Raw genomic sequence first — 110,853 nt, 5'->3', positions numbered from 1 at the left:
TCTGGTATCCAGGATATTTATCCAGTAAAAGAACTCTTACAGCTCATCAATAAAAATACAAATAACCTAATTTTTAAATTGCCAAAAGAACATGAATAGACATTTCTACAAAGAAGATACACAAATGGCCAATAAACACATGAAAATATGCTCAACATCATTGGCCATCAGGGAAATGAAAATCCAATGACATACCACTTCATACACAGTAATGTGGCTCTGATAAAAAAAATATGGACAATAACAGGTATTGGCAAGGATATGGAGAAATTGGAACCCTTACACACTGCTGGTGGGACTGTAAAATGGTACAGCCTCTTTAGAAAACAGTTTGGCATTTCCTCAAAAAGTTAAAGTTACCATATGACCAACAATTCTGCTCCTAGGGATATATCCAAAAGAACTGAAAACATATGTTTACACAAAAACTTGTATACAAATGTTCATATCAGCATTATTCATAATAACCAAAAGGTTAAAACAACCCAAGTGTCCATCAACTGATGAATGGATAAACACAATGTGGTATATCCATACAGTGGAATATTTTTTCATCCATAAAAAGGAATGAAGTACTAATACATGCTACAATATGGATGAGCTTTGAAAACATTATGCTAAGTGAATGAAGCCATACACAAAAGGCTACATATTGTATGATTCCGTGTATATGCAATATTTATAATAAGTAAATTCATAGAGACAGAAAGTAGATTATTGTTTGCCAGAGGTGAAGAAAGGGGGATATATGGAGAGATTACTAATGGGTATGGGGCTTCTTTTGGGGGTAATGAAAATGTTTTGGAACTATATAGTGATGATAGTGGCACAAGCTTGTGACTATAGTAATATCTTCTGAATTGTATACTCTAAAAGGATGAATTTTACGGTATACGAATTATATCTCAATAAAAAAGAGATATGCTACTGCTAATACCCACATTAGTATCTTTTCGAATCTTTCTCTATGCTTACATGTAATATGTATTGTTTTAACCAAAATGACATATTAGTAGATATACTCTTTGAAACCTTCTTTTTCAGTCACCTTGCACTTTCTGTAAGTTTCATTTCATCTACTACCCAATCCGTATTCCAATTTCCCATTTGTTTAAAAAATGTTCTTTACCATTGGTTTGCCCAAATCATTAACCAATCCAGGACCATATATTACATCTTGTTTGATGTCCCTTAAGTCTCTTTGAACATAGCACAGCTCCTTTTCCATGACACTGACTGTTTAAGAGGCCAGGGCAGTTGTCTTGCAGAATATCCTACTGTCAGGCTTTGTCTGGTTGCTTCCTCATGGTATTTTTCAACTTGTTCCTCCATCTCCTGTTTTTCACATAAAATAAAACTTGTATCTAAACTATTTATTCAAGTTAAATATATTTGGATAGAACGTGTCATAGGTTATATTGTATACTCTGTATACAATATACACATCATAGGACACATAACATCTGGTTGACTGTCTATTAGGAACACTGAGACTGATCTCAGGATATAAGAGTGATGACAGTCTGACCCCTTTGCCGTACAGTTTTTCCACCTTGCTGTCTGTGGTGTGTTGCTTTGGTGCTATACAAGTATCAGCTCCCCAAACCCATTCACCAAACAGTCTTTTAAAACTAACTGAAGTACCTTGCCTGAATCAATATTTTCATTAGAGTTTCCCAACTATTGCTTTCCTTATTGTATAATTCCTTCTACATTTATTTGCTGGCATTCTTCTGGTAGCACTTTCCCTCATCGGCTAGGGCTACTTGCTTACCTTGAAATACAGTTCCAACTGGAAAGGGAGGATAAATGCTTAATTCCTCCTATTTAATTACAAAATTTTAGGGTTTTTTTTTTTCCTTAAAGTAGTGTACACCAACCCCACCTTCCTTTCCTCTACTTTCTATAGAGCTTTCCTTCTGCCTGAATATGTATTCAAGGCCTCTCTGCAGCCCAGCATTGACCCATTTGGCATTTCCTCTCAGCAGCCCCATTAACTTAGCCCATAACTTTTCCTAGAACTCAAAAAACCCCACAGAATACCCATAGGACTACCAAATTCATTAGTTGAGGCCCTAGACCTACAGAAATTGTCCAAGCATCCATTTCAACAAGACTAACTCAACCAGGTTGTCTCCTTTTCCATCTTCAATGCTAATTGTGCCTGAGTCCTTGACAGGGTAAGCCCTGGCCAGACTCATATCAACTCTAACTATGTTCTCTGAAAGTATTTTGCCTAATCTCTGGCCGTTGGAAACGATTACTAAGATAAATAAACACATTGGCAAGGAATCATGGTATGGGAAGATGAGAACTGTATCATCAGCAGAGGCCAGATTTTTGAAGAGGAGAGAAAGTCCTGACAATAGACCCTGAGCATCAATATGGACTGTTAAGTCCAAAAGCACTTTTCTTCTATGAGGAAGGTGTAAGTCTGAAGCAAGATGGGCTCAAGCCTGGAGGAGCTATGGCTGACTTGTGATACTTTGTCCTCAGCTCATGCTGAGTGAGGGTGCAAACAAAGGGGAACAGGACCTTGCTGGCAGTCTCAGCAAGAGCTGGGAGAATGAGCACCTCTGCAGCCCCCGGGGGCTATGAATTGACTGATCTATAAACCAGAACACCAATGCATTCATATACAAAGAGGATGCTCCTTGCCAAAGAGACCAGATGTTCATGCTGAGTGGTCATTGCATTCTCTCCTGTTGGAAAATCTATATGGAAAGCCAAATTATAATCAAGAGGTTGTTTGTGAGCATGAAATCAGAACAAAAGCAGGGAATTGGATGAGCTCTGTGGCATCAATAGGGATATAGGGTGGACTGCATATTTCTGTCAAATGGTCAAAAAACAACTCTTTCCCTTGACAGAGCTGGAGACATAATGACAAATGTTTGTTCCTTGGCTCTACTTTTCAGCACTCCCTACAGACCACCCCCCTTCTGCTCACATATTCTTTCTTCAGCTGTTAAGGCCATTGATTAGGTTACAGCTTTGCTCCACATTCCATCATGCCTTGATTAAATTTCCAGGCACTGCTACATCCTGTTTCTTAAGATGACATTTGCAGACATTAATTCACATTCATTGTGTGTGGATTTCACTAGTTTAACAATCAAAGGCTGATATTATTTACCAGTTTGGAGGACATTTTACAACTGTGCCCTATGTACTGATATACTAGACAGCAGAAAAAAAGGTTGAAAATGTTCAGTGTGATAAAGGGGGAGCCTTCCTATGGTTTGGTCTCCCATGTGTCTTCATGAGAACTGTCACAGAATTTCATTCATTTGACAAATATTTATTGTGTGCCTACCATCTGCCAGTACCATCCCAGGCACTAGGACTATAAAGAATGAGATATGCTATCCCTGCACTCAAGGAGCTGATAAGGTAGTGAAGGAGGCAGGCAAAGAAATCACCCATCACAGCACAGCATGGTAGACACAGGGTTCCATGGAACCATTTTGAAAAAGCACCTCCTGAAGTTTGGGATGAGGGTAGGAGTTAGTCAGGGAAGGCTGCCAGAAAGAGGTGATTTCCATCTTTATCCCAAAGGGATAATGAAGAGTGAAAAAAGGATTTTCCAAACAGAAAGAATAGCAAGTACAAAGACTCATGGCATACTTGAAGCCATTCTGTATGGTAAGAGATTGGGCTGAAATGGTAAACAAAGAAAGAATTTCAAAGGTCTTGTGTGTCACTCTAAAAGAGTGGATATATGTATATGTATAACTGGTTCACTTTGCTGTACAGCAGAAACTAACACAGCTTTGTAAATCAACTACAGTCCAATAAAAATTAATTTAAAAATTTTTAAAAAATAAAATAAAGAATATAGACTTGAACATAAGACTATGGGAAATCACTGAAGGGTTCTAAAGTCTACTTTGTCTAAAATTAACATAGCCAGTCCAGGTGTTGTTTTGTTTTTATTGTGGCAAAATATATACAAAAGAAAGCTTACCATTTTAGACATTTTAAAGTATGTGTATACCATATTTTGTTTTTCCATTCATCAGTTGATGGGCACTTGGGTTGTTTCTACCTTTTGACTAGAGTGAATAATGCCATTATGAACATTGGTATACAAGTATCTGTTTGGGTTCCTGTTTTCAGTCCTTTTGGGTAAATACCCAGGAGTGGAATTGCTGAGTCTTATGGTAATTCTATGTCTACGTTTTTGAAGAACCATCGACTATTTTTGCATAGCAGCTGAACCATTTTACCTTCCCACTTGCAATGCACAAGCATTCCAATCCACATCCTCACCAACACCTGTTTTCCATTTAAAAAAAAATAATAGCCATCCTGCTGGTTACGAAGTGGTACCTCATTGTAGTTTTGATTTGCTTTTCTCTAATAACTAATGACGTTGAACACCTTTTTATGTGCTTATTGGCTATTTGTATATCTTCTTTGCAGAAATGTCTATTCAAGTCTTTGCCCTTTTTTAATTGGGTTGTTTCTTTTGTTGTTGCTGTTGTTGAATTTTAGGAGTTCTTTATATACTCTGGATATTAATCCCTTATCAGAAGTATGATTTGCAAATATTTTCTTCCTTTCTCTTTATAGTAGTATCCTTCAAAGCACAAATGTTTTAATTTTGATGAAGATCAATTATTTTTTCTTTTGTTGCCTGAGCCCTTGGTGTCATATTTAAGAAAGCACGGCCAAGTCCAATGTTATAAAGATTTCCCCCTATGTTTTCCTCTAAGAGTTTTACAGTTTTAGTTCTTACATTTAGGCTTTTGATCCATTTTGAGATAATTTTTGTATATGGTGTAAGGTTCAACTTCATTATTTTGTATGTGAATATCCAGTTTTCCCAGCATCATTTAAAATTTTTTTAATTTTATATTGGAATATAGTTGATTTAAAAAGTTGTGTTAGTTTTAGGTGTACAGCAAAGTGATTCAGTTATACATATACATATATCTATTCTTGTTCAGAGTCTTTTCCCATATAGCTTATTACAGAGTATTGAGTAGAGTTCCCTGTGCTATACAGTAGGTCCTTGTTGATTATCTATTTTATATATAGTCATGTGTATAAATTAATCCCAACCTCCTAATTTATCCCTCCCCCCGCAGCACAATTTGTTGAACAGACTTTCCTTTCCCTAGTCCAGCTTTCCTTTGATTAGTGTTTACTTGGTATAGTTTCTTCTATCCATTTACTTTTAGCCAACAAGTATTTTGAATTTAAAGTATATTTCCTGTAGGTAACACATAGTTGATTTTCTTTATTTAATATGAAAATCTTTGTCTTTTAATTGGGATGTTTATAGAAGGGGTTGGCTATAAATGTTCTCTGTAAAGGGCCAGATAGTAAGTATTTCAGGTTTGCAAGTCATCCAGTCTCTGTTGTAAATGCTTGACTCTGCCATTGTAATGAGAAAGGAGCCATAGGTAATGCATAAATTAATGGGTATGACTGTGGTCCAGTGAAACGTATTTTACAAAAACAGGCAGCAGGCTAAATTTGAGCTGAGGGCCATAGTTTACTGACTCCTGGTATAGACTGTTTATATTTGTTTTGACTATTGGTATGGTTGGATTTAAACCTAACATCTTACTATTCATATCCTATTTGTCCCATTTATTCTTTATTCTTTTTTCTGGCTTCTTTGGAGTAGCAGTATTTTTATTCATCCATTTTATCTCCATTATTGTCTTGTTATTCATGACTTTTTAAGTGGTTGCTCTAAGGTTTATAATATACATCCTAAGCTCATTATACTCTACCTTGAAATAACATACCAATTCATGTTTAGTTTAAGATCCTTGCAACAGTACACCTCAATTTCCTCTCCTAACCTTTGTGCTGTTACTGTCATATTTTTTTAAATAAATTTATTTATTTTAGGTTGCATTGGGTCTTTGTTGCTGTGTGCGGGCTTTCTCTAGTTGCGGAGAGCGGGGGCTACTCTTCATTGCATTGTGCGGGGTTCTCATTGCCGAGCAGGGGCTCTAGGCACGCAGGCTTCAGTAGTTGTGGGACTCGGGCTCAGTAGTTGTGGCTTGCGGGCTCTAGAGTGCAGGCTCAGTAGTTGTGGTGCACGGGCTTAGTTGTTCCATGGCATGTGGGATATTCCTGGACCAGGGCTCGAACCTGTGTCCTCTGCATTGGCAGGCAGGTTCTTAACCACTGCGCCACCAGGGAAGCCCTGTTGTTATATATTTTAATTCTACATGTTATAATTCCCATAATCCATTGTTACCATTTTTACTTAGTAAATTTTCTTTTAAATAGATATTACACAAAATAATAAGTTATTATAAATATAAAAAGGAAAATGTCTTTTATATTTACCCTCATTTTATCCATTACTCTTCATTTGTGTATGTCCAAATTTCCACTAGTACACTCTCTGCCAAAGAACTTCCTTTAACATTTTGTGTAATATAGGTTTATTAGCAATGAATTCGTTCAATTTTTGTCTGAAAAAGTCCATATCATTTTCATTTTTAGCAGATATTTACATTGAGTATAGAATTCTAGGTTGACTTTTTCCTTTCTGCACTTAAAAAATGTCCTCTCACTGTCTTCTATTTGAATAGTTGTTGACAAGAAGTTTGCTGTATTCTTATCTTTCTTCTGTATGTTATTTCTCTTTTTTCTCTGGCTGCCTTTGAGATTTTCTTTCAAAAAAGGGAAATCTTTAGTTTTCAGCAAATTGACTATTAGCATATAGGCATACTTCAGAGAAATTGTGGGTTCGATCCAGACCACCACAATAAAGTGAATATTGCAATACTGCTAGTCACACGAATTTTTTGGTTTCCCAGTGCATATAAAAGTTATGCTTTGGAAGATGACGGAAGAGTAAGACACGGAGATCACCTTCCTCCCCACAGATACATCAGAAATACATCTACATGTGGAACAACTCCTACAGAACACCCACTGAATGCTGGCAGAAGACCTCAGACCTCCCAAAAGGCAAGAAACTCCCCACGTACCTGGGTAGGGCAAAAGAAAAAAGAAAAACAGAGACAAAAGAATAGGGACGGGACCTGCACCTCTGGGAGGGAGCTGTGAAGGAGGAAAGGTTGCCACACACTAGAAGCCCCTTCGCGGGCGGATATGGGGGGTGGCGGAGGGGGGAAGCTTCGGAGCCGCGGAGGAGAGCACAGCAACAGGGGTGCAGGGGGCAAAGCGGAGAGATTCCCGCACAGAGGATCAGGGCCGACCGGCACTCACCAGCCTGAGAGGCTTGTCTGCTCACCCGCCGGGTCAGGCGGTGGCTGGGAGCTGAGGCTCGGGCTTCGGTCTGATCACAGGGAGAGGACTGGGGTTGGCGATGTGAACACAGCCTGAAGGGGCTAGTGCGCCACAGCTAGCCGGGAGGGAATCCGGGAAGAGTCTGGACCTGCCGAAGAGACAAGAGACCTTTTCTTCCCTCTTTGTTTCCTGGTGCGCGAGAAGAGGGGATTAAGAGCGCCGCCTAAAGGAGCTCCAGAGACGGGCGCGAGCCGCAGCTAAAAGCGCAGACCCCAGAGACGGGCATGAGATGCTAAGGCTGCTGCTGCCGCCACCACGAAGCCTGTGTGTGAGCACAGGTCACTATCCCCACCTCCCCTCCCGGGAGCCTGTGCAGCCTGCCACTGCCAGGGTCCCGCGATCCACAACTTCCCCGGGAGAACGCACGGCGTGCCTCAGGCTGGTGCAACGTCATACCGGCCTCTGCCGCTGCAGGCTCGACCTGCACTCCGTGCCCCACCCTCCCCGCCCTGGCCTGAGTGAGCCAGAGTCCCTGAATCAGCTGCTCCTTTAACCCCGTCCTGTCTGAGCGAAGAACAGACGCCCTCAGGCGACCTACACGCAGAGGCGGGGCCAAATCCAAAGCTGAACCCCGGGAGCCGTGGGAACAAAGAAGAGAAAGAGAAATCTCTCCCAGCAGCCTCAGGAGCAGCGGATTAAATCTCCACAATCAACTTGATGTACCCTGCATCAGTGAAATACGTGAATAGACAACGAATCATCCCAAACTGAGGAGGTGGACTTTGAGAGCAAGATATATTATTTTTTCCCCTTTTCCTCTTTTTGTGAGTGTGTATGTGTATGCTTTTGTGTGAGATTTTGTCTGTACAGCTTTGCTTCCACCATCTGTCATAGGGTTCTGTCCGTCCGTTTTTTGTTTGTTTTTTAATTAAAAATTTTTTTCTTAATAATTATTTTTATTTTAATAACTTTACTTTATCTTACTTTATTTTATTATATTTTATCCTCTTTCTTTCTTTCTTTCTACTTTTTCTCCCTTTTATTCTGAGCTGTGTGGATGAAAGGCTCTTGGTGCTGCAGCCAGGAGTCAGTGCTGTGCCTCTGAGATGGGAGAGACAACTTCAGGACACTGGTCCACAAGAGACCTCCCAGCTCCACGTAATATCAAACGGCGAAAATCTCCCAGAGATCTCCATCTCAACACCAACACCCAGCTTCACTCAACGACCAGCAAGCTACAGTGCTGGACATCCTATGCCAAACAACTAGCAAGACAGGAACACAACCCCACCCATTAGCAGAGAGGCTGCCTAAAATCATAATAAGGCCACAGACACCCCAAAACACACCACCAGATGTGGACCTGCCCACCAGAAAGACAAGATCTAGCCTCATCCACCAGAACACAGGCACTAGTCACCTCCACCAGGAAGCCTACACAACCCACTGAACCAACTTTAGCCACTGGGGACAGACACCAAAAACAACGGTAACTACGAACCTGCAGCCTGCAAAAAGGAGACCCCAAACACAGTAAGATAAGCAAAATGAGAAGACAGAAAGACACACAGCAGATGAAGGAGCAAGATAAAAACCCACCAGACCTAACAAATGAAGAGGAAATAGGCAGTCTACCTGAAAAAGAATTCAGAATAATGATAGTAAAGATGATCCAAAATCTTGGAAATAGAATAGAGAAAATGCAAGAAACATTTAACAAGGACCTAGAAGAACTAAAGAGGAAACAAGCAATGATGAACAACACAATAAATGAAATTAAAAATACTCTAGAAGGGATCAATAGCAGAATAACTGAGGCAGAAGAACGGATAAGTGACCTGGAAGATAAAATAGTGGAAATAACTACTGCAGAGCAGAATAAAGAAAAAAGAATGAAAAGAACTGAGGACAGTCTCAGAGACCTCTGGGACAACATTAAATGCACCAACATTCAAATTATAGGGGTCCCAGAAGAAGAAGAGAAAAATAAAGGGACTGAGAAAATACTTGAAGAAATTGTAGTTGAAAATGTCCCTAATATGGGAAAGGAAATAGTTAATCAAGTCCAGGAAGCACAGAGAGTCCCATACAGGATAAATCCAAGGAGAAACACGCCAAGACACATATTAATCAAACTATCAAAAATTAAATACAAAGAAAACATATTAAAAGCAGCAAGGGAAAAACAACAAATAACACACAATGGAATCCCCATAAGCTTAACAGCTGATCTTTCAGCAGAAACTCTGCAAGCCAGAAAGGACTGGCAGGACATATTTAAAGTGATGAAGGAGAAAAACCTACAACCAAGATTACTCTACCCAGCAAGGATCTCATTCAGATTTGATGGAGAAATTAAAATCTTTACAGACAAGGAAAAGCTGAGAGAGTTCAGCACCACAAAACCAGCTTTACAACAAATGCTAAAGGAACTTCTTTAGGCAAGAAACACAAGAGAAGGAAAAGACCTACAATAACAAACCCAAAACAATTAAGGAAATGGGAATAGGAACATACATATCGATAATTACCTTAAATGTAAATGGATTAAATGCTCCCACCAAAAGACACAGATTGGCTGAATGGATACAAAAACAAGACCCATATATATGCTGTCTACAAGAGACCCACTTCAGACCTAGGGGCACATACAGACTGAAAGTGAGGGGATGGAAAAAGATATTCCATGCAAATGGAAATCAAAAGAAAGCTGGAGTAGCAATTCTCATATCAGACAAAATAGACTTTAAAATAGAGACTATTACAAGAGACAAAGAAGGACACTACATAATGATCAAGGGATCAATCCAAGAAGAAGATATAGCAATTGTAAATATTTATGCACCCAACATAGGAGCACCTCAATACATAAGGCAAATACTAACAGCCATAAAAGGGGAAATCGACAGTAACACATTCATATTAGGGGACTTTAACACCTCACTTTCACCAATGGACAGATCAACCAAAATGAAAATAAATAAGGAAACACAAGCTTTAAATGATACATTAAACAAGAAGGACTTAATTGATATTTATAGGACATTCCATCCAAAAACAACAGAATACACATTTTTCTCAGGTGCTCATGGAACATCCTCCAGGATAGATCATATCTTGGGTCACAAATCAAGCTTTGGTAAATTTAAGAAAATTGAAATTGTATCAAGTATCTTTTCCGACCACAACGCTATGAGACTAGATATGAATTACAGGAAAAGATCTGTAAAAAATACAAACACATGGAGGCTAAACAATATACTAATTAATAACGAAGTGATCACTGAAGAAATCAAAGAGGAAATCAAAAAATACCTAGAAACAAACGAAAATGGAGACACGACGACCCAAAACTTATGGGATGCAGCAAAAGCAGTTCTAAGAGGGAAGTTTATAGCAATACAATCCTACCTTAAGAAACAGGAAACATCACGAATAAACAAACTAACCTTGCACCTAAAGCAATTAGAGAAAGAACAAAAAAACCCCAAAGTTAGAAAAAGGAAACAAATCATAAAAATCAGATCAGAAATAAATGAAAAAGAAATGAAGGAGACGATAGCAAAGATCAATAAAACTAAAAGCTGGTTCTTTGAGAAGATAAACAAAATTGATAAACCATTAGCCAGACTCATCAAGAAAAAAAGGGAGAAGACTCAAATCAATAGAATTAGAAATGAAAAAGCAGAAGTAACAACTGACACTGCAGAAATACAAAAGATCATGAGAGATTACTACAAGCAACTCTATGCCAATAAAATGGACAACCTGGAAGAAATGGACAAATTCTTAGAAAGGCACAACCTACCAAGACTGAATCAGGAAGAAATAGAAAATATGAACAGACCAATCACAAGCACTGAAATTGAAACTGTGATTAAAAATCTTCCAACAAGCAAAAGCCCAGGACCAAATGGCTTCACATGCAAATTCTATCAAACATTTAGAGAACAGCTAACACCTATCCTTCTCAAACTCTTCCAAAATATAGCAGAGAGAGGAACACTCCCAAACTCATTCTACGAGGCCACCATCATCTTGATACCAAAACCAGACAAGGATGTCACAAAGAAAGAAAACTACAGGCCAATATCACTGATGAACATAGATGCAAAAATCCTCAACAAAATACTAGCAAACAGAATCCAACAGCACATTAAACGGATCATACACCATGATCAAGTGGGGTTTATTCTAGGAATGCAAGGATTCTTCAATATATGCAAATCAATCAACATGATACACCATATTAACAAATTGAAGGAGAAAAACTATATGATCATCTCAGTAGATGCAGAGAAAGCTTTTGACAAAATTCAACACCCATTTATGATAAAAACCCTGCAGAAAGTAGGCATAGAGGGAACTTTCCTCAACATAATAAAGGCCATATATGACAAACCCACAGCCAACATCGCTCTCAATGGTGAAAAACTGAAAGCATTTCCACTAAGATCAGAAAGAAGACAAGGTTGCCCACTCTCACCACTCTTATTCAACATAGTTTTGGAAGTGTTAGCCACAGCAGTCAGAGAAGAAAAGGAAATAAAAGGAATCCAAATCAGAAAAGAAGTAAAGCTGTCACTGTTTGCAGATGACATGATACTATACATAGAAAATCCTAAAGATGCTACCAGAAAACTACTAGAGCTAATCAATGAATTTGGTAAAGTAGCAGGATACAAAATTAATGCACAGAAATTTCTGGCATTCCTATACACTAATGATGAAAAATCTGAAAGTGAAATCAAGAAAACACTCCCATTTACCACTGCAACAAAAAGAATAAAATATCTAGGAATAAACCTACCTAAGGAGACAAAAGACCTGTATGCAGAAAATTATAAGACACTGATGAAAGAAATTAAAGATGATACAAACAGATGGAGAGATATACCATGTTCTTGGATTGGAAGAATCAACATTGTGAATATGACTCTACTACCCAAAGCAATCTACAGATTCAATGCAATCCCTATCAAACTACCACTGGCAGTTTTCACAGAACTAGAGCAAAAAATTTCACAATTTGTATGGAAACACAAAAGACCCCTAATAGCCAAAGCAATCTTGAGAACGAAAAACGGAGCTGGAGGAATTAGGCTCCCTGACTTCAGACTATACTACAAAGCTACAGTAATCAAGACAGTATGGTACTGGCACAAAAACAGAAAGATAGATCAATGGAACAGGATAGAAAGCCCAGAGATAAACCCACACACATATGGCGACCTTATCTTTGATAAAGGAGGCAGGAATGTACAGTGGAGAAAGGACAGCCTCTTCAATAAGTGGTGCTGGGAAAACTGGACAGGTACATGTAAAAGTATGAGATTAGATCACTCCCTAACACCATACACAAAAATAAGCTCAAAATGGATTAAAGACCTAAATGTAAGACCAGAAACTATCAAACTCTTAGAGGAAAACACAGGGAGGACACTCTATGACATAAATCACAGCAAGATCCTTTTTGACCCAGCTCCTAGAGAAATGGAAATAAAAACAAAAATAAACAAATGGGACCTAATGAAACTTCAAAGCTTTTGCACAGCAAAGGAAACCATAAACAAGACCAAAAGACAACCCTCAGAATGGGAGAAAATATTTGCAAATGAAGCAACTGACAAAGGATTAATCTCCAAAATTTATAAGCAGCTCATGCAGCTTAATAACAAAAAAACATAAACCCAATCCAAAACTGGGCAGAAGACCTAAATAGACATTTCTCCAAAGAAGATATACAGACTGCCTACAAATACATTAAAGAATGCTCAACGTCACTAATCATTAGAGAAATGCAAATCAAAACTACAGTGAGATATCATCTCACACCAGTCAGAATGGCCATCATCAAAAAATCTAGAAATAATAAATGCTGTAGAGGGTGTGGAGAAAAGGGAACCCTCTTGCACTCTTGGTGGGAATGTAAATTGATACAGCCACTGTGGAGAACTGTATGGAGGTTCCTTAAAAAACTACAAATAGAACTACCATATGACCAAGCAATCCCACTACTGGGCATATACCCTGAGAAAACCATAATTCAAAAAGAATCATGTACCAAAATGTTCATTGCAGCTCTATTTACAATAGCCCAGAGATGGAAACAACCTAAGTGTCCATCATCGGATGAATGGATAAAGAAGATGTGGCACATATATACAATGGAATATTACTCAGCCATAAAAAGAAACGAAATTGAGCTATTTGTAATGAGGTGGGTAGACCTAGAGTCTGTCATACAGAGTGAATTATGTCAGAAAGAGAGAGACAAATACCATATGCTAACATATATGTATGGAATTTAAGGGAAAAAAATGTCATGAAGAACCTAGGCGTAAAACAGGAATAAAGACACAGACCTACTAGAGAATGGACTTGAGGATATGGGGAGGGGGAAGGGTGAGCTGTGACAAAGCGAGAGAGAGGCATGGACATATATACACTACCAAACGTACGGTAGATAGCTAGTGGGAATCAGCCACATAGCACAGGGATATCAGCTCGGTGCTTTGTGACCGCCTGGAGGGGTGGGATAGGGAGGATGGGAGGGAGGGAGACGCAAGAGGGAAGAGATATGGGAACATACGTATATATATAACTGATTCATCTTGTTGTAAAGCAGAAACTAACACACCATTGTAAAGCAATTATACTCCAATAAAGATGTTAAAAATAAAAAAAGAACACTTTGAGAAGATGAGTACCCTCCTAGCCAGATTTCAACAAAATGGTTGATGGGTGGGACTGAAACAGATGATGTGCCTCTGCTTGGATCTATTGCTCTTTGTTATTATTTTCCAGATATGATCACAATTAAAACCATGAACCAAAAAACTGATTTTGGAAAGTTTTCAAATTGTCATTTCATAAACTGCTAAACAAACATATCAGAAGATGAAGAGTCATATTGTATGATTCTATTTATATGAGATGTTTGGAATAGACAAATTAGAGAGACAAAAAGTAGACTAATGTTTGCCAGGGGATGGGGAAGGGAGGAATTGGGAGTGACTGCTAACAGGTGTGGGGTTACTTTCTGGGGTGATGGAAATATTCTGGAATTAGAGGTGATGGTTGCACAACATTGTGAATATACTAAAACCCACTGAATTGTACACTTTAAGATGGTGAATTTTATGTCATGTGAAGTTTATCTCAATAGAAAAATTACACAAAATAAAATATTTTAAATGGCCAAAAAAAAAAACAACAACAGAAATATAGATCAATGGAACAGGATAGAAAGCCCAGAGATAAACCCACGCACATACAGTCCCCTTATCTTTGATAAAGGAGGCAGGAATGTACAGTGGAGAAAGGACAGCCTCTTCAATAAGTGGTGCTGGGAAAACTGGACAGGTACATGTAAAAGTAAGATTAGAACACTCCTTAACACCATACACAAAAAATAAGTTTAAAATGGATTAAAGACCTAAATATAAGGCCAGAAACTTCAAACTCTTAGAGGAAAACATAGGCAGAACACTCTATGACATAAGTCACAGCAAGATCCTTTTTGACCCACCTCCTAGAGAAATGGAAAGAAAAACAAAAATAAACAAATGAGACCTAATGAAACTTCAAAGCTTTTGCACAGCAAAGGAAACCGTAAACAAGACCAGAAGACAACCCTCAGAATGGGAGAGAATATTCGCAAATGAAGCAACTGACAAAGGATTAATCTCCAAAATTTACAAGCAGCTCATGCAGCTCAATAACAAAAAAACAAACAACCCAATCCAAAAATGGGCAGAAGACGTAAATAGACATTTCTCCAAAGAAGATATACAGATTGCCAACAAACACATGAAAGAATCCTCAATATCATTAATCATTAGAGAAATGCAAATCAAAACTACAATGAGATATCATCTCACACCGGTCAGAATGGCCATCATCAAAAAATCTACAAACAGTAAATGCTGGAGAGGGTGTGGAGAAAAGGGAACCCTCTTGCACTGCTGGTGGGAATGTGAATTGGTACAGCCACTATGGAGAACAGTATGGAGGTTCCTTAAAAAACTAAAAATAGAACTACCATAGGGCTTCCCTGGTGGCACAGTGGTTGAGAGTCCGCCTGCCGATGCAGGGGACGTGGGTTCGTGCCCTGGTCGGGGAAGATCCAACATGCTGCGGAGCGACTGGGCCCGTGAGCCATGGTTGCTGAGCCTACACGTCCGGAGCCTGTGCTCCGCAACTGGAGAGGCCACAACAGTGAGAGGCCTGCGTACCGCAAAAAAAAAAAAAAAAAAAAAAAAAAAATACAACTACCATATGACCCAGCAATCCCACTACTGGGCATATACCCTGAGAAAACCATAATTCAAAAAGAGTCATGTACCAAAATGCTCATTGCAGCTCTATTTACAATAGCCAGGAGATGGAAGCAACCTAAGTGTCCATCGACAGATGAATGGATAAAGAAGATGTGGCACATATATACAATGGAATATTACTCAGCCATAAAAAGAAACGAAATTGAGTTATTTGTAGTGAGTTGGATGGACCTAGAGTCTGTCATACAGAGTGAAGTAATTCAGAAAGAGAAAGACAAATACCGTATGCTGACACATATATATGGAATCTAAGAAGAAAAAAAAAAGGTCATGAAGATCCTAGTGGTGAGACAGGAATAAAGACACAGACCTACTAGAGAATGGACTTGAGGATACGGGGAGGGGAAAGGGTAAGTTGTGATAAAGTGAGAGAGTGGCATGGACATATATACACTACCAAATGTAAAATAGATAGCTAGTGGGAAGCAGCCGCATAGCACAGGGAGATCAGCTCGGTGCTTTGTGACCACCTAGAGGGGAGGGATAGGGAGGGTGGGAGGGAGGGAGATGCAAGAGGGAAGTGATATGGGAACATACGTATATGTATAACTGGTTCACTTTGTTATAAAGCAGAAACTAACACACCATTGTAAAGCAATTATACTCCAATAAAGACGTTAAAAAAAAGTTATGCTTATACTATACTGTAGTCTATTAAGTGTGCAATAGCATCATGTCTTAAAAACAATATATGTACCTTAATTTAACAATACTGTATTGCTAAAAAATGTTAACCATCATCTGAGCCTTTCACAAGTTGTAGTAGTAACATCACTGTGATCACTGATCACAGATCACTATAACAAATATAATTTGTTTGAAACAAGTTTGAAACATTGTGAGAATTACCAAAATGTGACAGAGAAACATGAAGTGAGCAAATGGTATTGGAAAAATTGCACTGATAGACTTGCTTAATGTAGGGCTGCCACAAAATTTTAATTTATAAAACCTGCAGTATCTGCAAAGCACATACAAAATGACATATGACTGTATAGGTAGATTTGATTTTGATTTTGTTTTGGTTTGGCTATTTTTATGCTGCTTGAGATTCTCTGTGCCTCTTATATCTGCAGTTTGTTGTATTTCATTACTTTTGGAAAATTCTTGGCCATTATATCTTTAAGTATTTCTACTGCCCTATTCTCTATCTTCTCCTTGATATTGTCCTACCATTTCAGTTTTTTGTTTTGTTTTTGTTTTTTGGGCTTTTTTTTTTTTTTTTTTGGCTGTGCCACGCAGCTTGCAGGATCTTAGTTCCCTGACCAGAGATTGAACCCAGGCCCAGCAGTGAAAGCACTGAGTCCTAACCACTGGACCGCCAGGGAATTCCCTGTCCCACAGTTTAAAAATTTTCCTTTTTGTAACCTTCCTCCCCACTTTTTCCTCCTTGTGTTTCATTTTGGATAATTTCTAATGTACTATCTTCAAGTTATCTAGTCTGTTTATGATTCTATTACAAGAATTCTTTATCTTTGATATTGTATATTTTTATCTCTCACATTTACTTTTTATAGTTTCCATCTATCTGCAAAACTTTCCATATGTGCATACATGTTTTCTGCCTTTTTCCACTAGATCTTTTAATACATTTTTGACCAGAGACATATTACGGCCACAGGCGTTAGTTTCTGCAAAATCCTCCAGTCAATATGTGTTAATATATTAGTCATAGTTATTTAGAAGTTTCTGTCTGATAGACACTTACTGCTGAGATCTGGTTCTGTTGATTGCTTTATCTCTTGATGATAAGCCTTCCCCTCTTTCTCTCTCTCACCATTTCCTTTTTGTATTGTCATAATTTGTTATTGAATGCTGGACATTATGTGTAGAAGCCAATAGAGACTTAGGTAAACAGTATTTATGCCTGGAAAGAATCATGCTTCTTCTGTTAAGCAACTATTGAGCGGGTTGAGTTGATCTAGTCAGTAGTTGGGCTGGTTTGAGTTTAGTTGTTGCCGTCATTACCCTGGGTGCACCAGCAAGCGCCATTACCTTGTGCTTAGTGTGGGATATGGGTTGCTGCAGGATTTCCTCTCACAGTCTTGTCTCGCCCTCAGCAATAGGCTGCTGTTGCTTGCTGCTTGTTGCTAGACTGTGGTGGAGGCAGGTGGTGGTTATTGATTCTCCTGGTACAATCTCAGTCTCAGATAAGGCCTGTGCATCTGGGCCTGGGGAGTGGGACCTTGTTAATGTTCCTACCCTCCTTCCCTTACTTCCCCCATGGTAGCCAAACTCTGCCTTGTATCTTTGGTGGGGCTTGGCAGAAGAGAGGTACCTGTTTCTCTCCCTCTGCTTTATATTGGTGTAGGTTCTTGGACCCAAGAGGGTCCCATGATTTCTCCCCGCCTTCCCCCACTCTGCCCCAGGAGCAAACATCTTTTGCTTCTACACTTCTTCCTGAAGCAACAGATGTCCGCTGGGCTCCAGGGAGTGAGAAATGGTTTCCTGCCCTCCCCATATGTAGACAGATTTTGCTTCCACCCCTCCCCTGGTGACTCGGGGGGCAGGAGGGTCTACAGCCCCTCCCCTGGTGGCTTAAAGCTTTTTTGCTTTAATAAAGTAGGGCCAGATGATACGGTGGTGGTTTGTGCCTAACCCCAGCAGCAGCCAGTCACCTCTACAAACCTATACCACCAAGGGAGGCTCTCTCTGGTCTCCTGTCCTGCCCCCAATCTTTCTCTGGAGCACCCATTAGACACCCACAGAAAAGACCTTGCAAGTGAGCATAAACTCCCCTTGTGTCTGGGACTCTGTGCTAGTCAGGGTTCTCCAGAGAAACAGAACCAGTATAAATACATATAGATACAAATGTATATCTATATCTATCTGTCTATACATCTAAGAGAGAGAAAGATTTATTTTAAGGAATTGGCTGTCACAATTATGGAGGCTGGCAAGTCCAAAATCTGCAGGGTAAGCTGGCAGGCTAGAGCCCCAGAGAAGAGCTGATGTTATAACTCTGGTCTAAAGGCTGTCTGCTGGCAGAATTCCCCCTTCCTCGGGGGACCTCAGTCTTTTTCTCTTAAGATCTTCAACTGATTGGATAAGGCCCACCCACATGATGGAGAGCAATCTGGTTTATTCAAAACCTACTGATTTAAATGTTACTCTCATTAAAAAACAAAACAAAACAGAGACTTCCCTGGCAGTCCAGTGGTTAAGACTCCATACTTCCACTGCAGGGGGTGCAGGTTCGATCCCTGGTCTGGGAACTAAGATCCCATAAGCCGCACAATGCGGCCAAAAAAACAAAACAAAACAAAACCTTTTCAGAAACATCCAGAATAGTGTTTGACCAAATATCTGGATACCGTGCCTAGTGAAGTTGACACATAAAATTAACCAACACAGGCTCCCAGTTATTCTAAACTGATCTGCTAGCCGAAACTCAGCATTTAGGAATTAGTGAAAATTGTAGCTGATTTCTTCTTACCCACTTCTATGGCAGTCACCTTTTCTTCAGTGATCTGCTAAACATGAAACAGTTTGCACATCTCTTCTCTCTGCAGCAGAGCTTGTCATTTCTTGGAATTTGGTTATTTGGTTGCCTTGTGATCTCAGCTCTCTGAAGGATTCAAGAAAACATGATTCTGTAGATTATTCATTTTTTCTTATTGTTAGGATGTGAGTGATGTCCTTTGCTGCTTTCTACATACTAAATGGAAGCAGAACTTCCACTAATGTTTGTTTTTACCGTGGGTATGATCTTGATTATTTAAAAACTGTGAAGGACAGGAATTATATTTGCAGAGTGTAGTACAGGGGTTGCAAATTAGTGGCCTGTAGATTTCACATGAAAACCCAGGTTTCTAGATTATTTTGATAAATGTGACCATATGACACACTTGAACCACTTTTACTGGCCTTTTTATGGGGCACAAGCTCTCCAACTGACCATTGTGCGCAGAGTGACACAGGTACCTCCCAACACTGATTCCTCCTCTGTCCCCTTGGGGTGGACCATCTCGGGACCTACGCTGGCTCCTCAGAGTTCCTTGGAGCTACTTCTGTGGCAAAGCATTGTTCTATGCAAATCCCAAGCCAGAAGCAGAACACAGCATATGACAACCAAATGCCCTAGGCTCACAAGTGGTAAAGAAGCTTTTAGATCTCCCTGGGAGGAGACATTATACATCCTTTCTACCACAGGTAAGACTCTTACGTGGCTCTCAGAAGTGGCTGCAGAACTGTACAGGTGGGAATGCCAATCCCATCAGGTATGCAACCAGCATGCCAATTTCTTTGTTTCACCAGCAAGCAGTGTAGCCTGTAATGGTCCCAAAGGTATCCTGGGAGGTAGGTATTACTCCCCTGGGAGGGGCTGCAAGTATGGTTGAGGTCTTTGGGCCCAGGCCAAGTACTTCAACCCTGTCCTAAGCTGGAGGAGGGCAAGGGTCAGCCCTCCATTCAGAGGCTAACGTGCTCCTTCCCTGGCACATTCCACCGCCAGGTAGAACAACATCAAATTGCTATCAGAGCTGCAGAGAATTATCACTGCATGGGGCCTGTGGATCTGTGGGTTCACTGCCTCAGGAGCAGTTCCATTTCTGGGGTCTCAGGGAAGAGACCCAGGAATGGATTGGCTTGGGCAGAATTATTTCCTTAAACATCTAGAAGTGCATGTCATTTAGGGAATCAAGGTAAATGAAGCCGAGGAAGAGAGCCAAGGCCCAAATCCCAGAAGCAATGTCATGAGACAGGTCTGAGGGGAGGGTGCTGGGCTCTGAGCAGGAAACCAGGCTGAGAGCTGAGGGTGAGGGGATGAAGAGCTAATTGGTGTGAGACTGAAGGAGAGGATGGATTCAGCATGAAGGGGGGAAGGCAGGGTCCAGAGGGTTTTAGCTCAGAGAGGGCCAGTCTGCTTAATACCCAAATACCCATCTAATTGCTGGGGAAGGGAGGCTGGGGGGAGGGGACTGACCAAGCACAGGGGCACCTAAGACACTAACTAGCCCTAAGCCAGCCACACTTACCTATCTGGGACTCCCACTGACTCTGTAGGGACTAAAAGATTTTTAGAACCCACACAGGGTTAAAAAGAAGACAGCCAACAAATGGAAGTTCACAAGAGCACTCCTAACTTCATGAAAAATAAGATTAATCAGTGAAAGTAGGAACTTTTAAAGAAAAGAATTAGAACTTCTTCTCTTACAAACAAAGCTTGAACCTCTTAGCAATCAGAACTCTGATTGCAAGGACCTTACTCAAGTGCCTGGAGAGCCTTTTACTGTCAAGAATGGGAGAGCTATAGCACTTCAGAGGGCAGAATTACACAGAATTCAGCTTGGCTCGAAATCGGCCCAGACAAAGACCAGAGACAATTTTCAGGCTGAAGTCAGAATCAGGTTTTTTGTTTCTTAGGGGGAGAATTTTTTTTTTAAGATATAAAATTAATTCATAGTCCCTGAAGCAAATTTGCAAAATGTACAAAGTGTAAAAAATAAAACAAATGTCTCCATTCCATAATCCAGAGACGGTTTACATTTTAAATATTTTTTTTGTCGATTTTTTTTTGTGCGTGTGGATACCTATGTTTTTCTCCACACATATCAGGATTCTATTAAATAAACAATTCTTTCCAGCTCTTCCCTTTACTCCATCAGGAACAGTTAGTTCTCCATTACCTTAATTATTCCTTGAAACATATTTTTTAATGGTTCCATAAAATTACTCATTATGGATATGCCATCATTTATTTTAATCATTTTTAAACTAATGATCAATCAGTTTCAGTTTTTCATCATTTTAAATAAGATTCCAATAAATACCTGTGTGTGTAATCTTTGTGCATCTCCCTGATTATTTCCTCAGGAAGAATCCTCAGCATATTAAAATTTGAGGGTCCACTCTTGCATTACTTTTCACTTCTTTTCACACTAACAACGTATGCTTGTTTCATGAATCATTAGCCAACACTTAGCATTATCATTAAAAAAGAGAGAAAACAAAAAACCTTTTTCTGTTCATTAGTTGAAAAATGGGATCTAGTTGTTTCATTTTGTGTTTCTTTCCTTATTAGTCAGACATTTCTTTATACGTTTATCACATGCTTTTCTTCTATGAATTATCATTTTGCACCATTTACGTACTTTTCATATTGGCGATAAGAACCTTGCTTTAATTTTGATGCAGCTTTGCTATAGCAGGACCCAAAAGGAATCCTGAAGAGAAACTCATGATGTTGAAAGCCTTTTGACTTATAGATTTAAGCTTTCCAAGGATTCCACTGAGGCAAAATATGAAGGAAATGGGAGGCTCTTCTAGTCTCTCAAGGTGTGGCCCTTGGATCCTATGCATCAGAATCAAGGGTGGCAGCTGGGGAAGATGCATTTAAATTACAGATTCCTAAATTCCCACCCCAGATACAAAGAGTCAGCATCTTTGACAACTGGACCCAAGAAGCCACATTTCTATAATATCTCTGATTACTTTATATGCAGCCCAAATTTGACAATCACAATGACTACTGAGGCAAAGAAACCTGATATTCCCATAGGCTCTGGAACAAAAGGGAGCCAACCATAGAGAGAAGTGAGTCCAAACGTTGATAAATGGAAGTTGAGCTTCCAGCTCGTTGGGCTGTTAGGTCTTGTACTTTCTGTTCTTTTGATTTCTTGACCTCCATTGTACTTTAACTTGATTAATGCATTATCACTCATCTATTCAGTCCCCGAGTCAGAAAAATTATAACCATCCTTGGCGTCTTCCTATTCCTTGCACTCCTATCCCTTCCCATATATATAACAAATGTTCATTTTACCTCCAAATGTCTTTAAATCTCTTTACCTGTTTCTCACCACCCCTTAGTTTCGTCCCTATTATCTCCCTCTCTGCTTTCCTTTCTCCTGTTTATTCTACCCATAATCTGTATCATCACCCCACCCCGACTCTGCACCAGGTGAGCATACATTCTAAGTTGTAATGTGTCTAGAAGCCCTGGTTGCTATGCAAAACCTTCTAAATATCCCCCCCACACCCCACCCCTTCTAATTTTCTGCAGTCTCTAAACTCTTCCTTATCCTAGTGGAGGGGAGAGGAACTGGGAATTTCAGAGAGTTGAAGGATTGGAGAACACAGGGAAGTTAAAACAAAAATCAGGAGGCGTGAACTTGCCAAGAGACAGCTGTGATCCTTGAGGTCAAGCGGCTCTGAGTGACAACACGATTCAAGATTTGACCTGAAGGGTGGGTTTCTGAGGAGTCTGAGAGGACAAGGGCATGTCAGGCCATGTTGTTGAATGGGTCATCTGCACAGACCCTGAAGCAGCCCAGATGTATGCTATTATTCACAAGCAGAGAGCCAGCCACTATGAACAGCTCAGGGTAACCTTTCTCCATTCCTGGAAAAACAACTTAGAGCAAAGGGCAAAGGGTTACTGTATTGTTCCCCCCATGTAAAAGGAAATAATAATTTTGATGGATTTGGCGGGACATTTTGGAGCCAAGTCAAACTGTGTGTGTGATTGTTTTGTAAAGGTGCTAGGACTTAATTTTCAAATCTGGAATAAGAACAGGTGGTGGGTGATGGCAGGAGTCACAATGGTTTCCATGACAACGGGACTGGGTCTTAGTCATCCTCTCATCCTCCACAAAACCTACTGCAGCTTTTCTCATAAGGTGCTTATTAAATATTTGTTAAATGAATGATGAATCAGAGAATGATGTGTGTGCTTTGCAATTAAGGCTGCCGTTCTGTTGCTAGCTAAAAGCTTTTAAAACAACAATAATTACTGTATTTCCACATGATATTTTGCATAATTTGCATATTAACTTAACCCGAAAATAATAAACTACAGATTCTCATCCCTGCTGAACAACCATGTCCCATATCTATCCCCTGTTGTGTAAGAGTATCCAGATGTTTGGCTAAAACGGCCTTAAAGGGGGATGGCCCTGCGCGGTATTTGTCCTTCCACATTAGCTAGAAACACTTGTTTTTTTCCACACTTTCGAGCCCCTCCCCCCTCGAGCTCTCCGCAGCCGCCCACGCTTAGTCGGCAACCTGCCCCTCCCCCCTCGCGCCCCTCTACCCGCGCTGAAGCTGGCGTCAGCGGGCCCAGCGGAGAGCCCAAAGGGCCTCGGCAGCCGGTGTCCCGCGTTGCCCTTGGCAACCAGAGTGGCGTCTCACTCTCCCTTGACCCCGCAATAAGAGAGTAAACAGGGCATCCATTGGCTGGCAGGAGAAGGCAGGCCAATCGGAGAAGAGGTTGTAGAGAGGCTGCTGAGCTGGATTGTGGGAGTAGGAAGCTAGGGTTAGAGGTTACCGGTGAGGCTAGAACCCCGAGCGTGGTCGGTTGGAGCAAATATGTCTGTCCGGAGGCACATTGGGAATCCTGAGGTGAGGGCCAGGTCCAGATCGGAGAATCGGAGGGGGCGGGCGTACCGGAAAAGGCTCCACGTGGGCAGGGAATACGTGGACTTCCGCCCTCCAGAAGGCGGGAAGCCGCGGCGTGAGGAGGGGTCTGGAGCGGGGAGGGAGGGGGAGGAGCGGGCCTGGGGGACTCCGAGCCCGGGCAGCCTGGCCACCATCCCGCACAGGCTTACTGTATTTGTCGCTCAAAGGAGCGAAGTGCATGAAGACACAAGTCCCTTCCCTCAAAGGGCTTACAGTCTAGGAGTGGCAGTTACAAAATATAAGTAACATCTGGATGAAGCCCAAAACGCTAAAGGAACAGAATCAAAGGAGCCATCATTTCTGATTATTGGGGTACAGAAAGAGGAGGAATAAGCAGACCAAGCCATTTGGAAAGGACGCAAAATATGACATTAGTTTTACCCTCTGCTCGATTAAGACGTTTTACTTTTTTGTCTGTTTCACCTCCAGTGCTCTGCTGCATATGTGGTCATTTCATCTCAACAAATGTTTACTGGATTCCTAAGGTGCAGGGAGTGCTAGAAATACAAAAAGATAAGACAAGGCCTTTTAGTCCTTTAACAAGTTCAGTCTAGTGAGGAAGACTTATAAACGAAATTTGAGTTCAATGTGGTTGGGAAACAGGATGTTAGGGGAGCACAGAAGAAAGCTAGGACTCAACCGAGGGAGTGAGAGAAGGGTCCTGGAGATGGTCTGAAATCCCAAGTTACTAACCAGGTGAAGAAGCATCCCAGGTAGAGAGAACATCTTGAGCCAAGTTTAGGAGCTGAGAACCATGAAAGTGGACAGTTCCTTGTAGAGAGGCAGGAGTCAAGTCTGGAAGGGCCTTCTGTACCTTGCCAGCATTCTTGGCCTTTACAGTGAACAGGAGTTGCAGCGTGTCTCATCTCAGGATGGATGCCTGTGAGCTTTGCTGAGAAAGTTGTGAGGTTGAGTTTAGGCTCTGTAGGGGAGTGCCATGATGGATTATAATGTCTACCGTGGATGTCGGGAGGGTATGTGTGGAGAGTAGTGGTTTGACCACTGTGTATTTATTTTGCCTGCTGGTCAGAATTTGAGAAGCATTGGAGTTTTAAGTAGCCGAGTTGCATGGTCAGATGTGCATTTTAGGCAGTGGTTGTAGCCACATTGTGGAGAATGGATTGAGGAGTCCAGAACTGGGGATAGGGAGATTGGTTAGGTGGTTATTATGATATGGACCTAAAGTAAGGCCATGGAACTAGGGACAGAGAGAAATACTTAGGGGATAAAATCATCATGACTTAATAATGAGCTTTGAGAAATGAGAGTGTGATGGATGACTTAGGTTTTCAGCTTGGGCTACTCATTGGTGCTGATGCCATTAATGAGATCAGAAATATGGGAGAAAAAAGAGGAATAGTCTTAGGAGTGTAGGGGTAGAAGAGCTGGGTTGCCCTGTGCGGTTGTCCATTTGTGCTCTGGATAAAGATGTTCAGCTCACTGTCTTGTTTTCATGGGGCACAATTACTGGTAGTTTCTTGAGAAAGAGTGCATAAGAAATAAATATTTTAAATTTATGTCTATGACATTAGGCATGTCTAAAAATCTTATTATTCTACCTTCATATTTATTTCCCTGAGAGTTTGGTTAAGTATAGAATTCTTGGTTGGAAATCATCAGCATATTGAAAACATTGCATTGTGGTCTTCTACTGTTCAGTTTTTGTTGTGGAGAAGTTCAAAGCCATTGTGTTCCATTGTATGTGACTTGATTGTTCCTTTCTGGAAGCTTGTAGAATTTTCTGTGTCACTAGTGTTATGATGTTTCACAAAAAATTCCTTGTTATGTGTCTATTTTCAGTTATCTTTGTGGGCGCCAGAAACTCATGTCCTTTCTATTCCGCAAAATTTTAAAAAATCGTTTGTTGTTGACTTTCTTCCTCAATTTTCTCTATCCTCTCTTTCTTGAATTCATTATTCTGATGTTGCTTCTATATGACTGGTTCCCTAATTTTCTTAAATTTTATCTCCTGTTTTCCAGATCTTTGTCTTTTTGTTCTCTTTGAGAGATTTAACTCTATCTTCCAATCCCTCTATTGAGTTTTTAATTTCTGCCATCACGTTTTTAATTCTTAAGAACTGTGTTTTGGACTCTGACGTCCTTTTAAAAAACCTTTATTTTGAAATAAATATAAATTCACAGGGAGTTGCAAAAATAGTACAAAGTGGCCCCATGTACCCTTCACCCAGTGACTATATTTTATGTAAATATAGTACGATATAAAAACCAGGAATCTGACATTTGTACAATGTGTGTATAGTTTGAGGCTATTTTATCACATGTGTAGATTTGATATAATCAAGATTTGCAAGTGTGTCAATTTACAATCAAGATAGAGAACTATTCCTTCACCACAAATATCTCCCTCAGGCTACCCCCTACTAGTCACATCCACTTTCCTCCCCCTCACCATCCTAACCCGTGGCAACCATTAATGTGTCCTCTTATTTCTGTAATTTTGTCATTTTGAAAACGTTACATAAATGGAATCGTACAGTATGTGACCTTCTGAGACTGGCTTTTTTCACTCCAATAATGTCCTTAAGATGCATCCAAGTTGTTGCCTGTAGCAATAGTTCATTCCTTTTTATTGCTGATTAGTATTCTGTGGTATGGATGTATAACAGTTTGTTTAACCATTCAACTATTGTAGGATATTTTGGGTGTTTTCTGTTTGGGGCATTACAAATAGAGATTTGAACTTTGGGGTACAGTTCTTTGTATGGACATTAATTTTCATTTCTCTGGGATAGATGCCCAGGAGTGCAGTTGCTGTGTTGTATGGTAAGCTTATATTTATTTTTAAAGAAACTGTCAAACCATTTTCCAGAGTGGCTATACCATTTTACATTCCCAGCACCAGTGTATGAGAGATCCAGTGTTTGCACATTCTTGGCAACATTTAGTACTGTAAATAATTTTTATTTTAGTTGTTTTAATAGGTGTGTAGTGACATCTCATCATGGTCTTAATTTGCATTTTCCTAGTTGATACTGAGGTTGAACATCTTACATTTTCCCAACAGCATTTGCTCACTTTGTGTCTCTGTGTCACATTTTGGTAATTACCACAATATTTAAAACTGTTCAATTATTATTATATTTGATATGATGATCAGTGATCTTTGATGTTACTACTACGACTTGCTGAAAGCTCAGATGATGGTTAGCATATTTTAGTAAGAAAGTATTTTTTAATTAAGATACATATATATATTTTTTAGACATAATGCTATTGCACACAATAGACTACAGTTTAGTATAAACATAACTTTTATATGCACTGGGAAACCAAAAGATTTGTGTGACTCAGTTTATCACAAAAATCACTTTATTGGGGTGGTCTGGAACAGAACCCACGATATCTCTGAGATATGCCTGTATAAGTTTTTGTGTGGATATGTTCTCTAATGATAATTTTTTAAAATATGTTTTCTCCCTACATAGTCTCAGTTTCCTCCATATTGCTATTTTTCTTTTTGTTTTGTTGGTGATATTTTTATTAGTCAGCTTTGGACTGCCATTACAAAATACCACAGAATGGGTGACTTAAACTACAGAAATTCATTTCTCATAGTTTTGGAAGCTTGGAAGTCCAAGATCAAGGTGCTGGCTGATTTGGTTTCTGGTGAAAACTCTCTCCTGGCTTGTGGATGGCCACTTTCACGCTATGTGTTTGGATGACCTCTTCTTTCAGTGTGCACTTGAGGGAAGAGAATGAGCTCTTTGGTGTCTTATTTTTGTAGGGACACTAATCCTATGGGATTTTGGCCACACCCTTATGACATCATTTAACCTTAATTACCTCCCAAAGAGGTGCAGTCCTATCTCAATACAGTCACATTGAGAGTTAGAGCTTCAACATACAAATTTGGAGGGGACATAATTCAGTCCATACATAAAATTGTTAATCTGTGTTTTTGAGTAGGAGACTTAAAAAGGTGATTGAGACCTCTGTATATTTGGGAGGAGTTTGCTGATGTGAGCTTAATTACCAGAAGATCTCAGTGGGCCATGATTTGGGGACTCCCTTTCCCAAATCTGTATCTTCAGCTCTTTCCTCTCAGGCTGGTCATTTTCTCCAGAGAACTCCCCTCTCCTGAGAGTAAAGGCCTAGTTGAATTCCTGGAAGAATTAAGATTAGGGGCTAAATTTCAACATTAGTATGCATCATTCACCTACTACCCCTATTTTCAGTAATGATATCCTTTCCCTGTATCTGGAGACACCCCCCAGTCCAGAAACCCTTTCCAGGGAATAAATCTGTAGATACCTGCTATGGTGGGGGAAGGGCAATCACCTAGTGGCACAGAGGGAGAAGGTTTTGGAGATCCAGTAGCTTCTCATTCAGCCTTCAAGCAGTCTTGCTTATTTCAGTCACTCCTTTTACTCCCACTTCTGGAGGTGCCTGGGGCTGCCAATTCCTGGGCCTTTCAAGAATTTTTCTTGGCTTTCCCTTCGATTTTCTTGAGTCCATCAAGTCATTTTCACTTGTTGATGTGCCTTCTAGACTTCAGAAATCACTTGTTATCACTTCTCCCACTCTTACTCTTTTTTTTTGGACTTTGTGTCTGTAAAATAGTATCCTTTTAATGAGGTTTTACTGAGGTTTTGGAAGGAAGTGAAATTAGATGCATTTGTTCAATATGCTGTCTTCACCCAGTAGGCCATGACCTGTAATTATTTTATTTGCTTGTTTATTTTTGGCATACTTACAGGAAGATAAGATAGGACCTTGTCTGTACTGTGCCACTGCCTAGCACACAATAATTGTTCCTTAAATATTTGTTAAATGAGTAAATGAATATATCTGAGCTGGAAGAAGTCAAGGCTAGAGTTCACTATTTGGAAATTAGAAGCATGTAAATGGAATTAAACCTAAATGGCCGACAGAGAACCTGTAGATTAAGAAGATGGAATCCTGGGGAACACAGTGTTTAAGTGGCTGACAGAAGAATCATCCGTGTGCGATTGAAGCATTAGAGAGAGCTGTTACTGAAGCCAAGTGAAAGCTGAAGGTGGGACTATATAACAGTGTACAGAAAGGTCAGGTAAGTTAGAGACTGAAAAGCAGCCATTATATTTAGCAGTTAGGGGATCTCTGACATTGGCTAGCTCCTACGGGAGCCACAGTAGAATGATGGGGACAGTAGCCACATTGCAGTGGATGGAGGAGTAAGTTGCAGTTACTCAGTGTAGTTTTTGTTTTTCTGTTTTCTCCCAAGGAGCTTAGCTAGAGGGACCTCCCTGGCAGTCCAGTGGTTAAGACTCCACGCTCCCACTGCAGGGGGCATGGGTTCGATCCCTGGTGGGGGAACTAAGATCCCATTTGTCGTGCGGCAAGGCCAAAAAAAAACCAACGAGCTTAGCTAGGAAGTAAAAAGGGTGGGTTGGCGTTCCAATTATATATTGGTTTCTTATGAGTCTCCTCCATATATAGTGGCTTAAAACAACAATAGTCATTTATTTATTATCGCTTACAGTTCTGGAGGTTGACTAGGCTCAGCTAGGCAATTACTTGGGCTCTCTCATGTGGTTTTGCAGACAGAAACTGGGTCTAGAGTTTCTAGGAAGATATAGTCTGTTGGCTGGGAACTCAGCTGGTGCTGTCAGCCGTATCACCTACAATGGCCTTTTCCATGTGACTTGGCCTTCCTTGTAGCTTGAGCTGGGTTCCAAGAACAAGTGTCCCAAAAGAACCAGGTGGAAGCCATATTGTCTTTTATGATCTAGACTCAGAAGTCGTATGGCATCACTTCCATCAGTCACAGGCCCGTCCAGATTCAAGGGGAGGGAACATAGGCTCCCACCCCTCATTGGGAGGAGTGTCAACATCACAGTGTGAGTGGTTGGGAAGTTCTGTTGTGGCCATCTTGAAAACTACAGTCAGGCCCAGGTGGTAGCTGCTGGCAGAGTAGGGGCTGCTGCACATGCAAACATGGGTCAAGGTTGGTGTTTGAGATTGGTAGGATTGGTCCAGATTAAAACTCCTATAAACAAAAATCTCTTTTAAAGTTGACACCTAGTCCCTTTATTTTATTGACGTCCTCTTTATACAAATGAGAGAAGTAGAGAAATTTTGAACAAAATATATAATGGAATTTTTTTTAGTCCTTAAATGTAAATCTTACTACATACATTACAATTTCAATGTGAACAACCTTGTGAGTTCCATTTTAAAAGAAGTGGGAAGTCAGAAAAGCTCATTCATTTTTGAATGACTTGTGATTCAGACAATCTCCCTCATTTTTTAAGTGATTTTCCTTCAGAAAAATCCCACTGTTGACTTCTCATTCTTCTCCCTTTTCTACAACATCCATGTATTCACAAAGCCGGGTCTCACTTTGCATATATTAGTAATCTACCAAAATACTCCTTTGATTGTGTGGCTCATATCTCAGTGTTTTTGATATCTTCCATTGTCTTCAGGGCCTAGTCCAGACCCTCAGCCTAAATTCAGGGATCTCCACCTGGTGCCTACGTATCCATGTCCAACCTTACAGCACAGGATTCCATATACCCACCGTTCTTAAACGTTTTGGGGTTATAGACCCCTTTGAAAATTTGGTGAAAGTCAAGGACCCTTTCCCTAGAAAAATGTACATATACTCAAAGTTTTACATATAGTTTCATGGGACTCATGGACCTCCTAAAGCCCATCAGTGGACCCCGTTTCCAGAACCCCTGCCTGAATGAGGCTGCACAGTAAAGTGTTTAAGAGTTCAAGCTCTAGAGCCAGACTGCCCAGTTTAATTCCAGGTTCTACCACTCTTACCAGCTAACCTCAGGAAGTCACTCCACCTCTCTATGCCTGCTTCCTAATATATAGAATGAGGATAATACTAGTATATACCTTATTGGTGGTTGTGAGGATTAAATGAGATAATGGAGAGAAATGCTTAGCTGAGTGCCTGACAACATAGTTAAGTGCTCAATAAATTTTAGCAGCAATTACCTTTATTGTTGTTGTTGTGTCTTCTCCAGCAAATAGAACAATTTGCCATTCTTTAAACATGCTTTTAAAGTGGCCTTGCTATTATAATTTCCTCCACTTAGAATACTTTTTCCATCCCTTTTCCCCATCTTTTTTTTTTTTTTTTTTTTTTTTTTTGTGCGGTACGCGGGCCTCTCACTGTTGTGGCCTCTCCTGTTGTGGAGCACAGGCTCCCAATGCACAGGCTCAGCGGCCATGGCTCATGGGCCCAGCCACTCCGCGGCATGTGGGATCTTCCCGGACCAGGGCACGAACCCGTGTCCCCTGCATCAGCAGGTGGACTCTCAACCACTGTGCCACCAGGGAAGCCCGCTTTTCCCCATCTTTTTATCCACAGAAGCTCAACCCTTAAAACAGCTCCAGTGCCACTTCTTCCATGCAGTCTCCCTTATCACCCGCAGTGTGAGAGCTATCTTTTTGTTTCAGGTTCCTCGAGCCCTCGATGTCTGTGCTGTCCACGGGGCACTAGCACGCACACTGCGTGTTGCTCAGCTCTCAGAACCATTTCCATCCATTTGGTGTACTTATTGTTCTCACACTGGTGCAAGGCCTTGTAGCAGGTACAGAGGTAGAGCCTCTGTCCCAAGTGCAGGCAGTGAGGAGTGTTAATGGTACAAAGTGCTGTGACAATCCAGGCAGGGAAGAGATTTCTATCTGACTGGGCCGCCCAGAGGAGGAATCTTCCCTGAAGATGTGTTTGTGCTGGGTCTTAAAAGCCAACCAGAGGTTAAGGAGCAGGGATGGGGTGGGTAAACAGAGAGGGCATTATCTTTTGACCCTCCCTAGAGATGTAAGCCCCCAAAGGGTTTCTGTCGTTTTTGGTTGCTTTCAAAGAGCCTGTATGAGTACCACAAACATCAACTTTCTTAGCTTTCTCCCTTCTCTTGTTGAACTTCATTATGACCACCTATCTTATTACATTATCTTAAATATACGTCCAAAGCTGCACCTTCCACCTGGGCTCTGGGCCTCATCCTTTCCCGCTCCCTTGTTTTCATACCTGCTTGCTTCATTTTCAACCTCTTATCCAGCCCATTAGCTTATAAACATCCTCAAATCTCTCCTTTCTTCAAACAACAAAAACTATTCCTTAGCAACTCTGAAGGGGGAAAAAAAGACCATCTGGCTACTATCCTCCCTTCTCATAACACTCAACCTGCTGTTTTTGCTTCTGCTCCTGTCAATTTACTGTAACTGCATCCAGCAGGGTCATCAGCAGTGTCCTGGTGTGTTCAATCCAAATTCACTTTTCTGTTTTCTCTTCCCTGACCTGCATTCTTGTTCGCTTGTTCATATTTGACCTCTTGTTCTCTGACTTGACAGCATTGATCACTGTTGACCATTTTCTTCTTCCTGAAACTCTTCTTCTTTAATTCTCATGACCCACTTTCTTCTGGCCTCTTGCAAGTTTCACCCACAGTTTTTTTCTCCACCTGAAGGTAAATGTTGGTTTTTTTTTTTTTCTCAGCCTATACACTCTCCAGTGGTGATTGTGTACATTCCCATGGCTTCCCCCAAATCTTGTTTTTTCTAGTCCAGAAATCTCTCCTGATCTCCAGACCCCCCAGATAGCCAGCTTACCACTTCCGTTTTGGATAACCCACAGATACCTTATATTCAAAATGCCCCAAACAGAACACATCGTGTTTTTCAATATATGCTTCCTCCGTAGTCCCTTTTTTGGGGAATGGTATCACTGTCCTTCCCCTGTTACACTAGTCAGTTTTAAAGATTTTATATCTTAAAGACTTCTTAAAACTGTCTCCCTCTCCTCATCTCTACTGCTGCTTTCTTAGGACCACAGATCCTCCGAGCACAACCTCTTACCTGATCTTTGCGCCTCCATTCTTGACTATGATCCTATTAGTTCTCCAGAGTGCTGCCAGAGTGATCTTTCTAAAATGGAAATAGAATCCCATCCCTTCTCCCTAACCTTCTTCAGTGACTCCCATCATCTACACCAGGGTTCCTCAGCTTCAGCACTATTGACATTTGGGGTCAGCTAATTCTTTTTCGGGGTTGGGGGTCTTCCTGACATTGTAGAATGTTTAGCAGCATCCCTGGCCTCTACTTACTTGATGGTAGCACACCCACCACCCAGTTCTGACAACCTAAAATGTCTCCAGACATTGACAGGTGACCCCATGAGTTGGGGGAGCAAAATTGCCTCTGTTTGATCTACAGGATAAAATCTAGGTTTCTTAGCATGGATACAAGGCCCTTTGTGTTCTTCCCCTGCCTGCCTCTTCAGCCTCATTTGACCCCATATTGCCCGCTATCCTCCAGGTCTATCAGTTACCAGGAACCCTGTAGCTCCCACCCACCACTCCTTTAACTTGACTAACTTTCTCAGCCCTTGGATTTCAGCTCAGAAGTCACCCCTCAGGAAATAGTTCCTGACTCTTTTAGTCTGGATTAGGTGCCAATCTTACATGCTCCTGTTGCACCCCCTGCTTCCCTCTGCTTGTTCATCATGCAGTGTGACGTCTGTTCACTTGTCTCTCTTCCCAGCATCAGCGAGAGCTGGATGGGAAGGACTGTGTTTTGTTACCTCTGTGTCCTTAGCACGGTGGCTTACTCCTAGTAGGCATCCAGTAAATGTCGACTGAATGAATTGTTGGTGCTCAATAAGGCTTTGTTGAATGAATGAATAGTCCTCCTTGAAACAGCTGCTTTTCTCAGCTCTTTCACTTTCCACCATTCCATCCTGTTTATGTAATTGAAAAAAAGCTAGTTGGTCAGTAGGTCAAGAAACAGTCACCCCCAAAGCAAGGATTTTAAGGAAAAAAGTCTGGCAGTTCCATAAACTCTGTGGTGCACTGCGTAGAGTGGAACACAAATAGTTTTACGTTATGGTTGGTACCAGAAAGTCAGGAACAAGAATTTGGACCAAAATGGGAAAATGGGAAAGAAACACTACATTTTTGTACTGTAGCATATGGATTTCTCATTAGTCTATGTAAGGGAAAACCGGGGGTGGGAAGGGCTCAGCGACTGCAGCTGTCCACACTCTCTCCCCCCATCATTCTGCTGCCACCACACCTGGTCCCCAGAGACACCCTCACTTCTTAGCTATGTTGGCTGAGGTATGGACAAATCCCCTTGGTTCAGCAGAGACTAGCCTGGAATCTTTCAAAGGAGCTTTGCTAGGAAACTAGTGGGAAAAACAAAACAAAAGTAAAAACAGGAAACAGCATATAGAAATTATAAAAATACAGAGAGGAGTTATAAAAATACAAAGGAAGGAAGGAAAATGACAGAGAAAAAAGAAAATCCCTTAGCTTAAGATAACTAAGTTCCAGTTTTAGCTTTCCTAAATTTACCAGGCACATGTTTTCCCCTGGGTTTTTTGTTTCTGTTTTGTTTTGCCACAATATTGCCTCCCTCTGAAGAACTCATCCTACAGTCCTCCTTTTCAGTCTTTGAGTATTTTCCTTTTCTCACTTAAGAATCTTCTCTTTCTTCATCTAAGAGGGAGTTGGAATTGGCATTGGTCACTTTCTCTTACCGATGGCGGGTTGCTGATCAGAAGGAGAAAGGAGCTTTCCAGCCTTTCTCTGAGGATAAAGTAGCTCAGGGGTTCTACTTCTGAGGACCAATGCTAAGCGTCCATGACGAAGGTTTTACTTGCCTGGGGTGAAATGAAAAACACAGACAATATCAGTGAGTTTTTTAGTAGCACTAAAGGACTGACCTTTTTATTCTGGGTTTTTTTCTTTCTTTCTTACTTTTTAAGTATTAAAATAGCAGACGGTAGTTGTGAGGTTTTGCTTTGTTTTTGATGTCCTTGTCAAAATTAAATGTTGATAATTCTCTGTAGGTACCCTAGTTTTTAAAAATTCTTCCTGGTCTCTGAAGTCCAGAACTCTGACCAATAGATATTCTGTAAGACATTGAAATGTACCCTATTTTTTTTTTTTTTTATGCTTTGTGGGTCATTTGAAAAGGTATTTTAATATGTAAATTTATTTTTCAATCCTCCAACAGGACGTGCTGTAGTTAACTATGTTTTCAAGGGCAAGTGACACAGGTTATAAAGTTTGACGTTCTGTTCTAAGGAACTATGTAGTTGCTATAATATAATCCTCATTCTAGATATTCATTTATTGGTTGAATATCAATAAATGTGCCCACCATGTGCTAGGTACTGGGTGAAAACAAATTTGAGTAAGTTATTGTCCCTGCCTTCAAGGAAATTCTAGACTAGGCAAGAAGGTCGAGGTGTGAACAATAGTACAAGGTGTCAGTACTCTAGGAACCAGAGAGAAAGTACCTAATTCCACCTTGGACAGCTTTATAGAGGAAGTGAAGTGTTACCCATGGACAAGTTGAGGAAAGGCATTCTAGGCAGACATTTGCTATGACTGGAACCTGAGTGAGTGTGGCAAATTTCGGGAACATTTGGGCAGCTTCAACTTGGGAACATGTGGGAGAGTGGCAGAAGATGAAGTGAAGCTGGAAGGGTATTGCCCAGTTTTAATTTCCTTTTCCACAGCTACCAGTTACTGAACATATACTTTTCATACTTGTAGTCCAGAAAAAAGCCTGAGCAATAAAACTGTATTTTGTAATGTTTTTATTCATTAGCCTTCCCTCACTTAATGCCTTTTGAAAATGCCACTGAAATTTAATATGGGTAAACGCCTGGTACTTGGATTCAGAGTTCACTCCCAGAGCGTAGGACAGGGGAGACCTGACATAGCATTTTGCTGACCATAAACTTTCCTTGAGCCCATGATACGCCCCAGCTGCCCCGAGAGCAGATGCCGTCGTGGTGACTTCTGTGGAGCGTCAGACTCAAGGCAAGCAGCGGGTCCTGGCCTGGCAACATCTGGGCACTGTGCTCAGGTCTGCGTGCCACTTTTTAGGGCATGTGTGGATAAAATCTAGAGGGTATCTGAGAAGATGGCCTACAAACCATCATATAAAGAGTAAAATTAAAAAGAACAAGAGAGCTGCCTTTAGTTATTTTAATGGATTGCTTGAGGCAGGATGGAATGGCTTATTCTGGGTTGTACCAGTGGACTGGATGGAAATTAGATCAATTTTGACTCAGTGTTGGAAATAATTTTTAAGAGCTTTTTTTCCTAATTACATAGCGCTAGGAGATTATTTTGACAAAATATGGAAATGTTTTGACAGAAACATGATAACCATCTTCACCTGTGAAGATACTGTAGTGTGAAGTGTCCTATTTGAAGGAACGGTTGGCCCTCTAGAGCTCCTTCCATCTTTAAATTCAATGAAATTTTAGCATTTGTTCTAATTTTTAAAGTATCTTATCTCTTTTCCAACTTTGCCACCCTTACCCTTACATTAACCCAATTATTTGTGAATTTTATTATTTTTTAGTATCTGACCAAGAGGATACCACAAAACCCAAGGTATCAGCATGTCAAGTCAAGACTAGACACTGGTAAGTAAAGACTAGAAAATAAAAACTTAAAAAAAATCTAATAGCCGATTATTGACAAAAAACAGCATGTCATGCCTGGTATGAATCACAGCTAAAAGTTTCTTACTGTCTGGGCTGATGTTTTTCTGAGCTCAGGACTTATCTTTGAAAGCTGTTTTTCAGATTATCATTAAAAATCTCCATTCACATAATTGAGCTTACTATAAATTGAGAAACTGATAAAAACAGTATTTAATAAGTTCCAGGACTGAGGCTAATAAGTTCCAGGACGTCAGCCTCTATCTTGGAACACCTTAAGTATCTTCCTTAAAACTGGGATCAATAGATTATACTTGTGCATGTTTGTTCAATTCCATATTTGCACAGTGCAACTACATGCAAATTTATGGGCTACAGGACATGTAAAGATGAGTGTGAATTGTGATTTTTGTAATCAAAGAGCTTAGATTCAAGTGGAGTCAGACAGACTTGAATGAGTAACTAAAATACCAGGCAAAATTAAATTAGTGCTGCAATTCAGGTAAAATGAAATTTAAGAGTGCATTACTGCTTATTTCCATGCTGTTGACATTTTTCAGTGTGATGATGAAAACCACTCCCCAGATCCCTGGTGGATTTTCAGTCTTGTGAGATTTTGGTTGGTTGTTTAGTTTTTTTCAACATCTTAAAGTCTGCTGTGGAAAATCCATCCTATTAAGATGGTTTTGCTAGTGGATAGGGGTACCACATGCCTTTAGCAATACTGAATTTTCTACCAGTAATCTCAAGACAACGGAGAAAATAAACTGGGGTGTTGACTTTGTTTAAATCTCATTCATTTTGTCTTTCTCTTTCCCCTGTCTCCTTCAAAATTACTGTCTTCTGTTATGCATGTTTCCCCAAATAAAATAGACTTAAATTAAATGTTTTAAATGAACCACATTTGCAGATACTATTTCTTGGGACCTTTATTTCAAACATTTTTGTGCTGTACAGATATTTATCCTTGCAAATATCCTGTTTGATGGGAGGTAAAAAATGTTATCTCTGTCTTTGAGGAGGAGGAAATTTTAGTCCAGAGATTATGTGATTTACCTGAAGTTCAGTAAAGGAGATAGAACTAGGATTTGTGTGCAGGATGAGGAAGTTGATGTTGGAGACCTGGTGTGACGTCCTGGGTACTCTCACTTAGGCCACACTGTCCCAGTGCTTCCTCCAGCCTCATTTCTTCTATCACAAATGTCTTCAGCTCCTGCCTCTCTGTCTACCTCCCTTTATTTGCAATTGTGACCCACCTTTCTGGAATAAGTTATTCTGAGAGGGAAGTACTTTGATTAAAAATACCATATTTTCTCTGAGCAGTACGGACAACGTTTTAAAGACTGCTTAATGCATTTCTTTTGGAACCTTCTTAAAATTAAAATTTGTAAGAGCTGAAGTCTTTTTCAGATAAATAGATTTGTCTATAGCTTCATTTTTTTTTTCTCCTGGAAGTTGAATTTTGTGAATGAAAACTGATTTCTTTCCCTTCAGTTCCTCAGTTCATAACCAAAGTTTGACTCAATAATGGTGGTACCTGAAATTAATTTCAATTTTTTGGAAATTGGGATATTTCTATCTGCTTTTTATAATACAAAATAATTGCCTATCTCCTTTTATATTTTGAGGTTTTTAATCTAGTATTTTTTCTAATTAAACTTTTTATTTTGAGGTAATTGTAGATTCACATGGAATTGTAAGAAATAAAACAGAGATTCCTTGTACCCTTTACTCAGTTTCCTATAGTAACATCTTGCAAAACTGAGCTGCGCTATCCCAACCATGATATTGACATTGATAAATACAGTCTGGCTACAGAACATTTCCATGACCACAAGGATCCCTCATATCCACTTTCCACCCTCACCTGTGCCTTAACCCGTGGCTACCACTAATCTGTTCTCCATTTCTATAGTTTTGTCTTTCACAAATGCTATATAAATGGAATCATACAATATATAAGTTTTGGGATTGGATTTTTCCGTCAGCAAATTCTCTGGGTTGTTCTTCCAGGTTCTTCCAGGTTGTTGCACGTATTAGTAGTTCATTCCTTTTTATTCCTGAGTAGTATTCCATGGTGCATTCCATACATGCACCACAGTTTAACCATTTTCCTATTGAAGGACATTTGAATTGTTTCCCCTTTTTGATTATCACACGTTAAGGTGCTATAAACATTTGTGTACAGATTTTTGTGTGAAAATAAGTCTTCATTTCTCTGGGATTAGTGCCCAGAAGTGCAATTTCTAGATTGTATGGCAGTTGCATTTGTAGTTTTTTAAGAAGCTGCCAAACTGTTTTCCAGAGTGGCTGGACCATTTTACATTCCCACCAGCAGTGTATGAGTGATCCAGTTTCTCCACATCCTCACCAGCATTTGGTGGTGTTGCCATTTTTAATTTTAGCCATTCCGATAGGTGTGTAGTAGCATATTATTGCCCTTGTGATTTGCATTTCCCTAATGACTTATGACGTTGAATATCTCTTCCTGTGCTTATTTGCCATTTGTGTATCTGTATACCTTCTTCAGTGAAATGTCTGTTCATGTTTTTTGCCTGTGTTCCAATTGGATTGTTCGCTTTTTAATTGTTGAATTTTGAGTGTTCTTTACATATCCTACCTACTAGTCCTTTGTTGGATACATGGTTTGCAAATAGTTTCTGCCAGTCTGTAGCCTGTCTTTTCATCCTCCTAACAGGGTCTTTCAAGGAGCAAAAGTTTTCAGTTTGGGTGAAGTCCAGTATAGCAGTGTTTCCTTTTATGGATCATGCTTTTGTTGTCAAGTCTAAGAACTCTTTGCCTAGCCTAGGTATCAAAGATTTTCTATATGCTTTTTTCTAAAAGTTTTATATTTTAGGTTTTACATTTAAGTCCATGATACATTTCTGTATAAGATGTGCAACTTAGATTGAGATTAATTTTTTGATTGTGGATGTCCAATTGCTCTAGCACCATTTGTTAAAAAGATTACCTTTCCTCCATTGAATTGGTGTGTTCACCTTTGTCAGAAACAAGTTGGGTATACTTACATGCATCTATTTCTGGGTTCTGTATTCTGTTCCATTGATTTATGTGTCTATCCCTCTGCCAATATCACAGTCTTGATTACTGTAGCTATATAATAAATTGGATACTTAAAATTGGTTAGACTGATTAGTCCCACTTTATTTTTCTTTACAAAATTATTTTAGCTACTCTAATTCCTTTGCCTTTCCATGTAAATTTTAGAATAAACTTGTTTACATTTACAAAGAAATATTGCTGTACTTTTTTTTTGTATTTATTTTATTTATCATTTATTTTTGGCTGCATTGGGTCTTTGTTGTTGCGCACAGGCTTTCTTTAGTTGTTTCTTTCATCAGCATTGTATAGTTTTCAGCGTATAAATCCTATACATGTTTTGTTAGATTTACACATAAGTATTTACTTTTTTTGAGCAATTGTGAATGGTATTGCATTTTTAATTTTGGTGTCCATGTGTTCATTGCTAGCGTATAGAAATATAGCTTATTTTTTATATTTATCTTGTATCCTGAGACCTTGCTAACTCACTTATTAGGTAAAGGAGAAATTTTTTGGGTAGATTTCTTGGGCTTTTCTATGTAGACAATCATGTCATATAAAAAAAAGGCAGTTTTATTTCTTCCTTTCCAGACTGTATCTGTTTATTTCCTTTTATTGCCTTACTGTACTGGCTAGAACCTCCAGAACTATGTGAAGTAAGAGTGCTTAGAGCGAACATCCTTGTCTTTACCCCAAACTTAGTGGGAAAGCATTCAGTTTTTCATGATTAAGGATAATGTTAGTTGTATCAGGTTGAGGAAGTTTCCTCCTGTTCCTATTTTTCTGAGAGTTTCTATCCTGAATGACTATTGAATTTTATTGAATGCTTTTACCGCATCAGTTGATATAACATATGGTTTTTTTCTTTAGCTTGATAATATAGATTGCTTTGATTGATTTTTAAATATTGTACTAGTTTTGTCTCTATAGAGTAAAACTCACTCATGGTGTATAATTCCTATTATATGTTGCTGAATTCAGTTTATTATTTCATTATAGATTTTTATGTTTATATTCATGAGGGACATTGCTTTGTAGTTTTTGGTTTGTTTTTTGGATTGTGTTTGCCTGGTTTTCGTATTATTGTAATATTGGTCTCATAAAGTGAGTTGGGAAATGTTCCCTCCTGTTTTCTGGAAGAGATTATATATTATTGGTGTTAATTCTTTCTTAAACATTTGGTAGAATTGTCCAGTAAAACCATTGAGCCTGGAGATTTCTTTTTTGAGAGTTTTTAAATTTTGAATTTAATTTTTTGATAGTTATGGGGCTATTCAAATTGTTTGTTTCATATTGGATGAGTTGTGGGTTTGTGTTTTTAGAGGAAGTAGTACATTTCATCCAAGTTTTCAAATTTATGTGCGTAGAGTTGTTTGTAGTGTTCCCTTATTATCCTTCTAAAGTCTGTAATATCTAAAGTGATAGTCCATGTTTCATTCCTAATGTTGGTAATTTGTGTCTTTTCTCTTTTTTTTCTTCACTACAGGTTTGTCCATTTTATTGATCCTTTCAAAGAACCAGCTTTTGGTTTCATCAATTTTCTCTTTGTTTTTCTGTTTTAAATTTTATTGTTTTGCTCTTATCTTTATTTCCTTCCTTCTGCTTATTTTGCTCTTGTTTCTAGATTCTTGAGGTAGGAGTTTAGATTATTGATTTAAGAGTTGTTCTCTTTTTTAATGCATGTAGTTAGTGCTGTAAATTTCTCTCAGCACTGATTTAGCTGTGTCTCACAAATTTTGATATGTTGAATTTTCATTTTCATTTAGTTCAGTGTATCTTTTTATCTCCCTTAAGACTTCCTCTTTGATCCATGGATTATTTAGACATGTGTTGTTGTTGTTTTATAAATTATTTATTTATTTATTTTTGGCTGCGTTGGGTCTTCATTGCTGCGCACTGGCTTTTCTCTAGTTGCGGTGAGCGGGGGCTACTCTTTGTTGTGGTGTGCAGCCTTCTCATTGTGGTGGCTTCTCTTGTTGTGGAGCATGGGCTCTAGGCACGTGGGCTTCAGTAGTTGCAGCGTGTGGGCTCAGTAGTTGTGGCTCATGTCTCTAGAGCGCAGGCTCAGTAGTTGTGGCGCGTGGACTTAGTTGCTCTGTGGCATGTGGGATCTTCCCGGACCAGGACTCGAACCTGTGTCCCCTGCATTGGTAGGTGGATTCTTAACCATTGTGCCACCAGGGAAGTCCTGTGTGTTGTTTAGTTACAAGTGTTGGAGGTTTTCCTGTCATCTTTCTGTTATTGACTTCCAGTTTGATTCCATTGTGGTTGGAGAATGTACTCTGTATATTTTAACTTTTTAAAATGTATTGATGTTCATTTTATTGCCCAGGATATGGTCTATCTTGGCATATGTTCCATGGACACTTGAAAAGAAGCATAGTTTTGCTTAGTGTGTTCTTTGTTTTGTCCTGATAGTCCGAGACTCCTTTTATCTTTTCCTTTCTAATTAGAGAACTTCCTTTAGCCATTCTTTAGGATAGGTCTGCTGGTGACAAATTCTCTTAGTTTTCATTCATCTGAGAATGTTTTGATTTCCTTTCATTCCTGAAGAGTATCTTCTCTAGGTATAGGATTCTGGGTTGGCAGTTCGTTTCTTTCAGCACTTGAAAAATATTGTGCCACTTTCTTCTGGCCACCTGATTTCTGATGAGAAATCTCCTGTTATTCAAACTGTTTTTCCCATATGGGTAAGGTGTCATTTATCTCTTGCTGCTTTCAAGATTTTTTTTTCTTTAGTTTTCAGAAGTTTAACTATGATATATCTTGGTGTGGATTTCTTTGGGTCTGTCCTGTTCGGAGTTTACTCAGCTTCTATATAAATCTGAAGTTCATGTCACTTGCCAAATTTGAAAAGTTTTCAGCAATTATATTTTGAGTACATTTTCAGCCCCAGCCTCTTTCTCCTCTTTCTGGTACTTTGATGGCATCTCATCACAGTCCAGCAAGGATGGAAATCAAGGCTCCCCATCTGGCCTTTGCTGGCAGTTAAGGGTAGGACATAGCTTTTCTGTGGAATGTGGCTGGAAAAAGGCAGTTATTATCTAATAGTTTTCTGTCTTGCTGTCCTTTGGCTGGAGACAGCAGGCTTTTGTTAGGGACATTTTTGGTCTATTCATAGGTATTTCTGGGTTTCTGGCTTCTTCAGCTCCAAGTCTAGTGTATATGAGGCAAAAAACAAACAGACAGCACCCAGGTAACTCAGCCATTATGTCATTCCTCGGGTCCTGAGGTCCCTAACCAGTCTGCCTTCCTCTCTCTACCTATTAGAGTCTTCTTATGTTTGTTTTATGTATAATGTACAGGATTTTTTTAAATTGAAGTATAGTTGATTTATAATATTGTGTTAAGTTTCTGGTATACAGCAAAGTGACTCTGTTTTTTATATATATATACTATATATTCTTTTTCAGATTCTTTTCCATTATAGGTTATTACAAGATATTGAATATAGTTCCCTGTGCAATACAGCAGGACCTTGTTGTTTATCTATTTTATATATAGTGGTGTGTATCTGATATTACCAAACTCTTAATTTATCCCATCTAGGATTTTTTTTATTCAATCTTTTTTTCTAATTGGTGTGTTTTCTTAAATTGAGATATAATTTACATATCATAAAATTCAACCTTTAAAAATGTACAATTCAGACATTTTTAGTACATTCACAAGGTTGTGAAACCATCACCACTATCTAATTGCAGAATTTTTTTGTCATCCCATAAAGAAATCCCGTACCCAAAGTAATCATTTCCCATTCCTTACTTTTACCAGTTCCTGGTAATCACTAATCTATCTTTTGTATCTATGAGTTTGCCTCTTCTGAACATTTCATATAAATGGAATCATACAATATGTGACCTTTTGTGTCTGGCTTCTTTCACTTAGCATAATGTTTTCAAGGCTCATCATTGTTGTAGCATGTATCAATACTTTATTCCATTTTATTGCCAAACTATTCTTTTATATAGCTATTTCACATTTTGTTTATCTACTTATCATCTGGTAGATGTTTGGTTTGTTTACGCTTTTTGGCCATAATGCTGTTAAAACATTAGTGTACAAGTTTCTGTGTGAACATACGTTTTCAGTTCTCTTTGTTGATGTACCTAGGAATTGAACTGTTGGTCAGACATTAACTCTGTGTTTAATTTTTTGAGGAACTGCCAAAGTGTGTTCCAAAGTAGCTGTACTTTACATTCCCACCAGCAGTGTAGGAGGGCTCTTTTTTTCTCCACATCCTCAACAATGCTTGTTATTGTCCATCATTTTGATTATAGTCATCTTCGTGGGTGTGAAGTGGTATCTCATTGTGGTTTTCATTTGCATTTTCCTAATGAGTAATGATGTTGAGCACCTTTTAATGTGCTTATTGGCATTTATATAGCTCCTGTGGAGAAATGGCTATTCATATCATTGGTTTTTTAGTTGGGTTATTTGTCTTTTTATTATTGAGTTATAGGAGTTCTTTTACATACTCTGGATAGTAGACACTTATCAGGAGTATAACTTGCAAATATTTTCTCCCATTTTGCGGGTTGTCCAGGGATTTTGTGGTACTTAGCAGGAGGAGTAGAGAAAAGTACATCTACCTCATATTCCTGGAAGCAGAAGTCTCCCAAACTAGTTTTATAATGCCTTTGGAAGGGCCAGAGTATGCTTCATTGCTTAAAACTCAACATATTTTAAAGTCAGTGTGTGAGAAATCTAATTCTAGTGTTCAATTTTTTGTTTGTTTCAGATTTAGAAATTATTTTAAAGTCAGTTTCAGGAAAAGATTTTAATTTTTTTTCTATTTATTTTTGTGACTTACCTCCCTTTGTATTCGGTACAGTGGCCTATGGGTTATGAGCCAGGATACAGATCCCTTCAAACCTTTGGAGAGCCATCAGGGCTTGAGACAGCCCAAACCTCAGCATTTTGTCCAAATATTATCACTTATATATGTCTGCCATGAGGTGAAAAGTGTGAGGAGTCCTGGTTATGAAAACACCAGAGTTACTTTAAAGGTCAAGTAAAAGTAAGAAACTCCTGTCTGTGGTATGATTTTAAGCTCTGCAGTCAGAGCCGTGGAAATAGGCACGATAATGAGTGAGCATTTCTCATTTCTAGGCTAAATAGATGGGTCTTTAATCTTTTCTTACCAAACAGTGAGCAGTTCAGAGTTAATCACAAGAAATCAAGAATTTCGTGGCATCTCCTGTCTTCACCCAAATCACCTTCTACTGAGCTCTTCAAAGACTGATATCTTCTTCCTGGGTAAAGATAATTTTTTATTTCTATCCTTCTGATGCTACTTCTCTTATAAACTCAAACACCAGTGTATAGCCATGGCTAGAAATATCAGAATTATTTTGAACTTCAAATATTTCTTTTGTTCCATAGGTGCCTGAGTGTATCTTACCAGCTCCCCAGCATTGCCAGACTGTGCCATGAATGGATTATGCTTCCGATGAAATCCCTGACGGCGTTTTGTTCAGTCTCCACCGCAGGGTTCTTGTGTATTCTCAAGCACCCTCTCTGGGTTTCTGCTCTGTAGCACTGCAGGCTGATTAACTTTCCAAACCACAGGGCTCTCCCTTTGTTAGTCTCCTACACTCTTTCATTGCTGGCATTATTCTCTCATTTCAATCTATATTCAATCTAATTTCAAATTTCTTTAGCTTTCTAAAATTCTGTAGACTATCTCCATTCAGTCTTTTCTAGCCTTTTTTTATTTTTTAGAAATTCACCTTAGTTTTCTTATCTCCATACAAACTAGTCATTTCCTTTTTTCTTCTTAGTCTTTACTTTTCCTGAATATCTGCTAATAGCCTTGATCTTAAGCACTCAAACTCATTATAGACTAAGTGCTCTTCATTTTTATTTGGTATTTAATTCTGTTTCTTATGTCAAAGGAAGAAAAATGTATGTGAAAGCCTTTTACAAACCAGAAAGCACTATGCACTCGTATAACTTATTGAGATTAACAAAGGACCACTGTGCCTCTTTTCAAGCTTTCTGCTCCTTCTGAGCCAAAAGAACTTCTCCGTAGAGGAGGGAAATATTGAAGAAAAATAAAGCAATGGAATTGTCTCTTAGCAACTGAGTTCGTGCCTTATAAATCTTACCCACTTTAGATTACTGCTGCTCAAAATCACTTACTTTTCTTACTGGCTCAGTTCAAATAATGTTATTAAATTATAGGAAAACAAAGGAAAAAATCTAATGAATGAGTCACTCAGTTCGTTGATTGTGCTCTCTTTGCTTAGCACTATTGATATAGTTGAGTTGTGTTTTTCTCTTGATTCCAGTTGTAAAACTTTTATATATATCTTTTGTTGCAACTTAAATTATAAACTAAGTAGAAGCTAAATACCATCTTATACATTTCTAGGTTACCTGAGTCCTGAAACAATATAGGTCATTTAAGTAGTATGTAACATATATGTACTATATATAAATCAGGTTGGGCATAGCTTAGAGAAAATCAGGTATCCAAAAACTCAAACCAAATTGGGGTGTGATTATTTACATTATAATATAATTCATTATAAGGATTCTTCAGCTAGTAGATCTTCATAGTATTTTTCATTTAGCAAATATTTTTGATTGCCTCCTACACTAGACAATGGAAAGGATAAAGATGTGTGTGTGTGTGTGTGTGTGTAAATAGTTGTTTTGAGCTGTCAGTATAATAAGATAGATAAGACTTGCGCACAAATAAGGCAGTACAATGATAAATGCCTTGTGAGTGGTAAGCCGAGTGCTGTAGAAGTTCCGAGGAGGGAAAGGTCACTTCCAGCTGGGTGAGTTATTATGATTACATGGGCAAGGTGACATGTTAGAGAACCAAAGACTAACAGAGAGTTTGTCAAGTTTAGTAATTAAGGCAAGATTGAAGAGGTAGGTAAGATGTTGGTGCCTTCACGAGTAGAGCAAGGAGTTTAAACTTGAGTCAGTAAGTGATGGGGAGCCGCTGACTTTTTTTAATCAAAGTATTGTCTAGGAAAATGTATCTGGCAGTAATGTGTAATTTTAATTTTAAAAAATTAGTCTGTTGATAGTCTTTTAGGTGCCTTACTTTTGTGTAAAACAAAAATGTGTTTATAAATAAGTCAATTATAGAATTGATTCATTTGTATTCTTTTTAAAAGGTAGTCAAAAAACTATTCTCAGATGAAATTAGATCCAGTAAGATGAGCTGCTTAGTTAAGATATAAGCAGTATATGAAGTGGGATAAAATACTACTTTTCATACTTTCTAAACTCATTTTTAGAGATTTTTTTGTGTCAGTTAGTCATTTCTCCAATTGAAGCAATGCAGAAATCCTCCATATTCTTTCCACCCCCCTCTACTTGGATAGAATGAATGGCTGTAATGAAAAGAACTTATCAATAGCCCTCTTAGATTTGTTCTTAATTTAGCCAAGTATTTGTACACCTCTGCAAAAGATTTTGTTTCTCTGCCTTCTCCTTTAGTGGGAAAAATAATCAGTAGGAATGACAACCTACCTCACAGGGTCGTTGTGAGGCTCTGCTGGTATGAAGATGAAGTGTTGTGTAAATACACTGAAAATGTTGAGAACTGACTGAGAAATGGATTTTAGACATGTTGTTAGTGGAAACTGCTATAGATTGGAAATGCAATGTTTTAATAATAAAGACTATATAATAAGGTTGGCTGTTGTTTTCCATTCATAGTATGCCTCAGGGAATTTAGAGCATAAAATGGTTCCCACCCAATACTATAAAGGAAGTAACACTTCCTACATATTTACCTCACAGTGAAATCATGTTTTTAAAACAGCACAGCCAGAGAATGATATGTTTTTGTGAGCCATATTAGAAACCAGGAGGTTGGGAGTACTAATCTTGACTTAGTTACCAACTTGCTGTGTCACTGGACAACTCAGTGATCCTTTTTGTACCTCAGTTTTTTGACGATTCTGGAAGGAGGCGTAAAGCTTCTCCAGCCAAAAGAAACTGACTGCCACATCAACAGCCTGGCACTGTAAGGGACTCAGGAACATATAACCAGAAGCTCCTACGTAAAATAGTTTAAGAATAAGACTGTAGGACGCTGAACAGCGCACCATTTGCCCTGTCTTCTAACCCCAGTACTGACCAGTCGAGTTCCCGCCCAAGTGCAGAGTTGCAGGGAAGAGGATGTGAGTCTGGGAAGGATTCATGGTTTCCACTGTGGAGATCTGGTCACATCTCAGGTCCATTATAGCCTGAAGAACCTAGAAAAGATCATATTTTGTTCTAATCTTGGTCTTTGGTGCTATTTGGACTTCTTCTGAGATGTTCTCAGTGTCTGTCTTGAGGACCCTCAGCTTCTGAGCAGCCCTGACTACTGTCATGTCTCCCTGAGCTTTTGGAAGGATACAGTCTGGGTCCAGGACTACACTGAGTTGTGCTTTTTGGTTCTGATTTGGGGACTGTGTGTCTTCAGACGAAAAAAAATTTTTAACTCAGTAGAATTTTATTCTATAATGAATTCATGACAAGGACTTAATAATAACAAATGATATAAGTTGTTTTTTGAAAATGTACTTTGGGTTTTAGAGCAAGGATTTTCTTTCTTTGCTTCTGACCTAAACATGAAGAAAAGTTCAGAATAGTGCTTGAAAACATCAGTTCATGCTATTAATTGGAAGCATTTCTTTTACCTGAAGTTGTGACTGAAACTGACTAGCTCCTCTCAAGGCTTAAAAGTTAGGAGCACAATTTTAGAAATGAGAAATTATTCTGAATGTTTTGCTATACCTTTCAGGTGCCAGATAGAGCTTGCTGTGCTGAATTGAATCAAATTGAAGCATGCCTAGCAAAAAATAATAGCCCCTGGCTTGAGAAGCAGACTTTAGTTCATTCGGAAACCAGAAGGATCCTGGCCCAGTTTTAATGCATGAAAACTCTCCAAACCACCTTGGCTAGAGCCTAGTGTTGTAGAACCAGGCCATAAAACATGAGGGTTGAGGACTCTCCACAGTGGTGGGAATCTGCTGTTATTTCTCAGCAAATCAAATCCACAGTGAATACTGGTGTACAGACTGTGTGGTCTAGTTCAGGCTGCAACATCAGCATGAATAGTGGAAGACCAAGTTCAGGAAAGAGAAGGAAACCACAAAGATTAAGTGAAGAGGAAAGGGTTGCTTGGGTAGGCACAACGGCACATTTTAGACATTCAGAGCTCATTGCTTCTTTCTCTTCCTCTGCATATCTTCCCCACAAAAAGCTTATGGGGGGATAAATGGAAGAGGAAAGGCTTAACTCAGAAAGAAAAAACATTACATGAAGTGATCATTCGTACTGCCTGGGGGGACTTAATGTTTATTGGGTGTGCACCTCAGCTTAATGCATTTGACCAGAACATTTCCCTGGATTCCTTACCTTTTAATAATGCTGTATAATCCAAAAGACTATTTACTATGTCTGATCCATTTGTCTACTGTAATTCTGTAAAAGCAGAATGGGAAGGCTTAGGGAATACTTGTACTCCATTCTGTTTTCACAGTGTTACTCATTTTCTTCCATGAAAAGCATAGCTAAAATCCTGCTTCTCTTTTTAGGTAACAGTATGACTAAATACATTGAGAAGCTAGAAGAGATCAAAAAAAGTGAGTAACACTACTGATGGTTTGGGATAATGGAACCCTGTAGTTGCTCTACAAGTTGGTTATTAACGAGCCTAACCACACTCTACAGCTGACACACACACACAGCTATGGGTGTCAGGTGAGTGTGGCAGGTGCCTAGAAGGATGTGGGAAACACTGTGCCATTCTGGTCAGCTGCTAAGATTGTGGTCTTTGAGTCTGAGTTCTACCTGACTTAGATCCCATAGGAGATGTTAATGTTGGAATGTGAAATAACCTCTAGTGAAGCACTGAGAACCCAAATTTCTAGTTTCATTGTACTGCAGTCTTTATGACCTTTATTCAAGGTACTTAATCTTTCCTATTTTATTATTTTCTCTATACCTGAGATAGGAGTAATAATAACTTATAACATTCTTTTGAGTATAAATTCGACAGTATTCATGAAAGACTTAGCAGTGTAAGAAAGAAAGAGCTTATTCTTAAAGTGGTGTTATACATTATAAATTCATTGCAGTTGGCTTTCTTTTAATTAAAAATCATATTTCATGCACATCCTTTTAAAAAACTAATCTTCAGCAAAGATATGCTTCTAGTCATTGAGTGCACTGCCCTCGCACAAAATCATAATTTTTCAATCTGTGTCCAAAACAGATGTAAAATGTACACATCAAGTCTAGGATTAGAGAAGTAGGAACATCTATTTTCTAAGATGGATTTGTTCATAGCTTCAGTAGGAGAACCCAGTGCTAGGGCAATATTGAGCTAATGGCAGTGAAGAGGTACTCTGATTGATAGCAGTTCAGGACTTGGCTCTGGTAATATATATCTTCTGGGAAGAGAATATTACAAATCCAAAATTCACCAGAACTTCTGTTTTTACACAGCAGGCCTTTTAATTTAAATGATAATGTTCCTGTTCCTTTTGAATTGCTGCCGTATTGAGAAACCCCAGACAATAGATCTGGACTCAGGAGCAGCTTCTTGCTGACTCTGTTATTTGCCACGTTCAACTACAAGGACTGATGCTATAGACATTTGTTTTTTAATGTGTGATGTCGCAGTATCCTTTTCTTCTTATATATTTTATATTTTAAACATTTTATGCTATATATTTTAAATGTTATATATCTGTAAAATATTCCACTTTAAGTATATATATTTTAAGTGTATATTAAAATTTTAAACTATGGAAAAAAATCTTGTTTACTCACCTAAACTTCATTGTTGTCGTCCTTAATTCATCCACGGCAAGCAAAATTCAACTGGCCTGCTTCTGTCTTGGTTTGTAGCCTCTTTCACCTCCTAAGCATTTGTAGCTGAGTGTGAGCTCACCTGTCCACACCAAAATTTGTCCCATAAAAATTGTCCCATTCCACCCAGATTGCTGAAACCCTGTTTAAAACAGTTCTTAAAAGCACAATGTGGTTTCTTTAATATCTAAACTTTAAATGGAGCTTATCTCCCAAAAGAAACACCTGTGGATTAGAGTCCTCGAAAATGCTTACTTCACCTTCCTTCTTTAGAAGTTGTGAGCTTCCTTTTAGTAAGACAGCAGGTTCGTCTCACCTTTTACACGCTTTGTGCTGATTCCCCGACTAGAATTACTTCAGATTCTGGTTTGGGATCTATATTTTGGAAGATATTTCCTTCTCTTTTCCCATCTTCTGTTGTAGGTGTTCTTTTGGGTCAGAAGGGAGGAGAATATTGCCTTGTGTCATGACACCCTAAACCCGTCACTTTTCTCGGATTACCTTAGATGCCATGTCTTTCTGTGAAATCACAAACCTTGTGCTGTTACTTCCTTTGATTTGTCTTCCACTGTGAGCCCAACTTCCCTTTGCTAATAATGTGTTTTAACAGAACCCTGAAAACGCAGAATTCCTTTGTAATCTGAATATTCTTTCAACTCTGCCTGGGGAAAATAGACACACTGTGTCTATTGACCATTCACAAAGCCCGTTTTTGGCTTCCAGTGGTTAGATGACACTAGTTGGGCCCAGTGTGAAACATCCTAGATAGTTAGGTCTCTGTCCTTCCAGTAACTCGAGAGAGACACACTTAGATTCCAGACTTACCAGAGAAGCAAAACTTGATAACATATCTGAAACTAGGATTTTTTGTCTCCATCACAGAGTTTGGGAGAAGCTATAGTAGCAGAAGCTCCATTCTTAAAGCTCTGTTCGCCCTTGCAAGGACAGACTGTCAGAGCTTTCCAAGTTATCCTTTTTATAAAATTTAAAACTTACTGTAAAACGTCTAGCTTGATCTTTTATCTCTGAGTAATAATGTCAGAAAGTCCTAATGATGGCTGTCCTTCTAAACCAGAACCAGGTATGTAGAGTTCAGGGTCAAATGTGCATTGGGATTTCTAGTGCTTATGAGAGGATGCTAGAAACTATGATCATTAGAAAATAGCAGCGCCTGTTTTCTCGTTTAAGGTGATTTCTATTTAAAGGGGATTTTAATGTGTACCTTTTATACTTAGAATGTGAAGAATTGGAGAAGTATTTCAAACTATGTTACTATACCAAAAGAATATCAGTGGATAAATGCCACAGTGCAAACTACTTTGAAAGCTGTTGACTGTTTTCACTGGCTGATTTATTGCCATTTTGCTTTATGTAAATAACTTTTGGTGGGCAAGTCGGTGGCAATTGAGAGAAATACTATGGTCGTTCACTTGCACTTTTTAAAGCTTCTGCTCAGCTTATTCGGGTCTGCATCCTGGTGGGTTTTAGAAGCTCCTTTGCATCTTGTATCTAGAAGAAGCTGTTGTAAGAATTTTCTGGAAGAAAGGTCATTTTTTAGCCAAATTGCTATCTTTAGGGCATTTTGGAACAGAGAAGCTTTAATTCCCATAAGAAAGAGTCTTGATATATTTACAGAAGGCCTGTTTTTAAGGTAATATCATTTCCTGACTCTGAGTCGAAAGCTATTTGGTAAACCAAGCTAACATTATCCTCCAAAGTAACTATTTGGTCTGTGCTGGTTTTTTGGAAAATTCATGGAAATGATTAGTATCACCAGGTAAATAATCTTAAGTACCTTTAATCCTTTCCTTTGTTGCTAGGAGTCTTGGTTTATGAGACAGTGAAGGCCATAGTAATTATCCAGCTAACCTTCAGTAATTCTGAAATAATGAGGCAGTATTTAAGGAGTCAAGGACATCAGTATATAAACCTAGAAGAGGAGTGAAGGGAAAGGGTAGGCAGGAGTTCAATGCTGAAAACTCTTCAGAATTGGCAAGTCATCTTCAGAAAAGTTTAGGGAAGCCAATTTTTAATATGCCTCTATGGGACAAATAATAAAGTGAGATTGGCTAAATTTTTAAAAACTGTTTAATATGATATGAAGAATTATTAACACAAACAAATGCAAAAGTACCTCCATTGAGTTATGTCTCAGAATTGTAAAGATAGCACTGAGTAAATATTGATGTTTTCAGTTGATTTTTCTTTTTTTTTAATTGTGGTTAAAAAAACCCCACATAACAAAATTTACCATCATAACCTTTTTCAGTGTACAGTTCAGTAGTGTTAAGTATATTTACTTTGTTGTACAATAGATCTCCAGAACTTTTTCATATTCAAAACTGAATAGGTTGATTTTTATTGAAGTGGAGTTGAGGGAAAATTGATGTAAGAGATTATCAGGACCAATTACAAATTTGTGCCCAGCATTGTACTCCAGGAAAAAAAAAAAGGGTTGGCCTGTGTCTCTAGCATAGTTTGTAACCTCAGGAATAGAATTGTACTCTTTTCAGGGCAGAGATAGAATAGTAAATGTCTTACCAGCTCTTGACCTAGGGCAACTCAGCTTCTCTGGGTCTCTGTTCTCATTTGTAAAATGCAGATGTTTATTCCCTGCTTATTCTGAAAAGGATTTAAAGGGCTTACAAAAATGCATGCAATACAGTATGGTCAAAGTAGAGACAGCATAGTAAGGAAAATGGTACACAAATAAAGGGGAGGGGTAAAATCATTAGGCCCAAAAAGGTGGCTTATAAATTCAGCTTGAGGCTTCTTACTGGCCAAAGCAAAGGAGTAAATGAAAAGGTGATATAATACCTGCCATGCTTAATTCTGAGGATATCATGAGGATCAAATGAGATAAAACATGTAAATAACTTGAAAAATATACCATATAACTTGATGACTAGAAAGAATTAATATCTCTAAGAAAGCAAAATAAGCCTGGAAAAAATATTTGTCCTGTTCTGCTTTTCAGATTATAGATACAAAAAAGATGAGCTTTTTAAGAGACTAAAAGTTACAACTTTTGCCCAGCTGGTAAGTTTAATGATCTTCCATTGGAGTAAAGACTTTCTAATTTGTGCTGCTTTATGTGAGTATTTCTAAATTCAACTCTAGGTAATGTTTGCAGAGGGTTTTCTTCTGATTCTTTATATTTCACCTATGAGAGGACTAATTGGTATGAAATTTTCTTTTTTCTTTGATAAGAATTTTATAAAGTAAAATGTACATTCTCCTTTTTAATCATCAAATTTGTAGTTTAGGTTTTATTTTTCCTTGCCCATTTATCTTAATATTGAGAATCTAGAATTCTGGATTCTTTATTGCTTGGACATTTTTCTCTGTGGAAAGCAGGTGATCTCCCATCTATGACTGGGTTCTTTTTCCAAGTCTTTCTGCCATGGTCTATTTTGTTACTTTAGGAAAGTCGCTTTCTTCTTTCATTTGAAAATTATGGACAAAGTGTCTCTCTGACCCCCAAACAAGGGTTACAGTGATGTAACTTAAGGTGGATGTTGGGTCTTATGAGCTAAGTCATGAAAAGTGATTTATTATTTTTTTAATTTGAATTCTACCAAGCATTTAAAAAAATTTTTTATTGGAGTATAGTTGATTTACAATGTTGTGTTACTTTCAGGTGTACAGCACAGTGAATCAGTTTTATATATGTGTGTGTGTATATATATATATATATATATATATATATATATATATATATATATCTCCATTCTTTTTCAGTTCTTTTCCCATTATAGGTTATTATAGAGTATTGGCTAGAGTTCTCTGTGCTATACAGTAGGTCCTTGTTAGTTATCTATTTTATGTATAGTGGTATGTATATGTTACTCCCAATCTCCTAATTTATCACTTCCCCCCAGGCAAAAGTGCTTTAAAAACTGTATGTTGGGTATACAACATTGTAATCAATATATTCATAATTACATTTATTTCTTCATTGCATGAAGAATTTCTGATACAATGCTGTTATTTTAAGTATTGCATTTTCAAGAAATAGCATGTTATGTTGGGACTAGAATATGTATGAATGCAGTTTTAAACTCTTACTTATGTTTCGTGTCCAAAATTATCCTTTTGGTCTTTTAAGTTTATTGTGTAATGTTTTAAAGAAATCTTTTCTTCCGGAATGATCATCTGCAGTGTAATTACCACCCCCAAAGTAAGAAGACCTGAGATTTAGTCTCCAGTTGGGGACACTGACAGTTTCTTAAAACAGGAGATCTTTGATGTTTGATATTTCCTCATCTTTTGTTAAAAACAGAATTGCCTCTGTTTAAGACAAACAAACATACACACTTCTACACATTTCATTCTTTTTTCTATCAGGTCATCCAAGTTGCTTCCCTATCTGATCAAACATTGGAAGTGACAGCTGAGGAGATTAAAAGGCTAGAAGGTAATGAGAAGTGAGGATATGGGGAAAATAACAAATTGGCCATTTGACTGTGCTATTGTGTTCACAGGGACTTTGATGTATCTGTTTGTAATTAGATTGTTACTCTCTGAGAAATGCTATCTGGTGCTTTGCTAATTCTTATTTCTTTAAAAAAGCCATCTCGTTTTCTGGCTGTAACATTTGTAGTCTTAAATGTTTTAAACGTGTTTAATATACTAATTACTTTTTTTCAACAAATATTTTTAGTGCCTTCTATATAAGGACAGGTCACAGAATTAGGTGCTATGAGACTACAGAGATGAATAAAACACAGCTCTGCTTACATGGAGTTTGTAGCTACGAGTGTGCACTGCACATATGTATGTGTATTGGGTGAGGAAAATGATAACAGAAACACAGAATTACTAATATGACAGAAATTCACGGAGGACTAGAAGGAAACCATCGTTTGATGAATATATATTGCTAGGTACTTCACATGAGTTTTCTTATTTAATCTTCTCAAAAACTCTAGAAGGAAGGTACACTGTACAGATGAGAAGCCCAAGCCTCAGAGGTTAAACTTCTTGCTCAAAGTAAACAGCCAATAAGGAATGGACATAGGATACAAATCTGCATGTCTCTGGTAGCAGCCAGTGTCTTCTCACTGCCTTTATTGCATCCTTATGGGGTCTTGGAATGTGCCTTTTGAGAGATGCAGGGTGCTATGAGAACTCTGTATTTTCCAGCTAGGAAACTGAGGTAGGCTTCTTCCAGGCTTTTGAACTGGGTCTCTGCCCCCTTTAGGGGTAGAATCTCAACAGGTGCAAGTTAAGGGTGAGGCTGTCTCAGGCTGAGGAGCAGCCTGAATAAAGGCACAGAGAAGAAGTCCAAGCGTGTTTGGGGAATCTCATAATCCAGTCTGGCTGTGGTCTGAGGGAGGGGTAGGTGCCGGGTTAGGAGATAAGGCTAGAAAGATAGATAGGCGCCAGATTTACTTTCTTAAATACCAAGTTGAAAAGAAAACCTCTTAGGTGTGCTGCCATGAAAAGAATTCCCAGAGTGAAGGTCTTTATTTTATCCTGAAGTCCTCAGCTGTCAATGTGTGGCTGTTTATTGAAGGGGAATGTGTTTTGTTAAGGTTGATGTAGGCCAGGAATTTGACTTCTGATTTCAAGACAAGTTTCTCAGGAAGTCTGAACACTGGGTTTGTACAACTCGACTGTCATTTCCCTGGGCTTGTTTTTGTTAGGGAGGATAAAAAGAATCTGTAAAAGACAGGAATTTATCTATGACAGATGCCTCTAACACAGCAGAGAAATAAGGGCTCTTTGTAATAGAGATAATTGAGTCTCCTCATACCAGTACTCCCAATTTTAACCTGGTTATATAAGTACCTGGATTTTGTCCTTTAATTCATTGTTGAGATTACAACACCAGAACATATGGGCACATGCAATTTTCTCTTCTGAGATAAATTTGCAGGCTTTTGTAAAGTAGGACACCATAATGTGTGAGTAATATTAGTGTTTTTCTAGTGCTCTATACAGAATAATAACTCAGGAATGCCTGTAGCACAGATTGTATCTGTATGTGTATTGGCCAACTTTGAAGGAATAAAAAAACTCCTTTTATAATGTTTATTGTTTTTTCCTGACTTAAAAGTATATTTCTAGAAAATTAGAAAACTGTAAAAAACATATAAAGAAGAAAATTAAAATAACTAATAAACCGTATTAACATTTTGGTCTGTTTTCCCCACCCACATCCGTAGTCTTTGTATATAGTTTTGTATTATGCTGTTTTCAGTTAACATTTTATCATGCACACTTTCCTATGTCATTAAATAGATTTCAAAAGCTTAATTGTAAAGGTTGTGTTGTCATATAATGTCTTTCCTTTGTATATGCCACATATTTAATTATTCTCCTATTGTTGGCCATTAACGTTTTTCTAATTTTTCATTTTTATAAGATAATGCTGCAGTGTAAACCCATAAATGTTTGTATGGTTCTGATTTATTTCCTGAAGATAAATTGCTGCAGATTGTCAAAGGGTGGAACCATTTTAAAATGCTCGGTGCTGATTCCACATTATCTCCAGAAAGGTTCTACTTGTTTGCATTCCCACCAAGCAAATGAGAAGACCCATTTCTCCCCATCCTAGCCAGTGATGAATAATTCTCATTTTTGTAAATGCTTGCCAATTTGATGGAGGAAAAATGGTATCTAATATTTTTATTTTGGATTTCTTTGATAGTGTGATTGAGCTTTGCGTATGTCTGTTTGTTGGTCATACGTATTTCTTCTTTTGAGGACATTATATGTCCTTTCCCATTTTTTTTCTAATGGAATGTTCATCTTTTACTTATTGATTTGTAAAATCTTTATATAATTATGATATCTTTATTCATTGGAAACCAATACAGCCTTGAAAATAAATGAGAAAAATCTTTATTTGATGATTTGGAATAATACCCAAGCTGTATTATTAAGTAAAAAAAAAAATAAATAAATAACAAAATAAACAACAAATCAAAGTGTAGAGCAGTATGAATAGCATTCTCCTAGATATGTAAAAAGGAGAGGAAATAAAATATATACAAAATATATACAAAATATGTAGTTGTTTCATTTCTGGAAGGAGACAAATATTTGAAGGTAGTTCCCTTGGGGGTGGAGGTCTGAGGGCCTGCAGGTCTGGAGTGAAAAGAAGACTTCCTTTCCATATTAGCAATTTTATCTTGTTTGCATTTTTACCTTGTGCACATGATCTTTTTTCTATTAACAAACTAGTTTTAAAACTCCTAATAATGTGTATTAACCTTTTCTCACTTATATATGTCACGAATACTTTTCCTAGTTTGTTATTGACCTTTTAATTTTCTTTGTGTTGTTTTTTGACATATATGAGATTTGCGTTTTTACATGATTAAATCTATTAGCCTTTCATATTGTGTTTTCGTTTAGTGCTTTAAATTCATAAAATCCAAAATAAGATATTCACCTATATTTTCATCTGTTAGCTTGCTTGGTTGCTTTGGGTTTTTTCCTACATCAATCCATCTGTTATATATTTTGGTATATGATATGAAGGGGTTATCTAAATTTGATTTTTTTGGATAGTTGGCAGATTATCCCAGCACCATTTATTTAATAGTTCTCCCTTTACCCACTGATTTTTGATGTTACCTTTAACATACATTAGATTTTTGTATATATTCTAGGATTTGTTTCTGAGTTCTTTGTTATTTTCCATTGTTCTGGTGCATTGTTTTGATCATTTACCTTTTCAGTATATGTTACTATTTGAAAAGGCAGGTTCTCCAAATTACTTTCCTCTCTCTCTCTCTCTCTCTCTCTCTCTCTATACATATATATATATATATATATATATACACATACATATATCTTTTTTTTTCTCTTCTCATCTTTAAAATTCTTTTAAGCTTTTTTTAAGCCCATTGGGGTTTGTATTAAGGCTAAAAATTTGGAAATTTGGAAGGGATTAACATCATTTCACTTTTAGTCACCAAGTCAGGAATATGCAAGGTATGTCACTCTCTCTTCATTCAGGTCTTCTTTAATGTCCCTAAGTAAAATTTTTATAAGACCTATAAAGGACTTACAAGTTTTTATACAGCCTTTAAATTTCTTAATAGGTTTATTTTCTAGGAGAGTATATTTTGTATCTGCAGTTGTTACTGTAAATGAGAGGTTCTTCATGTTATTTTCCAATTGATATATAGGAAAAATATTTTGATTGTCCATATTTTCTTTAATCTAACTTATTTATTTTATAAATAGGTTATTTTTATAATTAACCATAAAACCTAGATTATTTTTATAATCTAACATATTTATTTCCCTTATTCTCATAGGATTCTCTTAAAGTTTCTAGGTGTATTATATCATACGCAAATTAAAACTTAATATGCTCTTTAACAACTAGGCCTCTTATTTCTATGTCTTCTCTCATTATATTGGTTAGAACAGCAAATTCTCAAACCTTTTGGTATCAGTCTCCCTCCACACTTAATTTTTGAGGACCTCAAAGAGTTTTGGTTTTTGTGAATTATATCTATTAATATTTAGGGTATTAAAATTTTAAACCAAGAATTTTAAAAATACTTGCTGTTTACCTTAAGAAACAATACTAAACCCATTACAAGCATAAATAACATATTTTTATGCAAAATATCTATGTTACCAAAACAAAAATATATATGGAGAATGACATTGTTGTACACTTTTTTGTAAGTCTTGTTAATGTCTGATTTAATAGAAGACAGATGGTTCTCATACCTTCTGCATTCAGTCTGTTGCAGTTTGCTCTTTGGGCTAAAGGACATGAAGAAAATCTGGCCTCACACAGATCTGTAATTGAAAAAAGGAAGAATATTTTAATAGCCCTTTCAGATAGTTGTGGATATTTTTCTTTGACATTACATCAGAACTTGATAGCTGGTACCTTCTTAAAGGTTAGTTGTAGTGTGGAATCTGAAACCATATCAATGAACTTTTCATACCCTCTTACATTAAACCCATTGGTCTCTTTTGCACTCTGAATGTATCTTTTACTCATACATAATTTTATAACATCATTCATTGGTCATTTGGAAAATACTGGTTCACTGAGTTATGAAGATCTTCCAAATGTTGACAAATTTCATTACACAATATCAAAAAAGTCACATTTATTAACCACAACACGTGTCTTATCAGAAAAGTCATTAAGATGGTAAAGAAGTCAAGCTCTTGATGGCAAATAGTTTCCAAAATTCTGATTTTTGTTCAAAATTTAATCACTGCAACAAATACCATCGGTTGTTTTCCTTGAAATGAGAAATTCACTTTAGATCATTTTTGAGAAAATAGCTGCCAAATGCACAAGTCTAAATAACCACAGTTTTCCTGTCAGTTTTTCTTCCAAGTAAAAGTGGTGTTCAAGGCAAAAGCAGCACAAATCACACACATACTTTTCCTGGAGACAACAATGGGACGTTGGTATGTAGCAAACTTGCTGTATGTGGATTCCCCCATTTCATGACACAGAATATTTAAAAAGTGTGTACTTAAGGGTAAGATTTAATAAAATTATTATTACTGCTTCATCAGGGACTTTTAAAAATGTGACTGCCATATTTATTAACTGTGAGTGTGTGCATGTTGATGAAAAATACAGTGACTACTAATAAAGCTCTGTACCTCTGCCCTGATTCTTGCTAAGGGGCCAGGAGTTTTATCCACCACTTCTTTTGCACCATCAGTGCAAATATCAACATGGTAAAAAAGACAAATAACATCTTAGTATTATGAAAATAGTTTTCGCCTTTCAGATCCCCTGAAAGGGTCTCGGGGGCTCCTGGGGTCCACAGACTACAGTTTGAGAGCCTATATGTTAGAACTCTTAGAACAATTTAATAATGGTAATACGAGTTCCTTTTCTTGACCTAATTTCAGTGGAACTGCCTAACAAGTAAATAAAAATTCTGAGGTTAAATTTATTTATTTATTCACTTGCAAATTTTAGACAATGATTCTGCAACCTCAGACCCTGATGCTGAAATCACTGCCAAGACCAACGGGAAAGGGAGCCCTGGGGAGCAGTCGCCAAGCCCCGTCCAGTTCATAAACAGTGAGGGAGCCGGGGACTCCAGCCGCTCGACCCTTCAGAGGTGCTCTCATCAGATTCATGTTTTCACTGCATTTTACCTTCATTAATCTAGATACCAATGTCAGCGATTTAACGACCTTAGAAACAGGTTGGCGTAGTGAAGTCCCACATTTTCATCTCAGCCATTCTATTTTCTCTTTATATCAATGCCACCTCCTGGATCTTGTCACAGCATTCTTAGTTAATGTAAGAATATATTGATAGGAGAGCATTAATTTTCACTCCTCAACCCCATTCTTCTCAGTCTTCCTATATGCAAGTTTGCTATTAGGACTTAGCTTTACAACCACTATCTTTTGGCTCAGGGAGTATGATTTCCCCCCCCACTCCTTTTCTGTCTGCTGCAGCTTATAATTACCCTGTCTAGAATCAGAAGAAAAATAGAGTGCCACACATAGTGCTCTGATATTAAATAGGCGCAAAGGAGAGTGAAAGCAGCCTTGGTGTCAACTCTCAAATGCACATGGCAGTTTCATGATGCAGCACTTCCTCACAGATATTCACTGTTGATTATAAGACGGTGCTGATTTTCTGCACATATCCATCCCTTCTACTGGTAAAATAGTTCTACTAGAGAAGCTAGTTCTACTAGAGAAAGAATTGCTATTGTCGACTGCACTATTATTATTTTTATAACTACTTCTGTGCAAGGACTCTAAAATTGCATTCAAAACAAGATAGACCAACAAGGCTTCCACTGAGCACGTAATTTCACATGAAATAGAGTTTCTTCTCCTTTGGTTCAACAAAATATGCACTATAGGGCATATAGTTGTAGTGATCATTGGATTTAAAGGCAGAATTTGACTTGCTGTGATGGGAGAGGAACTATTGCTAGACTAATCTGTGGTTTGGCACATGTGTCTTCATATTTGCCTGGAAGAGTGATTATCTTCTTATCCCAATACAGATATTTCACTACTCGCCACTTTGATCATAACACCTATCCTTTTTTCTCTGATTCATGTTTTTGCCACATTTTGCCTATATTAACCTGGCGACCAATTTCAGTGATTTTATGACCTCAGAAACAGGTCAGAAACAGACCTCCCTCGTTTTAATCCTAGCTTTTCCACTGTCTCATTACACGAATGCTGCCAAATCTAAAAGCCTCTTCAGCCTCAACACTGTAACCTATAAAATGGAAGTGACTACAGACAACTATTGAAAACATTAAGGTTCAAAATCCATACTGGATGAGTCACTGTATCAGTATATGAAATACATGAAAACACTGTTGTTACTTTATGTTAAATATGATATACATAGAAATGCCTTCAGTTTTCCTGCCCTGTCAACCGTATTCTTTCCTCTTTTGCTCTGCTTTCTCACACTCATCAAAATTCCATTGGAGTAACTGTTTGCCTCTTTCTTTCTCTGAATGCTGCCCTTGCTTCTGGAGGCAGCTTGCGCTTACAGTTTCTGCCCCTCTGCGTGCTAATGACCTAACATGCATTCTCTGAAGGCTAGTATGGACAGTGGATCCCCTCCTTTGGGTCCAGGGTGAGAGAACAGGAATCCATCCGTAGGATCTTGCATTCAGAGGCAGAACTGAGACACCACATCCATTTTCCTTTTTCTTTGAAGTGTCTTTTAAAGAGACATTGAGCACCCTCTCGCCATTCTGAAGAAACACATTTGACCTTTAAGCCACCAATCCCTGACTAGTGTCTATTGGCCTACTTTTTCACTTGCAGCGTCATCAGTGGCGTTGGGGAACTGGATCTAGACAAAGGGCTCGTGAAGAAAGTAGAGCCCAGTACCAAAGACAAACCTTATCCTGACTGCCCCTTCCTGCTGCTAGATGTGAGAGATAGAGATTCTTACCAGCAGTGCCACATTGTTGGAGGTAAGAGAGAGAAGGCCTTACAGTGTCTCACTCCTGAGAACACAGCCCGGTACTGAGCCCAGGCAGGCTCAAACCACAGCCTGTGGTCAGCAGTTGGGGAAACCCTGTGTTAGCCAGATGTGTTCTGGGAACCTGTAAGTTGGCTCTACCACATGCTCTGAGAGAAGCTGGTGACTCTCTCAGGGGGCTCAGGGGCCCAGGGCTAAATGTCAGAAACAGTGAAGTGACACTTCTTATTTGTTCATAGTGTCCTGTTTCTTTTCTTTCACAAAAGTATTTAGGTTTATAACTAGTTGATTTTGAAAATATGTTTCTTTTAACTCTTAGACTTTAAACCAGCTGAGAATTGGGGCCAGGTTGTACCGAGAGCTACAAACTTCCTAAGCTTTTTCTTCTCTTTGCAGCTTACAGTTACCCAATTGCAACTCTGTCTAGAACAATGAACCCTTATTCAAATGATATTCTTGAATATGTATCCTTTGTTGCATTTTAAGGAGTTGGATGGTATAAAGACTGAAGACTCAATCTTATCATGAATCATGCTCCTAGTAAGAAAACCCTATGAAGGACCTTTGATATTAATTAGTTTACTTAGCATATTTTAGAATTTTGATCCTTAGCTGTTGCTGAGAATGCTTCCAAGCCATCCTGCAGTAGGACAAAAAACATTAGGTTAAAGGTTATGAGCTGTTGAGAGTCAGTCCTAAGACTGTTTTCCCCAGAAAGTTTTCCCAAGTAAAATGTAAGGAGTGAATTTTTTTCCTTCTATTTTAATTTTTTTTTGCTTCTTGAAATTTTAATTTTTTGCTCATAAAAATCATACAAATAGAAAATAATTTAAATACTGAAAAATATAAAAAAGAAAATTGAAATAACCACACAATTGAACAACAAACTCTTACTACATTTTTTGTGTATTTTATTCCAGACTGTCTTCTTTATCTTTTTAACAAAGTAAAAATTATACTGTATATATAATTTAGTATGTTGCTTTTCCCCACTTCATATTACAGTGTATTTCCCCACACTAACACAAGCTCTTTATAAACTCTATTTTTGATGCAGTATAAGATCTCATCTTTAGATTTACTGTAATTTACTAAATCATTCCTCTTTGAAGGAATGGACTTTCAGGTGCTTCCCATTTTTTTTACTATTATAAATAAGACTGCAGTGGACACGTTGGGCATAAAAGTTTTTCTGTTTCCTCATCTGTAAAATGGAGGTTGTAATACTTACTCTCCAGGATTGTACAGATGAAAGAGCCAAAGAGTGTACAGTGTGTAACTAGTGCCGTCTTGGACATGGTGATACTAGTTCATAGAAGAAAAGGATACCAGCTTGTGTGGTTTCCACGACAGGAAAAAGTCCTGAACCCCCTGAAGAGGGGTCATCCGATGCTCCTTGAACTCAGAGAGGTAAACCTTGACAGCTCTTCTTCCTCAGGGGTTTCTGTATAGTCTAGGAGCATTAGCTCAGTGTGGTCGAACCTTAACTCATCTGCTTCTTAGAAAAATGCCCATGGCAAGATCATCATTCTGTATGACGACGATGAGAGGCTGGCCAGCCAGGCAGCTACCACCATGTGCGAGCGGGGATTTGAGAACCTCTTCATGCTTTCCGGAGGTGAGGGGCTGTGTTCTGCTTAGGACGTAAAAGGCGAATACTTGGGCTCACACTCCTTCAACTCCACCCCTATCGCCTTTTCCCTCCTGGAGCTCAGAACTTAGTATTCTGGAAACAGAGACAACCATGCTGGCAGAAAGGAGTCAGGATACGTGAAACTTCCTTTAGCTCCATCAGCACATGTTTTTAATTCCTGAAATAATGATGTTACTTTATGGCTCTGTAAGAAAGCCTTAATGCTGCAGACTTGAGCTAAACGATTTCTGGTGGAATTCTCAGAATCCCACATAACAACTGACATTTTCTGGTGTAATTTACTTAATGGTGAAGCAGTTAAGAAAGATTTCCTGTCCTTGTGTTGAGGAGGCATGCAGGCTCCTTTCCAGGTTGCCTTGGCCTCACCGTGCTAACACGGCTTTTTCTGATGATCTTCCACACCTAGGTCTAAAAGTCTTAGCTCAGAAATTCCCAGAAGGACTGATTACGGGTTCCCTGCCAGCATCTTGCCAGCAGACCCTTCCACCTGCTTCTGCCCGGAAACGATCCGGCCCGAAAGTGCCGCCCCCAGCAGCCGAGAATAAATGGAGATTTACCCCAGAAGACCTAAAGAAGATAGAATATTACCTGGAAGAGGACCAGGGTCCTGCAGACAGTACTAGTAAGATATTTTGACCTTTAGAAATAATGTTTTCTGTAGAACTTGAGATTTGCAGCTTTGACCATCAACCTCATCATATGAGAAGCTTGATCTCTTATATTCAGATTCTTCAAATATTTGCAGGAGAAGGGGAATGTGCAGGTGCTATGTGAGGAGGGGGGAGGTGAGTGGAGGGGAGATTATGGTAAGAATTAGGCATTGCACACAGACATAGAAAGAGAAGAGAGGGTATCAGTCAAATAAAGTGTGCATCTCAGGCAGAGTTGAGAGGCTAAGCTAAGGCTTTCAGATTCCTTCTCGGAAAGCTTTGCTTCCTTCTGCTGCTTCTGGGTACCTTTAAACTACTTCTGGCCTTTCCTTTGGCACACTGCTTTCTCTTTTTCCTCTAACCATTCCTGTACCCTTCTCTACTGAGAAGGAATGAAGGACAGATGAGGTTGATTGGATAATGGAGAGGAAGGAAAGAAAAGCTATCTGGGTTTCCCTTCATCCCTGCCCCCTTCCCCACCTTCTAATTGATCTCAAGGATGAAGAGTAGGTTTTAGCCTAAAGTAGATGCTGAATAGGACTTCATTAGTTTAAAAGTGGTTTGTAGCATAAGACTTCATTAGTTTAAAAGTGTACTTGGCAGGTTGTCCCTGGAATCATTTTTGCAGCTCTGCTCCCTGCTTTCTTGCTCCCTTCAGGCCGGCTGAGCCAAGGTAATGCTTCTGGAAGAGACTCCAAGGTTCCAGGCTCCCGCAGCGGTCAGAACCTGCCTGCCGGGGCCCCTGCCGGCCACCAGAACCCCCGCTCGCTGGGCAGTGGCCACCTGCAAGGCAAACCCTGGAAGTAAAGACTTTGTCTTAGTCAAATAAATGTTTTCTCTCCTTTCGGAACCCCTGAGCAGTTCACAAGTTGGTCATTTTAAGAAGCTGCTGCAGAGGAAAGACCTCAACGTGTGTCAGGCCCTCTTCCCTCTTCCTGTCTCCAGCTCCTCTCCCACATCCAACCCGGGAAGGATTTTTACAAAACCCAGAGGCATGACAGGCTCTAGTGTCCTCCCTGTTGTTTACAGAATATTTAAGTCTCTGAAACTGAGTAGGAAAAAAGTCTAATTTTTTTAGGCTTTCTTTTCGTTTGTTTGTTTTTAATAAGGTCCAGTTTGTTTTGGTCTATATCCTGCGTTGTTTTGTAAATACTTCAGGCGCATCTGGTGTGTCCTTCCCAGCCAGTTCTTTTTCACTCACTCTTCTTGGTTTCACGAAGGCTCTCTCGGTAGGCTTTGCAGCCTGAGAAGCTGTCCCCGGGGGTGCAGACGATTCGTAGCTTTCAGCCCCCACCAGCTGTGGACCCGCTGGCTGAGGAGCTCTTCGCCCAGCACCCGAGGCAGGATCCGTCTGGAAGCCGGTACCTGTGAGCGTCACTCAGTTAAGATTTAGTAGTAGCTCTCACATGTGCTCAGCGCTTCTCCTCCTCACTAGATGTTTTCCTGGAACCAGCACAGGTGATGATGTGTGCTCAGCTGCCTTCACGGGCAAGTCCTGCCCACTGTTCAGGGCTGGGTTGAGAGCCACTGAAGCCCCCTGGAGCCGTCCCTCATTTGCGGTTGGTTTATTAGTTGTAAACTCCCATTACCCAGCTCAGGCCCATCCATCTTAGATGGGTAGAAATTATGGCCACTTGAAAACGTTGGCTTTGGTTGGGCCACTGCCCGCACACAAGGTGAGGACAACTCCACAGTCCTTTGTCAGAGCTGACAACCCTTTAAACCCTTGCTTAAAAATACAGTATTAGTCTAATTGAGTAATTAGTGCAATTCCCTGCTTACTTCTCATTCTCATGACTGAGCTGTGATTAGGAGGTTTTGAATATAGATTCTTGTTTGGGCCAGAATTTTGAATCAGCGTTAATTGAATTGCTAGATGACTGACATTCATTCCATTTAATTGGGGGAACAAAAGACCTCAGGTAAGGATGAGGAACTATGAAATCATCAGGCAAAGGAAAAAGAGCCTTGTTAATTTTTATGGTCTGTGATCTGTAGCTGTGATAAGGGACTAAGGAATAAATTGTGCTCTTTGTCATGGCAACCAGCTTCTGAAAAGCCAGCTGAAAATTGCCTATCCTTAGGTGGTTATTGCTGCTGGGTAAGATTTGTCTTAACAGGACTATTTTTCTCACCACCAAAAAAAAAATGTATCACAGTATTTCCAGCATGGGGGGCTGTGTTTGTAGGAGAAATAAAGGTAATAAATATCTTATAGAGACATATGGAAAAATAACTTTCACATTCAGCCCAGTTCTGTTTTAGTGTGTTTATTCTTCTCTACTTGATTTCCAAAGTGCAACATTTTCCGATGCTTTAGAAATCAAACAAACCAGGGACATTGTTCAGATGTCAAGCTGTGCCCAATTTTCCACAAGATTCAAGAATCTTGTATAAAATTCAGCCAACGTACACATAGCTTTAAAGAGGAGCCTGTCATGTTTCCCCATAAATTTATTGCCTGAGAACTAAGTTCAGCCTTTTGCTAATGCCAAAATGCTCTGGCTTTTTATTTTCTTTACAGCATAGATTTTTAAAAATGCAAATTTTTCCACACTCAACTTTCCCCTAGCATGGACAAGATTTTCAGCCATTTTGGACACATATGCATTTTTAAGAAAAAAATTTTTTTTTCTCTGTGACAAAGTTCTGGTTATGCCATTTTCAAGTCGACTAGTCAGGAGTTTAGATTTCCCCACTCGATTCTATTTTGAAAGTAAATGGTAGTCCCCCTTTGTTCCTATTCTGCATTCTCATCACCACACAACACTAGAGTGTTAGAAACTACTATGTATATGTGCAAAGTCAGTATAGCTGAACCTATTAGAATTGCAGTGCATTTAGTTGAGAGATCTGGCAGGTTGACTATATTTATGTGTGTTTCTCCATACCGCTTTGCCTATTGGTAAGGATTTTAAATAACTACTCCTCAAAGACCTGTTCTGGTTCTGCACTTTGTGTGTTAAATGTCACTTGCAGTTTTTACACGCTCAAGGTATTGCTTTGAATGTTCTACTTTACTAGTTTCTTCGTTAGATTAACTGACATGTATTATCTAAGCGATCTGTGATACTCTGTGCAATTGTGAAAGTTGAAGATTAAAGTACATAGTTCTTAATTTGTTGTTTGCTGTTAATATGCTGAGATCTGCCAACTTCTCTCTTCCTCTCTGTTGAGATGATTTGTGGGGAGTCACATGAGACTGGGGTGATCTGAAAGAGTACTTCTTTTTGCTCTATCTCCCAGTAATGCATATTTTCTTTGTGTAAATGAACCAGGAAATCATTCCAATTAGGGCAGTGGACTTTAGCTCTCTAGTCAGAAGGGTTTCTCCTCATGCCCAGCAGGGACTGATTGCCACCTTAAACTCATTAGAGCGGGGCTTTCTTGTCAGTGTTGGGGGTTGATGAGCTTCCCTTGCCTGGGAACTTATGACCCCCTAGATGGAAAATGCTTTATCAATGTACAACTGCTGCTCCATCTGAGCAATGGTGATGGCCAAAGTCTAAATAATAAGTTCAGTACTTTATCTACTGTATTTAAGAAAGAAAAGAGGGAAGGAAAGAGAGAAGCAAGGAAACAAGAAGTGTGGAGGGAGGAAGGGGAAGGCAACATTACTCATTTGAGTACAAAAAGAACATCTCGGGCTGTTACAATGTCAGGTTTAATCTATTGAAAGGCATAGAATGGGGACCTCCCTGGCAGTCCAGTGGTTAAGACTTTGCCTTCCAATGCAGGAGGTGTGGGTTCGATCCCTGGTTGGGGAGCTAAGAATCCCACATGCCTCATAGCCAAAAAAACAAACGAAAACCCCCCATAAAACAGAAGCAATATTGTAACAAATTCAATAAAAGACTTTAAAAATGATCCACATCAAAAAAAAACTTTATAAAAAAAGTAAAAAGAAAGACATAGAGTGAATCAAATTACCTAAACGTAATTTTATTTTTTACCTTTAGCAGAAAACCAGAACTAGCACAATCATATTGGACTTGGGGTGTAAATCAGAATTAAAAGAGAACAAATAGTGTTCATTAGTTGCTGAGGGATTTTTCCTGTGATACTACTGAGATTATACAAAAATTCATAAGACTTTAGGCTACTCACCAAGAACACAGAACAAAACAAAACCTTCTTTTCTCTAATTCCCTTGTGGAATATAAGTGAAATCAGAGTCCTAGGCTAGGAAGAAATATGTAGCCAATTTTTCTTGTGTTGGTTTTGGTTTCTGTCATGTTATAAATTGGTTGTAGATTCTGTCTTTTATGTTATCTGACTTTTTTAGGGGGGATAATTAATTTCTGTCCACCTGGATTTAAATCCATGACTCCCTTCCTGCTCTACTCTGAAGATAATCATTAAGAACCTTTCTTTCCCCAGTTCCAAAATATTCCCAGTGTCTCTAATGTGCGTTTATTTTTTCACAATTCTTTCAGTTTCAACTCCCATAATACTTTCCTTTTTCTTTTTCAAGAAACATCAGAAATATGGATATTATATCAGTTTATGTGAGCATGCTGATATGCTTATCTACTGTTCAATTAATTTTTTGATTAAAATATATTTTTCCCATAAAAAACAATAAATAGGACACATTATGCTTCCAAAGTGTTCAGAAGACATTTGGGTAGTAATACGTTCCTAAAGTTGCAGTAATTACTGAAATTGCTATTGCCACGTCCTTTATTGGCACACAGGTCAGTTATAGCATAAAATATGTAATGGTGGCAATTTGTCAGCAGTGAATTCTGACAGGACAGGATTCAGTGCATGATTTTATGTGTTTACAAAACTATATTGCCCCCCTCCTCCCCCATCTCCTTACGGTCTCACTCTCTGATGCTTATCCTCTTTGTTCCAAATGCAGACGCAGATTCTCTTCACCTGCATAACATCCTGAGGCACCTGGTGAAATGTGTGGCAAACAGAGGTCACTTATTAAATACTATTGACTGATGGACTACATTTTAAAAAAATTATTTAAAATTATTTTTGACTATAACCTCCCAGAGGGTGAAAATCACCAACTACATGACATTGGCCCTTAATAAGGGTGTGTGAATAAATGAACTGAACCTGTCAAGACTGAAGTCTGGGATGTAAAGCCCATTGTGGTGGCCACTCAGCGCTGGTCTGCCATTCTGGAGACCTGGAAAGTTTGTTATCCCTTGTCCTCTTGTACATCCTACTTCTGTATGTGAGACATTCATCACTCTGAGATTTTTAGATTACCCTCTGCAGGAGGTACCCAAGAAGCTGTTAGGGCCGTTATTATTAGCCTGGCTGTCTGCAGTCTGCCTGTTTCCATGGTCCCCTCAAGCTCAAAGTAGCCTTCAGAATTCAACTGCACCATCCCCATCTGAGAGTGGGTTTTATTTTCTCTTTTGTTTCAAATCTTGAAGATTTCCAGGTAATAATGTTAGCAAACATTTATGGAGAGCTTACTATGTGTTAGGCAGTATTCCTAGATTCTTCATTTTATGTTTTGACTCATTTGACTATCAGAACATCCCTACGAGGTAGGCACTCCCATTTTCAGGTGAGGAGACTGAGGGTCAAATGGAAATTAAGCAACTCGCCCTGTGTCACTGAGTTGGAAGGTTGAGAAACCATTCTGCTCTGTGCTTGTCCACTCTGGGTGGGTACAGCCACTCTCTCCCTGGCTACGCCTCCAATTCACTAACAAAAATGTAACTTTCTGGGCTTCCCTGGTGGCGCAGTGGTTGCGAGTCCGCCTGCCGATGCAGGGGACACGGGTTCGTGCCCCAGTCCGGGAAGATCCCACATGCTGCGGAGTGGCTGGGCTCGTGAGCCATGGCTGCTGAGCCTGCGCATCCGGAGCCTGTGCTCCGCAATGGTAGAGGCCACAACAGTGAGAGGCCCGTGTACCGCAAAAAAAAAAAAAAAAAGTAACTTTCCCTTGGCTGTTGGCTTCCCTTCCTTCCTTGTCACCTGAGATTCCACTGAAAGCTTTCCTCCTCTGCCTGCATAAAAGGTGAGGAATTCAGGGACTGAAACATCTGCTCCTGGGACCATTCCACTGTCTGTGTCTGGTGACCTATCTAGAAGACAGGTGCTCCAGGGTTTGTGAGATTTGTTTCTTAATGAGGTATCACTTAAGGAATGGGAGTTACAAACTTTTCATTAGATTGTAGGGAAAAAGGCTGTTTTCCTGATGGTTGAACTATCCAATAAAACCATATTGATATGATTTGTGTCTGAATTTCTCTTTCCTTTGTGGTGATGTTTCTGATTTAGGCTGAAACATAAATTGTGTGAATTGGCTCATGGCCGCAGGCCTGGGCTTCATGGGAGGAAGCAGCAGCAAACCTCTGTGCCTCAGTCCATGTTAGCAGAGCTCTCATTCCACCGCACTCCTCTAAAAATGTAGCCGAACATACCATGGTAGTTAAGCAGAAGACTTATAATTTTCTTTTAGTTGGGCAGTAAACATTTGGCAGTCTTCACCTCTGGGGTCGTTGGATGATGCTCACAGTTTGAGTTGCCAGATTAATGTGGATCCTGAAAGCTTTGGGGAGAATTCATTACCCTTTGACAGTTTTTCAGATTTGACGGGTGCTCTGTGCTTCTTTCTCAGAGCTCTTCCTGAAGGAAGATCTGAATGTTTTGGTTGGTCATATCAGTTTCCTGTAAGGAGCATCTGGGTCGTAGTGTGTTCACAGAATGATGTTTCTGTCCTTAGAGCCCTTAGAGCAAGAATTCGTCTGCATCTTCAAATCCACCTAGTCCCACTTGCCCTTGCAAAACAATTGCTGAGATGATGAATAGCCCTGTACTGGATGAGGGACCAGTGAGGTCATATCTGGATTGTATTCAATGACATTTCAATTTTAACTTCAGGCCAAAGCCAGAAAGCTAGACATGCATATCTTAGTGTTAATTCAAAAGACCACCCAAAGGATTCTTATGGACCACGAATGGCCCACGGGCCACATTGAGAACCATAGATAATGCTCTAAGAACAAAGTAAAATGAGTTCATTTAAAAATAAAGATTTTTGAAAAGTCCTAGAGAATAGGCATTAGCATAATCAATTCCCCAGATTGCTGCGGGAACTGAAAGTGAGCAGCAAGCGCTCTTGGGAGTTGTCATCTGAGCTACCACAGAGTGCTTAGGGAATGGCCCCCAACCAGGAGACATTAGTACCCTGCCCTTGGTTGAAACACTTGCTTCCAGCTCTATCTGGAGTATAAACTTTTCCAAAAATAAGACCTTGTTCTGGGCAACAGCAGAAGAAATGAGTTTAGACAAATGATGAAAAAGAATCTGAGCACAAATTAAGATGGCCATTTAGATGTTTGATTTTGATAATAAGTTGATCTTAGATAACTTTACCCACAGGTAATCTGGTGTGTTTGAAATAGTTTTTTTTAACCCCCCTGATTATACAAACTCATTGCAAGAAATTCAGAAAAGTATAAAGAGGAAAACCACCACCGCTGCCTGGGGTAACCACAATTATTATTATTGGGGAATATCTACTTCCAGGCATAGTGGGTGTGCGTTTTTCAAACAAAAATGAGATTCATACTCAATATACTATGTTGTAGCTTGCTTTTTTTTAAACTGTGTGGAAATATAAATTACATGCCATAAAATTCACCCACTTTAAGGATACAATTCAGTGATTTTTAGTAAATGTACAGAGTTGAGAAAGCACCACCACAATCCTGTTTTAGAATATTTCCATCATGTGACCAGCTTCTTTTGCCCAGTATATTGTGACCATTTTTCCATATCAACACAGACTACAATGGCTTCCCGATATTCCATTGTGTAAATGGGTAATACCCATATCAATACTGGTATCTATCTAGGTTCTTTTCCTTTTAATTTAACTTTTTATTATTACAACCTTGTATATATGTTTATTTGAACTTCTCAAAATATTTTTATAAAATAAATTCCTCCAAGTGGACTTACTGGGTCAAAGTGTCAATACGCTGAAATTTTTTATTTATAGTGCCAAATTCCCCTCCAGGAAGGTCGTGTAAATTTATCCTCCCACCAGCAGTATATGGCAGGTCTCATTTCTTCATACTCTTGATAACACTGAGTTGTCAGTCTTTTTATTCTTTGTCAATCTGATGGGAGAAAAATAATATATTTTTCTTTAATGTACAAAAAATAATCACTCAGAGAATCAGTATCTTTCATTTATTGGCTTTTTGTGTTTCTTCTTTTGGGAATTGCCTATTTTTCTTTTGAAATGTTAGTCTTTTTTTTAAACCCCTTTTACTTGTAAGAGCTTTTTTCCCCTCAAGGTTATTAATACTTTTTCATATACACCACATTATTTTCTAAAATTTTTGTTTCTTTTAGCTTTATGATTTTATTTACAAAATAAAATTTTTACCCATAGATTTGTAAAAATATGTATCTGCAAACTGGAAAGTTCTTCCTGTAGTTGAAAATAGAAAAAAAAATGTTAATGACTTCCATGTCTCCATTTAACGAGCATTTATTAAGTGCCTACTCTGTGTCATGTACTTGGCCAACCAGTAGAAATTGAGTGTTGAGCAAAACAGCACAATCCCTGCCCTCATGGAATTTTCATTCTGGTGCTTTACTCCTGTCTTTTCAGCTTTCTTAAGACTCTTACTTGCTCAGAGCCTTACTTTCTAAACTACAACTCAGGGAAATTCAAAATGACTTGCAAGCCTACAAAATAAAGATTATAAAATTTATAAGTTCTCTAGTATATGTGGAGAACACTCATTCAACAAATATTTATTGGGTATCTGTATGTCAAGTACTGTTGATGGTTCTGGAGATTGAATGCCAAGTCAAGTGGTCTCTGCTATCAGGGAGTACAGTTTATTTTAAATTAAGCAATTCTACCCTTGAAGCCTAAGTAATCCAATTTCGTAAAATGATATATTGTCTTGCTAACTTAATATTTTTTCACTTATCAGTCTTTATTAAACAGTAAGATCAGTTTCGTTTTTTTTTTACTTGCCCAAACTGAGCCATTACAGTGGGTTTCAGCTTAGCTACATAAATTGAAGGGAAATGGTTCCCAAAAGATAACTTGAAGGAAGTGTCATAAAATCTTTAGATCATCCTTCTGTAAAGACTGAAACACCATTTAACCTTGCCTCATAAACTTATATATGTATAACTTTATGTGTACTATATGTATAGTCAGCCTCATTCTTTTTGTTTTTTAGAATGTTTGGTAGCAAAAAAAAATTAAAATAAAAAAATGAATGGGGTATAATTATAAAAATTTTGAATCACTATATTGTATATGTGAAACTAATATATACTGTAAATCAACTATACCTCAATTTTAGAAAATTAAAAATTATAAAAAACCTCCAAGATGAAAATTCCCCAATGGGCCTTTAAAAAAAAAGAAAAAATCGTTTGATCTTCAGGCTATTTTATGTGAAAAAGACACAGATTTTAAGTCAGTGAAGATGGATGCATTGTGATACTTCATCTGACTGATACAGGGAGAGGCTGCCATCCTTACCCCAGCCCCCCTATTTGGGAAGCTACCAAGCCACCCCCCATCCACTTCCCAGCAAGTTCAGTGGGAGGAACCCCCTGCTTGACAGTCACACCTTAAGAGATTTGGAAGAAACGGAATGTAGATTCTTGCTTTGAAAAAAAGTTGAGATATATGCTATGTGCTGTGGTGCTAGCCACTAAGTGTGATATCACAGCCACCAGAATCACCAAGCAAGGGAGGGAAGCCAAATTCTAGGAGCTGTGGAGGGTATGGGGAAGGAGAGGAGAGCCTTACGTTTGAGAAATTTTGCTAACGATAATGAGTGGTGGTGAGTGCAAGAGGAGACAATGTAGCAGGAGATGCTAGAAAGGATGGGGCAGTGAGAAGTAAACTACTTCTGTCTCTAAAGGCAAAGTCTTCCTGATACACTTCAATTAATAAAATGCCCTGGGATTGGTGTTTGTTCTTTATCTTCAGTAAATGATTCCATTTAACCCAACTGTGTCCTTCCAACTTAATTAGGAGTGGGAGGCCATACTTTGCTCTATAGAAATTTGCTTTACCTGGCTGCAACATTGATTTGGGACAACACTGGCCACTAGGATTATTCTAGTTTGTACTCAGGGTTATTGCTTTTGTAGATGAATGGATCCAACCAGCTACACTATTGTACAAGCTGAATTCCTCGCCACTGCGGGGTGCCGGGCATTTGGTTAGCAGCTGTGGCTGCTGCTTGCTCCTAAGGTATGAACAAATCACCCCACTGACGAGCTGAGCTCAGGGTGGTCTAATTAAAACAGATGCCACTTGGATACAACGTCACAGGACCTTGGAATGCAGGGGAGTTTAAGGGTCATCTAGTCCAACTACCCACATGTTTCCAGTGAGACCTGCGGGAACTAAATCACTTCTGCCACAGCTTGAAAAGGCAGACATGCCACATGCATTCCCACACATGAGCCCCATTCTGGTCCATGTACACTCAAACTTTATTTGGCTGCCTAGGTGGGGACGGAGAGGAGGAGGAAGACAGCGCTGAAGGGCCGGGTCAGTAGGGGTGATTCAGCGTGTGCTCCATGATGGTCAGAAGTGCCAGCCATGTCTCCTGGGCCGTGGGGATGATCTGGGAGGCCGGCAGCAGGAAGCCATAGCGCCCGGTGTCCCGGAGCTCGAAGGTGAAGGAGTACTTGATGCCCTGGTCGTAGGTCCAGTCAATGGTGCCTCCACTGGCTTGGTCTGGGGCAGGAGCAGACCGACAGAACAAAGGTCACTCGCTTGAAAACATTTGCATGGGCTGGGCTAATGGTCCAAAGCCCAGAGCCTCGTGCAGTGTTGACTGGAGTCAGCATCTGCTAAGTTCCTACTGTTGACCAAGCAGCCTGGCTTCCTCCCAAGAAGCTCCCCTGAAGGGTCTTAGTCCAAGAGGCCCAGAGAGGCAGACCAGCGATGGTTCTCCTCTCACTGGGTCATGCAAGGAAGTTCCCACGATTTTGAAAGCCACCTCCATCTAACAGCCACTTGGGTCAAGCCCCCACATATACCAGAGTTGCCCACTTGGGTAACCAGGACTGTCCCCCGGATGCTGGTCTGCAGGGGGAAAGTGCAAGGGTCAGAGTCAAAGCAAAAGCCCCTCGTCTGTCTTTTGCAGACAGATTTGCAGTAGGTGTCAAAGCAGCTGCAAAATCGGGCAGGGGAGAGGGAGGTGGCTGCATATCAGAATTTAACTCCACAATATTGAACAAAGCAAAAACCTTTTGACTCAGGGTTAAAACAGTTTCCAAAGAAGGCCTGGAGTCCAAAAGTAAGGCCAGCCCCAGGTAAGACTGTGACTCACTCACCCCCAGAACTGGGCACTTGGGGCAGGAAGTCTGAGGTGTGTCCCTGCGCCCTGCTTCTTCAGTACTCTCACCTCCTGTCAGCCACAAGCTTGCTGTGTCTCTTCAGGGCTCAATGGGATCTGAACACCGCAACCTCAACCCCTGCCGCCATCCCTGCCACCTGTCTCTGCTGCAGCCACTGGGTCTCTGTGCTCTTCCTGCCGTTCCCATACACGCCAGGTCAGGGCACACGGGAAGGCCTTTGTTCTAGAAGATTCCTCTGCCTGGAAGGCTCTTCCTCAAATAGCCTCTTAGCTCCATCCCTCCTTTCCTTCAATACTTGCCCAAATTTCACTCTCTCAATGAGGCCTATGCTTCAGTCCACCTGCCCTGCTTCCACCCCCAGTACTCCTGAGTCCCCTCACCCTGTCCTAGTAGTTCTTTTTCTCCCAGCACTTATCACCTAACACATGGTATCATTTCCTTATTCATGTTTATTGTCATGGCTGGCTAGAATGGAGGTTTCCTGATCTTGGCTTATTTTTATTCCCAACTGTATCCCAAGCACACAAAACAAGGCCTGGTGTATCATAGGTGTTCAATAAACATTTGTTGACTTAATTCCATGTTGATGTAGCAGTCCTCCTCTCAGGGGCAGTGCATGGATAAGTAAGCTGGGAAAAGATAGGATATATTCTCTAACTGAAGGGCATTGGAGGAAGAGTATTTTTTAAGTTGAATTTCTTAGGGATCTACAATACAAAGGCCAGCAGAACTCTCTACCCGCTCCATGCATGAAGCTGAACTTAACCCCAAGATAAGAGTTCTCAGAGGAACTGAAGGGTTTGTCTGAAGGTATCGAGGAAGGCAGAGTTCACATGAGGAAAGGGCCCCGCTGCCCACCAAGCCAGCAGTAGTCAGGCGTGGCCAGGGCTGTTCTCCTCACCCATGCTCCCAGGTTGGGGAACCCTTGGCTACCTCCTCCAGGAGGGACACTTCCTCCAGCAGGGAAAGCCAGCTGAGCTTCCTCCCAGACCACCCACAGAGACAATGCACCTACTTACAAATTGTTGTGATGATGCTGCCATACTTGAACTTGGTCCCATACAGAGAGGTCAGGGCCTCAACAGCAGACTTAGCCACCTGATCCTGGAGAAAACGCCAAGCAAGACTGCTTGTCATGGCCAGCAGTGCCAGACCCCCAGAACCACAGGGCCAGGGTACCCTGGGGGCTGGCAGGATGACCCAGGAGCACATACCCTGCAGAAGCCAGCCCCCAGCAGAGAGCATGGAACCTGTTGGGTCCTGCAGGGTCAGGCCCGGGAACTCAGCAGGATGTGACCTTGTGGGATGTCTGGCTGCTACTTCACTGCCCTTTGGTCACCCTGCAGCTCCAGGTTTAAACTTGTGGTACAAGCTCAAAGTCCACCCCTACCCCTTCCTCTGTCATGTGACAGAAGTGACTCAACCACTCTGTGCCTCAGCTTTCCAGACAGAAAGGCTAGTCTGCCCTGCTGGTCTTCTCAAGCCATCAGGGGTCCATGGGAGAAAGGGGTGCTAGGCACAGTGTAGGGCCTCGTGCCTTAAGCAGGTTTGATGGATAAACCCAGGCCCACCCAAAGCTGCCTTTGGGATGAGAGGGCAAGCAGGGATCAGCACGTACCAGCTCATCCTTGTCTGCAGGTGATTCTCTTTTGTAGCCAAAGGGATACAAGAGGAGCTGGGAGTAGCTGTGGATGGAGATGAAGGCCTTGATGTTCCCGTGTTCTTTCACAAAGTCCACGATGGACCTGACCTCCACTTCGGAATTGGCAAACTTGCCACGGTAAGTTTCCGAGCATGGGTTGCTGCTGGATCCGGCCTCTGTGGGAGGGGAGAGTTGGCATTCCTTACACCCAAGCAATGTAGCTTCCATGGCTTCTGGTCTTTGCATGAGTTGAGATGCAGGAGGGCTCACCCCCACCCCGGATAAGGAAAGGGCAGAAGCCTTTTATAAGCTGGGGGTCCTGCCTCCCTCCCCAGCCAAACTTGGACAAAGCTGATGGACATGCCCAGAGAGGTAGGAAGGGCTCCTCAAGCAACACCAGTTCCTGCAGTGAAGTGACCACAGAGGGAAGGAGCTGAAGTTACGCTAGACAACCAATAGATTGGTTTCAGACCTCAGTTCCATTGGGAAGGACTTTACAGGCAAGGGACAAGCAGATCTCAGAGGGCCACCTTCCTCACTGTGCACCTTGGAGGAGAGGCCAACATTACCCATGTGCCTCCACTGCTGGGGCAGGAGAGGGTTGGGGGATGACAGGACAAAGGACAGTAAGAAGCCATTCTGGGGTGTCCCATCCCTGCTCCCCAAACCGCACTGGGCCTTACTCCCAAAGCCAGCGTCCCAGTTCCTGTTGGGGTCCACCCCAATGCAGGTGGAGCCCGACGTCAGGGATCGAGTCTTGCGCCACATTCGATTCTGAGAAAGGAAAAGTGATCAGCCACCCAACAGAGGCCACAATCAACACAGAGCCCCAATCCGGAGCCTGGGTGTGGACACAGTATGGAATCAGAAGCCACTTTCAACTGGTTGTCAGGGAGGAAGGTCTGCAAAGGGGGCTCTTGGCTGAAGGAAAATGGAGGAGACAATGGATGGCATTTGGCCAGGGGGTTCTACTGGCAGAAAGAGGAAGGCATGTGGCAACCACCCCCCCAGCCCCTTACAAAATTGATTGGTAGCATGCTGTCCCATAGACATAAAGTAGAACCAGGGAAGAAGGTCTGGGCAGTGTGTCTCCACTGGGGAAAGTTCTGTCCCCCACAACCTGGACATTTGGCAATATCTGAAGATGTTTTTGGTTGTCTCATCTGGGGGCTTGAGTCAGTCAGGAAGCTGCTTGCGCAGGACAGCCCCCAACACATGAAGAATTATCTGCCCCAAATGTCAAGAATGCCAAGGTCAAGAACCCCTAGTCTAGGGGGACAGGTCTGTTTGTCCCTCTCTCAACTTCTGGGAGTTGAGATTAGGGGTGAGTAGCTTGTGGGGCTCAGAGGACAGAGGCCCACCCTGCTTTCCCCAAGAAGAGGAGAAGGCCTGTACCTTGCTGTGGGTGAAGGCAAAACCATCAGGGTTGGTGACGATCTCCAAGAATATGTCCATGTTGTCCAGAATGGCAGTGAAAGCTGGGTCCTGGCCATAGTCTTGTGCGATCTGGTGGAGGTTGGGGAGCAGAGGGGCAGAGCGCGCCAGGCCAGGAATCTGCCATGCTAGAGCAATGCATGCCTGCCCTCGACCTCCCTCTGTGGTCATTGCTTCTGGATGGAAGCAGGGGCCAGGGCTTCTATGGGCCTTGGATACCGATGCCCTACCAGGCGAGAGCACCCTCACCTCCGTAGGCTTACCTTCTTTGCAAACCAGACCCCACTGGCCTGGGTGACCCACTCCCGAGAATGGATGCCCGTGTCAATCCAGATGGCTGGACGGTTGTTCCCCCCAGTGCTGAACTGGATGAGAAGAGCAGGAAATAGTTCAGCTGGGGCCCTGTCTCACCTCCTTGAAGGGGAGTGCACCCCAACCCAGAGGCTGTCTGCTCTCTGGTATCTCAGGTTGAGGCTCTGTTTGTGGGACCATCACTCAGGTGGGATGTGGGAGTGGGTCTGGACCGGGATCCTGCAGAGCTTTGCCTCCTGCCCTCAGCTCAAGCTTGGCGCAAATAATGACTCAGCCAGACTTCCGGGCCCCTCCATGTTCCAATGCCCATACACAGTTCTCTGTCGGAGGTCACAAACAAAACATTTTATCTGGGCTACCAGACACTGGGATACTTTCCACAATGTGACACTTGACTGGAAACACTTGCATCACCTAAAATTGTGTGTGTACTGGTATGCACACACCTATGCTACACAGGGAGTCCATATAACAGTGTGTTCTCTGTAACCCTGGGCTCACCCATGGGTGCCTACGCACAGATGTGAGGGCCCAGTCTTGCAGATGTGCTCACGTACATCCACTGGCAGGTGCCCGTTACCTTCAGCACGTAGATGGGACGGCCTTCGTAGCTGCTGCCGATCTGGAGCTTGCTGACAAGCTGTGGGTGCTCGGCCGCCAACAAGTCCATGAAGTCATAGATCTGAGGAGGCAGAGGAGGGAAGGCTGCCTTCATGGCTTCCGGGCACCTGGATGCCTCCCTTAGCAGCTCCGTTAGCGAGCCTGCTGTGAGCCCTGAATGCGGAGGAGCCACGACCCAGAGCCTCGAGGCCACATGGTGACAGAGCAGATGTCACGCACACCCAGGCTGGCCCTGGCGTGTTCTGCCAGTCTGACGAAGAGCTTGGTGCTTGTGGAGCGGGGCCCCGGGGTCCCTCACCTCCTCCAGGGTGTGGTAGGTGGCATAGTTAAAGGTGTTAGTGCTGCGGGCCCGGCTCCGGGAGGCGAACATCTGCTCCTGCTCGTCGTCCAGCAGCGACTGCACGTCCTCTATCATGATTGTGTATCTGAGGCCACGGGCCTCCAGGAAGACTTTGACAGCCTGGATGCTGGGGAAGGGCACTCGGACGTCGATGGGGGAGCCTGGCTGGGCAGGGCCCCTCCAAAAATCCAGCTGGGGAGGACAAGAGCCACTGTCACAGCGGGCTGGGAAAGGGCCTGCCCGGGATACGGTGTCGGCACCAGAATTTCCCATATAATTGGGGATGGGGCACAGCTGTTAGGGGAAGAGGCTGCAGGGAATCCCTGGGTGCTGGACAAAGTCCAGTTTGGTCAGGGAAATGGCCCAGGAAGCAGAGTGGAGAGGCTTTGAGGCAGCAAGGGAGAGAGAAGAATTAGAAGTTGGGGCGATGTGGGGGGCTCTTTTGCTCAGATGCTCAAAGGCAGCAAGATTCTAGCACTGGGAAGTTTAAGTCACTTCCTAACAGGGATCAGTCCCATGGCTCCCTCCTGGGTGGCTGGGGAGAGAGAGCCCAGGCCCCATTTGGCCCCAGGTGGGAGGGGGTCTGAGGCGAGCCCATCTGCCCTGAGACGTACCCTGGGGCCTCAGGGCAGCTCCCACATCCTCTAACCTGTAGGTGCTCCAGGTCCTCCAGCTCCTTCACCATCTGTACCTGGGCTTCATCGGCCGCAGAGATTCGGAGCACCTGGTGCCTGGGCAGAGCGGGAGGGGAGACTGAGGGCCTGAGCAGCTCCTACTGGCTATGCGTGCTCCCCAGGTGGGAGGAGGGCGGCTGGGCCTCGGTCCTCTGGGCTGAGCAGGGGAAGCACGAGGGATCCTAGCGACGGGAGGCCTGGGCTCCTCGGAACCTTCTGGACACTGCTGCTGTCCCTATCCCAGCTTAGACTCTTTCTCTCTAAAGCTAGCTAGGCCTCCTCCTGCCTCCTCTTCTGAAGAGTCCTCCTCAGAGCTCAGATATTCTCCAGGGCTCAAGAGGCTGTCCTAAGAGACCTGACCCCTTCTCAGTCCTGGTCCCCAGTCAGCCTGCCTTCTAGGATGTGCTAGTCTGCTCCTCTCTGACCATCTTCCCATGTGTCTGTCTGTCCCTCTCCTCCAGATGCTGGCTGGGGGTTAAGTCCTCCCTATCTCCCTTCTGAGCACCCCTTCCTCTCCATGCTCCTACCCCACGAAGTCCTCTTTGCCAAGGACAGCCCCCAGCAGCACGCTCAAAATCAGCAGCCCCTGCATGCTGCAGCCAGTTGGGAAGGTCAGTTGAGGCGGAGAAGGTCCTGGGGCCTTTTAAACTCTCCCAGGACAGAGGTCTCCTGGCTGTGCCCAAGAGTTGTCCTTCCACTTGCACCTGGGCTCTATCCCACGGGGAGGGAGAGGTGGGAGTTCCAAGCTCTGACACCTACCCACTCTCCCTGATAAAGTGGCAGGGAACAGGACAGCTGGAGAGATAAGCCAGGCCTCAACCCCTGGCCATGAGGGGCCGTCCTGGGCCTGAGGGTCAGCTAGGGCTGAGGCCTCCCAGCTGGAGCCCTGATTGCCCAGAGCCCTGCAGCCCACAGACCCTATGGTCCTGTTTACTGACCCGGCAATGGAGAAGGAGCCAGGACTCTGGAGTGGCCACACCAGCTGCAGCCTCATGTGAGGTGTCCTCTTCTCCCATTTCCCGGAGCACCAGCTCTTTTGTTCCTATGAGAGAGCAGGATGGGACCTTCTGGGACCCCAGCCAGCTCCCAGATTTCCTGGCTTCTCACCACACGGGCTTTGTCCAGGGCTGCCTGACCTTTAGGGTACAACCCCGTGAAGGAAACTTCCCAGCCCCACTCTTACCAGTCTCGGTGGCCTTGTGGGAATCAGGCCACAGCACAGAAGCAGAAGTTTTCCTCCACCCCCACTGCTCTAGGGCTCTGGGATCAAGGGTTGCCCTTGATGGGAACTGTAACCAGATGTCCTCTGAGTAGAAAGTGCGGTGGTGGGAACCAGGGCCAGAACCCTGTTGGGACTGCACACTGTATAGGAGACACTGGAATTCACAACGGGGAATTTGCTCTGGCTCTGGATGCTGACCTCATTGCAGAGACATCTAACACAAATCTGCCCTAATCCACCAGGGCCCCAGTGGTTCCCCGGCAGCATCTGGGGGCCCTGCTCTGGGTCAGGGCCTCAGGCTTGGGCACTGCCAACAACGAAGGCGGCCCTTTCCAGTTTCCATCCCTTCCCTCTGCCTCCCTAGCCCACCTCCTATGGTCCAACCTTCCTATGCCAAGGCAGAGTGACCCCATTACATTTACCCACAACTCTCTCCTGAGCATAGCTCTGGGAAGATGATGAAACACTGAATCCATCCTCAACAGATATTGAGCCTCCATGAAGACTGTTCCTTTCTACTCTGGCAGCTTTTCCTGCCCTCCAGACCCCAGGCAAGGCTTACCACCTCCCTGAAGCTTCCTCTGGCTTCTTTCTCTCTCACCTACCTGCCCCTTCTCTGAATGTTCATCTCTTTGCTCATTCATCCTCTGGGTCAGGTCCTGTGCTCCACCCTGAGATGATGCCCGAAGCAGATGGGTGGGTCCCTGATCTCACAGAACTCAGTCTAATGGAGAAGACAGAAGTAACCAACTAACTTGTGTCCTCTCAGGCTTTCCAAGAAGCTGTGGGTCAATAAGACAGGATTAAGCATGCAAGAGATTCATGGGGAGACACATCCATGAAGGATAAAGGGGAGAGAGAAGAGCCTTACCTCGTTGCAGGTCTGACACCTGGGAGAGGATTGGGCAGGAGGAACTCAGGCAGCAGTGCAGTTTTGAATCTTGGAGCCAACATTGCAGTTCAGGGAGCCCTACGTCCTATAGGAATGCTGGTACTAGTGCCGCATTGTGCTCAGTCACTAGCTGGGAACAGCCCGTGGGAAATGTGGCCACATCATACCACGGTGATACTCCCCACTGACTTGTCAGGGAGCTGAGAGAGCTCACAGTCTAGCGGGAAAGACAGAAGTAACCAACCAACATGTTGGTTCTCCAACAGGTCTCCAAGAAGCTGTCACCAAGACAGGATTAAACATAAAAGACACTCACTGGGTTGCTCTCCTTGCTGTAGGAGACCTGAGCAGTGCATTTCCTGTGATGTGAAGTGAAAAGTACCAGTAGGGGTATGGACTTAGAACTATGGGCTCATCCAAGAGTGTCCAGGGAAGACTTTACCAAGAATGTGAAACTTGATCTGGGTCTTAATGACTGGATTTTGCCAGGGATGGAAGGGAAGTGGTGTTTATCACACTGCTTGGTTCTTGAGCACAAACTGATATTTATTTCTCCTTAATTGTTCCTAGAGTGTTATTTCTGTCTCCCCAATGAGACTAGACATTTCCTGAGACCAGGAACCAGGTCTCACCCATCCCTCAGTCCCCCTCATCTCTTAGTGCCCTGCAGTGCTCTCGAGCTGTTCCTTTTTTAATTTTATTTATTTATTTATTTATTTATGGCTGTGTTGGGTCTTCATTGCTCCGCACAGGTTTTCTCTAGTTGTGGGGATCAGGGGCTACTCTTTGTTGTGGTGCGCGGGCTTCTCACTGCGGTGGCTTTTCTCTTTGTGGAGTACGGGCTCTAGGCGCACGGGCTTCAGTAGTTGTGACTCGTGAGCTCTAGAGCGCAGGCTCAGTAGTTGTGGCGCCTGGGCCTAGCTGCTCTGTGGCATGTGGGATCTTCCCAGACCAGGGCTTGAACCCGTGTCTCCTGCATTGGCAGGTGGACTCTTAACCACTATATCACCAAGGAAGCCCCTCGAGCTGCTCTAATCTGTTCCCCACTAGGAAAGAAAGTTTTGTAGAGCCTTTCTTTAGTTTGCATTATGAAAACAATATTTCTTTTTCTATTTCTAAATCAAAAGTGGTCCTATAATTTTTAATGTTTCATGCACACTACACATGTTGAAGGGTGTGTTGGCTAACTCTTGGCCTTTTGTGAATTTCTTCCAGAAAAGACAAGACCATTGGAAAAGGGGTGGGGGGAAGGCACTGCCTCGCCAAGGGGCCTCTTGCTGCCTCCAGCCAGCAATCTAAGTTGTCCAAGAGTCATATAGTCTATTTTCTTGCAAGGTTGGAAAAGATTAATTCAATGTTGCAAGTTGAAATTAAGGCCAGCACTGGCAGGAAGCTGAAAGCACAGTGGCAGAGGAATGTGGGTCTCAGATGGAAATTAAGCCTAATTCCTGGGGTCCCTCCAAAGCACCTCAGTAAGCTGAAAATTGCCTTTTGGTAAAGACCAATTTGCTAGACTGGAACCTGGGGCAGAGGGCCACAACTCTGCCTCTCTACCCATGGGCATGTTTGACATTGGTCCAGAGCAAGGGCAAAGGATGAGGGCCATTGGGCTGAAAGCTGGGGGAACAGGCAGATCACCAAGACCTATTAGCATGAGAAAGAAACCACCAGGCCGGCATCTAGATTCAAGGACAAGTCACTGGGTAAGTGCCTGAGCGCAAATAGACGAAAGACCTGCTGTTTCCACATGGACAAGCATTCAGCATCCCTTTCTCCTTCTTGCTGGCTGAGCAAACCCAGATTGAATGCAGGTGTCACCCCTCAGGAAAGTCACCCCATTCCCAGCTTAGGGATAAATTCTAAGATTGGTCTAAGACAATCTTCAAGGAATCTCATTCTCTTTTGCAAGTGAAGTGATTGGTTTAGAGGTGGGCACGTGACACAGTTTTGTCAATGAGATGTGAGGGGAGGCCAGTGAGGAAGCTTCTAGAAAACATTTCCCCACTCTTGAGAAGGAGGTACCTTTCTCGAATATTGTCAAGTCTGTTGCCCCACCTTCGGACTATATAATATGAAAGAATATTCATTTTCTTTTCATTAATTGGGATTTCTGTTGTTGCTGTAAAAAGCATTCTAACTGGTGGACTTACTAAGCTTTTAAAGTACTTGTATTGTCAGAAGACAATAAATTTTAGCCCAGGGGAGCCTTTATGTGAAATGGAGAAAGGCACCCCTCCCACTCTGGACAGACATCATCCCTTGTCCTCAGCAGAATACCTTTGTGCAGTGCACAAACTGGGCAACTATCCGTGGCAGCCCTGTTGCCAGAGAATGTCCAGGCATGGTCAACAGAAGCTCTAAGACAATGCTTAGAGACCCCCAAACCAAAACCTAGAAAATGGGTTGTTAAAGCGGCATAAGGAGAAGCAGTCCCCCATGTCCATATTAGAGATCAAAGGGGGACAGTGGGCAAGGGAGAACTTTGAAGAGAGCACAAACGGGTGCAGTCAGAATGGCTGCAAGAAGTAGATGGATGAGACTTCAGCTATCTCCCTTTGGCAAGTGTGTTTAAGGCTGTACGTGGTAAAGTGTGCATGTGGGAAAAGAAGTCTATATGGGAATTTGAGGCAGCCAAGTGGTGGGCTGTAAAGGACATCTCTCATTTGCCCCACCGAGTATCCTCCTCCTGATAACAGCATCTCCTTTTTCCCTGAGGGTCCACCCTTCCCAACTCCGAGGCCATGTGATTCAGGTGGACCTAGCCACCCCACCCCCACCCCAGCTCTAGGGATGAGCCAACAAATTCTATTCTCTTTTTTATCCTCAAGCTTTTTCAAGTAGGTTTTCTGTCACATGTGATTGAAAAAAGTACCCAGCTATAAAACAGATAACTAATAAGAACCTACTGTATCACACAGGGAACTCTACCCAATACTCTGTAATGGCCTATATGGGAAAAGAATCTAAAAAAGAGTGGAGATATGTATATGTATAACTGATTCACTTTGTTATACACCTCAAACTAACACAACATTGTAAATCAACTATACTCCAATAGAATTTTTTTAAAAAAGAAAAAGAAAGAAAAAAGTACCCAGCTCACACAGACATTGTCTAACTTCAGAAGAGAGCAAAATGGGAGAGGAATGCCTTGTAAAAGTAGACTGCCACAAACCCAGCATATGATTTGGGGCAGGTCCCTATACATCCCTGGACCTCAGTTTCCTCATCTACGAAGGGAGGGAGTTGGTCAGAATGATCTCCATGGTCCCTTGCAGTTGTGACACTCTATGATTCTGGAACATTTGTATTTTTACCCCCAAACAAATCTCAGCCATCGTGACAGGTCTGGGCAGGGTGGAGAGAGGCTCACCAGGTTTGTGGGAAGATCAGAATAGAGCCACAGGGGCCCTGGGGTTTGCAGTGGGTAAGTGTTCCCAGGGTAGTGTAGGTTGGGAGGGACCACATCCTGCTGAAGCTGCAGCAGCGGGTTGTGGGGTGGAGGTGGGGGTGACGTGGAAGACGAGGAGGTGGAGGCCCATCAGCAGCCTCCTTGAGTTTTGCTTTCGTTACTGAGTGTCCAGCAGAGCCTATTTGTTTGCTTTGAAGCTGTGGAACTGTCGTTTTAAAGTAGCTAGCAGTGTTTGACCCCAGAATGGAGGCAGAATCTTTCTTTGGAGGAAGAGTCACCTGGAGGGAGCAGCACTCCAGTGGGTCTTTAGGAAAAGTCAAGTTAGGACTTCCCTGGTGGTGCAGTGGTTGAGAGTCCGTCTGCCGATGCAGGGGACACAGGTTCATGCCCCGGTCCGGGAAGACCCCACATGCCGCGGAGCGGCTGGGCCCGTGAGCCATGGCCGCTGAGCCTGCGTGTCCGGAGCCTGTGCTCCGCAGCAGCAGAGGCCACAACAGTGAGAGGCCCGCGTACTGCAAAAAAAAAAGTCAAGTCAGAGCCCAAATCTCAGAACAGAGATGCAAAAGAGAGAGGAGCCAAGCAGGAATGTCCCATGTGTAGAAGGAAAAACGGGGAAGGGGAGGTTTGCCTCTGCCTGAGCCTGGGAGAGGAGTTGGGGAGCACTTGAGGGTGCATTGCTACACTTGGGGGCAATGTGGGAGCAGGCAGAGGGTCAAGGAGAATGAAGGCTGTAGGGGTTACCTCATGAAGGAACGTGAACCAACCCCAACGACAGCAATCTCCAGCATCCAATTTAAGTGCTTTATTTTCTACATTGCATTTCCCTTCCGTATTCCCAAGTAAAATTTTGTGAGATGTTACCCTGTGGTCTTGGCTATGCTTTGGGGAATTGAGAGAGGTGGGCTGATGGGTGGGTGGATGAGAGCCACAGAAGTTGGTAAAGCTGGTTAGGAGAGAGCAAGAGGCCGAGTGCAGACCCCGGGGAGAAGTTAGTGAGGGACAAGCCGAACAAATAGATTTGTATCATCATTCCCAAGGATGGTCCCGAATCCTGGGGTAAGGAGACTCTGAAGGCGAACAGGCTGGAGTTGTCCTTCAGGACACACCCCCCCACCATCACCTACAAGAGGAACATGTCCTCACCAGTTTGTCAAGCACTGACAGGCCCTATGTTCACTGGTTTTTCCCTCAGTTTGTACTAAGTGGCTGCCTGGGCCTTCTTATTTTTCTAAAGAAGCTTTTTAATTTTATTTTTCAGTAAATTCATTTTCTCTCTGGCCCTGTATGGGGTGGTCAGAGGGGAGATGGAGGAGGACAGGGGAAATGGACAGCACCTCACGGGACTCCCAGGACCCCAGCCATTAGTGCATCACCCTTGGCCTCTGCCGCCTGCCCTGCCCTCACACAGGACTCTTTCACATTCCAAACTGCCTGCCTAGTTTGTTTTCTTAAGAAAGCAATAACCACAGCACATTCACTGTGGTTCTTTATAGCTTTCCATATGTATAATCGCTCTTTCTCTCTTCAGTTTTTCCAATGTTTTTTTCTTTTAAATAAATGTTCATAAATTTTACTGGTGAAAAGGATGAAGAAACATACGAAAAAAAGACAGCTTGTTGGGAGGAAAAAAAAAAAAGAAAAACAAGCAGAATGCAGAAAAATAAATTCTTGTTTAGCATTATATACCTAAGAAATGGGGGTGGGGGGAAATCAAGTTTTATGAAAAAGAGATTATTCTGTAATATCTTCAAAACTTGCATGTCTAAGTCTTGAGCTTTTACTTGATAAGCTTAAATCCCCAGCCATCACCCCCCTGGGCTTGCTGAGGAGACCCCTCAGTCCTAGGAGGACGATCCCCGGCTTCTCTCAGCCATTAGGTTCATGTGGGGCCTTGCGTAAGTTAGATGATCCGGAGGCCCCCAGTCTTTATAACTGCAAAGGGTTGGATTAGAAGCTTTCAAAGGACCCTTTCATCTGGAAAATTCTATGGCTTTATGATAAAGTCAGTCACTTGATGAGCTAGAGCAAAGAAATGGATTCAAAGGCCCCTTCAAATCCTCTCTCCCATCAGAGAAGCTGCAACAGACGCTGCTGGCTGCCTTCCCAATATCCATCCTCCCCTTCCTCCTTACCAGCAAAACTCCAATTTTTGGGGGGGTCAGTAATGTGTCCAGCTATAAAGCAACTTTCCAGCCTCTCTTGCAGCTGGGCGTGGTCACCTGACACAGTCCCAGCCAATAAGATGTAAGTTTAAGCCCATGGATGGCCAATTCAGCTGGCTCACATTTTTTTGCCCCTTACCCTTACCCTTTTTTTGCCTGGAATTCAGTCATATGATGGCAACAGACTAGGGGTCAAAATAGTAGGAAAGTGGCAAAACAGAACAGGCCAGAGGGGTCTGGGTCCCCAGTGCATCAAGGAGTCACTGAACTAGCCCTGCACTGCCCACCGCAGACGACTTATTCTGTAAGAGAAACAAAACCTTGATCTGGTTAAGCCACAGTAAGGTGGGTTTCTGTCACATACGCTAAACCTAGTTGTAATTTGCACTAGGCTGAGGAGAAGAAACACCCCCTTTCAATGAATATTGAGCACCTACTGTGTGCCTGACAGGAACTGAGAGTGAATAACCCAAACATGGTCGTTCCCCTCATAGGCTCTCAAACTAGCAGTAGAGACAATAACAAATAAAGAAGTCAATTAATTATTATCACTGCTATCAAAGAAAGAAATAAGGCTCAGGAAAAGAAAATAATAGATCTACTTCCAGTGGGTGGTCCTAGAAGGACTAGTGAAGCAATGAAATTGAAGGGGAAATTTTACGGAGTGGGCCACACGAAGGAAGAGTAAGAGGAAACAATATTCCAGACAAGGAGGAGCAGCACATACAAAGGCCCCTAGTTGGGAAGGAGCTGAAGTAACTGAGAAAAAGCTGGTGAGGTTGGGGCTGACGAATGAGGCGTTGAAACAAGGTGAGAGAGGGCCAGCCACCTTGTAGGGCCTATAGCAGGGCCAGCCATGTGGCGCCTTGGGTGGGTTTTATTTTAAGTCACTGAGGGATTTTAAGGAAAAAATTGCCTTTTAAGAAGACCCCCCATCTGGAAAGCAGTTTCAGCCCCAGCTTCTGTGGGCCTGTTGGCTGCACAGAGATCTGTGCAACAAGTTCCTGGTCCTGGTCCTGAAGGGCTTTGGGCATGACTCAGGGTCACCTGCAGGCCAGTCCCAGGCCTGCCACTCAGTAGCTATGTGCCTTTTAAAAGCCACTGTCCTCTCTGAGCCTGAGCTTCCTCATCTGACAATAAGAACAGTAATAGTCCTACCTCGGGATTTCCCTGCTGGTGCAGTGGTTAAGAATCTGCCTGCCAATGGAAGGGACACGGGTTTGAGCCCTGGTGCAGGAAGATCTCACGTGCTGCGGAGCAACTAAGCCCGTGCGCCACAACTACTGAGCCTGCGTGCCACAACTACTGAGCCCACGTGCCACAACTACTGAAGCCCGTGCACCTAGAGCCCATGCTCTGCAACAAGAGAAGCCACTGCAATGAGAAGCCTGCACAGTATAACAAAGAGTGGCCCCCGCTCACCGCAGCTAGAGAAAGCCTGCGCACAGCAACAAAGACCCAACGCAGCCAAAACTTAAAAATAAATAAATAAATTTATTTTAAAAAAATAGTCCTACCTCTTAGAGCTGTGAGGAGGCAATGTGTTGAATCCTTGGAACCATGCCTGCTGCACACTATGTGCCAGAAAAGAGTTTATTATTTTCACTGTTACTGGGAAGCCCATCAGCGTCCACATACTCCTGCCTCTAAGGCAATACTTCTCCAACTAGGCATTAGCATCACCTGGGTCCCATCCTCAGAGACTCTGATTCAGTAGGGCTGGGGTGGCCTGAGAATTTGCATTTCCAAAAAGCTTCCAGGTCATGCTGATGCCTGTGGTCTGCAGACCACACTGCATTTGGCTAGGGTCAAGGCAGCCCCTTGGGAATATTTTGGGGAAGGATGACTGGCTTCCCACTGCTGTAGTCACCTTCAGCCCTAATAGACAATGGCAGAGGGTAGGAGGCCCAAAGCCCCACTCCCCCTAGAAGACTTGAATGTGTTCCTTCTGGGAAGCAGGAAAGCAGGGATCAGAGATTCTCAGCCTTTAAGGGACCTCGGAATTTCTGGGGAAGATGGTAAAAAAAGCAGATTTGGGGGTCCACCCCAGAGATTCTGTTTCAGCCTGGGGGTGGAACCCAAACATCTTTATGTTAAATGACTTCCTATAGATTCTGCCACAGGCCACGCTTGGATAAATGGTGACATGGTGGTTTTGGAGTTACACAAACCCAAGTTCAAATCTCCCTCAACTTTCAATCTATATGGCCTTTTGTGGCCTTTAAAACTTCTCCAAATCATGCTCTCCTTATCTGAGCTTATTAATAAGCTTATTAATACCGGTAATATCCTCCCCCTGAGGATGAAATAAAAATATTTGTGCAAAGGGCATAAAAGTTATAATCACAGACTCCAGTGTGCAAAAGTATGACTTGTTTTATTTATCTAACTTAGCCCATGACCTCGGGTTTCTGTTAATAGCAGAAAACTTCAGCTTGGAAATTCTAGACCACTTCCAGCTCTAAAAAAAACTCATCTTTTTTGGGAAACTCTAGCCCGAGTCAGGATTCTTTCATCCTCTGTCACTGGCCCTTCCCCTGGAAATGATCTAGGTTCTTCAGGGGTTCATTTCCCTGATTTCTCAGGCCTCCCACACAGAACAGCTGGTCCTGGGCACAGGCATGCCCAGTTGATGCCCACCGTGCCATCATGGCTGCTGGCTGCATGGCCCCTCGGCTCAGCCTACTCGCCTCTACCCTAAGCCTTCTTACCCGCCAACCTTCTCATTTCTTTGCTAAGAGCTCTCAACAGCTGCATTACTGATGTGTACCCAGCCATATGGCTGCCTCTAATCACCTGTCCAGAGCCCTTGCTCAGCCACTGTTAATCTGAGGCTCAGGCGCCATATTGGACATGGCCCATACCCAGAGTTTTGATCACCACTGATCCCCTCTTTCCGTTAACTGGTCCAACTTCTGTCTTCTTTTACAGGTTGGGTGGAAAGGGGGACTTGTTCCTATTTCCCCCCGCTTTCTTCCCTGTCTGTAAAACTCTGCACCCCGTGTCCTGCAGGCGCCAGTTCATGGGTATCCACAATCCTTTCCTTCAGCAACAACAATTACTAAAGTCTGGCTTTTGCAAATGAAAGTCTTGCTTCCTGCCTCAGACTTACACAAGCCCATTCAGCTCTCCAGTTGACTTCTTGTTCTCGGGGGTACTTGCCTTCCCCTGAAAGCAGGGCAAACAGACCCACCCACTATCCCGGCTGCCCAGTGATGGGGGAAGGCAAAAGGTACAAGGAAGCCTGAGGATGGGGGAAGGGACCTCATTTGTATCTCAGAATCTCTCCCTGAGATAAAGTAAATGGCCTTGCCTAAACTAACTTCTCAGTGCACGACAACCACGATGATTATCGTGAGGAGGAAAAAGAGGACTTCTCTCTGGATGTTCAGTGCTGTGCTGTGCTGGCTCTGACTGGCTGCGACTCTGCTCCCAAGACCAAGGGAGGCTGTGAGGGTACCCAGCAAGAGCAGGTCACAAACCAGTAACTTTTTCACTTTCGTTAACAGGGTGAGAGGGATCTTCTGAATGGAGGACTCTGAAATGTGCGTCTACTCCCTACCCAGCATGGGAAATGAAGCAGGAAGAGGAGGAGGCTGCCTGTCTGTACCCACCCCTCGCTCCGGGTGCCAGAAACACCACCACTGGAGATCCACTCCCTCAGATCAAATACTGTCCCCTCCAGGCTCACTTAAAATGTAAATACCAAAGGGACAGTGCAGTGTATTAGTCGCTCCAGGGGGTGTGCTATCTGTTCTAGGCCCCGAGAACATTTCAAGAGGAGAAAAAGGAAGGGCTGCTAGTCCCCCTGTCTGCATGGATACCTGAGGAATGAAGAGGCATTTCCAAGGCTCCTGTCCCCTCCTCAATGCTGAGCCCAAAGGGGTGGCAGTCAGTGCCAGAAGCCACCAAGCCTCTTCAAACTTTTTTTTATTTCCTAAGGAGTCAGGGCAGGGGTGGGGAAGGGATCCATAACTTGGGTTTCAGGAGGAGCCCAGGCCTTGGGAAAGAAGACAAACCCTCTGGCTCTGCCCTCAGCAGTATTGTCAGTAGGGGTGATTAAGCGTGTGCTCCATGATGGTCCGAATGGCCATCCACGTCTCCTGGGCTGTGAGGATAATCTGTGTGGCTGGCAGCAGGAAGCCATAGTGCCCTGCATCACGGAGCTCGAAGGTGAAGGAGTACTTGATGCCACTGTCATAGGCCCAGTCGACAGTGATCCCACTGGCCACATCTGGATACAAAAGGGCAAAGAAATGCCCCCAAAAGGAAGAACAGGGTGTGGTCACAAGGTACAGAGGCATCCTGAGAGGACAGTGGGCCCTGGGGGCCAAACTCCCACCCATTCCAGACCACACCAAGCTTCCTGGCCCAGGCCTCAACCTGGGCCATACACTGCTCACCCAGCCCAATCTCTGCCCTGGCAAAAAAAAGCTTCTGGAGGCCACCAGACTTAGGTTATTTACCCTCAAAGAACATTGCAGTAACCCAGGCATTGGGAGATAGGCACTAATTAATGCTGCAAAGAAACAGGTGTCTGTGTCTGGGTACCACCATTCACCCTTCTATTCAAATGTGGAAATCAGCTCTGGCCCAGCCCAGCTAGATCTATGGCACAACCCTGTGGCCAACCAGGCCTGCCAGTCAGCAGAGCTTGCACCTGGCCCGACCCTAGGTGGATGTGGTGCCTGAAGCAGCAACAGACGAGGGAAGGCTCACTCACAGAGGGTGGTGCTGATGCTGCCATAAATGTACTCGATCCCATGAACCTCATACAGGGCCTGCACTGCATCCTTGGCAAGACTGTACTGCAAGATTAAATCCAGAGAGTGAGATGCCGGCGCTCCCCACACTCCCACACCCTTACCAGCTGCTGAGAAGCAGGGTCTTCAGAGTCTTGGAAGTTGAACATGTAGATGGCTCTCGTGAGAAGGAAGCACAGCACCTCCAGTTTTGAACTTGATCACATGTGAGAACAAGTCCCCCCACCCCCCACTCCCTACCATGGGGCCTGTTGGGAGTCTGCTGGATGCCTCCCCCAAGCCCTAAGCAGCCAATCTCACCAACTCTTCCTGGTTTGAAACAGGCTCCAGAGAGTGGCCGTAGGGGTACATGAGCATCTGAGAGTAGCTGTGGATGGAGATCAGAGCATTGATGTTCCCGTGGGACGTGATGAAGTCCACAATGGCAGCCACTTCTGGCTCTGACTGAGGGGAGGGCCCATGATAAGTCTCTGAGCAGGGGTTGTTGTTAGAACCATTTCCTGGAAGTGGAGTCAAAGCACCCAAAGTGTTCAAATTCCCAGGCTTGGGAAAGACACTTAGTGCTCACAAAATATACTGTACTCCTCTACATTTCCTAGCCTCTTTTGCAGTTTGGTTGAGGTCATGTGACTACTTTTGACCAATGAGAATGTGAGCGGTGATGATGTGTCACTTCTAGTTGGAGGCTAAGAGCAAGTGCGACTTCTCGACACTCTCTTCTGTCTGTGTGCTTGAAGGAAAAAACTCTAAATGGAGAAGTGTCCTGGATCCCTCTGTCACCAGTGGAAGAAAGCTGTCAAGGAGGGGCACCTACCCACATTGGACTTTGTATGCATGAAAAATAAATTTATATTGTGTTAAGCCACTGAGATTTGGAGGGATATTTGTTACTGCTTCATACCCTAGCCTAGTACATCAGAGGAGTGTTGCCACACCATGACTCAGCAGCTCTGTGGCCCTGTAGGGAGCTCCCTTGGCTTGTCCTTTGGTTAAGCCCTGACTGTGGCTCCATTAGAAAGGCAGGCCTGCCTCAGCAGTTGCCAGTAGGTCTCCAACCTGGCCTCCCCTATGAGCAGTGACCCCTTTGAGCTGATCCTTCTCTGCTGACCCTCCACTGCCATGGGAAAGGCCTGGGTCAGTTGAGTGCTCAGACTTATTGTCTGCTCAAGCTTTGCCACAGCCATAGCCCAAGAACAGCATGAACTTGGAGGAAAAGAGAGACTAGATCACCATAGTTGCCCAAGGCTGGTCTGGGAACCACAGATGCAAAGAGTCTTTGAAAATTCTTCTTGGGGACCTAAGTTGGAGAGAGGGCAAAGAGCAGCTGTGCTTCTATTCTGTTCACAAATTTAATTTGTTCCCATCTCCTACTAGACTCTTTGCTCCCCATCTCTTTTCTTCCTCTTCTGTTTTCCTCCCCTCCCCAAGGGCCATGTCATGGAGGGCTAGGCTGGGCTGGTCACGATTTGTGGGTTAGGAACACAACTGGAAAGAGCATCCCAGGTCCTGCTCTCACTCCTCCTCCCTGAAATGACTGCACAGAAGCCAGTCAGAGGCCAGAGATTGCCCCAACTTCTGAAGCCTCCTGAGGATGCCAGAGCACCCCTCAGGGCAGTGAGTTGGCCAGAGAGCTGAGAGGCTTGCCCACCAGTTCAGATGCTGCTCTAGGACTGCAGCAAACAGGTCCTCCCCAAGGGTGCAGGTGAGGGCAGCGGGGTGGGAGGGGTGATCTACAGATTACTCTTTACGCAGCAATTAAATTAAGGCAATAATAAAACCATAAACAAAATCTTCCCCCCTGAGTCACTAACCAGACACTCGATATTTCTGGCCACAGGCAGGCCCAGAGGCAATTCTGTCACCTGGGAGCGCATCTCTTCTTGGTCTTCGGGTCCTTGCCTAGGGCAAGGACTGACCCTGGTTAGAAGGGGATGTGCCTGCAGGAAAAGAGGGCGTAGGAGCAGCCTCACAGGCTGGAGCTGGCCCAGCTAACAGTGGCCCTGTTTGTTGTGTCTGTTGGGAGCCTCTGCACCTGCTACACTTGATGAATGACAAATAGCAACAGATGAGCAGAGCGAGGGAGGCTGCAAGCTTTGTCTGCGTTTGCAGCCCACGCATGGAAAGTGGTTCCCCTGCCAACGACCAGGTGGCTTTGCCCAAATATGGAGAAACACTTCAGGCCATTAGTTCTGGTTTGAGCTAGGCAGAATAAACTAATCTTCCCCTGACCAAATGGGAATTAGCTGTCTGTCTCTGACATTCACAGTCAAAGTCCTCTGAGCCTGCCTGTTTCACAAGTACCTGCTAATGGATTCATTAGCTATTTATTTTTCCTTCTCTAAAAATGTAATTTGTAGCAAGGGGAACTCACTGGAAGGACATGGTAAATTATTAAAAGCAGTAATCTTTGGGCAGGGGGATTATGGGAGCTTTTTGTCCCCTCTGGGCTTTTTTCCCACATATTTTTTTTTACATTGTGTATATATATATACTGATTTTTTTTCCTGTGGTGAAACTCACAAAAGTTATTTTCTTTAAGAGGTAATTTGTCTTTCTTCTAGCCAGTCTGTCTCAGGGTACGTGGGCACTCCCTTCAGCCAGTTCTGAGGGGCCCACGTGGATGCCCTCTTGGGGGCAAATGTCTGGTTATTTGGAGGTGGAAACCTAATTTTATGTGGCTGTGTTCCCTTACACAAGCAGCTAAAACACAGCCCCAGACTCTCAGGCAACCCCTACACTGTGGGCTGGTGGCCTCGCTCTGTATGCTTCAGAGCTGTCCTTATTTTCAATGAGAACAGACTCAAATCAGATTTTCAAAGCAATGGGCATCCAGATCTAGAATGTTCTATCTCGTGGGCTTGACCTCCCATCTGCAGATCTGCTTTTCAACAGCATGGCGAGGGGGTAGGAGCAGCCAACAGCACAGCATCGTCTCCTGTGGAGCCAAACCCTGATTCCCCAGTATAGTGTGGGAGCAATATCTGGGGGCTGAGGGCTGTACCCATACACCCCTCTGTTTTGGAGACTTTCCTGGTTAGACCCAGAACCCCAACCATCAAATTTCTGCATTCCCAGGGTCCACATACTCATCTCTGGGCTTTCTGGAAGCCTCAGTTTCCCCATCTAGTCCCTAAGCCCCTCGTGTGGCAAGGGAGATAATCAGAAAGAACACCAAGGGAACTCAGGAGGAAGCTGCCCACCCCTCCCTTGAATGATACAACCCTGCAGGTAAACAACAGTCCAACAGCCCAGGGTCACAAAGTAATTGGGCCAAAAATAAAAGCCAGGCTCAAGTCAGTGTTAATGATAAGGAACTAGTTTATTCTATGTTCGAACCTTTGTTCTGGCCTCCCCAGAGGGCAAAATTTGGGTCACAGGTCTCAGGGAATGAATTTGGAGGCATTTTCTTGTGGCATGCTCCATTCAAGGAAGGGCTAGAGATATTTGGGTGGGGCACCACAAATTCTGGGTTTTGAACAATGAGCAAGACTACTTTGGACCTCCTTAAGCCTTTCTCTGCCATATTTAGGATCTGACCCTTGCAGTTAGTCCCCAGGCAAGGAGCTGTTTCCCATGAAGGCTTAGCATATGTATACATTTAACAGACATATGCAACCTCTCCCCATACCTCACGGCCGATCCTAGGCATGTGCCTGCCTGTCTCTGGCCATGACTCACTTGCATTAGCTAACTGCTTTGCCTCCCCAGTTATGAGTCAACATAATCTGACTGTGTGGGAGACGTGCCAGGAACCAAGTCCTCTCCAGCCCTGCCCCCGGGTGCAGCAGACTGCAGTACCTCCAAAGCCTGACTTCCAGGTCCTGTTAAGATCCACACCAATGCAGAAGATTCCGGGTCTGCTGCACTTGTTCTTCCGCCACAAGCGGTTCTGAAAATGCGCAGGGCAGGTGACCTCATTCACTGGGCCCATTCCTGGGTGGGAGCCTCTGACATCCTGGTCTAGGAAGCGGGGTCCGGCGGGCCAGGGAGGGGCAAAAGGAAGGAATCTCTGGGGCAGGATGAGGCTGGCATGGGGCTGGGCCAAGGCTGCAGATCAGATGCTTTGTGGTTAAACCTGGGGTATTATGAGGTTAAACATGGGTATGGAGAGAGGCCCAAGCACAGTCAATCAACAGTGGCCTTCCCTGGGCAGCAAGAGGGAGGCTGAAGGGCAAGAGCTGCAGCTACAGTATCTGAGCAGCCCGCCTGCCTCAGTGAGGCTCTGCAAGGAGCCCCCGCGGGGCCTGCCCCTAGGGAACCTCAGCCAAGCATCCCAAAGCCACAGTGACCTTTCCTCCATTCCCCCAGAGCTGACCCCTGATCCTTGACCCCCTCCCTCTCAGGTACTCTCACCATGCTGTGGCTATAAGCAAACCCGTCAGGGTTGGAGACAATCTCCATAAAGATGTCCACGGCATTCAGTACGTCTGTCACGATGTGGTCTTTGCCATATTCATTGACAATCTGCAAGAAAGGGCAGGGTGGGGACAGGGTGAGGGACAGGAGGCCCTGCTGGGCTCTCCTCCGAAGCAGAGCAGGACATCTGTACAGCCAGTGGCTGTAGGCAGGGGTGGCATCAGTCATCAGGTTCAGCCTTGTGCAGAACCAAAGGCTTGGATTTTAAACAACTAGAAAGCAGAGGACAGCTTGGGGCTCTGTGCTGCAAAAGGCCAGAGCACATGGCAGCTGTTCCATAGGGCAGGAGCGTAGACAGCCCCCCGGGTTAGGAGAACCACGAATTAAGTTTTCAACTGGAGGTGCCCTTAAATAGTTGAGCAGCCCCCATTCCCCCAGCCCAGCCCCCATGGTCTGTGCTGACCTCCCTGGCAGTCCAGATGCCGGTGGCATGGGTGATCCACTCCCAGGAGTGGATTCCAGTGTCGATCCAGATGGCTGGGCGCTGCGAACCTCCAGTGCTGAACTGGGGAAAAGCACCGGACCCCATACAAGTTTGAACCAAAACAGCTACAGGGCTGTCCCTAGACTGCCTGGAAGGAGGCCCCAGACGTATCCTCACTGCCTGGAGCGGCCCCATGTTCCTGAGAGGGGGGCTGTAGGTGGAGGTACCTGTGCATGAGCCCATAGAAAGTGCACACGTGTGGGGGTGCCCTGGAGACATAGTGATGCTCTTGGAGAGCAAAGTGATCCAGGCAGAGGCACAGAACTTCCCAAGTTTGAAAGTATTTTAGACTAGTGCTTCTCAAACTTTGAGGGGCACGTGAATCCTCCGGGGAGCTCAGTAAAATGCAGATTCTGATTCAGTAGATCTGGAAAGGGGTGTGTGGCTGGGAGTTTCTAACAAGCTCCCAGGAATGCTGCTGCTCCTGGTCCAAGGATCCCACTGAGTAGCAAGGTCTTAGCATTAAAGGGGGAACACAGACAGCCCTTAAGGGAAATCAAAGCAGGCACAGGCGAAGTCAAATCCCGAGCTAGATGAGACCACTTGACCCTTCAGAAGAGTCCCCCAGGGCATTGTTGAGGACTGCAGTGCCTGTCTTCTCTGAGAGCTGGATGTCAAATGCCCTGCGTGGTCCATGCTCCTGAGTGCCCTCTAGGGCACACACAAAGAATCATTTTCCCGTAGGCTCCACACTCTCACCCATCCTGCCTCCTTCATGGCCAAGGGCACTGCTGCTGCCAAGTTTACTAGAGCTCTGTTTCCAGTGGCCCCTGTGAAGGGCTGAAAGCTGTCCTCATAGACTCAGGCCTGTCTGTGGGGCTGCCTGAGCCAGATGACTTCAGTTGTTGTAAATGAAGCCTCTGGGTACTGCTCTTCCCATTAAACAGATGAAGCAACTGAGGTAACAGGAAGAATGCTGACTCACTCACACTCACATCCCAAGTCCAAGGTGATGATTGCCACTCTGCAGTTCCATCTCCTTAGCAACCCTCCCACCAGATTCCTGACCCAGACATGCCAGGTCACTGCACTACCACCTGTCCACACCTACAAGGGTGGGTCCCCGAACACCACCATCCCAAAGCTTGTGGGTCACCTCGGGACAAGAGTGTACACATCTCTCTCCCTAAAACTCCCACCCAGCCACAACCCCATATGAGCTCAACTTATGCCAGAGGCACTCACTGTACAGTCTAGTGGTCAACACTGCTAGCTTTTACCTTCAGAACAAGAATGGACCGATTTTCAAAGCTGTGGCCAATCTGAATTTCCCAGAGAATATCTGAATGATCAGTTACAAAGTTGTCGATCCAGGTATATATCTGAAAGGAATGAAGTTTCTCAGAGGGGCAGTTAAGCGGGGAGGGGGCAAATCCCAGGATCTCTCTGAGTATTCTCCTTGTCCCATCCCACCCTCTTTAATGCTTTCCCACCTCCCTTGAGGATCTAAAAGTATCACAAAAATCAAAGACTACCTTGGGTCTAAGGCAGGAGCTGTGGTTAGCCTGGATTCCCAGGCTCTTCCTAAGCCTTGCCTGGAAGAGCAGCACGTGCTGCGCCTACTCAGTCCCCAGGGTCGGCCTGCATGGCTCTCTCTGGTTGGAAGTTTCTCTTGCTTCCATATTATTGGCCCATTCAATCCATTTGACAGATCTCAGTCCTTGCAGTGTTGTTTTTAGTCATCCTGACCCTTTTAGATTCTAAGCCTCTTGAAGGCAGGATTATTTATCTCTGACATCAGTAAATACTGATGGAATATACTAATTCATTCTCTTATTCTTCCAATATATAATTAAATTAACAAATATACGAAAGAAAAGGGATCCTCTATTAACGGACTTCGTGAAACGGGGAGAGTGATAATGATAATAATAGATGGACAATATCAATAATGTCATCCTTTACATGGAAATAGGATGTGTGCCTAGAGTTTCTTTCTCGACTGGGCGTCTCTATGCTTTTCTTGCATATTCTACCTTTATGAACAAGTCACAATCAGTCATGCCTGCCCTCAATGGCTGTAACTGTAATCATAAATTTTCTCCAGCTGAACGCAACTCTTTAATTCTACAAAATGGCTCTCTAACATGCCTAGCTTCCTGTCCCTCTATGCTCTAGTACTCACAGCTGGGATCACTTAACACAGGAATGGTCGTTCAGAGGTTAAGACCCCTGGATCCCTAGCCAGAATGTCAGATAGGAAGGTGCCTCTACCTGCTCTGTTCTGGACGGTGCTGGATCCCTGCTCTAGTGTTCCACCTCCCACGCCTGCTCTGGACCGGGCTACAGTCCCCTCTATCTGAATCCTGGCTTCTGGACCTCCTTGAGCTGTCTACCTCCTGTCGCCCAGTGTGTGCTCTGCACTCCCCAAGCGTCAGCTCACAGTCTCCTGTAGACCCCAGAGTCCTGAGGCTGGAGACCCTGAGGGCTCAAGAGGACAACAGAGCCCAGAGCCTGACCTGGCAGACCCACCTCCTCCAGGGTGTGATACGAGGAGTAACTGAAGCCACTGGTGCTGCGCTCCAGCCAGCGGGATTTCACCACGGCTTCTCTCTCCTCGTCCGGCAGCACCTAGGAAGGGAAGAGGAGGCTGGGCCAGGCATGTCTCTTCTGAGGCCCTGCCTCAGCTGGCTGCACAAACACAGCATCGACACGCGAGAATGAGCCGCTGTGAGTGTGAACTGCACAAAAGGAGGAGATGCCAGGTTGCTGGGTGATTCTTCCACTTGGCAAGCTGGCATTCATGCTGCCATTTCCCAGATGAGCACAGGACAAGGAGTCTGGAGAACTTGGCTCTAAGTGTGCCATTGCCACTAACTTGCTGCGGAACCTTGATCTTGGTTTCCTCAGCTTTAAAATTGGGAATTGCCTTGCCCATCTCAAAAGGATAAAATGTAATAAAAGATATAAAAGTGTCTTGGAAAAGATGCTCATGAGCTACTGCCAACATTGCTTTTGTCCTCTGTGAACACTCTGTTGAGCCAAAGCCCAAGCTGAACTATGTACACTGACCCCTGTGGGAGCAGAGGGCTCCCCTGACCCACAGCATGCACTCTGCCCCAGGAAGTAGCCCAGACAGTTGATGCCCAAGCCATTCGAAAAGCCAGTCCAAATCATTATACTTAATGTGCCAACAGTCTGTCACTCACCATCTTAACTGCCTCTTAAACACAAGTACAGGTGAGCCAAAGTAATGTCCTTCCTTGAGTGGCAATTTGGAGTTGGCACACAATCCTCATGTGGTACTTCCCACAGAGCGGGCAGTATAGTGCCTGGGTTGAACTGACCTCCCACATCATCCTGGGGCATTTTTCTCAGCTCGGGACTCAGTGAGGTGGGCAGGTGCCCTTCACCCTAAGCTCATACCCTTACATTGACACCCAGGGACCGAAGCACCCCAGGACTCAGCCCTGCCTGTGCAGCATGGGAGGTGCCTGGGCCCCTTTGCCACAGGGGTGCTGGGAAAGCAGAGGCCGTCAACCCAGAGTCACTCTGGTTTGCAGCTCTGGGTCACAAGTAAATCCTGATAATGCCTTGCTTCAGGCCAGGGTCTTTTAGTTTAACCAAGCATCTGTATACTCATCATCTCGGTTGATCTGGTCAGATGACCTGATGACAGGGCAAGAATTAACTATTCATGTTTTAGAGAAAAAGCAAATTAGAGAGGTAAAGAGACTTAATAGCAAAGCTAACTAGGGGCAGAGGTGAGATAAAAACCCAGATATCCTAGTTTCTAACATTACGTTCCTTAAGGCCAGCTTGCTATCAAAACTAAAAGCTAATAAGAATCTCACACACACACACACACACACACACACACACACGTCTGTGTGTGTGTGTGTGTGTGTGTGTGTGTGTGTGTACATAGAGAGAAAAAGAGTAAGCACACATATAAAATATGAACAACAGGTGAAAAGTCCATCATACCATTCTTGTAATTTAAAAATGCTTTAAAATAATGAAAAGGCAATACCCCAAGCATAGGAAAACAACATAGTAAAATGTCAAAAAAAAACCCAAAATGCTAACATGCCTGTTAGGAGAGAAAGATTATGATTTCAAGCAATTTTTCCTTTTCTCTATTTTTGCATTTTGGCAACGTGCTCACACTACTTCAATAAGGAAAATCTTCTAAATGAATAAATAATACTAAAACAAAGACAAAACACCCAAATGGCTAAAAATAAAGCAGCAGCCATGGCGCCTTCAGTCCCAGGGCTAGAAGAAACACTCCCGCCTTGCCCCGCTGCAGCCGAGGCCACTATCAGATGACACACTCACCCCATCGCCCCTGTCAGCTTGCTCACAACCCTCAAGTTCACAGATTTTTAAATGGGAGTGGAAGTCAATGTTTGGGGCTCATTTCATTCTCTTTTTGAGCACCAACTACACGCTAGGCATTTGTAATTGCAATGTTCTCTAGCTGAACTCGCTGGGCTGGGGACGTTCCCACTTGGGCAAAGCTGGGATTGCTGGTTTAGTTAGAGATGGCTGGAGGAGCCCTGATCCTCACTGGCACAAGCACCAGCCTGGGAAGCTCTAACAAAGGAAATTTGTCTTCTTCCCAGAAAATCAACGGAAATCTCAGCAGCCTCCATGACCAATGTGTGTCCCTCACTGTGGGCCGGGCATGACCAGCTGCAGTGAGCAGCTGCAGAGCAGAGAGCAGGTCAGGCCAACGCACCCGGAGTCAGGGCCCCAACGCCGTAAAGTTAAAGGGCCCATACATCTAACTTCCTAGGGATGGAGGTGGTGAGTGAAGGTGGAGGAGAGGGAAGAAAAATTGGGAAGATAGGACCTGAGGACCCAGTTCTTTCCCCACAGCTCAGGGACACCCACAGGAAGAGAGTTCCCATAAGGCTGTCCTTTGTTCCACACGACAGCTTGGAGGCAAATGGGAAGTCGGCACTAAACTGCAAATAACTTTCCAAACACGCTCACAGCCTTGTGAATGGATATGACACCCGCTTACAAATTGGGAATGCTCAGCCCTCACAGCTGGGCCCTTGATTCCAGGAACATTAATCTACCCTGGCCTGAAAAATACGCAGATGTTTGCTCCCTTCACAGGGCTGAGGGAAGGGGATGGGAGAACTAAGAATGCAGACTTGCCGCAGGCTTGCCTAATTACAGCCCTGTCAGGCTTCTCAGAGAAAAAAAAAGACTCAGAAGTAAGCCATTTGCCTCCCTGGAAGCCGTAAGCTGACAGGGAAAGTAATACCTCGGTGTAAATTAATTTATGACAGGAGCAAGGAAGGATGGGGACATTAAGAACAGCACCTCCAAGATGGGGAGCTGGGGGAAGCTGATCGTAACGGTGAAGATGACGCCTGAGGGGAATCTGCATTCACAGCTCACTCCAACCACAGACGTAAAATGGACGAAGTTCACAGAAACAGTGGTGGCGGGCAGGAGATGGGCTCTAATGTCCGCTCTGTGAGGAGGGCAGTCACCTCTTCTCATGCATCCCTGGCCTCCTCTTCCAGGCCTAACATTTGCAGTCGCAGCTGCATGGCCAGTGGCAGTTACAGTCCATGCCTACGTTTGGATGGCGGGTGAGGGGGTACAGATCTGGGGCTGTTAGAATGGACCCCTCAGAATTCAAGACCGAACCGGGGCTTCCCTGCCCAAAAGGCAAAGCTAAAACGCCATACGAACAACGACACCGCTTGAGAAGGCAGACGGCACAAGAGTAAAGGGCCCAGGGCCTGGAGTCAGGCTGTCTCAGATTAAATCCTGACGTTGTCACTAACTTGGGCAAATTGCAAAGTTCTCTGTGCCTCAGTCTCCTAAATTAGGAAATTCTCTGCACATTCATAAAATGAGGGTCATGTTACCATGTACTTTCACACATACTTGAAGTGTTCTTGTGAGGATTAGAAGGGTGAATACATGTAAAATGCTTAGAACATTGCCTAGCATGCAGTAAATGCCAGGTATGATGATGATGACAACGACAGGACAACAACAGTGACTCTTGGGTGACTCCAGGACTCTGGTGGAATAATCATTACAGGGCATGACCAGGAAATCTGGGTTCCTCCAGGGAGAAGTGGTGTCTGCAGGACTTGGACAGCAGGTGACCCCCATTAGTGGTCACTTGGGTGAGTCAGGCAGCCCCTGCCCCTCCCTGGGACCAAGAGAGGGGCCTAGTCCTTCTGCTGACCCTGTCTCCCAACTCCTACCCTCAACCCTCCTCAGCCCCCTATCCCCATGCAGCCAGACTCTGGCTCTCCCTCAGGGCCTTACCCATGATTCCTTCCTTTCCTTGCCTATTCCTGTCTTCCTCTCCTCTTTAGAGCTGCCACCCAGCCAACACCTTTCCCACTTTTTAATCTCTTCTACTCAGCAGACCAGTGTTTGTGAAGCACACACTGGGCACTAAAGATATGGCAGCCAACAAAACAAAATTGCCTGCCCTCATGGAGCTTACAGTCTGGTAGGGGAGACAGACAGCAAACAAGACAAATAAGTAAATCATATAGGATATTAGAAGGCTGTACGTGCCAAGGAGAAAAGTGAGGGCGGGAACTGGGAGAGTGTGGGAGGAGAAGGGTACAACTTAAAATAGGGTGAAAAGTTGATACGTGAATCAAGTGTTGAAAGTAGTGCGGGAATAAGCCATGCCGATATCTGTAGAAGCAGCATTCCAGCTACAAGGACCAGCAAGTGCAAAGGCCCTGAGGTATGATCCTAGTCAAGGGCACTGAAGCAGGAATAGGTCAGGCAAGCTGGAGGAACATCAAGCAGGTTCCAGTGCCTGGAGCAGAGTGAGCAAGGGGAGAATGGCCAGTGACGTGGAGTGGGGCTTGCATCGTGTAGAGCCTTACAGCAGTCTTAAGGACTTTGGGTTTTACTTTGAATAATGTGGGGAGACACTGAGGGTTTTAAGCAGAGGAGTGACATAATAGGACTTGCATATTTTTAAAGGTCACCTCTGCTGTTTTGAGGCTAGGCAATAAGGAGGCAAGGGTGGAATCAGGGAGAACCGTTAGGAAACTACCAGAATAATCCAGGTGAAGGCTGATGGGGTGTCGACCCGTGGTGATAGAATAGGATGTGGTAAGATATATTTTGAAGGGAGAGCTGGTAGGATTTGCTAATGGACTGTCTGTGGGATGTGAGAAAAGAGTCAAGGATGACTCCAGGTTTCTTGTCTGAGTGATGGGAGGATGGCACTGCCATTTCCTGAGTTGGGGAAGGCTATGGAGGAGCAGGCCAGGGAGTGGCCAGGGGAGCTAGGTTTGTACCTGTGAAGTTTGCTATGCCCATTAGACACCTAGGTGGAAATGCCAAGTAGATGGTCAGATACGTCAGTCTGGAGTTCAGGTCGGATATATAAGTCTGGCTGGAGCTATAAATATGGGAGTATTCAGGAGGTTGAAGGTATTCAATGCCATGATCCTGGATGAGGGGGTAGAGGAGAGGTCAAAGGACAGAGCTGGGAAACAGGGAAACAACATGCAAAGGAGCAGCCAGTAAGATGGGACAACCAGGAGAGCGTAGTGTCGTGGAAGCCAGAAGGAGAGACGTGTTCCAGAGAGGAGAGAGTGACCAGTCAGGCTGAAAGATGAAAGAACAGGACACTGCACTCAGAGCTGACTGCTGAGTTGGACCTAGGAGCTGTGTGTGACGTTGTCAAGGGCAGTTGAGGTGAAGCAGGCAGTGGACAGTCCACCCGACGAGAGGGATGGAGATGGTAAGTACAGTCAATATTTCCAGGAGTTTTGCTCTATGAGGAAGAGGAGAAATGGGGTGATAGCTGGAGGTGGGGGAAAGGATCAAGAGAGGACCTTTTTAAGATGAGAGAAATAACTCTATATTTGTATGCTAATGGGAATGATCCAGGAGAGAGGGGAAAATTGGCGAAGCAGTATTTACGCTAAATTGTATCTTGCTCTAGAGCGTGCTCGGAGAATGGGTGATTTTTGTTTTCTCCTTTGTGCTTTCCCCTATTTTCCAAATTATCTATCATGAATATTTATTAATTTTGTAATCAGAAAAAAGCCATTAAAATCCACAGAGCTGATTGCTCAAGTGAAGCTTTTCCATGGTGACTCATCCCAGGGAAAAAAAAAAAAACAAAACCAAAGGGCTGAAAAGAATGAGGAGGTGAAGAAAAATTAAATGCAAATACAGCTCACTCAGAATCAGATAATTTCTTCCCTGGCCCACTGCAATTTCCTCACCACCCTCCTGTCTGTCAGTCTCTCCCTGTTCCTGTCCCCACCTCAACATTGTCAACATTGTCACTGTCAGAGGGATTTTTCTTAAAATGCAAATCTGATCATGTCAGAGCCCTCCGATGGCTCCCCCACGCTTTTCGGGATTTTATCTTGACTTGTTCACCTGGTGGAGGATGCCCTTTGTGCTCTGGTCTGGCCTCAGTGCCAATCATAGGCCCCTTCCCCTCCCCGCCCCCCGCCTCCCGCTCTTCAGCCACACCGTAATTACCGCCTTCTCGGAGCGACATGCAGTGCCTCTTGTACTCGCTCCCATAGCAACCTGCTCCACTCCATCAGCGCATCATCCACTCCATTGTAATCACTGATTTACTCCCCTCAACTCTCCCATCCCCACAGCACTCAAGCGCCCCTGGATCCAGTGACTAGATTTTTTTATCTTTGTTTTTCCAGTGCCTTGCCCAATACCCGGCACACAGTAGGTGTCTCTGCATCTGTGGGTGGAATGAACAAGCAGATCTCAAGCATCCCTCTGATCACAAGGCAGGAGTGGCAGGGGGGCACTTCCCTTCCTCAAAAATCTCCAGCGCCTCTGGCCAAAGTAAAAGCTGGCACCAAGGTTTTTCACACTTTCTCTCAGCCTGGTACTAACAAGCAAGCATACTCTCTCCTCTTCCCTCTCCTTCTCACGTCCATTAAGTCAACTAACATTTACTAGGCCCCGCCTAAGTGGCAGGCCCTATGGTAGGTGCTGGGAATATAAAGATAGATAAGGCAAATGATTCTGTACCTTGAGGGGCTCAGGGGAGGGGGCTCTGGAGACAAAGACCAGCATATTAGCCAGGTCTCTCTCCGGGCATGCTCCTCCTGAACCTGCCAACAGAGCGATTCATTCAGCACACAGTGGTTGAGGGCCCACCATGCAGGAGACACTATGCCAGACACTGGGGTGAGGTGATCCAGAAGACAGAAGGCAACCAGGTCTGTGCGTCAATAACTAAAACGTGAGACTGGAGGCCAACAACCTGAGTGGTGCAAAGCCCTTCCCTCCTGTTAGCACCTCTGAGCTTCCCTCCTCCTAGACACCTTCCCCCATCATCACCACAAATCAACTCAACACAGCAGCCTCCTCCCAGCCCCAGCTCCCTGGGAGCCAAAATGTGATCTCAAGTATAACAATCAGAGCTTGATGCGTTGCCGACAGAGCAAGTTGTTGGTGAAAATCCTGCCGGACTGGGTTAGGGCCCGGAGTCGAGGGCATTTTACTGAGAGGGCATGAAAAGCTCCCCGTTTCCCACCAGCGAAGGGAATCCAGGGGCCGGGGATGACAGGAGAGGACAGTTCCAGAGGAGCCGGTGAAGCGGGGGAGACTCACAGGTGCCTCTGGGTCCATTCCTGATATGTAGAAATCAACAGAAAAATGTCAGAGACCTCTTCCTATCTCTTTGCCAAATGCTGCAGGGTCTCCAGGGCAGGACAGAAGCAGGGAAATGCAAACTTCAAAATGCAGGCACCGGTGAAAAATGAGAATTGAGCACTAAGTCTTTTGATGTGGTAGCCTCTCTTGTCTGTGGGAGTTTCCCCATTTTTGTTTGCGGGGGATTTAATTAGGGAAATGTCGAGTGGGAAACAGATGTGCCTGAGGAGGAAGAAAGGTCTTTGAATGGACCGCAGTGCCCCAGGCCCGTGCTTACAGGGGAAGGAATGCACCTAATGGTATGTGATGTCAAGTGTGTGCACTCTGGGGACTGTGTATTCCCACACGCAAAGCCCTTAGAGGAGATTAGCTGCAGCACAATGTGGCTGCGCAGGAATCTACGTGGATACAAATCTACAGGTACACGACGGCGTCTGCGGAGGGGTGCAGCCAGAGAGGTCTAACCCAGTGATGCCCGAAAGAATCGATTTAGGAAAGAGACTCCTTGGGATATCCTTGAAGACAGAACAATTAAAATAGAATTTCACGACATTCAGAAAAGACGCTGTAAGGTGCAGCAACAAGTGAGGGCGGGTGCCTGGGATGAAGTCTCCCTTCGCCCTCCCCAAGGGCAGGCCTGCAGCTGCTTCTCCCAAAGCTGTTCCTCTGGCAGAATCCTGCCTGGGAGAGGCCCCCAGTACTGAGAGCCGTGCAGTGGAGGTTGGGGGAGGGAAACCGCAGCAGGGCTCACACTCGGCTTCTCTCACCTCTTCCTGCCTCTCTGGAGTGAAGGAATCCCTTGCTATCAAATGGCTGAGACACAACAGGGACAGGAGGGAGCAGTCAGAAAAGCAAAAGGAGCCATCCAGAAGAGGTGCCTCCTCCCCATGGTGCCTAGAGAAGACCTGAGCTATTTCCTCCTGTCTCCCTTCTCTCCCGTCTCCTCCTTTGTCATGAACTACAAATTCCTCCATAAGAGGAAACCACAAGTAATCTTAAAAACACAACAAACTAGTGAATATAACAAAAGAGAAGCAGACTCAAAGGTATAGAGAACAAACTAGTGGTCACCAGTGGGGGGAGGAGGGGCAGTACAGGGGTTGGGGAGTGGGAGGTACAAACTGTTGGGTGTAAGACAGGCTCAAGGATGTATTGTACAACACGGGGGATATAGCCAATATTTTGTTATAACTGTAAATGGAAAGTAACCTTTAAAATTGTACAATTTTTTTTTAAAAAAAAGAGGACTCCACAAGCTACCCTGCCATTACCATACTATGACTTATGAAGTCTGTCTTAGATTTAAATTTTCCTTGAGAAGTGTGAGGTTTCATTCTTTCCATGGTAGGTTCACAAAAATGCAGATGAAACTCCAGAAAGAAAACGTCCATTTTAGCCCTGGATGTTCTTTCTCCATGTTGGGCCCAAACCAAAACAGGATATGAAGGTGAGACCCCAGCCACAGCGCTGGGGCAGGACCTCACCTGGATGTCCTTTATCATGATGCTGTAAGCAAGGCCATGAGACTCCAGGTAAGCTTTGATGTCCTTCAGTTCAGAGAAAGGAACCCTCATATCCACAGGAAGGCTGGGCCTGGCTGGGCCACGCCAGAAGTCCACCTTGATCACAAAGGAGAAAAAAATGGGCATGTTTATCACACAATCCTGTAGGCACCCTGGAGGGCCAGATGTTCTTCTCTTATACAGTTGAAAGGGCCCCAGGTCCAAAATGAAACCCCTAAGGCCGAGCAGAAAGACAGGGACAAACAAAATCCCTAAGTGACTGAGTTTCCTTCCCTGATGTTAAGCACCTCATCTCCCAGCCTCACTCACAAAATGTAACTTCGCCTGGATGCAAAGAGCCCAAAATAATTTCTAAAGGTGAGACGGCTCATCATCTGGAACATTAACATGGACAAGAACCCTGGTGAGGAGAGGGAGACATCACTGCCCCTAAACCCCAAAGGGGTAGGAGAGGCCTGATCTGGATCCCTGTGCCATCCGACTGCCATGTCTATTTTTCAGTTTGTAAAATGGAGAGACTTATTATAAAGTTTTCTGAGTCCTGGTTGATAGGGGCACTCAAAAGAATAGGAACGTGGGCTTTGGGCCACATCCAGAAATACCCGGTTGTTTCAACAGCCCTCAAACACAACCCTTCTATTATTGAAGAAAATGTTTTCCTTTGTGGAATACTTGCTGAGGACAAATGTTCTCAGAAACCAATGCTCAGGCTGACAGGGACGAACCCAAATAAAACACAGGTTTGCCAAGCTAAGCCATTGCAGTTGGGAAGCAGATGTGTCCAGCCTGCATGCTGCATGGCATACCACCCAGAGATACATGTACCTCTCGTGTAGCTTCAGGACATTCCAGCCATTTTCAGAGCAGCCCCCCTACAGGACAGAGGGGAAAGCCAAGAAGGGCCACCCAACCTTCCAGGTGAGTGTTCCCAACCTCTTTTGAAGAGGAGGCACATTTGATTTTTCCACAGTGTTGTGATCTTTGGCAGACACACCCAGAGGGCAGGTTTGGGGTGGGGGAAGCAGGACACTGAGCCAAAGGTGCAGGCTGCTGTGAGGGAGGAGAGAACTCGTCCCCAAGCCCTGTGGAGTCCTCACCTTCTGAGGCTTCAGGCCCTCCAGATCTCTAAGAAGTGAAAGTTGCTTCTCATTTTTAGCCAGGACTCGAAGAACCTGGTCACTGGAAAGACACAGAGAGGGTGGAGGGAGCTGTTCAGAGGGATTCCTGGAAGACTGTGCTGCTTGGGAGAGGCAGAGTGGAAAAGAGGCCAGACTGCGGGGACCTGGCAGGACAGCCGGGAGGCTAGAGGACCCCTGAGCAGAAGGACTTGTAGCCCTGGGAAGCAGGAAAGCCCTTTAGCCCAGGACCAGTGGTCTCTCCAGCCCCAAGGACAGACCACCCAGGGGACTAAATATAAAAAAGCCTGTCAGTGCCGCTGATGAACCCAATGCTAAGACAGGGAAAACAGGATGGGAAAGGAATGTGGGGGATGGA

General features: G+C 42.7%; 3 protein-coding genes across 8 annotated transcripts in view; 1 reads left to right on the top strand and 2 right to left on the bottom strand.

Moving 5' to 3' along the window:
* The first annotated feature begins 23,777 nt into the window (after positions 1-23,777).
* On the top strand, positions 23,778-70,733 carry CEP41 (centrosomal protein 41). Of its 4 annotated transcripts, XM_067747014.1 has the most exons (12): positions 23,778-23,909; positions 36,312-36,375; positions 49,011-49,058; positions 53,267-53,328; positions 54,637-54,706; positions 60,218-60,362; positions 62,059-62,210; positions 62,615-62,682; positions 63,722-63,836; positions 64,279-64,494; positions 65,181-65,325; positions 69,390-70,733. In XM_067747014.1, the coding sequence occupies exons 1-12, from the start codon at positions 23,877-23,879 to the stop codon at positions 69,412-69,414; spliced, it is 1,143 nt and encodes a 380-aa protein (XP_067603115.1). In that variant the 5' UTR covers positions 23,778-23,876; the 3' UTR covers positions 69,415-70,733. The 4 variants fall into 4 exon arrangements, with proteins under 4 accessions (XP_067603115.1, XP_067603117.1, XP_067603116.1 ...); XM_067747016.1 differs by lacking the exon at positions 65,181-65,325; XM_067747015.1 differs by lacking the exon at positions 69,390-70,733 and having other exon boundaries at positions 65,181-67,640.
* A 4,248-nt stretch (positions 70,734-74,981) lies between these two features.
* CPA1 (carboxypeptidase A1) lies at positions 74,982-83,111 on the bottom strand. Of its 3 annotated transcripts, none has more exons than XM_067747007.1 (12): positions 82,979-83,111; positions 82,713-82,889; positions 81,824-81,927; positions 80,861-80,942; positions 80,170-80,403; positions 79,831-79,932; positions 79,202-79,303; positions 78,900-79,010; positions 78,188-78,278; positions 77,481-77,680; positions 76,882-76,966; positions 74,982-75,236 (listed from the first exon to the last, which is right to left on the bottom strand). In XM_067747007.1, exons 2-12 carry the CDS (start codon positions 82,749-82,751, stop codon positions 75,049-75,051), a joined length of 1,338 nt encoding a protein of 445 aa, XP_067603108.1. In that variant the 5' UTR covers positions 82,752-82,889; positions 82,979-83,111; the 3' UTR covers positions 74,982-75,048. The 3 variants fall into 3 exon arrangements, with proteins under 3 accessions (XP_067603108.1, XP_067603109.1, XP_067603110.1); XM_067747008.1 differs by having other exon boundaries at positions 82,713-82,831; XM_067747009.1 differs by lacking the exons at positions 82,713-82,889; positions 82,979-83,111 and adding an exon at positions 82,069-82,330.
* Positions 83,112-92,494: 9,383 nt separating this feature from the next.
* The window catches only part of CPA5 (carboxypeptidase A5), a 21,832-nt gene continuing 3,473 nt past the window's right edge, over positions 92,495-110,853 (bottom strand). The window contains exons 3-12 of the mRNA XM_067747010.1: positions 110,457-110,538; positions 109,321-109,455; positions 100,709-100,807; positions 99,457-99,558; positions 98,156-98,257; positions 97,690-97,800; positions 97,135-97,225; positions 93,637-93,836; positions 93,297-93,381; positions 92,495-92,807 (exon numbers count right to left, since the gene is read on the bottom strand). Coding sequence (XP_067603111.1) covers positions 92,620-92,807; positions 93,297-93,381; positions 93,637-93,836; positions 97,135-97,225; positions 97,690-97,800; positions 98,156-98,257; positions 99,457-99,558; positions 100,709-100,807; positions 109,321-109,455; positions 110,457-110,538 — 1,195 coding nt within the window. The 3' untranslated portion in view covers positions 92,495-92,619. The remainder of the gene's footprint in view (positions 92,808-93,296; positions 93,382-93,636; positions 93,837-97,134; positions 97,226-97,689; positions 97,801-98,155; positions 98,258-99,456; positions 99,559-100,708; positions 100,808-109,320; positions 109,456-110,456; positions 110,539-110,853) is intronic.

This window comes from Pseudorca crassidens, chromosome 8 (genome assembly GCF_039906515.1).
Source record: "Pseudorca crassidens isolate mPseCra1 chromosome 8, mPseCra1.hap1, whole genome shotgun sequence".
NCBI lineage: Eukaryota > Metazoa > Chordata > Mammalia > Artiodactyla > Delphinidae > Pseudorca > Pseudorca crassidens.
The sequence above is the reverse complement of the archived record's forward strand: the minus strand, read 5'-3'. Positions and strand labels throughout refer to the sequence as shown.

What these genes read in the sequence shown, in the direction of transcription:
- CEP41 (XM_067747013.1), top strand. Translation starts at nt 48,911, where the DNA reads ATGGGAAGGCTTAGGGAATACTTGTACTCCATTCTGTTTTCACAGTGT. An exon ending in GGAGATTAAAAGGCTAGAAG is followed by an intron (nt 54,707 to 60,217) that starts GTAATGAGAAGT and finishes TGCAAATTTTAG; the next exon opens with ACAATGATTCTGCAACCTCA. An exon ending in CCTCTTCATGCTTTCCGGAG is followed by an intron (nt 63,837 to 64,278) that starts GTGAGGGGCTGT and finishes TTCCACACCTAG; the next exon opens with GTCTAAAAGTCTTAGCTCAG.
- CPA1 (XM_067747007.1), bottom strand. Translation starts at nt 82,751, where the DNA reads ATGAATGAGCAAAGAGATGAACATTCAGAGAAGGGGCAG. An exon ending in TTGCCTTCACCCACAGCAAG is followed by an intron (nt 78,279 to 78,899) that starts GTACAGGCCTTC and finishes TTCCTTTCTCAG; the next exon opens with AATCGAATGTGGCGCAAGAC. An exon ending in CAGCATCATCACAACAATTT is followed by an intron (nt 75,237 to 76,881) that starts GTAAGTAGGTGC and finishes CTCCTGCCCCAG; the next exon opens with ACCAAGCCAGTGGAGGCACC.